Consider the following 143,653-nt stretch of genomic DNA (forward strand, 5'->3'; position numbering starts at 1 on the left):
TCGCTCCCCTGTGCACATTACGGCCGCTAGTCCTGCTGGGAACGATGTATCTAAATGACATGGTTGGATAGTCACCTCATGCTGCCGAAGGGCTTCGCTGGCTACTGTTGTTGTTTGTTGCCACTGGGTTTTTGAGTCATTGTTGAAACTTTTTGTAGTGCTCATGTTTACACTGTTTTGTGTGTGTGTTTGTATTTATGTCACAATGGAAGAATCACAACCAGATTGTCCACTGGCGCTCTGGGGATGTGTGTCCATCCTGGGAACCAGCAGGTCAGTCTCCACAAACAGTTTATTTGGGGCGGCTTGAATTTAAGTGAATGGGGGAGGCTGGTGGTACTCTACATTTGTCTTACTGTCATTAAATCCCAAGAAAATATCAAACAAATAAAACCAGCAGTTAACTGATGTACCCAGAATCTGATTTAGATGCCAGTAGACACGCTGTTGCACCGGCTGTCACAATGAACACGGGCACTGTGGCTTATTTTGAGTCAAACCCACATATACTTGCTGCTGTCTTGCTCTTGTGAAACTTACTGGAGTTCCAAATGTGTATTAATCCACAGCTAAAAATAGTCCTCAACAAATGCCCTTCCAACTCCTATTTGCATTACAGTAAACTACAGCGATCAATTGTTTCAAGAAATTACTTATATTTTGGAAAATTGATGTATACATTAGTAACCCATTTATAAAAAAAAAGATTTGCAGCCTCAGATTGCCATTTAAAGGTCAGTCACAAATAATTAAGAGATGTACTGTGTGTTTTGGTGTTTTTGTGGGATGTAGACAATAAGAAAGCGATAGTAATGCTGGCTTAATCCTATAAGGATACATTAAGTTGAGGTTTTGAGTGAGGTAACATGCTATTCTATGTGCGAATGTGTGTGTGCTCTGGTATTTTCCTTCCCACTGTGGTGCCCCGGTCAGGTGGGAGATTGTGTTTACAAGGCACAGATTTGGCACAAGGGTTTTGTTTATGAACAATGTTGTCTTTGGTTCCCCGCGGCTCCGACCGGAATGTCAAGCTGACCTTGTCAGCTGCTCCTTCGCTCCTCTACGACAGCGTGTTTATACGTGTTCAGTCGCTGTAAATCTACTGTGAAGTGATTTAAAAAAGAATTCAAAGGATACGACGTAAATCCAGCAGCGAATAATCATTTGGAAATTGCAAATGCAGACCGGGTGCATTAGGACCACAGGGAGCACAGCCAACCATTAGTGAGAGTTTGTTGGTCTCACATCATCAATTTAATTAAAAATCCATTAAAGATGGAGGCCTGGGGAAGGTTTTTTCTATTCTTTTCAGTGAAGTCAAGACTTCAAGGCCAACCAAAACACATTTTGAGTTACCATGTTCCAAGAAAGGAAGTGAATGGAATCATTATATCTCCTCTGCCACATCCCAGTAGATGTGACCACATGTCTCCGACTGGAGCCCAGGGGGGTGAGGACAGTGGGTCTGTAATGGGCCGCGCTGTTCTGTTCCTACCTGAAGAGGGTGAAGGCGCCGACGACGGTCACAGAAAGAGAGTTGCAAAGGTGTTTTAATTACACAGGACCCTCCATCAATCATGCCCCGTGTGGCTGACAGTTAAATCCCTCCCAGGACTACAGTGGCTCTCCTCGCCCTTCACAGTTCACAGGCTGAGCACAGCAGCCATGGTCCCAGCACACGCTGCACACGGAGCCCGCTTCAGTCCCCTGAAGCCACCGATAGAGCCACAGGGGCAAGGAAAGCACACAGGAGACAGCAGATTGAGACAAGAGAGGGAGGAGGAGGAGTTTTTCCTTCGTGTGTGTGTGTGTGTGTGTTCATGCATGCATGTGGAAGCTACATGGCCTATAGCTTATGTATTGTAGATTTAGTCTTTAAAGGGAGACTAGCTCAGCTGAGGTTTTAATTTTCTCACTTTGACTAAACTAAGAAAATATTAGCTTGACTTTTTGAGAAATACGCTTGTGTGTTTTCTTTTCCAGATGAGAAGAGAGATACCACTTTCACTTTTGCTCAGACGTGGGACTTGAATCGATTGTCTAACCATCGTTACAGAAGGCAAACAAGCACATTTGCCAAACTTTTGCCAAACAAAAACTCCTCTTTTAATTATCTGAATACCTATCATGGCTTCTTATCTTTCTTTTTGAACATGATTTGTGTATTTTTTTTGTCAGCATGCAGCGGATCAATAGCTGCTCCACAGACGTAGAAAATAGAATCAGCCGACAATTGATATGAATTGATTAAATCAAAGTAGAAAAGCCACTGAAGTTTCATACAGGTGTCTGGATTGGCACTATTCACTGACTGTTGACATAACTGAGCTAATTTAAATGGCATCCCTGATTACACTCAAGGTAGTGCTACTATTTGGTGAAGTGTCTCACCTCCCCTCTTCCAGGCTAATACTGTGAGCTTTGCTGATTACCAATCTGATCCACACTGCAGCAACATTTAATATAATGTGAACATTTCTGTGCTTGATGGAAAATGATAACACAAAAAAATGCAATCAGCCAACACCACTGCGATGATAATAACGCTCACTGAGCAAAATGCAATTTTTCAGCCCGCTGCCTTTGTTTAGGAAGTTTTCAGAGATGATTACTATTTGTGCAATTATTTGAATAATGAAAGATCCATTTCCAAAAGGAAAACATTTCCCACCTTGCCTGTAATTATCGCTCTTTGCATCCGCATGCTCCCCCAGAGACGGAGAGCACGTTTCATCCTAGTTTGTCCACCAGCGTGCTTTTCCTGGCAGCTATGGGACAGAGGTTAACGAGACCTTAATTGGCATTTTCTTCAAAGCTCACAAAACTTTAAACTAGGGGGTGGCAGTAGGAAATGTCACATTACCATGTTGTCCAGCCATTTAGTTTAAAAGCCTCTTCATACACCGGCTGTCATGTTAGGGTGCTGTGCTCTTGTAGACGGGAACAGAGTGTTAATAGCCGCTGCCTCCCTCCAGCGGACAGCGTTCAAGGGGAGAGATTGTGTTGCGGCTTGTGGGTAAATTTCACCTCATGAAATACTCTTGATACAAAGATGAATGTGTAATTGTCTTCCCTAACTCAACCACATTCCTCAGCTAACCTCAGGACAGGAGAAATGATGGTGCGGTCAATAAAAGCTGATACACACTCTTGACATTGTTGTGTATTTTTTAAATGTTATGAAAATACAATATACAGAGCAACAATACAATGCTTTGGACACTGTTCGGTATATACATAACAGGTCTTCTGCCGTGTTAAGGAGGATGAGAATGAACCGGAAAAGTGTGCCTTTTTTCTTTTTTTTTTTTTTCCAATGACATGCAGAAATGTTTCTTGGCTTGCTTTGGCCTTTCCAGCACTCCTCTGTGGAATAAGGATCGGATTGTAGGAAATTAATATCCAAAATGTTACAAAACTTTCAAAACCATTTAATGTGCACACACAGTCAGAACATCTATCTAGTCAGGTTACTGCTTGTTTTAAATCTACACGTCATCTGAACATCACAGGTCATCTCTGCAGATCAGTCCCGGCATCATCACTTGATTCTATCTAAACCCTGTAGTAATAAAATGATGATAAAAAGGTAACCATCTGATTAACACATGGAAAAAAAGAACCACCTGACCTCCTCACTCACTGATTATTTTTCCATTAGCAATTCATCATCGGTCACGTGTGGAATCATGACAATCCTCGTAAATGTAATGACAGTCAACCTTTGGCAGTTTGGGGTGATTCTGAACCTACGAAGGCTCCGGTTTCTGTCCAGACCCACTTTCCTCTGAAAGGCATAAGGGTGAGTTTGTTACAAGTGCACAGAGTACATTATGCCACCTCTTTTAAAGCACTGTCATTTAACCTTTCCATGTAATTGCGCAACTCCTTGGAGTCTCCCAGCTCTACATCCTGACACACCCACTTAATGTCCTGGCTGTGGCCCCCAGTCAGTGTGTTTACAGTGGGGTAGCTATTGTCCGAGGGGATGGTGGTGAATGTGGTGAACTTGACTCGCTTCCTCTTGGTGGTGGGTGAGTCTCCTTTGCTGTCCTTGGCTATGCAACCTACGTCTGCCGCCCGGTGCACTTGACCCTGCACGTTCTTCTTCTGGGCCGAGCCTCCGTTCAGCAAGTGGCTGCCTTCCTCGAGCCCGCTGCTCGAGTCCATCATTGAGGTCTGTTCCTCCTGATGGGGCGACAGGCTGATTTGGCTCTCAATCAGCTCTGCCTCGTTCCCCAGCCACACCCAATCGTGGGCATGGTTCATGTTCTCCTGGCCCTCGATTGAGAGCTCCTTGTGGCGGTACTTCAGCGTGTAGGAGATGCAGTTGATGAGGAAGACCAGGATTGCGAGACAGAAGACCCCCAGCAGGGCGTACATGCCGATCTCCAGGTCTGTGAGCCCACGAGCGGTCTGAATGAGGTCATCGTCCATATTGCGGCCACGGGGCAGGTCCACTTGTGCAGGGAAGTCGGCAAAATCAATCGGCATGTTCTGGCTACCGTCATCTGAAAGCTTATCCCCATTGGGTCTGCGCATTATTGCACTTCTAGTGGTGGTGGCTCTCCTCAACACGCCATCCTCCATGTCAGAGATGGAGCTGCCGTAGTAGTGAGTGTCAAGGCCGGTTCTGTCCTGGGAGGGGGAAAGCCTGCCTCTGTTGTCCATATCATCTCCGTCTGGGCTGTAGTCGCTGCTCCCTCCCCTCGAGCTGTCACTGTGACCAAACTTCACCCTGACGTTACAGTTCCCCGCTGCCAGGACGCTGCGGCGCTTGAACTTCTGGCAGGCCTCGCAAACAGTCATTTCCACCCTGACCAGCAGGCCTTGGCCCTCCGCCTCCGTCACAATGACAGGCCATTTCCAAGAGGGGTTCTGCTGCACTGTCACTACTTCCTCATCAAGGGAGGTGGCTGTCAGGACAAAAAAATCAGGATTGTACAGGTCTAGAGGAGCCACAGAGCCGTCGCTGAACTGTAGCCAGGCGCTGATCAAGGCTTCCTGTGGAAACACACACGCACACACACACCAAAATGCAAAGAAAGAGAGAAAATAGTCAGTGGAAATTACAGTGCAAAAATATCCAGCCTCATTTCATGGAAACAGACTGGAACAGATAAAATAGTTTTTTTGAATGTATTAGCTCTGAAATTGTTATGAAATTGCATGGACTCTCTGCAGGGTAGTTATAGAGCACCAACCAGGTGTTGTTCAGGTTCTCCGTAATATCCCATTGCCCGCTGCTCCCAGCTTTTACTCTCGGAAGTGTAGTGAATTCATACAAATGAGACACACGATTATTTGCATCACTTTGTCGATGCACCACAAAGACTTCCCGTACATATGGAGCTTTCTAATTGTGGAAGGCACTGTAAGCCGAATACATGCTCACTAAGTCGCATGGTTAGTGGCTATTCTCTCTAAGCTAAGGGGGACACAGATTAAAAGATTGGCGGAAAAGATCAAACGGTAACACAGAGGCATCTTAGGCCTTCTCCTACTGCAATTTCACAATTTGCCTTTTAATGTCTCAGAAGGACAAATCCCCAAAGGCGCACAGTGGTCTGTCAATGCTCCCTAATTACTGGCACCAGAGGACTTCCAGTGCAGTGCTCCCCGCTTATCTTCACACTTTGCGTGTGGAGATAGGGCTGATAAATGGCCTTCATATCCTTCCTTACTTGGAGGAAGAGGGTGAAGGGGAATGTAAAGGAGCAGTTCAGAGAAAATTGTGAGAGGGCTTGATGGGCAGATCAAAGAAGCCACAATGAGAGCAGACTGGGCAAATGAGAAAGGGAAGCAAAATATGATAGAATGGCCAAGTTTGGGCAAAGTCATATTTTGGTACAGAGTCTGTGGCGTTGCGTTTGCATGTTCTGAGATTAAGCTCCCGTTTCTATTAGCTGCCCAAGGAAACGCATTCTGTCACACTCTGGCTTTCAAGTCTCTGAGTTAAGAGGGTTAGGGATGGTGTGGAACAAACAAACAGACACGTGTACTTGAGCACATGCACACTCACGGCTTTCTTTGATTGTAAAATTGCTCATTCAAGGACCCTGATAGTGTGAAATGGAATCTGGAAGTCAGTCTTTTGTTTTGGAAAGCACAGCAATCACAGCTGCAGAATGCACATTTTTGGCTTCAGTAGATATAGAAAATTCAGTCTTTCAAAAAAATGGCAATCAAGCCATTGTAGAATAATTTAATATGACAGGAGATAATAATTACTGTTGTAAAACAAATTAACATAATTGCCTCTGTCTTTATTGGACCTGACTAAACAGTGTTTGCAAATAATTACTGCTCTTTGTTTTTAATCTTTTAGATAATAATCACCATCGTTTTTGTATAGGAGGCTTTGTATCCAACCATGGTGAGTAAGAGACATGAGTTTCTTATACTGCTACTATACTACAACTAGTGATCACCTTCATTATAAATTATCCTGCTTTTTCTCAATTAAGGAATTCATCTTTTTGGTCTGCAATATGTCCCTCAGCACAAATAATGTGAAGGTCATTATCAGATTGCATGTTTTCTCTCTTGGACCGACATCCCAAAACCTCAAGACACTCAGCAAACGATCAGATGGAAAGCATCCTGACCTGTTTGGGGCTCTGCAGAACCTCCTGTGTTGTCGTGGTAGCCAGGATGGCTCTGTTGCTTCCTGGACTAAGCTGGAGGGTCATAGAGAGGCCCGTCACCAGCTGGACCCCCAACTCTGTGATGGTCACTTTGTCATCCACCACTGTGACAGTCTTCTCTGCCAGGATTGAGTCTGACAAAGGAGACAGCACCTAAGGGGTGCAAAGACAGTGAAGGGAAACAAAATTAGAAAAGATTACAAGTTGAAACTGCGACATCAAGGGAATCTTAAAAGGAAGAACACGAAGAATTAGATTTTCCTCCACAATATTCCTCCCAAACATGTGATCGTCAACAACAATACCCCGTGACATTCTGGTATGACCAATTACGGCTGTGCTACTCTACACAAATGACTCAAGCCATTGTATAGTCTGTTCATGAAAGCTTTTTCATTTCCTGCTCTAAACACTCGGGGTTGAGGAGGTCTTTCCCAGGAGAAATCAGCAGTGACAGCAAGCGCAGCTGAACAGAGCAAATGGGCATCACCTATAGAAATTTCATCAACAGAAAATCCAAGCAGAAATAAGTCACCGATGGTCACACTGGCTTGATTGACAGGTGTATCCTGCCAAGGTGACGAGTGGAATGTGAAAGCATCACATCAACGAGCGCTTACTGGTGAAGATGTTAGCAGCATGAAAACAGTGGATTACAAGGAGTTATAATAGGTGATTTAAGAAAATGTTCATCCAACATAAAAGCCCCTGCAAAAATATGCAAAATGATACACAGAACCTGCTTTTTATTTCATCTCTTTACTCAGGCTATGTAGATCAAACAACAGCTCAACTTGGCTGCCATCCAACCTCCATATCTCCTGTAGGTAAGAATTCATTCCTTTTGATTAATACTGGCAATGCAGAGGAAAGGAACACTTTAACCCCAAAACAGAAGCAGGTCTAACTTTATTTATGATGAATGCCATGCATAATATGTGTGGCTTCCTCGGCATGCATATCTTAATAAACGGCTCCTCGGGGATCTGCCTGCTTGGCGCAGGTAGTCGCAGCTGTCAAACATTGTCACGTTTCTGTGCTTGTTTTGCAAGAGCGCGGATGTTCTGCGAAGGTGAAGACGCGTCTGAGCACAGACAGGCAGGCAGACAGACAGACAGGTGAGACCTCGACGCCAGGAGGCAGATCCCACTAACACAGATGTCGTTAGGGGGGCTGATATTCATCCTGTTAGCCTGAAGAGCCCGATAGACCAAAGGGCTGAGGAGGAGGGCACACTCACCGACACAGTGCATGCTGGGACACACCAGCAAGCACCTGTCTGCACCACACAGAAGGAGCTACTAGTAAAACTGTATGCAGCTGCATCTGTTACTGTCCCTGGAAGATGTTCTATAATATATTAATCTAACATGTGTTTGTATTGACCGAATAATGTACCATAGTGATCATCATAATCATTAGCTTTAGTTTTAATTTCTTCTGTATATTCTTTAATTACTAAAACAGACCTTTGCCAAGACGATAGGAAGCTTCCAATGCCTGCTGCGTTGCATTTTACATCGTGTGTCATCAGATTTGGTGAGAAAAACTGTACAATAACATCACAAGATCAGCTGGCAGAACGACTGACTGCACGTTCACTGTTATCAAGAGCTGTTTCTGGATCCTCCTCTTGCTGTCTACAAAGCACTGATTGGAGATGTAAGTGAAAATAGGCACTACAAAATGTAGAAAGAAAAAAAAAGGAGTCCCTCATTGCACAGGTAAAATGTGTGTATGAAAAACTAGGAAAAGTAGGCAGGTGTTGGATGAAACTGTGATAGATGTTTGCAAAGTACAGATTAGGTAATAATTTCAGTTTGTCATTGTTTTCCATGTTTATTTCATGTTGCCCCAGCAGTCTTCATTTTAACAATGTTGTCAGTGAATTCAGTGAATATGATTTTATCACTAATAGGTATAATGGCCAAAATGTAACAAAAATAGATTTTAGCTGTGATACGCTGGCATTACCCTAAATGCAATGCTCCTTTAAAGCTAAAGCGTGGCCCACCTGGATAGTGGTCATGCCCATGTCGAGTCCCACCAGTATCCTCCTGTCCAGGAGCTGTGCAATCTGGGGGTCCTCCACCTTCAGGAAGTCCCACACCACCTCTGTTATGTCCACCTGCCAATCAGTGCCCAGCATGAAGCTGGTCTGGCCTCGAGGATCAGCTGACTCGGCCACGAAATGGGTCAAGACTCTGACCATGGCGTGCTGGTACTGGAGAGTGCAGCTTCGTCCTCGTCGGTCTTCGTCGTCCTCGTCCTCGCTGTCTCGCGTGGACCTGGCAATTTGAGAAAAACAAACAAAAAAGAATTAAATCTAAACTTTTCTTCAGCGGTGTGTTTTACTTTGATGAAAACATCACCGGCCGTTCACGAAGCCGCATTACATTAAATAACAGAAGTACTTGGTGGTAATTACAGGCCAACACAGGCAGAAACATAATTGTGGCATGCGTGCATTCTGTTTTTGCTAAACATACACTTAACAGATGAGAGGAGAGGACACCGGCACTGCACTCTGCATTGACGTGTGGTTTGCGGTGTTGTCAGCAGTGTTTTAATTAAACTGGGCTCTGTCAAATGTACACGCACACAGAAGTGTAACTCATTACCCGACAAAGCTCAAGTAATGATGCAGTGTTGTTGATTGGACCACTAAGAGAAGATCAATCCAGAGCGTGACTATCATTTTTCCCTCTCAGTGTCTCTCCTTAACCATTTTGGAGCACCCAGTCAGGATTGTGAATGTGCATACACCTCCTTACTGCTTTGCTTTAATAGTCTCCCTGATTGCTCCATTGCCAGCAAATCTAATTTTATTACTTTAGGCAACAAATCAGCCAACAGAGACTCAGAAAACTGCTTTAAGTATGACAAACTAGGTTTAAATGGTTACAACACAGCTGCAGTATCATTAGATTTTGCCTGTAACTGTTTTTTGTTTAATTTTGCTTCAACAAACAACTTTATAAAAACAACAGATAAAGCACCCTGAGATGTTGAGAAAGCAATGTTTGAACGGTTGATCTGGGAGAATAAATGCTGTTGCAGCTCTTCAGTCTTACACTGGGGCATAGTTGGGACACTTGCAAACAGAAAAGTGCTTTGTCAACAAAACTACTAATCATATATTGTACTGTAGACTTACACCCGCCTTTCTCTCTAATCATCGCCACGTCCTCCTCCGTCTCTCTTCCCCTATCACGCGCATACACACAAGCAAAGGTCACGATCCTGATAAAGGGAGGGGAGGAAAATTAATCTCTTAAACTTTTTTTCTTGTGATTATCCGCTCCGCTTGTTTCTTTCTGTCTGAATCCCCTGAGAAATCTGACTGCATGCGAAGCCGTGGGAATAAAGACGTTAGCTGCACGCTCCAGAGAAAAACCCAGAGCACAGTGAGATTTGGAGTTAAGGGCTTAAAACCTGTGCTGACAGGGCCGATTTCACATGCAACTGAGTAACCGCCACTCACAGGAGAAATGAGTCTACTGTGGATATTGTTGGATCACTGAAAGAAAACCTATGGAGAGCAACAAGTGATCCGGCCGAGTGGCAACATCCCCACATCAAACCATAAATATGTGACATGTGACGTCACCTTATTTGAACAGAGAACTGACAGCTATGTGAATACAGACACAGGATACAGGAACAGGGAATTTAAGGATATCAGCCTAGTGTGATGTCTGCTGATCAGTTTGTAGATCTGCTGTTTGCTGACCTTTGCATAGCGCTGCTCACACGTCCCACTTTCATTTTTAACACTAGTTTAGAAACACTTGTAAAGCTAGTTATTAAAATAGCAGATCAGGCTTGCCCACACAGGCGCCACATGACACATTTAATGCATATTCATGAATGCTAACTCCTCCACTTACAACTTATAATTTTTATGTCATCTTCCGCACAGAAGAGGAACACTGAGCCAAATTTGCAGGCAACGATGGTGTACGTCTCCCTCTGGCCAATAATATTTTAGCTTTATTAAATGCATGGAGAGCTGTCCTCGGGTTACCTTGGCCCACAATGGCTAACTAAAGGCCAACATTTAAATTCACATATAAAAAGAAGAACTACCAGCCGCATAAAATGTAGCATTTGCTCAGATACATAGTTTTTTTTTTTCCAACAGAGTAATAAAGGTTTATGATTCACGAATTTCTGATCAAACATTCCCTTTTCTTTTAAATTTCTGCTCTCCCTTCATAAACTCCTGCTCTGTATTGTCCCTCCACTCCCTCCACTCATTTCCATATTAAATGCAGAGGACTGAAATCATCTGCCGATGACTTCCTTCACAATCTTCCAATGAAATTTGGAAGCAGTAATTGAAAGTTTCTCTCCGCTGACTGCTTTGGTTAAATCCTTTTGAATGATATTGTGAGTGTTGTGAGCATAAACAGAATTTGTTATTTGACATTCACAGACAATGAATTAACAAATGGCACTAGTGCTGCAGGAGCATGTGCTGACATGTTGACTGAATAGGTGTTTAAACAGTATACTTATAAAGACGTTCAAACGCGCAGGTATTAGTCAGGTGTAATGGATTCAGGAGATAGTGAAGTCCAACCGCTTTAGCTCCGGTACATATCGGACATGCCGGTGCTCATGCAGCCGTCGCAAAATCTAATCTAAGGTTAATCTCATAAACAAATCACACTCAGTGCCGTGAACAACCTGCTTCACAAAGCAATTCCTCTTTCCGCTTCATTCACTTTCAAGCCCAGTTTTGACTTCAGAGGAGATGCTGCATATTAATGTGTGTGTCATGCTTATTTTTGTTGTGCCCCGTGGATCGTGTGCTGTATTTGTTTTGGCATTTTGCTGCATTTCATTTTCTGCTACACTAACATGACGAAGGTCATTTGTACTGAAATAGGCAGCGCTGCTTCTATATATACAGGAGCAGCTCTGTCTGACAATTGTTTTTTATTGTTTGAATCTTGCAGGCAATTGAAGTGCAGCTGTTTGTTTTATAGCAGAAAGAGAACACTCAGTACGCACGGTTTAAGACAACAGTATAAAAACAACATTAAATATTGAATAGTAAAAGGTAACTGCACGTGATTTCTTTTGAAACACTTTAAAACAAGGGGAAAAACAGGAGTCTTAATACACATGTCTTGAAAGACGTGTTATAGGAGTGGTGCATGCCTGAATGCTACGCCTACACTTAGTTTGCTGTCTGCGAAGGCTTATCTTGTCCCTGTTTTGACAGGGCTTAGGGAGGGAAGAGGTGAGCCATACAGGCAGTGTCAGTCAAAAACTGTGTGCAGAGTGCTTTTGCAACTATCCCACTTACAAGCCTGATGTCTCTTCATTTCTCATTTTTGTCTCTCCCACTCGGTGTGGCCATGCCTCGCCAGCCTGGCTGACAGAGGAAGGTCCTGCCATTCGCTCCTCGTGGGCTTATGGACAGTGGACCAATGCCCATTCTCACCAACGGGCATAATGCTACTTTGCAAGGTCATGCCTGTTATCCCCTGATAAACAAAGACGAGCGTAAGACAGGGAGAAACAAAGCTCTATGCAGTCCATCAGCAGTGGTGCTGGCGTCAACAGTGACAACACAACTCGGCTGTCCCCGCTGATAAAGGCATAGCAGCACACAGCTGGGGATGCAACATCCCCGACAAACCATGGCATTAGTGGAATGCTGTACCTCTGTCACTCAAAATAAGAGGGGGGCTGAGATAATTAGAGTAGCCACACTGGTGCGTGGGATGACTCAGGGTCCAACCTCAACGCTTTTCCACAAGTAATTACTGCAGGTAGGATCATAGCTGCCCCATCAATTTCAACAGTTGCAGAGTAGCACTACATAGTGGCACTGGCAGAGGTGTTGGTAGTGATGAGACCCCAGGGGAGAGGTCTGACCTCCAGGCAGCTCTAATAATGTTGGGTCCCACTGACGACTAGGAAGCGTAATGGCAGGCCACCGTACGCCAGTCGTAATGACAAGCTGTACTGCACAGGTCAGCCATTTTGTTATCAGGCAAGAACTGTCAGTAGGACTGAAGTCAGGAAGAGACAGGTGGAGTGCTGTTCAGTCACACATCTCATCATTATCTTATCTAAGGCTGCCATGACTGAAATCGAATGCATCCTCTGGAATAAAGGTTATTCATTACCCTCTCAAACCAAGCAAGAAATGCTGCAAAAGTCCACAAAGGACTCTGACCATGGGGATTAATGCAATGCCAACAGGAGAATCTATGCTGAGCACACCAGTGTTGACAAAGAAAAAGACAAAAAAACAACCTTGGGTCAACTTACCTCAAAAGTGACCGTGATATTGGTTTGGATAAGTGAGAAAATGAGCCCTTTATTTATTGCAAATAAATGCTGGAAAGCATCTAATCTCCCCCTGACGAATCCAGAGAAAATGACGAACGAGCTAAAGATACATTGAGTCCGCTGTGGTGTAAACGAAAAAAACATTAAAAACTTCTGTTAAACCAGAGAGCAGGAGACACACACAAATGCCCTGTGACTGACAGCTGCATGCAGCACTGTACCTCTGACCGCTGGCAATGATGGGTACCCTCCACCCTTTGATCTGACTGAGCTCCGTGTCTGACACCTCAATCTGGAGCGGGAGTCGAGGGATCCACACGTTGAGCTCCAGCTGAGCGCTCAGGTATCCGTAGGTGAAGTTCACCATCATCTTCACCTTGCCCCTCATCTCCTTGCCATTCACGAAAACGTAGTCGCACCTGTCTGACACCTGCGTGGGAGGAGAGGGAAGGATTAAGAGAGATGGCATTCAATTTGAGCCCTTCTGACGGTTGCACTCGATGACTACACAGTGAATTACACAGTGCAATACACTGTACAGTAAGCCAGGCCCTCCAAGTTGATTATAAGGCCTTACAACCCTGAGTCCTCCACTGATACAGTATTCCTGCAACTCCTCTGAACAAGATGAAAGGTCTTCTATTTGCTCCACGCTCAGGAAAAGAGGGAGGAGGGCAGCAAGGACATCTTTGAACCTGGGGGAAAACAGGTCGTGGTCTGCTCTTCCATTATAGTTCTGCCTACAGCTAAAAGAAGAGCCAACAGATGGAAACTCGTACGAGGAGAGCAGTAGTCTCTTGATAAAATGACCAAATCAAAGCCATCTGTTTCATAAATTGATTTATAAATGTAATGAGCAGGCCAATTTTGTGCGATGGAAAGACACAACTCTTTGTTGCTTTGCCTCAGTCTCTTTGAAGCTCCCCTGACTCTGCGCCTGTCTATACTCGTACCAGCGTTTGATCAATCTCCAGAATCCTTTGTCTGTCTGTGTCTCTTAAAAGCCTTGATGATATGGCCGTGCAGGCGTCACAAACACACACACACACCGTATGCAAATACACAAAGAGCCCAAGAGGATCTCAAGAGGGATATCTAGGACATGCACACACACATGCACACATAGAGGTAATTACTCAGTATGTCTTAAACAGAGATCTGGTATTTTTTCCTGTCCGTTCTATTGATCCCATCATATAGCAGACTACCATGGCTGGAACCAGATGGAATTAGATGGTCTGGGGAAATATCTTTTTTTTTTTTTATCCTACTTCTAAGTTATTTTTCCACAGCGAGATAAAACCACAAACAGCCATTCATCATGGAGCAGCAGCAGGATATCCTCTGTGACCAGGAAGAAAACTGTGTGTGTGACTCTACAGCTTTGTGGGAGCTCCCTCTGCTTCACATCACCTCTAGAGTGAAGCCAGCGGTAGACTCTGTGTGGAAACTAAATTAGGCTGGTTTGTGTAAATAAAAGCAGATATTTGGAGATTTGCCGCATTGATTTTTACACTCTGTACTGCGGACTGCACTTGAAACGGTGGCATTCCTAGAGCACCGGTGTGCGATTGGACACAAGTATGATTACCAAAGCAGACCTAAATTCATCTATTTCCTTTTAATTTATTTTCCTCATGTGTGCACACTGGCACGGACACCACACAAAAATAACAAGAAACCCTTGTGAGAAAGCTGAAAAGTCTGTAGCAAGGTATCCTTCAAGGCTACAGCAAAGCATCAGAGAACTGATTGTTGTCCTGCATTCTCAAGTGGGATGGATCAATGGGTCTTTGCTCTGTGTTATTAGAGCCACTAACAAGTACAAAGCATGCATCATAGTACCTGCTCATGCACTCACGCCGCACGACCTGACGGAGTTACTTAATGAGGCTTTTGAACATTTCTACAAGGGCAATGCTGCTCTCCTGGCTACAGTCAGTCATGGAGCAGATTGGGCTCAGTCAGGGCTCCCAGTGTGAGTGTGTTTGAACTGATAAAGATGTCAGAGGAGTCCCTGCTCCTTATCAGCCCTCATTGTTCGGCTCTTTCTCTCTCTCTCACCGCACTCAGTCTGCTGATGCTGAAGTGCCTTTGACAGTCTCTCCGTCTCTGACTTTTCTCATTGGTTGGGGCTCCGCAGCCCCGTTGGTTGCAGGCTAGATGACACCTGACTGGACTTAATGTCAGGCTCATTGACCATATGGAACAGTGATATGAATGGTCAATAAAATGGATTTTGCTGACGAATATGTTTATCCTGTCATTATCATTTTCTTGCCACATTAACACAAAGCTTTGTGACGCCAGTTCTCCCTCGTTTGTTGTAGTGTGTGTACATTAATTCAGATTTATTAACACACAGCTCCCATGTCCCCGTGTCTCCCAGTCCCATGACAGACAAATTAACTGCCTGCTGGCATTTGTTTGATCTATTCCCAAACAATCTAAGCAGAAACAATTATGAAAAACACGACGACTGACATCCAGCCATCCCGACACATTACACAGACAAACATACACCTTCCCGCTGTGCTGTTTTATTGGCAGACGTTGCTCCAAATCAATATTCTAACATGCAAAGACACTCTCAATTAATCAGCAGTCCCTTTAACCCCTCAATCACCCTCCCTGCAGGATGTGTGTTGTGGCAGACTGAAGGTGGGACTGTCTCTGTGAATTACACACTCTCCGTCATTCTGATTCACAAAGTATCATAAACGTCCAGGAGGATCCACTGCCACATTAATCAGACACATTAGGCAGCTAACGGGAGAATACTTACAGAGGACATTAAGGCTGTCTCTGGATCTAGCCCAGGAAATTAACAACTCACCAGACAGATACAATCCACGGCAGATATGAGCGATGGGAGTAGGGAGCAAGAAGGTGGGGTGAGCCTGTCTCTGGCGTGTACACAGAGTTGGCTTGACAGAAGCAATTAAGCCGCTCAGACTCCTCTGCATAAGCTACACCCGTCATTTCGGTGCAAGGGAAAGGTCTGTAAATATTCTAATAGCCCTGGTCCGTGGAAGCAGTGGTTGTAAGAGCCCACTCATAGCATGACCTTGAGCAAGTACAGTTCATGGCTCACATGGAGACAGACGATTTGTTCTAGAAAGTCAACTCATTAAAACATAACCGTGGAACATCTCTGTGCTGTTGATTTTGCTGTTTCAAAACCGAAACGTTGAGTAAACATTTTCACACTCAAAACTCATATTTAACTCACCTAATTTTCAACCTGCATTGCCCTCCAATAGCCTCATCGATTTGGCTCTGATTAAGGTCTTTTTCTACTGTTAAAGGCTGAAAATCAATCAGTGCTCTTCCCTTTTTTCAAGCTGAGATAAACCCGACTGAGCTGCATACTGCTGGAAGATTCGTGGATACCCCTTTTTCATGCAGAAATATGCAGTTGTTCAGCTGCTATGATGTGCTGTTCAGCTAATTAGCTAGTTGCTAACTTGGTCTGCTTGCTGGCTGGTGCTGGGCAGGTGGTGGACTGTGGGTTTTAGCTTTTTGGCTGATAACGAGCTGCCTGCTGCAACCGAAAACAATGCTAATGAAATTGGTGTGATCGAATCAAAACAGTAAAGTTGTGGGCTGCAAAACCAAAACGAGGACTGAGAGATGATTAAATACCCTGTAATGCTGAGTGGAACTGCTGAACCGTGTGATCATTAAATAACACGGAGGTCATGTTTTCTGTGAGCGGAAAAACTACTGGCCAGATTTTCATGAAGCTTAGAGGGGTGTAGCATGGGCCAAGGAAGAACCCATTAAATTCTGAAGCAGATCCAGATCTGCCTTATGAACAAGCAATAGCACTTGTTATACTGCACACTGGTGTCAGTGGCATAGTGGAAAACATTTTCTTGAGATATTTCTCGGCCTGTGCAATACGACCAAAGCCTCATGTACAGGTAACGATACATACTGTAGCATGATACAGCACATTTTCTGTAAATTCAGTGAATATAAGTTGACCACATGAAGGCCTATTTCTTACATTTTGAATTATGCTCAAATAGAAATAGAAAGGTAGAAAGATAGGTACAAATAAAAGGTACTTAGTAATATTTGATTATTTTTCTTCTTTTATTTAGAACCTTTATGCACATTGTCACTTGAGCATGTCACAAAATATGAATTATTAAATAATGTTTGAGTCTGTTTGCTGTCTGCAGCATAATCTGCAAAGAAAAAGTCTGATACAGAATATCAGACTTTGTATACCCAGACAGAGCGACATGTGCATGCAAAATAACGAAGCCGATACATGTCAGGCAATATTTGTAAAAGCAACTCTCCAAAGTGGTTTAAAGAAAAAGCATGTGACCTGGGGTATTTCTTTCAAATTCATTGTAATTCAAAGGCCACGAGTGAATAGAAGCATAATTTAATGCGCACGTTGATTAATTATTCAGGGTTAATGTCACTCTGTGTTTACTTATCGTGAATCCCCCAGGTCCAAATTAGATAAATTAGTCATGTTTACATACATGATTGCAGGCGACGATTAGAACAGAGCTTCCCTGAGTGATCAGCAGTGAGCATGCAGGAGGGCGAATGCTCTGACCTACTATAGAGATCTCAGCTGCAGAGCTGTGGCTTTTTTTTTTTTTTTAAACATCTCTGAAAGCGATTTAATGTCCCTCTGGGTCTCACTTAACCATCCCTAACTCAAGCATAACACATGATACACTGGATCAATGGCGCAAAATATGCCCCTTCTGCAGTTTTGGGTTATGTTTCATTATCAGCCTTTAGTGTCATTACTTGAGTTTGATTTGCTGCACTCGACTGTCCTTTCTGATCTTGAGAGTTTCAAACAGGAAACACAGCTGGAAGATGCCCTTGGCACAGCAGGGTGCTGTTTCTAAATACTGAGCAGCATCTCAGCCCCTTAGAATTGGAAACAGACGATGCACTTGTTTTTGCTCTGGTTTTTTAGTGAGTCTCTCTATAGATTATTAAGGAGTCATTGGGATTCTGCTGGAGAACGGCATTTTGAAGAGCAAAGCCACTGATACCAGGGCTTAACTTTGTAATACTGTAAGGGACTTTTTATTCTGTTGTGCCCCAGGTTTGGAAGGGGATCTAAAAATAAAGGAACCTGACAGCAGCTTCTGCATATCAAACACACACTTTCATGTTGTTGGTTGGTATTTGTTTATCCTTTCTGGAGGATTTATATAGATGTGCTAAACATAGAAAATCTTCTCATCTATCCTTCACATAAGCTTTAATGTAGTGTCTATAAAGCTTCACAACACCTGCATAGTGTCAGAACGAACATAAATGTACATGAATATATTTATTCCTTTAAACATTTACAGAAACACTTGACTTGTGCCTATGTGTGTATGACATTGTACGTTGTTGGCCATTATTTGAACAATACTTTCATACAATATTTTCATCTATCTTTACTCAGCTTTGTTGTTGTTTTCGGAAATATGTGTCAAACATAGGGCAGCGCCCTTGTATGTCTTCACATACGCAGACAGTAAAGCTGATTTTGATTCATATTTGTTGCAATTTAATTTGAAGTTAAGTATTGCTAACTGAGTTGCTCTAATAACCAGAAAGAACTTGCAAATTGTCAGCAGTCTATTACAGTAAATGGACTGCACAGATAATTTAAATAATTATTTTATTTGCATTTTAATTAAATACATATGAATAAATTCAATATAAAGGCCTGAAAAGTGCATGTAATTGATTTATCTTGAATTACTATGCACAATACCGGTTCTTCTACAAGGTGTCCTTTCTCATAACTGCATTGAGATCCTTTTAAAAAAATCCTTTAAGTTACTAAACAATTAAGGGCAATGATGTTACACTGTTCTCTCTGCTTATATAGAAATATAATTAACTTATGCAAGTCGTGTAAGAGAGCAGTTATATGTTGTTTTTTTTTCTTTATAAGAGATGAGATACACACCAGGTTTCCATCCAAATGTAAAACAAAGCGCAAAGAGTTTCCGAGTCTTCAAAAGTGAATGCAAATCATCATGTTTCCTTCCACTACAGTTCTGCAAATATTAAGTTGGGCGATTAACAGTTAGTGGTGCCAGTTTACCAGTCATGTGCCAATAAAGGATAGCAAAAGAGGAGAACACAACAATACAATCTAATTAGAGGAATGCCAGTCAAACCTCAAACAACGTAGAAAAGACGATGAAGAGGAAATGGGAGGATGCAGTCTCATCGCTCCTCACAGATCTTTGGTCTGCTGCTATTTTTCGTCTCTTCATTGCGGTTGGCTGGCCACAAAAGTTACGGATAGAATATAGATTTGATCTATTATTTATTGACAGGAGACAAATAAAACTCTGAAAGAATGATATTTCATGTGGGATGATAATTAATGCTCTACTAAATGAGCATTTCTTTCTCTGAATCGTTTGCTTCTCTGCTCAGACGCATCATCTGTAATGTAACATGGAGCCACTGAGTGTTTCTGTTGCCAGGGTTGATCCAGCTTTTAATCACATAGTCCTGGATCCACAGCAGTTTGAAGGCTCTCTTTGCAGCCTCTGTGGTGGCTGCCATTACCCTCCTCCTGTGTACCTTATGCATGTGTAATTGCCTTGTAAGAATACTGCCAGGAGACGTCCCAAATATCGTGAACGTCTTTCATACCTTCAGTCATATGTTTGGTCTCTTTTCTCATTGGCTTCCTCGATGTTAAAACTTCACAGTTCCAGCAAACCTCATGTCCTAAAGCATTCCTCTCCACAGAGAGGTGGGGTGGGCTGAAGAGGACATCTTACATTCAGGGTCATAAATATATGATAATTGTTAGTAATGGATTCCATTGATGAGGGGCTTCTCTGACTGGAATGCAAAGTGCAGTAAACAACAAGATAACAAGCAGCACCAGAAAAAATATGGTAATACAAAATGAAAAGAGAACAATACAATAAAAAGCACCAGGAAAATGAAATGAAAATAAAACCATGCCCTATAAAGTGAAGATTCAGGCTCACCATATTTTCCTGAAGAAAAGCATTGCCACAGAACCAACACAGTAAAATGCAGATACAGTGCTCTGAATTTGAATGATCTTCATGGGTGGAAAGGTATGTTTTTATGACAGAACAGATACAGACCAGGTTTCTATCAAAGCGTAACGCAAATTTCAACAGCATTTTTAGAGTCTGCTTTAGAAATGTTCCCGTTTTGTGCCATTAAACCTTTTAAGAAGTAAAAGACACAATGACGTGATGAAAGAGCTCCAGTCAGCGGTGGTGAAAAAAATGATGATGAAAAATGCTTTTGTCAATAAATCAACTTTTCCACCTCAGTCAAGTTTAAAAACCACTTTGATATTTCAAGTTTTCTTTATTCTTTTCACTGTCACCACTCAGGTCTTTTAAGGAGCAAGCTGAAAATGCGCATTAAAGCAGCTGTATGGAACCACACTCACAGAGGCCCGTTGCTCTTTCGACAGATCGTCTTACTGACCTTCACCACGTCTTCGTCTGTAGAGCGACACTTGACTGCTTCGGAGACATCAGTAACGGATGCGTCGATTCCAATGGTCACCACCTTTACTGGGACAGCCACCGTTTTCCCGGTCAGCACGGCCGTGTTCAAAATCTCAGAGTCCTGCAGACAGGAAGAGAGAGAGAGAGAGACATAAGCAAAGCCACAGTGGAAGGCCTGGCAGGTCTCTAATCTGGCCAGTAACAGACAATCAGTAATTACTAGCTCAGAAAGAATAGAAAAAGCGACAGTAACAAGTAGTATTGAAAATGACCTAAAGAGGCTTTGCACAATCACAGCTCAATTAGCGATTATTGGGGAAACGCTGTGAAACAGAGCCACTGCTCAGTGGACGGCTAATGACTGATGGCAGCCGGTGAGCAGGACAGTGTTACAGCAGCTAAGAGTGCATGTCTTTGTCATTTAAATTCGATTGTGCCGCGTCCACTGTACAGCTACAATCTAGTTTAAGTTCCCTTGGCGCGCTTGATCTGCTGGAAAAAAAATGTCTTCAGTTTTTAAAAGTGCAACAAGCAGCATTTTGTGTCCATTGATTTTTGAATAGCTACCGTTGGGTTTGTGAGCTGAGTTGCTAATTACGAAATGACCCATAAGTATTCGGGGGCTGTTTTAATTATTGTGAATGGGATTATTTGGATGAAAACATTCCCCACACTGCCATGTTCTTCAGCCAGCTAATTGATGAAAGTAATTTAGCATAATATTGTTGTTGGCTTGTCGTCAAAATCACAGATCACTACATAAAATGTAGATTTTACTTGATCATTGACAGGAGACAAATAAAAGAATGATATTTCATGTGGGATGATAATTCATGCTCTGTTAAATGAACATTTTTATCGGAATCATTCGCTTTTCTGCTCAGACACATCATCTGTAATGTAACATGGAGTCACTGAGTGCCAGGGTTGATCCAGCTTTTAATCATATGGTCCTGGATCCACAGCAGCTTGAAACTCCGAACTCTGTGGCGGCCGTCATTACCCTCCGCTAGTGTATCCTGTGCATGTGTAATTGCATAGTAAGAATACTGCCAGAAGACCCCTCCTCTCCACAGAGAGGTCGGGTGGGCTGAAGAGGGCATCTTACATTCAGGGTCATAAATATATGATAATTGTTAGTAATGGATTTCATTGATGAGGGGCTTCTCTGACTGGGATGCGAAGTGCAATAAATAACAAGATAACAAGCAGTACCAGAAAAAATATGGTAATACAAAATGCAAAAAGCTAAGAGCAGGAGTTTAAAAAAAAGGACCTTGTGCCTTGTCTTGTCTCTCACTTCCTGTTTTATTTTGAAAACTAAAACTCTCCTCTCGTTTCAGGCTCATTGACTTCCTGCCCTTGTGTGTTTCCCGCCTTTGTGATTGTCTGCCCCACCCTGATTGTTTGCACCTGTTCCCCGTTACCTCTTGTATTAATAGTCTGCGTCTCCCCTTGTCCCGTGTCAGAGCCATTGTATCAAGCCATTGTATCAAGCCACGCTAAGTGTATTATAAGTATCTTGTCTTTGTTTGTAGATAAGAGTTGTATCACCTGTCAAAGAGTGTCTTGGGTTGTGCGTTTGGGTCCCTCCTGTCCCTGAGCCCCAGTGCTTAATAAGCATGGCCACAGAACCTACTAAATAACCAAAAAATGCAGATACTGTGCTCTGCATTTGGATAATCTTCATGCAAGGAGAAAATGCATAGCCCACCAACACACTGTGGTCTTTCAGCTCCATAAAATACCCCTATTTTAATCATTTACATATCATGGTTCAAAGGGGTTAACTCTTGGCATCTCTGGTTTCAATATACAGTGGGTACGGAAAGTATTCAGACCCATTCACTTTTTCCACATTTGGTTATGTTACAGCCTTATTCCAAAATTGATGAGGAAAAAAAAGAATTTAATCAATCTACACACAATACCCCATAATGACAAAGTGAAAAAAGTTTTTTAGAAATTTTTGCAAATGTATTATAAATAAAAAACTGAAATATCACATGTACATAAGTATTCACACCCTTTGCTATGACACTCAAAACTGAGCTCAGGTGCATCCTGTTTCCACTGATCGTCCTTGAGATGTTTCTACAACTTGACTGGAGTCCACCTGTGGTACATTCAATTGATTGGACTTGATTTGGAAAGGCACACACCTGTTTTATATAAGGTCCCACAGCTGACAGTGCACGTCAGAGCAGAAACCAAGCCATGAAGTCAAAGGAACTGTCTGTAGACCTCCGAGACAGGATTGTATCGAAGTATTCACACCCTTTATTCAGTACTTTGTTGAGGCACCTTTGGCAGCGATTACAGCCTCAAGTCTTCTTGGGTATGATGCTACAAGCTTGGCACACCTGCATTTGGGGTGTTTTTCCCCATTCTTCTCTGCAGATCCTCTCAAGCTCTGTCAGGTTAGATGTCTGAATACTTTCCGTACCCACTGTATATTTAAATCAGTGATATAGTAAGTCTACAAATGTATCAATTTACAATTTAATAAATGAATATATGCTTTACATTGGGGCTTTGACCACACTGAATCATACGAATTCCACTAGAGTCAAAATCTGACACTGTGGTTAAAGTGCTACAGTAGTATTTAACCACTACCTCATTTAGTTCTGTGGAATAATGAACTAAATTACAAAAATGACGCTTCAGGTACTGCATAATTTTTTGATTGCAGATAAAAACTAGGGAAATATCCCCCCAACGCATTAAGTTTTACCTTTAGCTAGGGCTAGCCACGGCCATCTCACTACCTCGCTTGCACTTGTCTGCACAATTACTGCATTTTGACTCCAGAATAACACAGAATAGCCAATATATTGTATATTATTGAAGGTGAGACTTAACCTGGCACGACAGGTTTTTAAATGAATACGTTTTGGGGCCAATCAGTTTTAACTAGGCTCTATGTAAAAAGCAAGAATGCTGCTATTTTCCCCTAGACTGTATTAGAAGTACTCTTAGTGAGTGACCTCAATGGTCTAGACAGCCCTGGCTCTTTAAGTTCAATAGCACAGCTTCATCACTCTGAACATAAATCTTAACCTTTCATTACACACACACACTCACACACACCACTATTGTCACAGAAGATAATTGGGGCCAATTAGGATAAGTTTGAGATAACTTTTGCTCTCTAAAGTCACCCGTGCACATTGGATTGTCTCTTCCACTTATTCAGCCCAAAGAAATTGCGCTTCAATTACATAGATTGCTATGGAACCTTTGGCAGCACATTAAACAGCTGCCAATGAGGTCAAAGTGTACTTCTCAATACTTGTACCATACGGCAAACATAGCCCTCTTGCTAGTGGGGAACCAAAATGACTTTAGCTAATTGTATGGAATGACAAACATCTCTCATTCAAGAGGCTGTATTCATTCTGCTATTGGGACGGTCTTACACAAAAGATGAGCATTTATTTCCACAAATTCAATGAGCGGGAACCCCAAGACACCCTTTTTTACACTGTATTGAAGCTTTGCCAACACCGAAGACATTTCCGTGCTATTCTATTGAGGCTGCTACTATTATTTTTCCTTTAACAGAGACACTCCAGAGTGACGCCTGTTGAATAAAACGTCACATTCATTTAAAGTAATATTGCTAAACCTGACAAGTGCAGACAGAACCAATCTACAGTGCCTGACTTCCTGTCATCACATTCATGTGCATCCCGCTGTCACCAGGGAAGTACACAAGGTTTGTACACTGCCCTGCTCCCCTGGTTTCTGAAGACTTCCCCCTGTGTTTGAGAGCTTGTGAATCAGAGGCATTCAGAAAAGAGAAAATGAGGATTAAGTTTGGCTGAAAGGAGCCTGGTCGTTTGTAAGCATCAATTACTGAGACCATACAGCTGTGGAGTGAAATGATTATTAGTTGAGCCGAGAGATACCAATGAATCACAAAAAAAAAACACTTAATCTTCAAATAGCTTTTCATTACAATTTTATAGACTGTGACAGTGTTATATAGTAATATAGCCCCCCCTCTGCCCCCTTTCCCGTGCCGCCGACTTTGATTCAATTCCCCCTAAAATCGAGGGTTGCTGTAAATTAATTCTGTGTCTGCTGGGATTCCTCCGTTTCCAGAGGGTCATCTATAATACATGATGGGGTAAATGGCTGGGACCTGGTGAAAGTGGAGGCTAATGTTAGATTACAGCAGCTGGAGATGACCCAGCAGGTTGGGAGCAGCAGAGAGCCGGGCCCGGCAGTAATAAGCCACAGCAGCAACCAACACAGATGCATCAGTGGTCCACACACTCAGACACACAGACAGTGCAATTAAAGAAGGAATAGAGACCAGTGGTGTATATCAGCAGCGTTACTCAGTCATCTTACAGTAGTCTGAAAGAAGATGAAATGAGATTTGGGCCTGTGAGACTGGAAAAATTACAGTCACAGATTGATGAGTTTCTGACTTTAGACGCTGGATATCCTACAAGGCGACTTTGACTAGAATGTATTTAAACCTTTGTTCTGTACCTGCTTTGTTTTTACGGTCCTTCAATCTAGAATTTCAAGTAAAACCATAATGATAATAAAACAGTAGACTGGTTTGAGTTTTCTCTGATCTCTATCTAATTTTGTATCAAACAGTAATGCAACAGATTTCCTGACAAATCGAACAGAATTACACTTCATGTAAATTGCATTACAGCCCGAGCTTGTTAATGATGTCCTCATTTTCTACTGTCTACTGTTTAAAGATTACTGTGGCGCTGATCTATTAATGGATAATTCATGGCAAACTGTAACATTGTCAGAAAATAATGTACCATGCAGAGTGCATTATTTTATTAAGTGCAATGGTCTGAAACAATTCAGGACCACTTATGCGGCACCATGGCCAGTGACTACAAGTGTGCAGTGAAGTGTATTGGTAATTCATATTTTTGGCCAATATGCTCAATAAAAAGAACAGCAGAGTCTTTTCCAGGGCCAAAAAATGCCTTGAAACTAGATTTTAAGACATGATTTTGCAGTCCTTTATCGGTCTCCTCTACATGACGGATCCTCAAGATTATGTAATAATACAGATATCACATTGAGGCTGCTGTCATTCTAGTTTAGATTGTGCTTTTTTAGTGATGTACACAGTATTATCACATTCATTTACGATTGATTAAACCATACATGCACCCCTTTGTGAATCTAAAGGGCCCCTGAGGGTTTTGGCCCAGGGGAGGTTGCCCTTTAAGGTGCTAATCCAGCCAAGTAGAAGCAGAAGAGGTGTCAGCCTACTAACACTGCTCACTGATAAGCATTGGTTTTGAACGGTGATGAGGTTGCATCATAACAGCTGTGCACATATCTGAATATAAAGCACACACAAAACTGTGTAATCTCTGTGCCTACTACATGTTTAACCCCCCCCTTGTCCTCCTTTTAGCCCCTCCCTCGTCCCTGAATGTATCAGAAAAAAAAGACAAAAGATAATAGTAATAATATTTGTATAGCACCTAATATAGAAATGCTTAAACAAAGAACATGAGACAATAATGCGATTGCACAAAGGCAGGTATTAATATTTCTAAAGGTGTTTGTAAGCGTGCAGCAAGCTTTATAGTGCATTTGATTCTCAACTGTTGACGCTGGTGTTTGTGCTTTACTTAAAAGCCAATCTGCCCCCTCAAGTCTCACAGACAGGAGTCTTTTTGTTCAATAATCTGTGGCAGAACTGCCTGCCTGCTTTATCAAGGATCTCTCTGTTAGCATTCCGCACGCTGCTGTGGCTGGTAATGTGCTCTGGGCCGTAATTTCTGCCTGTGTCTCGGTTGGATCTGAAAATAAGTGAGATTTATGGTGTCAGCCTGAGTGACACGGGCAGCATGAGAAGTAGCAAAGCTGCCCGTCCTGGTGTTGCGATTAGCCATTGCTTCTACCCTGCACTAACACATCCACATTCTGACCCTAGCATCCTGGCTACTGCAACAAACGAACAGGTCAAGCACGGTGTCGAGTTGGGGACTTTCGGACCTGCATTATTCATGGTGCAGCAGAGGGAAGGCAAGGTTGTAAACATAGTGTAAATGCTTAGTGTGTACTAGTCGTGTCAGTCCCTCATTGTTGTGGCTGTCCTTAAGCCAACAAGCTGTCCAGCTTAACCCAAAGTCAGGATAGTACAATATCCTATACTGTCAGCTAAAACACCTAATGTGGCACTTTAACGACTATGATTGATGCCTTGTCATTGGACAAGAGCTGCTTCATGATCATTCTTGTAATTTCAAGAGCAAAAGCATTAAAGAGGATCACGAAGTACGCCGATAATCAACGAACCTATGGTAAATTAAATATTCATAATTCTGATCAACATTCTCATCCCTTGCCGATAAAGTAAGCATATGTCTAAAGAAACTGAAATGGGAGTGGAAGGATAGTGAATTATGCTGTAGACATTAAACGCCACTCAGGCAGTGTCCTGAGGCTATTAAGCAGACTAAAAGAGACAAGTCCTTTCATTAGCTCCTCTCTCCACATTGTGCAATGCTCAATGTGGCACTTCCTCCCTTCTATTCCAGTGGGCGTTTAATTGGCTAGAAGGGAGATACATGGAAGAGAGTGGGAATAAAGGCCTTGGTAGCACCATGCAGAGCAATACATCACTGCATGACAGCGCATTGAAGTGGTGGGATGGTTGTGAAGCCAACACTGCCTTTTAATGAGGGTCTCTCTCCTGCTCCCTTCTCTCCTCTTCCCACTCTTGTTGCTCCAAGAATGAGCCAGTTCCTCTCCCTTTCTTCCCAGCTGAGTGGATGAAGGTGGCTGCAGTACGTGGCACACAAAGACCCAGTTGAGTAGCCGTGCCCTGTCTGAGGTACATGCCGGTCAGAGATCTGACCTGCTCATTACTGCTGGCTGTGGCTGGTAGGGAGAAGGCTAAATAGATGGCTGCTTTGGCAATGGACCTGCTCCAGAAAGTGTCATTTTAAAAGGGAAGGTAATGGGAGATCATGGTGAAGATCAAATGGACAGGATTGGTGCCTCGGAATCAGCAGGCCTGTCGAGGACTGCTATAGTAGGTACCTCGTTCGACAATTAAGAGACATCATAGAAAGGGCACTGAGTGGAAGAGTGGAAGACAACCACACAAAGGTGGAGATATGTGAATGAGCTGAATTGTTGGGCTGTTTGCTGTTATTGATGGTGTAGATAATGGCCCGTGGCACATTTTTGAGTGTGTCCTCTAAAATTCACTATAATTATTCATGAGGATTATCGTGTAGCATATATAGTTTTTGCAGTTGTATGCACTCCTAGTGAAACGTGTAGTAAAACATTTCCTTCCTTTGATTAGGTGCAAACTTGCTCTACCTTCAACAGTTTCATAGTAACAAGGTGTAGGGCAGGTTTTACTTTTACCAAAGTTTTATATTGTGTTTTTTAAATCCATACACAAACCACACTGTAAAAATGACAACTTGTAGTGTTACAAAGGTACAAAGGTCCAGAGTCCAGAATCCTCATCGCTGTTTGTACAACTGTTTGTTTTACTACCGTAAGTTTCCCTGACTGATATAAAAGAATACAGCATTTTACAAATGAATGTCTGACCTGAATTTGACTTTTGATGCCTGTGTGACTGTGAAAGCAGCATGCTAAGAAAGAGAACATCAAAAGACAGTTGGCACTGATCCTTCCGAACACTCTCCACAGTACCTGAAGGATAAAAGTGCTGCAAAAACTTGAACTCCTGAGATTAGTGTGCTCAGTGGTGGAATGATTTATGATGTATTGTTGCCCTCACAAACTTCAAAAGAAGGGCAACCGATGACGCATCACTCTCTCTCCTTCATCAGAGCTGCTTGGTCAGTTATACAAGAGGATTCACACGACAGTTCATGGACAGTATTGATGTTTTAGTCACATTGAATTGCTCTCAACTGTAAATTATTAATGAGTGCATATGATTTGCGGCTAAACTTTGACTGTGGGGAACTACCACAGTGACAAGCTGCTGACAGGACAAATCCTCCCACAAATATTAATTACATTATCAACTATCCCTTATTCCAGCCTGCATGGGTTGTCGACAGCAGAGTCTATACTAGTGTCTATTTTAAATCTTATCAAGCATTGACATTTTATTTTTCAAAAGAGACACACAGAATGCAAACAAAGGCAATTTCTACGTGACAGGAAACTGTGCAAGTTAGTGAGCTGCAGTTACAGTGCTTTGTGCTGAATCCATTCATCTTCAGGGCATCTCTTATAAACAGGCCTGTCCTTAATATGAGTACACTAATGGAGAGCCCAGATTGTGTGTACTTTCAGAACAAAGTTAGGAATTATCAAGGGCTGGTACGAGAACGACGGAGCCACCCTCTGGAGCTCAGTGGCCATGAATTGCACCTCACACTGTGAAAAGGAGCTGGTGAATAAAACATGGCTGGATGTGGAAGTACAATATTTTAGGTTTATAGGACGAATCCCCAGCAATTCTCATGAATATGATACCTGTAATACATCTAGATCGGATGTCCCTGGTGAATTTCAACAACTGTCAGACGCAGCTCCGGAGGAACCAAGGTCAGGCACCAGGGACACCAGCTCACTGCTCACCTGAGAGATGAGTGAGAGAGCTGCAGGGGCTCGGGGGAGGGAGCGGGCGGCCACTTTGACTGATGTTAGCTTGGGTACAGTGATGTCTCACTGGTGCCCGTGCAGTTTGCCCATTGAGCCGGGGCCCGTGGGCCAGAAAGCTAGGAAACAACCCTCCCTGCTCCGGTCTGCTCAGTTCCAGCCTGATATCTATCACGCAGCCGATCAATAAAGAGTTCTTCACCAACAGCCATCCATGCCTGTGGGAGATGACCTCCTGATCTCTGTCTGATTTCTTCACCCGGCTCTGATCGAGATCCATACTGCAAGCTTAGCTTGGCTTAGCTTGGCTTAGCTGCCCTCTGGACACAGACCTCTCTCAACAGGCACAAAGGTCAGCTCCACTGTAGAGTCCATTACCACTAGAAAAAATACACACATTCGTCTCAAACCTCAGTGGACCAGAGTTAAAGTAAAAAATGAATAGAAGTGGGCCAGAATGTGAAGAGGGATGTTAACAATTATGGGGAGATGTGAGATATGGACATGCGCAGACCCTCTGTGATTGATCTGTTGGTCTGGACCCTGTCCTGCTCTTCATCCCTGCTTTTTTTTTTTTTGGTCTGTTTTCACCATAACTGACAGAGATACAAGAACAGAGAGGGCTACAGTAACAGGAATGAAGTTTCACAGCATTCAATTAGGAAAACCACAAAATAAGTGGTTCCAAAGGGTACAGGTTTTAACCACATTCTGTGGTGAGAGTAAAATAAACCTTTACACAAATGCAGTGTTCTGTGCATGAACCACACAATGCATTGCGGATCATCTTCTGAGAATTGCCAAGGCACACTTAACAAGCAATCTGACCTCACTGCTGGAGGAAGCATTCTGGGAAGGTTGGCTTTCTTAATAGTGACTAATAATTTAGTTTTGCAGCAGTAAAATGTATTCGTCTAATCGCATACTGCAAAGGCTGTACCAAAACCTCATCCAACTCACTGTTAGCCTTTCAATCACGAAAGCGTTTCAGAGCATATAGTCTTCCTGACATTGGAGGAATTTGCCAATAAGCCTCAGTGTATCTGCTCTTTTTTGAAAATAACTCCCATTGTGCAGCAGTGCCATGAAAAGGTACAAGAGTTCACCCACTCCCTGCCTCATTTGTTACTGTACATGCTGTCGCTGCAGTCACAGTGAAAGTGAGTGTCAGTCCTTTATATCCCATGATGACAACGGAGTTAAAGAGCATGAAAAATGTTAATCTGTACAGTATCAAGGACTCTGATCATGTTCTGATTCAGGTCACCATCATAATTAGAATTACATGTAGTACGCCACATGTGCATACTCAGGCAGCCTCAATTAGTGTTACCACTTCATCATCAGCCTCTACGCTGTACTACTGTAGATGCTAATGGATTGCTCACTCGGGGTGCATTTATCAGCCCCCTATTGTACACTGCACGAGTCGTGCTATGTTTTATCCTGTTCCACTAAAACAGCAGGGACATGCAACAGACTCTCAGCACTAGTGGAACAGACTGGCAGACATCATTAGATGACTGAAATCAGCCACTTTTCAGACACGTTGTGCAGTACATCCTCTTTTGATAAACAGCTTGTATGATATTACTTGTGCCTGTGCGGCATTTCTGCAGGATTAGCTGGCGCACAAGTGCTTATATCTGTATGTCTAAATATATGCTTGATAAATGGTTCTCCAGATTTCACTTGCTTGGCAGAGAAGATGTGCGTTGCAACAGAGGGAATGGAATTGAAAGGAGTAAAATGAAACATTTATTGGAGGATGTTGATAAATGACTTTATCATGTGAGAGCAGAAGTGGCCAGAGAAGGCCAGGGTGATGATGTATTGTTTAACGATACATTGGAGAGGTACGTGAATACAAACGGCTGCTTTCATTTTTCCTCATCTCTATGCCGGCGAATGCTCGTGTGAGTGAGCACAGTTTGGTGTCTCGGCTGGAACAGGAAGACTGATGAGTCCAGATATGATGTATGCCCTGTCCTCCTGCTCCCTCTCCATCACCAGGCATCCACAGCATGGGTAATGATGATGAGGGCAGCCCGGACAGGAGCATATTACTTCACGATAGTAAAAGATAATGGACCAGCCTCCTACTGTGCAGGGGAATCTGCTCAGGCATCCAATTACTGGCTTTAAGATCCATCTCAAGATGACCCAAAAAAACACAAAGCTCTTTCACACTTTAAGTGAAATGGAGAATGCCAACACAAGGAGGCGGGGGGTGACGAGGAAGGCAATTAATCTACATTGTTAATATATTAATGTATGTTTGTCAAAAGCAAGCAGAAAATTATAGGGTGAGAAAATAGGAGGAGAAAAAAAAGATCTAAAAAAGCAGGTGAAAAGAAGACAAGCCAGGACAGGCGAGCAGTATTACAGTCGACACGAAGAGTTCTGAGGCATTTCCTTCGCTCTAAACTGACTAAAACTTTTGAGTACTCTTTTCATTTTCTGCTTTTGAAATAATTGCTGCATTTGCAGAACTCCTGCTTCACGGTTTGAAATTGGTGACAAAGTGGTGAGCTGTGCTCTGAGGCCCCCCCAATGCAGGTGGGTCTGTGACAACACACAGGAGGAGCCCTCTTCAAAGGGAGCGGAAAAAAAGAGAGCTCATCTTTCAAAACGATGTCGCTGCTTTCCCAGAGGTGTCACCCATGGCAGAGCCCATCACTTGGCAGGGAAAATGTAATAAAAAGACCTTTTTATAATAATCAATTCCAGCAAGGGCACAGTAATTTTGAACACGCCATAAATGGCTACGGAACGGGTCTGAGAAGCCATCGGAGTAATAGGCCATAAATGTGATCAAATCCAAAATAAGCTTCCCATTACTAATAGTCATTAGCTTTATTACATTACAACCTTTAGAGACATGGTCAGTTATGGATCCTCATTCAGTTTATGAGATTATTTCTGGTCAAAACACAATTACAGCAGCTTTTCCATTATGACAAAATACAGTCGAGCTTATTAGGCTAATTAGTGCTAATTACAGACGAAAGGACCTTCTAGAGCAAAACCACAGAGTTGTTGTGTCAACAGATGTCTTCAGCATGCTCTGTAAGGTCTCCCCTCTCAACTTGATTAAAAAAGATTGGCGAATTTCCCGGCAACCCCCAAAACCATCTCTGAAAACACCCCTTTTTCCCTCTACGTCTATTTCTCTGCCTCTCCTCTGTTCTTCTTTTCTTTTTACTTTCATCTGTTACCTTACTTTATTGTCCACGTCACTGGTCATATCAACGACAACGACGAAAAATGCAATAATCACAAGAACAACACAGAATAGTCTGAATAGCTACAGTACTGTAGTTAACTCCAAAGGCAGCTAAACAATCATATCTTTTTCTTTTCACGCTCCATTGAGGAATATTTTTTTGATACTAACACTGATGTAATATTGTTAATACTGTTGATCTCACTACGCACCAACACTTCATCTCATCTTTTTTCTAAGGAGTTAGGGGAGGTAACAAGATGCGAAAACACAAATCTCAGTAAAAACTTGTGTTCGACCCGTGGTGAGATAGAGGACTCTGAGGGGATGCCAATAGTGCTCTGTTTTCTGCTGGGTGAGTAAGTTACGTTTAAAGCTTGCCAAAAGCCAGAAAACAAGACACTACAGATCAAGTGCTGAAAACTGCCGAAGCACACTTTTACACATTTCCACAGAATTTAAACAAACAGCCCTGATGGCAGGTTTTACAACTGGTTTAAGTTCTTAGGCTACAAGGTTGCCTCGTAAGTTAAAAACATCACAACACTTGTATCCAAGGCCAACATACCGCATAAAGATTCCTTCTGTAAGGCTCCCAACACTCAACCTCAGAGTGGTGAAAAATGCATTATGGTCTTTTCTACCGGCTTTACATCTGGAGTAAACTAAAAGCTTGTAGCCGACAGTCTGTAGCTGACATATCTAAAAACATGATGCTGGCTCTGTGCTGTTGTGCGCAGACATCTTTGAGTTATTAGGTCTGACCGCTTCCCTGTGTTGTTCCCTCATGATATTCCCATATTGCAAGATTTGAGTGCCTACTTTAAGTAACTCACCAATGTTTCATGAACACTTGGACACTTGGATAAAGTTGCAGCCCTTCCCGGGTCTCCCAGTCACGACGTCCTACCATCAAAGAAGCCCATCAGTACTAGGCATGTGAATATATTACACTCTGTCCACCCACGTTTCATATATCATACCGTATGTATTCTCCGCCACATCTCCCTCTTCACAACTCTATTACAGTGACTTCAGTTCTGAGTGCAAAAACCTGTTTTCTATTGGAATCACTGACTTTGTTTTCCCTTAGGTGGAGGCAGTGCGGCGATGTGTCCGTCTGTGTGTGTGTAAGGGGGGTTGACGACACTGCTCTTACATTATCCTGCTTCCTCTCTTCTACCAGCGAAGAGTGTAGCAGGGGGAAGGGAGAGGAACTTATCAGTGGGCCTTTCATGCCACAGTGATCCGAAGTAATCTAATTCAGCCTTCCTCTTTCTCGCTTGTATGCCTCTCTCATATTGGTGCATGCGGATTGCAAAAGCCTTATGTGCTTGTGTGTGTGTGTGTGTGTGTGTGTGTGTGTGTTTGTATGCGTGCATAAAAGTGAGGAGAGAGGGGAGAGAAAGGGGGACAGAGGGAGATAGACAGAGTTAATGAGTTCTGAATGTGTCTGCATGTATAAGTATTTGTGTTGTGTTAAGTACCACAGGATGGCTGGAGATACTGTGCACCTTGGGAAGTTGTCTGAGCGTGAGAAGCACTTGGGAGAAAATTAAGTACACAACTGAAGAGAGTGTGCTTGCCTCATGGTGAAGCAAAATGAAACAGAAATAAAATTGTGCCAGTTAACCTCTTCCAAATAAAAGTCAGATGATGAAAGTGTTCCAAATGTTAGTATCAAAGGTATTTGCTGATCAGTGAACCTGATAGTTTTCAACACAGTTTCCACACACTCTCTGACATGATAGCAGCTACTGACAGGCCCTCTGAACAGAATAGCAAATCTAGGAAAGGAGATGACAGAGCCTTTCTGTACAGAGTACACACACACACACACACACACACACACACACACACACACACGCACACACACACGCATACACACAGTATGCCGTCTGTTTTAGTACACATGAAACTCTCCTGAGAGGCTCCTGCCTGAATTATCCTGTCCTTAATTGATTTAGCCAAGTTTAGCAAATAACTGTAATATCAGGTTAATTGAGATGGATTTTTGCCACTTTGAAAAAAGTTAGACGATTCATAGTCCGCCTCAGAATCCCTTCTTCTGTATGAAATATGCAAAATATTCAGAGTGAGGAAGTCGACAGTTTTAAAGGTGCCTGATGAGTGTGTGCTTTGAAGAGGTGTGAGCTCACTCACAGAACTGATTTTACAAAAGCAACAGAGTAAGCAGCAGGTATTTCCTCTTATATGCTCTTACAGCAACAGCTACACCAAATCATTCCAATGATGAGTTGAAATGAAGTTTTTTGTAAAGCAGGTGATAACAAATTTAGTTCTCGTCGATTGTGAGATAATCATGCAGATCGTGTTTTGCCATTTTTGTCAGGGGATGTACATATTTTTGTCAGGAGATGTAATATAGAGCACGCTGTACATTCCTCGAACAATACGGGGAAGCTATACATCAGCGGCATGATGTGAGAGAAAGAACTTGAACAATATTGCAGCATTAAACACATGGCTTCAATTATCCTGAGGATGGATCAGTGGGTGAGGATGCGCTGCGTTCCTCTGAATCCAGGAACAGCCACCCACGTGTGTCTATCATCTACACAGCTACGGGCAATACTTAGAGAATAACATTGACACAACAGTCAGGTATGTATCACGCATATCAGAGGCACCGAAATAGAAATGAATGCAATTGTTGTTTTAGTAATCAGCGCTGATATGACAGCAAGTCTTTCTCTTTAGTCAACACAATTGATTTTGCATATTTTTTTTTACCTGAGTGTTCTTGATCTAAATCAGAGGCAGTGCTCTCTGGGTCGCAGAACAAAGCTGTAGAGATGTGTGAAAGTCTCTCTGTGTGAAGTTCTATGTGGGAGCTTTGGTTAATCTACACAACACAGTACCTGTGCCTCGCTGGGGGAGACAGACGGCTCCAGGCTTACCCTCAGGCCAGAGCCAAGCTCTAGACCCCATCTGTGCTCAAGTAAACGTACATAAGTAATATCAGCAAACTGATCATTTACGTATCACAATATAAAGAATGGCCCCTTTCAGAGTGCTACTGTGTATATATACTATATGACTGGATCATCATTAATGATGCATTAGCGTGTGTGCAGCATACTGATGTTGTAGCTGTCAAGGTAGAACAAATTTGATTAATCTATATATTGCTGAGTTAGTATAGGACCTATTTATGATTTGTTATATTATATCCCCTGAAGGAAATAGCAAACAATTGACAAGGATGAATTTGCTCAACAAAAAATCCATTTAACATAAAATCTTCATTTGAATGATTTGATTTAGCTGAGGTGTAAAATTGTATCAGATGAAATATTTCTCCTGTTGTTTATTTGTTGTTTATTGTGGCTCAGTATATTAATACAAATGCACTAATAGAACTATTTCAGTGTCAGGGAACTTGGCAACATTTACTCCACAAGTTGTAAAAGCAAATATCCTGCTTGCTGTTGAAATATTTAGTAAAATATCTTTTTTTTGGTACTAAATGCTTCTCTTTTAAAGCGCCATCAGTCATGGTTGAAGTGCAGTCATTCTCAGCCATTTCCAATGCAAACTATTTCATTCATGTGCTTAAAAGAAGATGCAAATGTTGATTCAGAGATTCAAAGTGTAAAATTAAGACAATAATTTACATTAAGAATGATGAGTGTGCGGCTCTTTATTTGGGTGTAGCGCTGAGCTGGAAGTGGCATCACTCACCATGGCCAGGGGCACGATGCCCGCCAGGTCCTCCTGCGCCAGTCGGATCTCCGTCTCGGCCTCTTGTGTGGCGGCATGACTGGCCGGGTACTCCACCTGCCAGGCCATCCAGCGGCTTCCCAGCGGCTCTGGAAAGCTTTCCATTTTCAGATCCACCTGGAGCACCCTCTGAACTCCCATCTCAGACCTGCCAGAGCACAGAAAAAACAAAGAGAGTGAATGGTTAAGCAGATGGCTGGGTGAGGGTTTGAAAAAGAAAAGATGTGTGTTCATGAGCTCATTCAACCTACTGTCTGCTCTAATGACGACAAGTGGCAAAGGCTGATGAATGTGTCTGTGAGTGAAATCTGTGACATTTTACCAACTGAAATTCTCCAAAATGTCAAGTCCCCTTGTGTTTGACTCTCTGGTCAACCCTCTGCTTCTTGGAATAATTTCGCCCTATTTTTTTTTATGCCTCTCACACTTCTGCACAGGTGATGTGCACTGTAAATAGAACCTGTAATCTCACGTAGTTCAAAGTATTGCTCCACCAGGCATCCCCCCTGCTGAGGAGTTGATGGTCGGGTTTGTCACCGGTGCCCTTGTTTGCTGTAGCAGAGTGTAAATATAAGGCATGCTCTGGCACGATCTACGGCAGGCCTGAATTACGCCAGACAAATGGCGAGCGTTGATAATAAAATTTCCCATGGCGCCATATGTCTCTGGTGCTCAGAGTTTAAATATAGCCTGGAGGTAGGAAAGGTCAGCTTTACACGGGAGTCGGAGGAGATGGGAAATGGCATGAGATCTGTTAGCCATGTCTTGCGTGTCAAATGGCGGGACTCAGGGCCAATAAATTTCATGCACGGTCTCTGTGGCACACCGGCACAAAACAGCATCTTGTAATTCGAGCATGGTGAGGTGGAGAGAGACAGAGAAGAGGAGAGATGACTAAATCCACGTGGTATTTTGCTTAGGGAGGGTGCATGTAGCATGTAGAAAATACTGTGAAGCATGAGGCAGAAATACTTTTACAGCCAAATGCAACATCAGGCAAACAAAAACATCAATATGAGAGGTAATACATGCTGTATGTGGGACATCTTGGAAAGACAACAAAGAAAATGTATAATATCCTAAATTATGAATAGGAGACTAAAAACAGTAAAACGATAAATAATAGAAAATGTTTTATCCACGGCTCTCAGATTCACATAAGTTTGGCACTATTTCCGCATCATTCTCGTATTATTCAGTTTCATTCTGAGGGAATGAAAAATTTGTCGCGCAGCAGAGCACAACAACCCAATTTTCACATCCAACAGAGGTGCACATCAATAATTAAGACGACCACCAAGTAACTTGTGTCACATTTCATAACAGTGTTCCAATCAGAGTGCAGAGCCACTGAAGGCGTGGTACGACATCATGGACTAACATGACCGTCCCACAATGCCTGCAGAGCGCTACAGCAATGAACCAGGTCTATTAGCAAAAGAAAAGTTAAAAGATGATGTGCTGAACGTCCAGAAATAAACCTGCAAGCGCTTCAGGTTCAGACAGGACCTGTGTCAGACAGCAGCCCAAATGGCCTACTTTTCTACGGCACAGGCACACTTCAGCTGCAGAAAGGTTGCTCTGGTAAACATCACATACTTTAGGTAGGCAACGAGACAGACAGGCAAAAGAATTAAGGTGACAGCACAGCAGAAAGATATGAGTCTACTGTACACACACAACCAAGTACAGGAAGTGAACTCCCACCTTCACAAAGTTAAAGAGCCTCCAGAAAAGACAGGGAAGTTGACTGTTATTAGCTTTTTTCCCCCTCAGAGATGTCAATTATTTCCCTACTTGCACGATCCAGTTGGCAGAGTTTAATAGCAGCTGGAAATGCTATGAATTTTACGAGGTTTTTATATTCCTTCCTACAATAAAAAAGCCAGCTAAATATTGAGGTTATAATAATGTACGGTGTAAGGTAAAAATAGAACTTATTTTAACATGCAGATATGCCGCTAATTTTGCATTTCTGTGACATCCAACTTCAAAAGATGACCTGGAAAGACGACAGCGATGCAACAATAACGAGGATGAGTGAAGGGAAAAGAGGGGAAGAAACGGGAGCACAGGAGCATTGGGATCAAGGACAAAAGCGAAGAGACGCAACCTACTGTTTCACTTGGGCCATTTTGTTTTTTCTTCTTTTCAATTGGTGGCATTCTAGCAGGGAAATGAATGGAAGCCATGGCAGAGTATGGAGAATGCATGCAGGTGTGTGTGTGATTTAAGTAGAAAATCGTGAAAGTACTCCATGGACATAGCTGTAAATACGTAATACCTTATAAATGTTCACGGTGAAAATGCTTTATTTATAGCATTTTTTTATGAAGACTCTTAAAAACCAAAGCTGCTGCTGGTTGTATATCTAGGTAGCCAGTAAGCTGTAAAGCAGATGGCAAAAAGAGAGAACAATAAACAGACATTTTGGGCTCTTTAGCTCACATTGAAAGCCTGGCAGCAGACTGAGTTTGATTGTCCGCTCTACTTGACCCCTATTGACACACGTCATAAAATGAAACCTGACAGAAACATCGGTGTCAGGGTGAATGTGACTCAGATGTTGAGTCAGAGGCATCAACCACATCCACCAGCATGCCATCCTGAGCCCACCTCCCCCCTCTCCAAGTCTGCTAATCACATGGCTCGCTGGGGGAAACTGTTCATTTCTCTGTCACTTCCAACATGGGGTCTAATTCAATTAGCGACAAAGGGCCTGTGGATGTGTGCCACACAGCTGGCCTCAGCCTGATAATTATCTGTAAACTAGCTGTGGTTTGACTAAATCTGAGGCAAGACAGACGACCGGAGGGCAGCCAAAGGCGATGGAGAGGGGCTCAGTAGATAACAGTCCCTAAAGTTGGAAGCAGCTGGCCCTCTGGCTTTGGAGGGCGCACTCGAGAGGAAATCAGACTTGACAAGGTGCTGCCCAAGACGGCTGACAACTGACTCACTGAGAATCGCAGGGCGATGGCTGAGAGGATGCTGTTTAGGCACATTCAGGATGGCCATTAATCAAGATGACACCAACAGATCTGTAGGTTGTGCAGTGACACACAATGAAGCATAAGTGAATAGCTTAGCACAGTAATGCATGTGTTTAAGATGCTTTTTATACATCAGAATGACAACGTAAAGCCACTGGTTGACATCAGTAAGAGCTTGAGTTTTTTTTAGACTTCTCCAAGATGTTACCATGAACCCTGTTTGCTTCCAATCACAATGTTTTGTGATTGGTTTCTGGCAACATTTATGGATAAACGATGACTCTGATGACCTTGCGTGTTTCTTGGCTGAGCTCAAATTGATCATGAGAGAGCGGCCTTGTCCCTTGTCCCGAGAAGTGCAGGACACAACTTAGGCTTTGTTTTTCCTGACTGTTCCCACCATATGGTCAGCTTTTTTTCACAAAGCTCTTGGCCGAGGGCATGAGAAGAGAAGAAATGATGGCACGCGATGCTGTGTCCCTAAAGACCCCGCGTCACATCTAGCACCACACAACGCAATGACTTGTCTAAATGGACAGCGACCTCTGAATGGGACCAGCCGTCCACCTACAGTGAACCCAGTGTCCAAAACATCTCTTACGGGTGCATGTTTGTCCTTCGAGCCGAACTTATCTCGCAATTATCAAATTGAATGACTCACAAAAAAATATCTAAATAAGGGACACTGTAGCACGGAAAATAGCCTGGCCTGTTTCAGTATCCCACAAACTAGAAATAGCCTTACTGTTGGATTTGTGTAGCCCAGCAAGTACCCACACCCCCATGCAAGCATAGAAATGGCTTTTTTCACACTTCCTGCAACGTTTCCCAAAGACTTGTCTCCCCTCTGTATTGGTCATGTCAATAAAGATCTTGTCTACAGGCCGTGGTATAAAAAGCCAAAAGGCAGATTGTATGTCTTTGACATGTGAGCAAATGTTGTTACATGCCTGTATGTGATAGGGAATAAACACCTTCATGTATATGTGAGGTATCTGTTATTATATGTGCAGCCTTTCCTGCAGTGTTCATTTTGGAGAGCTTGTTTTTGCTCTTTACACTCAAGTTGCCGTATCATGCTGTAATGTGAAATGACAAAAAGCTTTCAACCAGGCCTTTGTATACCATTTCAGCTATGTAACGGCTGATGCCAAAGCTCCTCAGCTTCAACATCATCTTTCAGTTATTAGGGTGCTCTTCCTCATCAGACCTCAGCTTCGTTGTAGTCAGGACCACATTCAGCACTGTCCTCTACCTCGGACACTGCCTCCTCTATTTCACATTCGCCCTCCTCATTATAATCAAATATGATCAAGAGCTTGTTGGGTGGTGAATCTTTTGCTCATGCTGACAACTGCAGATGCTGCCTCAGAATGACATTTCTGTGACCGCTCCTTCACAGACAAAATGTTCCTCGTCTTCAAGAAAGAAGTGGTTCCCGTAATAATACAGTATGAAGGTATTCAAAGTGACAGGTCAAAGTGTGTGTGTGTCTGTGTGTCTGTGCGTTTGTGTGTGTGTGAAAGAGAGTGGGAGGACGTGGGTGTGATCACATTTGCTGCGTGTCTCTCTACAGCTGCATTCAATTCAAGATGATTTCTTGGCATGACACATTATTTACAATATTGCTGCAAAATACAAATACGGGATACAATTATTTTGTTGTAATTATTGTTATCCATGATGGTTTGGTAACATTTCCTGTGTTTATCTCCTCATAATTACATAACGGATCAGATTTGATCCCTAAAAGCACCGGTGTCACTTTCTTCATGGGCATTTAAAAAGAGAAAATTATCAAAATATGTTGTATTGTAATATGTATTGTATTTAGTAGGCCACTGTTGGAGATGTAATGAGGATGTTTTGATCAGAAAAATATGAAAATATGTTTTACACAATTGACTAACACAATACAAGAGTGAAACAGCCATCTAATAATAATAATAATAATAATAATGCATTTTATTTATAATGCACTTTATATCTGACAGTACAGATCTCAAAGTGCTACAACGTTAAAAACAGATAAAACAACATAAAAGCAGGTAAAACGACATAGTGGAGCGGCAGATTGGAAGGCCTGGATAAAGGCTAAATGACGTGTAAACAGGTAGCTTTCAGGTTTACACAAATAATTTACCTGGGCATCATATTCTCAGCATCTTCCACAGGTCCTTTCAAAATGTGTTATCAGCAAATCCAAACTTCTGTTGTTCAACTTGTGCCTTCACTAATTACACAGTCTAAAAAGCCCTTTGCTTATCTTGATGGAGCATGTGAGAGAGCTATTGGATTTGGGCTGCAGGAAGGTTAAAGGACGATAGATTTAAATGTCAAAATGAATAAAAAGACACAAGACAAAGTTACTGAAGGAATTTCTTTTGTAGCTGATTTCTCTGGAGAAAGAGCTATAATTGAAAGAGCTCCTATTGTCACATTATCAAACTCACTGTGTCATTGTTTCACTCCTTGTTTAATCTCCCCCTGATGTGATAGGAGCTGTGTATCCATAGTCTCACCCAGTGGGGGTTAGAGAATAAGAGAGAGATAGGCAGAGAGCCTTTGTGGGATAAGGGTCCGATCTCTTCATTCTTCAACTTGTAGATCAAGCATTCCTAGACCTCTTTAATGTGTTTGTATTACTGCAACATCATAGCAGCTGAGTGATGTGACCCCACGTCACAGCAAAACATTTAAAGCCAAGGCCAGACTTTGTTTTCTGACTATGTTATAGATATGAAATACAGAGCAAGATGTGGAGCACATACCATGAAGGGCCATAACAAACCTCAGCAGGGCAGCACATAACTCTGCTGATTCACTGAGAGATGTTGAATGGAAACAGAATGGCAGATGAAGATGCATAATGCAAGCTGGTGGAACCAGAAGAGATGCGGTCCACGGCAGTGTGAGGCAGCTGTGTGTGTGTGTGTGTGTGTGTGTGTGAAGGGGGTCTCATGCAAACTCTAAACTACTTGTAGAGGGAAAAAAATAATCAAATTTATGGCTTCAGTGGTGCTCGAAAACAGCACCCTGAAACTCTGCTGTTCTCATGCTCCGTCACCTAGAACAGCAATAAACCAGTCAGCACAATGAAGCCAGGACACACACACATGCACACACAAATAGGTTTGCATATGTGTATGAGCATACACAGCATATACTGTACACTGGACCATCCATGCATGAGTGTGTGCCTGCACACTCACTCTCACAAACACTGCAGACCTAATCACTCAGGCAAGATGTGGTTTTTGGAATCTAATGGAAACATCAATATGCAACAAACTGTCTTGACTATAAAACATATTGGCCGGTACATGTGTTTACATCCTTCTACTGCATGCAAAAGGTACATGATGTCAAATGCACAATGCAGCGTATCAGTTTGGTAAATCAAACATTTATATGCAAATGTGTCAACAAGCTATGAAAAATCACAAGTACATCGTTACCTTTTGCTGCAAAACAGTAGCAGTTCTTAAAACTTAAGAATTTGGACAGTAATCATTGACTGTACACTCCATCTTAGGTTGTTAGGTTGTTTATATTTTCCAAAATGTAACTGACCTCAATGGTAGCTACTGACCAGACTGTAACTAAGCCAGCAGAGTGAAACAGAGTGATGCTTTGTCTACTGAATACATCACAATAACTATAGAATGAAGGTGAATGGGAAGGTTGATGACTTCAACATCAACATTCAGAAGCTGAGCAGCATTTTTTTTCCCAGAGAACGTTCCCTGCACCTTCCATTTATGTTAAATTGGCCCAGAGACACACAAAGCCTATATTTTCTGGCATGTTTTCTGGCATGTCTGCTTTCCATGAAAAATCAAACACAAATTTAACTCTGAAACGTACAACAATACTGGATTGCTGCAAAGTTAGCGCCAAAATTACCTTCTCAAAAACGGTATACCTTGTTGCCAGGTAATGACTTTTAAGAAACTCAAAAGACTACTGCACTAACTTAACCAGCTAGCATCTGTTAGACAACCCACAGAGTAAGCTTTACTCAACAAAGTGTGACAGAGCAAGAGACAAAAACACGCACCTGATGGCTTTTAGGGTCGTCCTGTAACTTTAACAGTGACTTCAAGCTCAAATATATTCCAGTCAGTGTCAGTAGAGCAGTTCAATTTTAATTTTGTTAATCTTGTGTAATTTATTTCAAGGATTTTATTTGAAGACGTTTGCAGACATCGGAGGCTTCATTTGAATACCTCCAATTAAAGCTTCAAATGTTTTTTAAAAAAAAAAGACTTTCAGTACAGCCCTTACAATAATAGCATGTGAAAAGGAAGAGTTAATGTTAATAAGACTATTATTCAAAAGATTTTGACAGAACAGTCAAGGTCATCAGAATGACTGGCTGTTTTAAGTCCATCTGAAATGTGCTGTGGGTGAATCTTAGTTCTCAGCCTGAGGGAAGGCCATTAGAAGTGAATTCTCCAGGGCCAATTCCAACAAGCCTCCACCTCAGAGGTCACAGCCTCTTTTTGGGCCTGATTTCTGAGAGAGGACTCCAATGATCACAGCAAGAAGCCAGACCTGAAACCCTGAGACACATTTTCGTGGTCCTCTGATTAGCTGCTCTGCAATCAAAGCAAATCACTCAGAGCCTGAATATACTAGAGTCATGGATGCATTTAAAGGGCAAAATGTTGATGCAGACAACACTGAAAACTATTCAGCATAGATTTGAAAAGCAACACTGCACTAACACTGCATATGGACTGTTAGTATTATTATTATTATCGTTTTTATTATTACTATTATTATTATTAATCGGACAATTACCCAAGAGTAGAGGTAAAGAGCTGCACAGAAGAAATGCTAAACTTCAGTACAAAGCCAGGCATGGCAAGTCCATTAGTATCTTTATATTCCAAATAACTTTTACTAGTACGTTTCTGTAGAAGTGTACAAAGCTAGATGACGGAATGGGAAGGGGAAAAGCCAAAGGGCGGGAAGTGGGGGTTGCATAGTTGGGAGGGAGCAAGGAAAAGAAACCTCAGGCGTCCATACCCAGCGGACCTTTTCAATTCAGCCTTGTCCAGAACAGAGAGAGAGAGATAGTGACAGGAAGAGTAAAAGGTGTAAACTCCCCCTGAAACACTGTCAGATAAAGGGAAGACGGGAATGAGAATAATAGTGATAAATGTCAGCAAGGTGTAGCTGCCTCCGTGGCTTTGGAGGTTCGTGGTTATGCAGAGATATCTCGTATGTAGTGGCCACAAGAGAGTTAGTGCCAGATAGAAGGGAGAGAAATCGTGAAAGAATACAGACAATTTGAGATAATCCAAGAGTGGGAGAGACTGGAGTCATGTGATGATTTAGAAACATGGGCAATTCTGACAGACGGTGAAAAGATAACATTTCTTTCAGTGCATTTATGTGAGCCATGGTAGCAGATGAAAATTACAAGTTTATTGAGCTCTGTTGGTGCACAAACTGACTGAAAGAATCCTGTTCACAGCAATAGACGGCTTTTAACTGGTTTAAAGTTTGCTGTAGTTAAAAACACGTCAATATAAAATTTCATTCTAGGTTAGACACAAAGCAAGAAAGAAAAAAAAACAGACCAAAGTCGAAGCACTTTTTTCCCCTTTCACCAGAAAGCAACGACACATTCCTGCAGCCTCTGAGTGCTCTTCCCAACCTCTCAAGGATGTGAGCTATAAGGATCCGTCTGTACAAAGTGCTTGGTGACGGGCGCCCGCTGCCACCAGCACCCAACATTAAGATGTCAGTATGACATTCAAAATGACGCCAATTTTACATTTGATTAAACTTTAATAGCGAGCTACCTCTGTATGTATGGGCTTGTGTTGGCCATATTGGGCATATATAAATGCCAGTGTTTGTGTGAACGTGGCTCCATGTGTATGTGCAGGATTCCTGTATATCAAACATGTCACAATGTTTCCTCCATGAAGGCGAGAGTGAAAGACTGTTAATACAATCAAGCGAGGCAGAGAATCCCTCATGTTGCTATAATATCCTCCAAGATACTAAACCAATACCTTTGATTTATGGTGTGTCGACTGACATTCATTTACACACCTCTAAACTGGCAGAACAAAAACACAGGAAATACTAAACTGGGCTGCTAAAAGAAGCTCTCTGTTTTACAGGTTGTGTTGGGGATGAAAAAACATGGATTCTGGTAACGGTCTTTTAGAATTATTTATGCTTACTACAGGAAGCATAAATCCTTTAACACGTCTCTGTTTTGGCCCACAATTTTTCTTGACTACATTCCACACTGCTAGAAAATAATCTCCCGAGTTTGTCCAGTACACTGTGCATTGCAGCCACTGATGTGAAACAGCAATACAGAACAGAAGAAAGCGTTGTTGTGAGGTAAAGCAGAGCACTTATCTTTAAGTACTTTGCCATACATGCTTCAAAATCTTATCCTGGAAGTTAAACTCACCATTATATCCAACTACTGAAACATATCCCTACAAATGAAAGCGTTAAAAGAAAGCACCACCACTTTAGCATTGCACTCTTATAACATTGTGAGACTCGTGTAGAACCGTTTAAAAATAACCGTATCATAATTGATGCAGCAGAACCAGAGACATCACCTTTTTTATTCCTCACGTCATTCTCTTTTGTCAAAACCTGGCACCTACGTTACTAGCGACAGCTCTGAGATTTGGGTGTGTTCTTCTGGTAGTGCGTAATGTAGCGTCAAACTCCACAACCCTAGATTTTGTTTTTCATTTTCAAACTTGTGGTCTTCAGTCGAAGCTGACTCGAGTGATGTCACTTGAGGCAATTTATCAGATTTTTCCCCCTAGAGCCACAAAAAGGCTTCATTTGACTTTTTTATACATATGCAGAAGTCCGGCAAAGAGACTTTGATGTGTAAAATCAATGGAGTTTGCCTTTTTCTGAATCACTGTTTTGATGGTGGAAAATAACAGTGGTACATAGTACATTTACCAAAGTGCAGTTTTCAAGTATTGGAGTTTTATTTCCAATTTCTGCCTCATGTCTGTCCGTCCTGGGAGAGCGGCTCCTACTCTGTTGCTCTTCCTGAGGTTTCTTCCACTTTCTCCCTAGTAAAAAGGTTTATTTGGGGGGAGTTTTTCCTTATCCAAAACCACAGATTGTAAAGCCCCCTAAGGCAAACTGTGATCTGTGATTTTGGGCTATATAAGAAGAAAGTGACATGACTTGACTTTTTGTACTGGCACGCAACTGCATACTTAATTACTACTGACTTAATAGATTAAAACATATGATCGAGTAAAGTGCCCAACAATAGACGAAGTTGTTACATTTAGCTCCTTTGACCAACTACAACAGTGAAATAATATAATCGTATAAGTGCTATAATTATATATGAATCAATTATAATAATCCAGTCATGATATAATGATATAACACGTCATGTTTAGCACCCTTTGAGAATATTTTGCTGATAATACTTACAAACCAAGTGAACACAGTAAAATCCATTGTGTCCACTGAGGGTTTGGGGTCGTTTATTGTCTCCTACTTTCACAATTTTGTAAGTAAGACATAAATGCTTAAAAAAGGTGTTCTATGCAGCAACCCTGACAAGTCTAGCTTTCAGGAAGCTGACCATCAGCCCCAATGTTCTCATTCAGTTCCCCCATGTCTCTGCACTCATTACCTGCCAAAGACCAAATTCCTAAGAAAAGAAAGAAAAGTGAAAATAAAGCTGTAGGACACAGTGAGACACTGGCACTATACTTTCAAAAAAGGTGTTTTACATCTTACTGCTTTGTTCTTCCCAATAGGCAAGCAAGACATTCTGAAAATGTAATTTCCATTTATCTTACTCCCCAGGAGCTTATAAAAAAGATCAGCCTGTTACATTTCAAATAACCTACAGTGCCTGAATTAAAACCCACTTTTAATAAGCATCCGATTCCCTTTAATTTAATCATTTATTCTTTACCCTTTCTAACGCTCGCACAGAAAAAAGGGCTGAGTACTATTAATTATACGATTATAATGAACCATGGGCGGAAACCGAGGGCTTCTGGCTTCTGTGCATCAAACCCAATAAGGGGATCAAATTTCCGATTAGCTTAACAGTGTTCTGCAGCATTCATCAGCTAAAATATTCAACTCCCACACACACTAACTCGCTGCTCTCTCCTGCTCCTCTACTGGTCTAAGTCATGTAAACTGTCAAACACATGATTAAATGCGGAAAAAGGGGAATTGGACACAGAAGAGTTTTTGCCACCATGTCGTCCGATCAGTTGCTGTCACTTCAATAAAAAATGTTTATTTGACAGGTTGGTCAGCCTCTGTAAAGAGACACACATTCTTTATCAGTGCAATAATACTCTGAGAATGTATGACTCTATATCTCCAGACAGTCAAGCTGGTTTAAAGTCAATTTGTCTGGGAGGGATAAAGAGGGGAAGGGCATTGGATGTAAAAGGTAAAGGAGTGTCAGGAGGAAAATATTCCATTATTACATTTGTTTCTTAAACTTGGTCCAGATTGCCTTGAGGGAGAATAGGGCACACAGTCTGTTAGCCCGAGCTCAAACTGTGGCATATCAATTCCCAGACAACAAAATCTCATCTTGGAGTTAATGAAATGCACCATGCCAACAATTGTCTAATCAAAACTAAATGCTTTTCTGCAGTGCAACATCATTAGAGTCCATCAGCTGAAGTAGGCTCCATGGTGTAATGGATCCCTAATGATGGTAGTTATCATCACCACTGACCTCAGACCTTTGTGCATAAGACATCATTTCCCAGTCAGCTGCACTCTATATCTGTCTCATTCACAGTAAAGCTTTTTAAATAGCAAATTGCAATATAATAAATTGCTACTTGTCCCGACAGTTACACTCAATTTTCCCCACATCAGAGCACTCATCTCAAGGCTGGATAACAGACATTAAGCACTGGGAACGGCCACTAAAGCTGCTGATAACTCATCCACACACACACTAGGGGGCAGCAGACACTGAGCCCTGGGGTGCTGATGCAAATGTTTGTGCAGATAAACTGCCTCCCCGTCTACACGCTCCCCCTGGTTTATCTGCGGGTGACATCATGTGACCGTGCGGGCCAGCCCTTCCACCTGCAGGTGCGGTGACACTAGCAGTGCCTGTCCTCATCAGTAAAAGTCATTAAAGACCCGCAAAACCCTCGGTCCTTTCAGCTCTGGCGCCGTTGGCATGGCAACAGAACCTGGACAACACACAAGAGTCATTGACCAGAGGGGCCCAGACTATCAGATCAATGGTACTCTATTGTAAACTGGGCTTTACTCCCCTCCTGGATGTGCAAGGTTAAGCTCCAACTCTGTGAGACACAAGAAAGGGTGGAAGAGTCAGGGAAAGGATCAGCTCAATATTACAGCATGTGTTCTGCAAACAGGTCAGTGGTGAATAAGGACAGCAGAGCCAAATGCGCCAGTATCTTATGAAAAAGTGGTGCACAGATCGAAATGAGGGAGTTTAACCTCCTGAAAGTACAGCAGGGACCTTTTGAAATGTGGTAAAAATGATGCTACTGTAGGTCACGTGTTAACTACCCCACGTACACTGTCACATACACAACTTACAGTTCTGCTGTTCCACATAAACATACTGCATGTGTAAACAGAGCTGCTTTGTTTGTGATAATTACAGTGTTGGCGAGGCAGCGATAGAGAGGCTGTGTGGGCATGATTGCCTCGTACCTCAGTCTTAATGCAGTGTCCCACGGGTCAGACGGGTGAGGAGCTGTGAGGGAGAGTCCACTCCTGCACAGCTCCCACCTTCCTAGGAGACCCTAAAAGATTCACTTTAACTGGGAAACTCACAATAAATGTGTGTGACACCCACATGCAGGCAAAAATCAGCCTTCCTTTATATCATATATCGCATCTGTGATTAAGACTTCCAAACGTGTTGAGAGTATCCAAATACATTTTCTTTCCAAGAATGTTTAGATTTCACTGCTAATATATCACTGATTATGCAAATGATTGATTCTGCGTTCTGGCTATCAAAGAATAAAAGTCCAACGCATCAGCAGCCCATCAAAAGGCTGCCCAGTATTCACAAATGGTCAATTTGCATCCACTTTGAGTTATGTACTGATGATCTGATAGCTCATCTACTGTAACACAGTAATTAACACAGATTCTTTGATTACTTATTGGATTCATCTTGAATTAAAAATGATAACGTACATTAAACCGAGAGGATGAGTAGCAGCACAGATTGTAGATTGAGAGGTTTAACCTTGCATGCTACAGGTTTTGAGGGCACTTGACTCCTCCCAATCTGCGTCAGAAATCATGTTACAAACAGACATTTTAATGCTTGTCTTATCTGTAAATGCATTTGAAATTCCATTGTACACGAGCGTTAGTGCTGCATGCTGATACAATGACGGTCACAGGCCAATTAGCAGTAAGTTCAGTTAACGTTCTGTATTCATAAATCTCCTGAGCAGCTATCATGGGCTCTAGGAACTGAACCCAAAGACCCTAATGGCCATTTTTAAAATACACGAGTAGCATTTTATAGTCTCAAAGCGCTCTATCAGCACCTCCTCACAGAATACACCCTACTCCCAATCAGAGTGCATTTTGGTATTAAGCAAAATCTAGCCACCTCTTCTGTACCACTTAATGAGCTCAGTGCTAAATTACTACCAGAGCAATTACACACACACACACACACACACACCAGCCCTACTGTATACTCCTGCATCCACTGCAAACACATCAACAGCATAAATCCAGAGAGGCCATTCCATGAATCAAACTGCCTATTTGTTGAAATCTGATCATGTTTATATCAAAAAAAAATCTTAGCAGCGCATATAATATACATATCAGTAGGCTTACGGCAGCAGGATTTCTGATTGATCAGCAGTTCGGGAGTGTGATGTGAATGGTCGTCTTGGCAGAGCAGAAATTATAAAGCATTTTGTAACGGAAAAACTGCCCCCACACACCCAGTGTGCAGAAATGAGACATTGATCCATAATTGGAAGCACTCAGTCATGAAATCTAAAGACTAATTAAAGAAAGAGAGTTTAATGGCAGCCATTTACATATTCAGCTCAGTGATTCAATGCTGCTGGCCGACTTGCAGCCTATGAGAGATGAAGGGTTGATCCAGAGGCTGTGAAGAGCTGAAGTTAGATCACACAATGATAAACTAACGACAAGTGTCTGACTGCATCGGAGTGAGCCACTCACACAATATGACTAAGATGCTATCATGGCTTGACCGTCACTGACGCATACGCAGAGAAAAACATACAGCTCTGCATCAAGGCCGTCCGACGATGGTTAGTCAAGAATATCATCCTGGCAAAAAGTGCAGGGAAGGTGGTGACGTTATCGCTTAACTGTGAAGCTCCTGTGGATGCCTTTTCAGTGCGACTTCCACGAGCCAATGACAGCTTTTGACGCTTCACTATCACCTGGGGTTGAAATTCGATTCACTCCAACACACATGGATCTGCTCGAGTGTGTAAATGTGCATGTCCGCCCATGTATCTGGGCCAAGTGTTTACGTGTGAGGGTTCAAGGTGGAAGAGGTGACATATACGAATTGTGGCATCTCATCTGGAGGCATGAACATGTCCACTGGTCCTGCTGTGATGTGGCGCTCGGGGTCCAGATTCTGATACCTCTGTGGGCCGCTGAGGTGTACACACCGCCTGATTACATGTCAGGGCTGGTATGTCCTGCTAAACAGGGACTAGGCTGCAGGGACCTACAGTGGCATCCTATACTTTTCCCTGCATGTTATCAGTTTCAACCTATTGATAGGTAGCTGGGGATGATAACAGAGGACAGCAAACGATTGCTTGTCAGTGTTTGCATGCACAGGTGCTGTAGTTCAGACAAGAGGATGCGACTCGTACCCTTTCTGTTTGTCTTCTGGTTGATTGAATCTAAAGCAGAGCTGCACGCTTGTGCCCCGCGTGCTGAGTTCTTCAACATCCCATCCCATTTTGTGCATGTGCAACCCCATTCTTGTATTTTACTCTCCAAATACTGATTCTATACCTTTCTCAACAGCCCAGGGCCTGTTTTAATAGGCTCATTTGAATATTTCTGTGGTGTAGGTTAGAGAAATGAGACAGCGTTGGTGCCAGACCAGGCATTTCTTTCAGTAGAATGGGCTTTGGTATGAAAGCCAATCATCTTGAAGGCCAAGCTGAACGGAGGTTAATTGGAGCCAACTATAGGCCAAGGTCTCTTTTGCCTATTCAGTTAAATAAATCTGTTGGGAAGGAGCTTTTGAGAGAAATTTGAATGGCAATTTTAAAGACAAGTGGAGATTGCTCGCACTGCTCAGTTGTTCGTCAGGAAGAGTGCTGAAGGAGGGAAACCTCATTGCAATGCAATCCAAACTGAGTACTTGTTCAATAGACACAATGGAGATGTAATTAGAAGAGAAACAATCAGTATGTTGTGAGAGTGCCTGGAAATTGCATGTTTATATCTCAACGCATTTTACCCCCCTGACTGAGTGGCACCTGCAGCGAGCACAGCGGCAATTTTGATCAAACCGTCTGCTCAGAAAACATAGGGAAATGTGTGTGGAGGGTATGGTTATACATTTATGTATGGGAGGAGAGCATGGGAAACTTACACTATGCTGTGCTTATTCTTGGCTTTTGTTTCCTTCAGAGGCAACCAAAAACACCTGATCTTCCTGTTCACAGGGGGAGGAAATGGCTCTGTCCCAGCCAATTGTGTAGTTAGCAAGACCACTGTTTGCTAAAGAACATATTCACTGACTGGTATTTAAGGGAAGAGGTACAGGGAATAAGTTGTAACAAATTGGAGGGACCAAGGCAGTACTTCACATTGAAAAACAAACAAATATGTGACTATTTTACAGCCCACGTAGCTCGGATGTACACTGTAATCGGGGAGTTTTCTTCCATGTTACATGTTTTTGCGCTGATAGCAGGGTACTGTCAGCAAAAGATAACAGCCATTGCCTCAGATGAAATCACATGCTTTTCAAAGAAAGTTGCTAAAAATAGAGAGGAAATTGATCTATGATTTGTGAATCATGAATGGCTCGCTGTCCTATTCTATTTTGTCAGTGCCAATGAAATTTGTGTTTGAGTATAATGTATGCAGTGGTGATATGTTGGCTGCTTTCTTGCGTATGATAGGATGTGATTTTGTTTTCACAATCTATATTCTTTCTTGTCAGGTTTTTAAGTTTGACCCATTTTATGTCCGTCTGAAAGTTAACACCAAATGCAAAGCAAACCTTGTAGGTATGATTCATGTGCAACAGTACTGGCCTAAAAAAAGCAGCACATTTACTCGTAGCATTTTAAAAAGGCAGTTTTACTGTAAGTAAAAAAAAAAAAAAAAAGCTCTGGTAATGCAACACTCCAAACACTGGTGGCCACCATCTAATCCTCTGGGGGATTAACCTCTAAGAGCAGGATATTCACTCATAAACCTTTATAAATCTGAAACACATGAACTCTCTGGGACACATGCAAACCTCAATCTGTCTCTCTTCGCTACATACTCTATCGACCACAAACAAATTCGGTACAGCGTGGCCGGAATTGAGTGACTATAAGCCAGTGTGTCCAAAGGCTCCCTGTGTCTCTGACAGACTATTTAGGTCACCGTGTGAAACCAATGTGGTGTATGAAGTTTAAACTTTGACAATGGTTACCTCCATGGTTACTTGGTGTAGATGTATACCGCGTAGATCAGATCTTCCCCATTAAGTGTTATTACTGTCTAGATTGAACTGGGAAAAAGTGCAATGAAACACACTAGGACATTATTTCCCCATATTGTTTCCTTGGCAATGGAACAGGGGAGCAGCTTGAACAGTCAGATGTAATCTGGGCTGACTGCTGTAATCAGCTGGCTTTCCTGGGGTGACACAGAATACGCCACATCTCTGCTCCGGTCCTGATAAAAGAGACCAAGCCATATCTATTCTATTAAATACAATTTGAATGTTCTATTCTCATCAGCCTTACAATGCAGCACAGAATAACATCCCCAGCGTTCACTCCATCTTAATGAAAAAAGAGCCTCCGTAAAAAGCTGTCACATGTCCGGGCTGTCACACATGAGCATTGATCTCAAGTCACTGCTATTATTAAGAGATGAACAAGAAAATAGAGCATTGTAGACAGTTGTGTATTGGTAAATACTGCCAATGAGTCTCCAGTGAGAGTGTCTTACGGTAAATGGAGGCCAGTGGGAATAGGGCTGATTCATTATTAAGGATGTTAGCATTAAGACTGTCAAGTTAACATTCCTGTTTGCCCCTAATGTAATTGGGCCATTTCATTTCAGCCTTGATTTATGCAGCATTAAACAGCATTAAAGCCTACGGCGTGTGGCTCGCTCTCAGGGCTGCAGCATCTCTAAAAAAAAAAACTGTATTCATGCAAAAATTAAGAAGGTTTAGCATCTAATTTCAAATCAGGTTTGATTTAGCACTGACCTGTTCATGTACGGTACTGATTGTGAGAAGAATTTAATTCATCTTTCTTTAAAATCACCAAGTCATTTTTACTTTAACTAGACTTTTTCCCATCTCTGGAGCAAAGTGCACAGGCAAAAAGTCTCCGAGACCCTAAGATATCAGAGAAAGAATGATATATCCGTGGCATCCATTTTTTCTGGGGCCTGGAGGACAGAAAGAGCTATTCTGGGTCATTTGTTTCATTGCCGGTTTGCAGTAAATGTCACAAACGATAAATAATTATGTTCTTAAAGGTTCTCTAGACTTTGAAATTGAGATGAATTGCCAGGTCGCTGCCAAATCTCACCCGTTATTACATAGCTGTATGATTTCTTTCCCACTGGGATCCTAACTATCCACATTGATGAGATTTACAAGCCTGCTTTAGAGGAAAACTCATGTATCTTTATGGCGAAATTAATGTACGTTGAATTTAATTATATTAACATGAACTCCATGCAGATTTGATTCAGACAATGTAAAACAAGCCATGATGAGGCTGTTTGAAGTTTTGATAATTAAAAAAGATATTAATATATTATATATATCCTCCCTACTCACCCCCCCTCCCTTTCCCACTTGGACCGGCTCGCTCGTGGAGTGGCTCTAATAATTGGACTGCCTGCTGTCCCTCTGCTGGGTGTGGTGCGGGGGATTAATGAAGTGGTGGCTCAGAAGGGAGATCCATCTGCACCCAGACAGTCTTAATGAACTACCAAGGCCCAGGCATGGCACTTTTACTGGGCCCTCCACTTATGGCTTATGACATGCTGAGGAGGCAGGACTGCTTTTGTTTTGAATGGGCTCGCCTTTAATGGTGACAAAGTGAACTTTTCAATCTACCAAAGTGCACTTCAGCCAATGCCATGTGTACTCTACATAGCAATTTTGTCCCTTTCTATGTGGATTCATTTTGATTTTTTCGATGTACTACAGCACCATCACTGGGGATGTGTCAAAGGAAAGGGTGCCATGTCCCCTTCAAAATATGATGGAAGGTTATAAAATATTTTGCATATATATGGGTTGTAAATGCACAGTTAAGACGCATGGCTGTCACCTTCCATCATGCAGGCTCACACAAAAAATAGGAAGTCAGGAGTACATAAAAGGAGAACCATGCTACACTACACTACATCAATTATTCAGTAAGCATTTACAGGGTGACAAATTACAAACAGCATACAACAAAATACAAATAAATAGAGAAATGGAACTAATTGTTTGCTAAGACCAGCCCCTTAGCTACTGCTGCACGGCACATTTGAAATTTGAAATTATAAAAGTGGAAGATTCACTGGTGGAAATCTGCAGTAGGAATTCTATGAGCAAGCGTTTTGTTCAAAAGCCTTTCTTGCTCAGTCTGATTTGGCAGCAAATGACAGCAGGTTTAAGGTGTGTGTGTGATCCAACATGCAATCCACCTGCAGCAGATCTGGCTTTTCATTAAAACATTATATATCAAAATCCTGGACAGCTATTAAGTTATTATTGCATGTTCAGTAGCTTTCTTTCATTAACTTGAAAAGAGCTGACATCAGCTGCTTGATGGCATTTCCTTCAGGGTCAGTTCGGCTCTGTTCCTCTCAGTCAAAATCCCAACCTGTCTTTACACTGTAGCACCCCTTGATGAAAAACTGTCACCTCAGTATTGCTTTTATTAGGCTGAATGCTGCCAGTCAGGGAAAGTGTGTAGGTTTGCATTAGGAAAACTCAATGTCTTCAGGGCTGAGAAACAGATTCAAACTATGTCATTCCCCTGACAAGAACGTTCTGTTTGATGAACATTTGCAAAAAACATTGTTGATAACTACTGGCAAAACAGATTGCATGCCAATTTAAAGGTTACATGTTAGAGTTGGCAAGTGCAAAATGGCAAATCTATTTTATTTATTTATTTCTTAAATGGGTATTAACAACGAGTCGGGTGTGGTTGGAGCATCAGCTGTAAAAGGGAAGAGAGAAGTGGCTCAGCTGGCCTGGTTGAGCAGCTTCAAGTGACTGAATGAACCTGCACACATAGAACACCTGACCCATCAGTAACACTGTGCTCTCATGCTTAAAGTGTGGCTGGGCACCCATTAGGGGATACACACACACACACACACACACACACACATACACAGGTTTCAATTAGCAGTCCCACAGACATCATTCAATGACACTTAAGTCCAATCCGAGGTCCAGTGGCACTGCCAATGATCCATTTGTTCCACTGCTGACAGTCCGAGCTCCGATTCCAGTTATCAGTGTGTGTTTGTGTGTGTGCGTGTGTGTGTGCGTGTGTGTTTTGTGTGTCAAGATGAAAATCCAACCTCACTGCAATCATGAGAGCAGTTACTGATGACTTATATGTTTGCCGGTATCATTAGCTCTCTTACAGCTGCTCACCCTGAACGTGCTGAGTCGTCGATCCCTTCCATCCATAGACAGTTTGCTTTATGTGCAAGCCATGCAATTACTGTCCCAACTGACTGTCTCATTTTAAAACTATGTATATTTAGGTATATATAGTTTTTAAACATTATGGAAAACTTGAGAATATTGAATGTAAGTCTGATAGCCAGACCATACCTGATCCTACCATGTACACTAATAAACGGTTCTCTGTAATATGTTTTGGAGGAAACAAAATTCAGTTCAGATTATGTTCCCTCTATAGATATATAGATATATCTAAATATCAGACATGTAGCAGTACTGGAAGGTTTTACCTCACCATCATACCCACTAACAATTTAGCTTCAGACAAAGAAAGCTTTTCTATATATCTCAGCATCTCAGACTAATAGAAATGTGCGTCTCCCCTACCCCCAATCCCCCTCACAATCGCTCCGTGGCCAGGTCTCTCATTCATTGTTGTTCATTCTGTTCGCCACAGCTGACTGAGAACTTCTCTTAGCTTTTGTGCTACTGATTCAGCTCACTTGGCTGAGTCTGTCGCCGAGCAGCAGCTCTTACTTGGTTTATCTGTGCTACAGGTTCACTCAATGAACAATTCAGAGATTAGCGTGCACTAACCTGCATGAGCAAGCTTGGATTACAACACACACAAAGAGTGTGACTCCACTGTATCTTTACAAAGGAAATAGTTATTAAATGCTAAAACTGGATATTATGTGACTTGTTTTATAACATGACTGTCATGTTGTGAAGGAGATCAAAAGTAAACACTTCTTGTTCTTATTTTGCTTGTCACACATTTCAAGTTCAAATTCAAATTGGTTTTAAAAAAATGCCACCGTAATGTTCCCCCTTGATTGCGCACAAACAAACAGTTGCAAAAACGTAATAAGTGCCACTCATGGGCACTTGTGTTGAAAATAGTCGAAGAAAACACATGACAGTTGCTCACAATCTGTAATTAATGCTTCACAAAAATGTGTTTTTGTTTCCCTTTGCTCGTCTGTGCTTCCATACAAGCAATATATGTGCTTGGCTGCCTCCCGTCTCTGCCTGAGTATGACTGGACATGCAGGAAAGGTAATGATATAAAAAAAGATTTTAAAAAATCTGTGAAATTAAAGGGGAAAATGACTGGTACAAATGCTGAGTGTGCTGCAGTAGAGCGACAGAGTAAGTAAAACACATGCATACTTTTCAGACATGTCTAGCAACCTTCAGATCTTTAGGACTGGGAGTGAACAGCTTTTAGTGAGGTGATGCTTTAATCTGCTAAATCATAAACCGCATTCAATCCATCTATGTGCACAAGGTTTATTGAAAGTGTACTTTTAGGGTGAGGGTCTCTGGCGATGTCTGAATGCTAGTGCAGAACTCTATATGTGGATCGAGTCTAATAATCAATCTGTTGATACAAAAACAAAATGAAGATGAAAACAGGATCTAGATTTATTTGATCTGCAGCATTCACACACCTCATCAGCCTCCTATCTTCAAGGAAGGAGCAGAAAAGAAGAAAGCAGGCTGAATGACAGCTCAACAGATGAGATAGCTATGTCTAATCCCTTTCTAAAAGAGCTTCATTGAAATGACTGGGAGCGGGGAGGACAAGACGAAAGAAAAACTGGAGCATTGTGTATTGTATAGCCATCACGGGGAGTCTTTGGTCTTCTCTGTGAAGTGACTTTGACAGCTTTGGGGATTAAGGAGCAGTCCATCGTACATGGCCCAAACAGCAGGGATTAGACTAAATATGCTCGCTCTTGTCTCTGGCTCCTTCACTTAGTAAATCAATAAAACATGATTTTACATCAGTAACAGAGCACATGTGTGAGGTCGTGAGACAGAACAGAGAGAAAAACACCTGCATAAAGGGGGAGATCGACTCTGGAAGGAAGGAGGAGCCAGCTGCCAAGTGTTGCTGCTCACTGCTGCAGTTTGCTGAAAGCTCCTTTTTATATTGTTCAAGGTGCTGCAGCTCCACTTACAGCGTGTGCACAGGCACAGTATATTACATCTGTGGGAATGTTGTTGTGAAAGGACAGTAATCAACTTGGACAGATCCAATATATATTCAGGTTAGCAAGCAGTGTTTTGGGATTTTAAAACACATTTTAATCCCTCAAAAATCACCCTTAGATGTGTCATGCTTACTGTATTTCCATTTCCAGAGAAACTACCAGCTTCCACCGGCTGCTAAAGAGAACCAAAAAAACTTTCAGTGTTCAGGCTTCTAGTTATACAAAAAAATGCATACTAAAGCTAATGTTCTGTGCAGCAAGAACAAATCTGATAACAGAAATAATTTTCAGCTTACAGTTGTGGCCGTTGTTTTTCGGGGGGGGCGAGGAAGATATGAACAAAATCATTATAACAGCATATTTTGCATCCCTGTATATTTGCAGGCAGCCCAAACTGTTCTATTTTTAAGACCGAGCTGTCAAAACTTATTAAACGAGTGAATGGAAGGTCTGAAAAGAAGTTTCAGTGCGGAGGCGACTTTGAATTCCAAAGGGCAGCTCATGTTTGAAACTGACTGCTAATACAGTCAAATAAAGTTGTACTGTATGTTCTGTGAGGAGAACATCTTAAACCCACATAAAAAAAAAAGAGAGTAATCATCAGCAAACTTAAAGTAGCTCTGCAGTATCGCACAACAAATCACTGGATGAGACGTCTATTAAAAAAAATCTTTATTAGCTGCAACTGATTTTACAGCCGGGGCCCTTCGAAGGCGGGCGCAGTTATCTTTATTTTATGTGCTGTGGCATTGTAGTTACACTATAATCATCCCTCGTACTGATCCACTAATAGCAGCATGTCGAAACAAATCACTGGACCAACAGATTCAAATTACATATGTTTCATAGGCTGCTCTACACTTAAATAACCCCTGCTCAACTTTGATTATAAAGTTGCAGCTGCGTTGTCAAGTGTCCTGTTTTCTTAAGGGAGAGGTTTAGATCTGCTAAGTGGAACGAAAGCTAAAGAGCAAATAAGTAGAGCTTTCCCCAACACCAATAATCTGCCTCTAATCCATAAAATTACACCTGTCACTAGAAAGTTAGATTTATTAAAACTACTTCCTGATCTGAGAAGGAAAAACCATTAAAACGCACAAAGGCCTTCAATCAGCACTTAATTAACACAGCAACCTTTTTTCCCAGTACTGGCAATCATTTCCCTATCTGCCAGATTAGTTTAAGGACGTGAATACAGATAGGAAATGACCAAAACAACTCTGAGGTTTTGGCAGCGGAGAAAATAAAGTATGCAATAAAAAGAGAGAGGGAGGGAAAGGAGATAGTTTATTAACTTTCCCCTCCCCACAGTGGTCTCAACGGACATGTGACACGGCCTTTATGTCAAGTCAAGTGTATCAATTCAGCAGAGGGAGCATCTCTTAGATGACCACTCTCATTGTACAGTGTGAAAAAGTATTTGCCCCCTTAAAGATTTCTTCTGTTTTTGCTTTTTTGTCACACTTACATGTTTCAGATCATCAAACCAATTATAATATCAGACATAGATGACCTGAGTAAACACAAAAAGCAGTTTTTCAAATGATGATTTCATTTATTAAGGGAAAAAAGTTATCCAAACCAACCTGGCCCTATGTGAAAAAGTAATTGCCCCCTAAACCTAATAACTGATTGTGCCACCCTTGGCGGCAACAACTGCAATCAAGCGTTTGCAGTAACTGGCGATGAGTCTTTCACATCACTGTGGGGGAATTTTGGCCCACTCTTCTTTGCAGAATTGTCTTAATTCAGCCACATTGGAGGGTTTTCGAGCATGAACGGCCTGTTTAAGGTCATGCCACAGCATCTCAATTGGATTTAAGTCCAGACTTGGACTAGGTTACTCCAAAACCTTCACTTTGTTTTTTTTGAGCCCTTCAGAGGTGGACTTGCTGGTGTGCTTCGGATCATTGTCCTGCTGCATAACCCAAGTGCGCTTGTGCTTAAGGTCACGAACTGATGGCCGGACATTCTCCTTCAGGATTTTCTGGTAGAGAGCAGAATTCATGGTTCCATCAATTACGGCAAGTTGTCCAGGTCCTGAAGCAGCAAAGCAGCCCCAGACCTCATCATTTAAAAACTGCTTTTTGTGTTTACTCAGGTCATCTATGTCTGATATTAAAATTGGTTTGATGATCTGAAACATGTAAGTGTGACAATAAAGCAAAAACAGAAGAAATCTGTAAAGGGGGAAATACTTTTTCACAGCACTGTATGTTCTAGTGACTGCATGTCACTTGTAAAAACAATCAGCGGTAGCACTGTCTGAAATGACAAATATAGGTGAAAAAAGGTAAAAAACAAAAGAACCACTTATGCTGTCATCTAAATGTGAAGATAATGGCCTGTAGGAGACTTGATACAATTAAATGCCAGTAAAGAAGAGGTGAACATATGAGTGGTCAATTGAAATATTGTAGATTCACAAATATCTCAATAATTAAGAATTGTATATTAACAGTGGAAAAATTCATTTTAGCATCTTGTAGTTCATTGTTTTGGTTTTTATGGCCGCAGCCGTTTGGATTCACTCTCACCACTCTGATCAAGCTCGTCAGCACCAGCCGGCAGATGTTTTTAACAAAAGAGTTCTGCCAAAACCCACGGCAAGCGTCTTACCCAGCACCACACTGGAGACAGACAAAGATACCAACTAGCTAGTGAGTTCAGATGGCAATTTAGTAGCTATGGAGCTGGGTATTTCCCTAAGGAGTTGGTGGAGACCAAAACAGAGCTAAAAGGAGAGTGAATATTGTACTTAAATCAACCAGGTGGCCAGAAACATGACTCCAAACAATTCCTAATGATGCTCTGAGTCTGCTTGAGGTGTAAATGAGCACCTGGTTGCAAGCATGTTTGCTATATCAACTTTATAAAGTGAAAATATGGTCATAATATTAACAGTTTGTGTTTTTGACTGTAAAAAACAAAATGTGAACACAGTGTGGACATGTAAATCATCTACTGGAGTTACTTGCGGAACTCTTTTACTAAGGGAAGATAACCAACAGCAATTCAAGTACTGACCTTTGCTGATCGTAGCTGGACTCCTTCCTGCGGCAGTGGAGAGTCACCACTCGGTGGCCTTCACTCCTCACATCCTGGCTAACTATCCACTGAGTGGGGTTGCTTGGACGAGCCCCGAGAAATGTCACTCCTTCTTTCAACTTCACTCTGGGGAGAAAGAAAACACAAGCTTATGAATGCATGAGGCTGAAGGATTCTCTCCTCTTACCAAGAAGATCCTCATTCCGCCGAATCATTGGATGTATCTATCTGATCCGTGCACGACAGCTGCATCTAGACAATGATTGAACTTTTGTCTTTCTCTCTAGCAGCACATTATCCAGATGGTTCCCTGCACTGTCTAGCTATCAAAACATGTCCCAGATGTTATTTTTTCACAAGTCGACAACTGGCTGCTTTAAACATGTGTGTTCCACTGGAGACAAATCCCAGCAAACACCTGCTATTTTAATGCATGTCTGATAAGTGTTGGTGTACATCTTTGCTAAAATGTCATAAATTTTGACTGCAAATAAAGTGTATCAAAATTAATTAATCAAAGAATAACTCTCCGTGACACTTTGGGGTGTGCCATCTTTGGTGCTGTTTGCCATAAAATAAGTGGAATGTATAAGTGCCACTCCTCTCCCTCCTTTAGCTCCTTCAGTTATAGATTCACTCTGTCTCACTCTGAAAAGGACATTATAAAAAAAGTTTCTCTGACTGCAGCAAATTACAGTGTCAATGTCCTTGGCTCAGTGGATTACAAAGGAGAAAAATGTCCATAGGAAAAAAAAAAGCTGTAAATGGAAATCTCTCTTAAAGATAACTCATATTGTAAAGTATGTCCACTCTGCAGAGAGTGACCTGCAGGGAGGAGTGTTGACATAAAATAGATTCAGACTAATGCTCCATGACATGGGGCATGTGAGTTTTGTCTGAGGGTGACAGTGAAGCTCCAGGATTGAAAAATTAACTAGTTTATAAATGAAGACCCAATCACTTTCTCTATCCAATCCATACCAGGTTGGCAGATGAGACCAAAGATAGGACTTTGCTTTCATCTTGAATTTCTTGCTGCACTTTAACATGTACTATGCGATTGCCTGTCAATATGCCAATGAATATGCCTGCCCTCTCCAGTCAAGCCTCTTTCTTTGATGTGATGTTTTATCATGTTGTGAAGGGGAGTGTATGCGAATTGAAAATGGGCAATTTACAGACGGAATGCTTCCTCCCCCTATAGGAATGAAGATGAACATTACACCACTATGGGTGTGTGTGTGTGTGTGTTATACTCCATATGTGTATTTGTGTTATCTTATTTTTCTGTTGCAGTCTTCCTGAGATGATTTGATGTCTTTCTGCCAGCTGCTTCCCCGTCTGTTGATCTGCCATCACATGTTTAGTCTTATGCCGAGATCAGACTACAAATATTTTTGCCTTTTGAGATGAAATCTGTGTCAGTCTAGGCAGTCATAGAGTCATGATGCCATAAATCCAAGCTATGATTGGCCAGGGTCTAATGCGGAGTCATGTCTTTCAGCCAAGTCATGACTACGCATTGGACCTGGACCAATTCAAGCTTGCCGTCTTTTACGACTTGCGTGACATGTGGCGAACTGTAAGGTTACTGTTCCACCTGACGACACCAACAAATATTGGGTTTGTGAATGAAAGCGAACCTTGAACAATTCATCATCACTCAGCAGTGAAGGTGGTTCTCTCTTTTTCCTTCACAGTTGGCAAAAAAAGGAGGAATGTGTGGGTGAGCGGCAAACAGCAAACACCCACAGAGAACAAAACGAGAAGGGTAAAACACATCTGACATGCTTATCGTGAGGCATTCCAAATTCTGCCTCTGTGACACACCACTCTGGAAATATGAGCAATTGTCACACTCAATGGTCAATTTCGCCCTGCGTCTGTGATATAACAATTGCATAATGCCTTCTGTGGCTCCGGAGAAGCTTCATCGTGCCATCAAGACAAAAATAACCCCAGTGATGTCATCGGGGTTATGTCAGTTTAAGCTACACATTTTGAAAAGGCAGCCTGCGCCAAAAAGCGAGGCCGTCTGATGAAAAGATACTGTTGGTTGCATTATGGGAAATGAAGGACGCAGTGTTTGTTGCTTTTTTAAAACCTGGTTCTTACACTGTTTGTGTTTAGTTTTTGCTATTATTCACACCATTTCTTAAAGCAATAAAATAAATCAACAAATTTGAATTAATACATTAACAAAATAAAATAAATAACTGTTTTGTATCTTTGTCGTTGCATTATTGTCATTTTGTTATCAAAATAAATATAAGTTACTGATTTTCCCACTGCAACAGGATTAATAGCTCACAAAACAAAGCACCCACCAAATATTATATGTTTGTAACCTCAAAGATCCCCAGTGTTCACTGTCTTGTTGGCTAACAGGCTACATTTATGTTTCCATCCATCCTCCTTGGACTGAAAGCAACAAGAACCTGTTTGCTAAACCTAAACATATTGGAAAAGCTGAATTCACCTCAACTTGTCTACTTGAGACAAGTGGAGAGTGGCTACACCTAAAAGTAAATTACGGCACTTCATCTTAACCCACTGCTAATCCTGACATACACAGGACATGACAAAAGAAAAGCTTACAGCGTCAATCCAGGCCTGTATTTTTTCACTAAATGGAATATCCACTGTTTGAGAAAGAGTGAAAGAAAATGCTGAGGAGGAACTTAGTGGCAGTGAGAATACAACTGTAACACAAAGATCTCATGCGCAATCCTCCTCGGGTCCCAACGGGTGCAGCTAAGTCTTGTATCTGGTATTCTTTACACTTCAGTGATCAGGGTGTCTATCAGTAGTTTCCAGTAAAGCTTCAGAATGTTTTAAACACAGCTGAGTCTCAGAGGGGAACCAGTGATTACTCCACAGACCATATCCGAGCTCACTGAGCAAATGTAGGAGTATGGTTGAATCGTCTTTTATTGACTTAATGGTCAATTTGGCCTCGTAACTAGCCAGCAAAGGAGTTTCCTGCATCTTAAACGGCAGTCATCCAGAACTGGTGACTATTAGATTCATGTTGTAACCACGGCCGGGAAATATATGTCTTCTAAAACTGCAGCTCTTAGAATTACAGCCAACTCATACTTATCAAAGCTAATGTTAGAGTACATTTACTAAACTATATTATACAAAAGCATGATTAAACAAAACTAAAAGTCACACAGCTCTGTGAGGCTGCACTCTGAGCTAAATGCTAATGTGCAAATCCATTCAGTAGATGTGAAGATATTTCACTGGATAAGTGAAAACTTTAACCTGCTGGTTGTGCTAAAGGAAAAGTCAGAGAATCACCAAAGTCTGTGGGATTCAGTCATCCTGGGAACCATGAATGTCTCCACACAGTTTAACGGGCCTCCATCAAATAGTTGTTAAGATATACCTGTCGAGATAAAAGTGGTGGACCAAGCGTCACACCATCCAGTACTGCTACTTAAAGTCTGCACAAAGGGTATGACGTATGCTTCAGGTAGCTGTAGGTTTTATATGATGTGCTTAACCTTGCTCTTTTGTGTATAAATGTAATACAAGTAAACTTTATCGCTCCGCTGTGAGGCATTTCATCAAGGGCAGGCTAGACAACAATTGGTCAGAACTCTCCTCAAAGTTTGATAAGCTGACACTCCCCTCGAAAATGAAGGAGGAGGGTACACTTCAATGCGCATGGGTTCGCCTCACTCTCTGAATAGGTCCCCTGTGAAGCTGCATAGCTACAATCGAGACTGACTGTTCTGAATACCAAGTATTAGACAATTGGAGGGGAACTAAAGATACATGGGCCCACAGAGGGGGAAAAGGGGGTGCATTGTGAAAAGGCAACAGCGGTTAGCTGACAGTTTAAAGCTACTCTACACGCAACTCCTCAAAACTGTCAGCTATCATATGCGAACCTGAGGAGTCTTCGGCACCATAGTGAGCCTACGCCACAGTGAGCTGAACAAAGAGTGGTGAATAGGGGTTGTAGAGAGGGAATCAGAGAGCACAGAGCGGTCCATTCCTGATTCTTAAGCTGTTTTATGTCATCACAACCTTTTCTCGAATAAAAAGTGAAGAAAATCATACTGCACCTTCTGCATACTACATCTATCCTCTTATTCTTTTTCTGTCTGAACTCTGTGTCAGCGCTCTCTCTCTCTCTCTCTCTCTCTCTACAGCCCATCCTCCCTCAAACCTGATTGTGTGCTTGGACTCCTCAGGGTCCCCCTTAATAAATAGTGATGACATAAGTAGGAGAGCTACTTCTCAGCGGGGCAGTGAAAGAAATAAACATTTCCGGGGGAAATCCAATAAGGTCGAGGCTGGACGATAATGGGAGTCCCCAGCCAGTGGTGTGTGCCTCGTGACCCGGGGCTGCACTCTAGTTACCTCTGTGGCCTGCTTCCAACTGGCTCCGCTGGGCTGCTCGTGGCTCACATGCGTCAAAGGATTCGGTGATCTATTCTGACCATCACTGACTCCTGCGAGGACCATATGCATCCTCAATCAGCAGCTCCCGGAGGAAGCGTTTCCAGTTTTATTGTGCAATCCCGCCCACTTGAACAGTGTGCAGGGAATGCAGCAGCTCAGTGGGAAACGGGGGGAAAAGAGTGAGGCTGCAGTGTGAGGGGATGGCAGGGAGACAGCGGGAGGACTGCACTTTGTGATGGTTTGTGGTTGACGGCAAATGGAAACAGTGTAAAGCACTGCACTCATCTACCAGTCTGCTGCTTCATAGACTATAACTGCCGCAAGAGCAGACGCTGGAACGAATACACACACATACGCAGCAACAAACAAAAATATAAATCAGACCAAACGCCTACTCTCCAATTCCAACGTGACATATCAAAACAGGCTTATTTTATTTCTGCAACATACAATACGGCATGGAAACTTTTGCAAAGTCTTAAAAAATTCAAAAAGAGTTTTTAATGCTTTTCACTGATGTGTTTGTATCTATATGTGTCTGAGAGAGTATCTAAGGGGACATGTCTTAATACATTGTGTTATTATTGATGGGTTTAACCCACTAATCCTCCCTCTTAGCTATTAGACAGCACCGAGCAGGAGCGCGTGCCTGATTGCTTATTAATGTATGTGAGTTAGGCTCATTTTCAGCCACGATAGCGGCATGGCTCTAAGGATGGCAACGTCACTCTGTCAGTCCACCGCTTCAGTTGTGTTCGGTTCAATTCAGTTCAGTTCAGTTTAGATCTTTTTTATCCCACAAAAATCCTGTTTGCTGCAAGGCAGCATGAAGACTTTGATCCACACTGAAGGCTTTCAACAACTATTGGAAACATTGCTGTGAAATTTGGTACAGATTTCCATTGTGACAAGAGAACGCTTCTTAACTTTTCACCTGATACCACCAGAAGATTTTACCCTTGTTGTGAAATACCTCATCACCTACCTTTCCTAATGCGTGGTGCTAAACGTCACCAAGAGATTTTAGGATTAAAAAATTCCACGATAGAAGCCTGGTATCTTCAAGATCATATCCTTGGAATTATACAGAAAAATCAAAAGCGAGAAAATCAGCACTGAAATGAGGCAGCTGCTACTGTGATAACTGGGCCATGTGCTTCCAATGGAGGCAGATTGCTTAAAAGGTTGCACAGAGGGAAAAGAAAACCTGGATGGATGAGCTAACCAAGATGAACTTTACTCTTAGAGGCTCAGCATGTTGCCAAGGGTAGGGAACACTGAAGGGAGTGTGCTGTGGCCTGAAGTCTTACAGGGGATGAAAAGGATTACATAGGTAAATCAGTTCATTTCATTTTGTCTAATACTTTAGTTTTTGACTAAATACCTGCAAGGCTACATTCCTATCAGCCTCTAGTATACTTTAGGAATTAACAAATGTTAGCATGCCAACATGCTAAACCAAGACGGTGAACATAGTAAAGATTATATTTGGTGAACATTGTTGCATGTTGACATTAGAATTTAGCACCAAGCGCTGTTGTATTTGGGTGCAGCCTCACAGACAGAGCCACTAGCATGGCTGTTGACAGTGAGTCTTGTTTCTTTTTATGTCCTTTTCAAGAAAACCCAGACAAGAAAGAAAACAAGTGCTGACGTTATATGTGGGGGGAGTTTGGGTAAATAGAAAAACAGTAAGTAAGAAAGAAAAGGAGAAAGTTTGGGTTGGGGAAAAGGCTGAGTGAGTGAGTCAGTGTGCATGCAAGCACAGAGCGTGACGGCGCACTCTGCAGTTACTTGAATCAATGTGCTGTGCTCCTCATCTCCACCATTCAAGTGAGAAGGAAAACAGACGCTTCAATACTATAGGTTACAAGAGACCAAGTGTTATTCAAATGTAATACACACTCATAGACAACACTTTTCAGTCCCTTTAAAACTGGAATATAAGCATGAAACCTTCACTGTCTGCTGGCTGTCAGCATGGTCAGGTAAACATAATATCCTCACTCTATTGGCCCCACGTTAGCCTTTTCTCGCTGTATGAATTATTCATTTGCCTCCTCATTCTACGCAACATAATGCCAACATGAATGATAAGAAAGCATCTAGGATCCCCTGACTGTATCCATGTCAATGTTACAGAGAGCCTTATTTTATCTGTCACTTGGTGGAACTGTACTGTTTTAGGAAGTGCCAGAAATATCTCGGAAATAACAATTCAATAGACAGCTATGTTATCAATATCAATGTGTCAATGGTGGTGCCACTAAGTGCTAGAGACATGCTCTTCCCATAGTTGCAGCCATTTCGCCTACATGCCAGGAGAGATATTTCGTTGGCTTTTCATTTCTGAATCACACAGCAGAGATTACAGAGTTGCCCATTGTTATGCTGACTGGCCATAAACGAGAGGCGGAAAAACATTTTGTATGGAGATCTGTTTGCCAATTACTCTATCTTTAGTGTAGACATAGTGTGAAAGGGGAGCGTCGAAAATCCTATTTGAAGAATTCATATGATTGCTATCATGGCGCGCGGTTTTGTGGCGTTCTCGCAGAATGTGTCCACCTAATTGGATTTTCACGACATTCAAGAGCACAGCGAGAGGGAAATACCATGCGGGAGTAAGAAAAAAAAAAAAAAAGAAAAGCAGCAGAGAGGAACAGAAACAGTCAATAATACTCTGGTGAGAGATATCTAGAATATTTGCACAGTTTTTCTTTTCCTGTTTCGTCAGATAAAAAGGTTTTCAATCAAACCAGCCCACAAATTCCAGAATTGCTCTCTTCATTAATGCAAGATGACTGAATTTGCAGTTAGCTGGTTTGAGGGTTTGCCTGTGAATAGCAGCATCACCTCCTGTTGGAGAATATCAAAGTGTATTTGAGAGGAGGTGATTTAGAGTGAGCAGGTAGTGGAGCCCAACAAAGGCTGCTGGAGAGGTGTGTATTTCCACTCTTTTCTGCATGGGGGCAGGCAGGCAGGCAGGCAGCCGCGGGCTAATCTGCAGATGAACGTGTGTGGAGGTAAACACAACGCCTTTCATTTTGAGCACAACAGCAAGCACTCTCAAAACTCAACGCAGGCACAGGAAAATAAGCCGATACACACATACACTCAAATGCAAATGTACACATGCACATATGTACTCATGCATGTATGGCTTGCACATATATGTACACAAATCCTCAAACAAACACGCATAGGAGCAGGTCTCTGTTAAGCTGTGACGAAGAGATAATGTCACTTTGTTGCCATTGGCAAGACAGATTAACCCGCACACTTGTTTTCCTTTTTCATTTCATTTCCAGTTTTGAGAAAATGGGGGGAATAAATAGTTGCGTGCCCTGAGGAAATTGTTAGTAAATGGGAAACTATATAGAAGGCCCTGGCGCTGATGCTCACACACTGATGTCTCATCTAGGGTTTGACGTGGTGTGTTGGTCAAAGGGTGCATTATGTAAAGGTGAAGATTGTATATCATCAGGTTATATCAGTTGATTTTGAGGAGAAGATATTTCTGGACAAATACCCACAAGCACAGCTGTTATCACAGGAGCCCTTCCTCCATATGTCAGGGCTAAGTGAAAGCTGGCAGTCCTCAAAAGTCTCCTTTTTTTTCCAACTGCACGCTGTCTCTGAACTGCAAAAGCAAACTGGTACACTGCCATGATTATTTAGAGGTATAATTAGTCCGTGTTGATGCAGAGAAAAGGTCTGCTGTTTTGATTTTGTCTGACAGATTATATATCATCTCAAAATGTCAACAAATGTTTATGTTGTACGAATGTTATCAAATGTTTCACACTGTAAATATCTGTGTTATCAGATATTGAAAAGGCTCAATTCACTGACTCCTCTTCATGATCTAAGCAAAAGAGACCATCAGCAAGAAGACTGGTTACACTGGCTGTTTGTATCTTGTGATTTGATCCAAACCCCATGCTTCATTTTCCAATGTGCATTTCTATTTTTCTGTGGTTTCTGAGGCGTTCAAATGCAGTCTTCGTTCTAGGAAACGCCACCGATTTTTTCGAAAATTAACACAAAAAGTTCCATGTAGGCGCTTTCAGCAAATACAGGAACAAAATGAGCAGAAATCTCATTAAACCATTATAGGGGAAAGTGGTATGCCTGAAATTACAGTAGTTGGCATTTTACCTTTTTGGAGCTTGAAAATGCTCCCTGACTGATTCCAGAACAACCACCTGTAGTATACATATGCAATATAAATACAGTGTGTGAACTGTTTGCACTGGCACATTGGTGTGATGACCGCCACCATGGATCACAGCCCTGCCAGGTTGGGGCAGGACGGTGGGCCAGCGGAGGGAACTGGATGTTTCAAAGGTAACACTCAGTATTCAACATCGCCACGGCTTCTTAACCTTCCCCCCCGAGCACACGGTTATTTACACCAGCTTACAGTCTTCTTTCAACCCCTCATCCCACGCCCCGCCCCCATGTCTCCCCACGTTCCTGAGGGTGTACTGGAGTTGGTAAAAGACTAGCTATGTGTGGTGGCAGAGGCAACATGAGGATTTTGCCTGCAAACAGAGAACTAATGCCCTGCACGTGCAGGGAATCTTTGAATACACACCCGCAGCCATCTGCTCATGTATACCTAAACATGAATGGGGAGGCGCACGTTTGCACACATGCTCATGCTTGTGCAGACTCATTCATGGAGTTAAACAAGCATAGCAGAGGCACCCAGGAGGTCACGCAGAGACAAGCGGGTACACTCACGCATATACTCACACACGCACAATGAGGTAATGAACAGCCTGCCGCAGTAAACTGATCTCGGCATGGCTTACTCTAATGCTCACAAAATTGCTTTTAATTGGTGGGAGAGAATAAATCAATACAAACCATGTTTAGAATACTGGCAGAGGGGAAGAAGAGAGGAAAGATGGTAGAAAGTGAACAGAGAGGAACAAAGGCTGGCGTGTGCAGATCATCAGATATAGCTGCTCTGAAGATAAAAAATGTTACAGCACTGTGTTGTTAATGATTTTGCTGTTTCCACGCTCTCTGTAGCCTCACAAACAAGTGAATTGGAACTTTTCATAGAGCTAGTAGGATGTAGATCTGAGCAGACTGCAGCGCCACATCTCCACACAGTGAGTCAGTGAGACTGATAAGTAGAGGAGAATCCTGAGAGAGACAACAGGCCCCCGAGCGCCCCGTGCCTCAGCCCTCCTCGCCCACAGCTGCTTTGATGAAAATTAGCTGTCAGTCTGTGGCACTCATCTGATCGACACAACTTCATCCGCAGCTCACTGACCTTTACACAGAGAGCAGGGGATGGACGGCCGCCCACCTTGCGCAGAGATCAACACACCGAGAGATAAAACAATAACAACCTCAGAGGCTCAATGAGATGACACAGCAAAGAGTTTGACTTCTCACAGAAAGACAAGACTGAAGCCGGGAGGGCTGAGGTGTACAGAAGGATGCAGTTATGTGTATGTGGTCAGTGTGAGTTTAAGAGAGCGTGTTAGTCTGTGTTCCGGTAACAAGAAGCAGTGGTTAAGAACATTAAATGGCTTGAGGGAGATAAAAGCCCAAACCACAGGCAAGAGGCACAGTGCTTTACCAAAGACAAATCAACTTGAACCCAAGAAATAGATTAAAATCTCCTGTATGTCACTGTCTCGTTACCGAATGCTCACAAAATGAAAATTGCACCTTTTCTTTTCAGCTACTCTGAGGGAGTTGACATGCCTTAAAATATTCAATTTGCAGGCTCACCAGGTAAAATCCATTAAAGCCAGCCAGTAATGTCAATCGAATTAGGGCTGCTTCGTATAAAGCATGGATTCCCTGGTCTTTCAGCTGAGTGGCTCTGCTGGCACCTTGTTTGTAACCACAAGGCAAATGGGATTAGAAGGAGACACCGGCCGCTAATGTAACGACACAACTTTTCAAATCATGCAAAACCACAGAGAGCTACTAACAGCTCAGAGAGAAAGCATTGCAGTCTATTATAGACTCAATTCGTAACTGCAAAATTGGCCCCTAAATTGCTGAAACTCAGTCATCCAACTGGCACTTGTTTACGTAATGAATTAGGTGGGTTAAGGACGTTCTCTTCACCTAAAAAATTAACTGTGCAAACACAAGACTGCAGGCGCTGTGTATGATGCTACATGGGTTTAGGTGTGCTAAAAATCCAAGAGGACAACAAGAAAGATAAGCGAGGAATGATAATTGAGTGTGAATGGTAATTTTTGACCTTGTTTAACAAAATAATCTATAGCACTTAATGCTATGTTACCCAGCTGGCCTGCCTGCTTGGCAGGAGGCACACAGTGTGTTTAACAGATGTTTCTGATAAAGACAGCTGCCTGCAGCAGCTGGAAGTTATGCTGTTGACGGCCATGAGACTGAAATCGAAACAATAGCTGTGAGAAGTAAAACTAAAACCAATTAGCTAAAAGACACCGAAGCGCCCTGCAGAGCTGAGATAAAATGCAGTCAGCTAATAATTCTCTGTGGGTTCGCTGGTACGAGTGACCACTTTCACATTAAATGTAGTCATTTGATGTGTCGTTAATGTAAAAATATCAATTAGTGCAGCTTTAATTGACAGTCCATTTACTTGGATTGTTAATTAAATTGGATTGGTTATATTTTAACCTTTGAATCAGTTGCCATGGAGATGGTGCCATTGCCATCATGTGACTGAAGTAACTATGGAAGTGTGGAAAGATCTCGTGAGTGGATCTTGAGTTATGGTCATTTTTTATCAAATGAATGGTGATGAATGACTGATCCCTGCCAGCCAGTAGTGTAATTGTGTTTGTAGACGTGAGAGAGTGTATATGTGTTGTTGCAAAAGAAACTGATTGACGATAAGAGACCTTGAAATTACTAACACCAGGAGCACCAACATCATGTTGCTGCTGTTTTTGGCTCCAGTAAACAGTAAATTAGTTTTTCCCTGAAAATAATGCATTATTAGACCCTGTTTTATCTGATGTTTTAAACACTGTGATTATTCAACAAAATAAAATGTCACAAGTGCCAGCTAATAATAAAAACAGTGGCAACGTGGCTTGATCAATGTTAATGTTTGAAGTGTTTATCCAGACTTATTTATAGAGTATAATCCTGACTCTGCAGATGTGTTTTGCCTACATGGCACCACGAACACTGAGCTCCTCAAATTTGACTTCCAAATGGTATCTTTATTTAACAATTTTGGATGTTTTTCAGCATCTCGGACAACAGGATGACCTTTTCCAACAAGACGGTCGGTGCTGCCTGGAAACCCACAGAATGTCATTTTAATCACAATGCTCCTCATGGGGGGCAATTCTTACCTAATGCCAGAATTACAGAGAGGTGTGCTGACCCCTATTATATGACCTAAAGGTCCTCTACAGAGTTAATTATCACCACAGCTGACGTTGCCCTTGGCCTGTGCACTTCACAATAAATTACTCAGCTGTGATTGACAGGTGACACAGCCTGTGATAGGCCAGGTGTCGCTGTATTGAAGTGGGCAGTGGAAGTTGTGTCCTTGTCCTGTATATGTGGTCAGAGAGCTGAGGACAGCTGATAGACTAACCTGTCTGAGCAGCAGCCCCAAAGCTCTTAAGGCACAAGGCTCTTTCCCATCCCACCAGGGACGAGTGTCCTTCAGGTTCCCCACTCTAACACACACACACACACACACACACACACTGACACCGCACTGCCATACAGAGAGGAGAGCAAAGCTCCACGCTGACTCACTTTTTTTGTTTGCATCTGTGTTTCACCTGCAGATTTTTACATCAAAATCAGTGCTGCATACAAGCATCAAAGCTGGTTATGTTTCAGCTAACTGAAGCATGACAAAAGGCCTACAGGTCTTCAGAAACACAGACACAGGTAATCACTATCTTCTTTAAAAGACGTATCTGCCCTCAAGCACTTAAACTCTTTGTACATATTTTACTACTTCTTACATATTTTGCATAAAAGCGTTGCAGAATCACAGAATGAGGGCTTCTTTCCAGGGCCAGACAGATTTCAACCATGAAAGAGGAAGCGACATACAGACTCAATCAACTTCTTGTACTTATTGTAAAAGCTGGAATAATCAATATGTTTGTATTAACATAGGATCAAAGGACTATGTGCGTGCATAGGCGTTAGTAGTCATGGTGAAGAATCCATAGATCATTTTTACCAGCTCATCCCTGCAGCTCGATGGAATGTTTCAGCTCCCTGCTTTTTGTTTTACGATCTGCAACTTCACTTCCAGTTCACTCTCATCAAGTTTGTTTCCACACACAACGGGCAGCTGCTTCCTGTAACAAAAGCTTAGAAAACCCATTTTGCACCACCTGCTCACTATGCGATTACATACAGTATGTGAGTACTTCCTAACACCTCCCAAAAAAAGCAGCAATTCAGCTTCAAACACAAGGTCAGCTGTTCAGGGCTTATTCAGCACTGTATTTATCTACTTTTGAGTACAACCATCATGGGCTACCATTTCCCCTCTCATGACCAGACATTAAGCTCATTTGTATACAAACTACAATATGCTTCATGAATAATTCAATGCCTTTAGTGATGCAGCAACAAAGACATGATCTATTTGTATGTATGATGTGACAGAGGACAGAGAGAGGTGGAGCTGAACAACAATGGAGGGTAACCTACACCATCCCCATCAACATACACATGCGCAAACACACAAATATAAGAGGACACCCAGCTCCAAAGACACCAAACCTAATGTCATGCGTAGTCTGCGGTGTGTATTAGTTAGTGGGTATCGTGTTCTGTATGGATTAAAGATGCACAGTAACTGATGCTTATGTCACGGCTAGTTATCTCATTGACAGGAGTGTGTTAATAAAGGGGTTGATTTATGGTAATCTGTTACTAATGCCTCAATGTCATTAGGAGCTGAGGAGACAAAAGGGAAAGGAAAGGAAAGGAAAGGAAGTGTCATTATAGCGTAATTACAGTTTCTTTTTTATTCTGTCTTTGTTTTTTCCTTTTATCTACGCACTCTCTCTTAATTGTTAATCCTCACCTCTTTCTCTCTTACATTCAATTATCACTTCCACTTGTTGTTTGTAAGCAACCTTGACCCAATCCATTGCAGATAAACAAGCATTAACACACACACACACACACACACCGTTTCCACTCACTTCTAAGTGCACATTATGCTTCATTTCACCTCAGCTAAGGCTGTTTACTCGGCACACACTGCAAGTTAATGAGACTGTGACAATTAATAGAATTTGTTTACAAAGCGCCGATGTTGTCGCTGCTGAAATGTAAGTCTTTCCAGTGGCAGCAGTGAATAAAGAGCCATTCCTAGAGCTAGAATATGGTTTTTGTTGAAGTGGAATACTTAGCTGCAGTTGAAAGAAAGGCCATAAGTGAGACATTTCTCTTGTGAACTGATGTGATTATATCGGTGCATCTGGAATGAGCAAACATGTCTCTGTGTCTCTGCCGCATGTCTAATAAATACAGCAGATCCACATGACAAATTTTATAGTTGCAAGACAGCGACCTGCCCTTCTTGTGTGATATCTAAAGGTGGCAAGGTGCCCTGCATAATGCACATGTGGCATTACAACACAGTGTGACATGAATACACTATCAACAGCCTGCCGTTTAGAGACTTGCTCCGTTTGAGTTTTATTCTTGGTGTAAAATGGGGCTTGAAATCACCTCCCCACAATGTTTACAAAGGATATCTTCAGCTATCTCTGCTATCTGTCTGCAGCCAGGAAACAGCACAGCTCAAGGTTTTCCCTGAGCTGCCATCAGCTTAAAACGTGTACAACAGACGTGCAAACAGCAAACAATGTCAGGGCCTCAAACATTATAGACCCGAGAGTGAGCTGCTTGTAACCATGCTGGTCTCCATACATCGCCACGTTAGAGGAGTGCTGCAGTTTGTGCAAAAAGATATAGAGGCATTTTACCAAGGCTCAGGAGGATGGATATAGCTGACACTCGCGTCCTCTGCTCAGCAGCAAGGAGATGGGGACGTCACACAGTAAATTGCCGACAGAACAGGAAAGCTGAATCCTGTGAAATTTGCATTTTAACAGCTACAGTACACAAAAGTGTCAAGAGCCACTGCCATACAAGATGATACACTGAAAACCAGGAAGGGGGTGAGGGAGAGAATATGTGAAGGGAGTCTGACTGCGGTGAAAACCGGTGGGCGGCAGAAATCACATGGGAAACATATAACAGAAGTTTTTACTGTTTACTTTGGCAATTTCTTTCAAACAATTCAAGGATTTGTACTAATTTCATGGGTTAAATATCCAAGGCCAAAAACACATGACAGCTTTTAGACTTTAGCTGGGCAAAGTGTCATGTCTCGCCGCATCTGTTAAGTTGTCTGTGTTCACTTGTGCTTAGTCTTGTCTTTCACGTCCTGTTTTATTTTGAAACCCTAAACTCTCCTCTCCTTTCAGGCTGTTTGACTTCCTGCCCTTGTGTGTTTCCCGCCTTGGTGATTGTCTGCCCCGCCCTGATTGTTTCCACCTGTTCCCCATTACCTCATGTATAAATAGTCTGCGTCTCCCTTTGTCTTGTGCCAGATCGTCTTGTCACGTCTCAGTGTTCAGAGAGCCAGTCACCAGGTCAAGTCTTTGTTTTCCATGCTGCTTGTATTATTTGTTTGTTCCAAGTAAAGATTGTTACCTGTTCGAAAACCACTTGTGTCGTGCTTTTGAGTCCATCGGGTTTCTGAGTCTAATCGCAATACAAAGTTTTCCTTGAAAATTTTGCAATTCTGATATTTACTGAAATGTCACTGAAAATACAAAGGGGGAAATGCTGCGCTCTCCAGTTTTAATGAGGATTTTACTCAGCAAGTTTAAATTGTTTAATTTTTAATGATTTAAAATCTTTGCCTATTCATGGTATCAAAGCTGAGACAAATAATAATAATCTGTGGGTCCAATTATTTTCAGCAGGCACTCAGTTTTTGCGTCCTCGCTGCACACTTGAGATACATCACACCACCTGTTGAATGTGAAAAGTGTCCCAATGAAGAGGAAGCTGGATCTGTTCATCCAAAATAAACAGACTTGATTCTAAGGCCAAAAGAAGCTGATGAACAGTAAGCATATATTGTGCTTTCAGGGGATAAAAATACCTACGAGGTGAAGTAGGTAAAGGTCATAAACATCATTATGACATCATTATAACATTGACTACACAGTACCAAAGACGTTAAATTCTGCCACCACTGGCCTACAGATGCCCAAAAATACACACTGAATTACATGTGGGCCAATGTTAGCACATGCACAAATACAATAAGCTGAGGTCAGTTGACACCACCATTAAACACATAATGCATAGATTCAAACTTCAAGGACACAGAACTGTAATCACATTCAACAATTCAGTACAAAGCTGGTATGGCGACGTATTATTACTCTACATTGAAAGATATACTGATTGACACTTCTTTCTGCTTACCTTAAAATGTGTTACGAACAATGTATTGAATGTATGTACAGTGCTTATGAATGCTAAATAGGGGTGACTATTTTTTTGTTTAGCACTGGTATTTATTACAGGTCTTGAAATGCATTATAATATACAGGGGTTATACATTATACATATCACTCTCTGCAGTATGGTTTCAGTTTTTCCTACTGTCACTATGAAAATAACTAGCAACAAAGCCCCTCCTCTTCTCTTGTGGACTTGAAGCAACCGCAAGCCTGTGAATACACATTTATCACGGCAGTGGGGGGAACAATAATTTCTCAGCAGGGATACAGACAAAGAAACAATTGAATCTGTTGCTCCCCAATAAGGGAGGATTTATTCTCAAGCATATTGGTGGTTTGTTTTTGAGAAAGGCACAAACAGTCAAGTCATTAAAATGAAGATATGGTATCAATAATCTTAGCCAAGAAAATTCTACTGTAAAATTTCACATCAGCACATGCCTACTGGGGACCTAATGTGCACTCAGTGCCAAGTAGCCTTCTCTTCAATTCTCAAACCAGAGAATGCTCTAGTTTTCCACCCGTCCAATATTCAGCTCATTTTGTTCTAATCTGCGTTTTTAATCACCTACTTTATTCACACCGATACAGTAAACACTTATCTTCGAGGGATACCTTGTCTAATTCAATTATCATTCAAACTAAAGACCACTGCGCCCAGTTTAGATGCTTTGCAATGGTAAGTTCAAGTTCTTCATTAGTGCACAACAATTACAATGAAGGAGTGAAGCTAAGTATCTTAGACATAAATAAAATTCTGCAGTTGTAAATATAACAGGATACTGTATATGAATTAAAATAGAATATTGGGGTAAGAAAATATATGTGTGTTGTGGTGGCAAGCAGCTTGTGCACATGTAGTAGAGGAGACCTAGTAGAGGAGTGATCCAAAAAAAAATCCATAATCTCTTTTCTTTGCCCCCAAGGTGACATCTGCTTTAAAAGAACTGTAATCTGAGCTGATATAAAAAGGACTTTCAAAAGCCATTTCACTGGCTTTTGTTACATGTGTATATGTGTGTGTGTTTGTGTGTGTGTGTGTGTGTGTGTGTGTACGAACTTCCCCTGGTGTCCTCTGTCCCACCGAGAAAAAGCCGAGCCAATGATTATGTGAAAAGGTTCCTCCAAAGCGTCCACGCGGGAAGAAAAACAGCTGACCCCTCACCCTGCTTTATGAATACCATTATGTCTTTCATACTGACATCCAGACAAAATGCTCTAATTTACTTACGTAAGCTTTAATGTTAATGACATTGGGCACAAAGCCACTCTTTGCTCACTCTGGGACTGCCACTCATTTTCACCTCTTCTGGTGTCATAAAATACAACCACCTCATTAATATTCTAATTAGCTCAGGAGATGTACTTTGACTGCTTTGACTGATGGTCAACTTGGTTCTGTTTGAGCACTTGTATTCTCATTGTGGCTCATCCTGACTCAAACACACATGCTCCTCTCTGCCTCAGTCTGTGGATGAGAATGGCTGCTCAACAACGAAAAAGCTCCCAGTGCCATGCGGTAGCCCCGTCCCTGTAACTGTCCCCCCCCCTCCCACGGGCACGGGACAGCTATCTCCCAGAATCAGCTGGAAATGTGATGGATGACAGGTGGAGGGAGAGAGAACAGGGCTCCTCAGAGCCCGTCAGGCTCGCTCCTACTACTCATTAGTCTTCCATTTAGCCCAGCGCTAGGCCAGCCACCCTGATCACACACACACTTGAATTTTCTGGTCAATGATGAATCCCTAACCTTCCTGCTGCAGGATGGGCCCACAGGCTCCTTTCACAGGAGAGAACGAGGCCACCATGGTTCACCTCCCTCAGTCTTTAGCCACTCAGACCAACCACTTTGCTCCATTTCTGCTTTCCCACTGTCAGATAGTGCTTAATGCTACAGGAGGAGCTGTCATACTCTCAGTGTCTGTCTATGGTAGATATGCGCTGCAGAGGACGGGACCGTTCTCTGCAGGAAAGGCACATACTGTAGAGTGCATTGTAAAAAAATAAAATAAAATAAAATAAATCCGCAGTGAAACAAAACAACGATTTTGAATTGTTAACTTGACAGTGAGAAACTTGGGGTCAGCTGTTTTAGTATGTTGTTTTCTCTTGCTTTGGTGCCGATGGGCTTGACAGAGAGTCCTTGCTGTGCACCAGCACATCTCCTCCCAGATCTGCTGGAACTATAATACTGCAGCCTGCTGGGTAAACCGTAGGTTCATTGATCAGGCCTGGGAGATCAAAGACAGGGTGACAGGCAGAAAAGATCACTGGGGGCCTGCTGAGAATTGATTGGTGGTGCCGATCAGCCTCTTCTGTGGCCCTAACAAGGCGCAGACCTCTGACATCTGCCCTGGAAAAACTCATGTTGAACACAGAACAATTGACATCGAAGGCACCAAATGAACAAGTAAAGGTGGTGACCTTTGGAAATGCCAGACAGTTGGATAACATAACCAGATTTAGAAGAGCATCTGAAATGCCAGAGTTCGGGATCTCAGTGGTCAAATCCCGAGGTGTTGGGGTGAGAGGGAGATAAGATGGAAATACTGAGCAGAATCTACCTCCAATGGACTGAAAAAGGAGATTTTTTTCCGTCAGGGCGCATGTTAGCATTGTCATGATATGAGTCAATCAAGGTGAGATGTAACATTTCCATCAAATCAGTCACTGAAACAAGAAGACTGAGCCCCAAACTGTAAGTGCAAGCCAAATATTACATTATCCCACCGCAACTTACTGGTATAAAATCTAATCTTAAAGTCATTTCACGTTCTAGCTCCATATTCTTTTTACGAGAACAGGGTCTCCTCAGGTTAATAACAGTTTCTTCCAAAGATTATTACAGGAAGAAGAGGATGAAATGTAAATAAGGGAGCTTGCGTTTTGATAATGCAGAGCTCTGCTCCATTTCCATCTAGGAACTGACTGAATGTGGAAATGACTTATCAATATAGTAAACCTGGCAAAAGAGAAACGGATATATTTAATACACACACACACACACACACACACATACACATCCCTTCGACAAGTTTGGCACAAATTCATTGAGAAAATGTGCATTTTCGCTATTTTAAAGTATTCCACTTTGTACTCACTTCCTCACTCAATGCACTTGAGTGCTTTCCCACATGGGCCACAAGGACACAGTATGTTACCATCGGAGATACATGCGCAGCATGATGTCGATCTGTGTGCCCTTTCAGACAAACACTTCTCTACATCAGTGTACTGGAAATCTAACATGTTTGGGTCGTGTTTGAAAGAGGCCATTGTGTGTGTGTGTGTGTGTGTATTTCTTGTGATGCAGTTCCATCTACATTAAGATTTATTAAAATCAACAACATGTCAGCAAAATCTGAATTAAAGCAGCAGAAGGCAGAAATTTGGCATTTGACATAACCTGGAATTAGCCGCAGCTTTTGGCTAATATTAAAGTTAGCAGGACGCTAAACTCTTGGCAGCATAATCGTCTGCTTTCATGTACATCTATGTACACATTATAAGACTTATAATACCTCTCATGATACATCCATGACGCAGCTTTATCGCTCTGCCCTTATCTGACACACTTTGCTGATAATGACTCAGGTTTTATTGGCTGCTGTGGCTCAGAGGTAGAGTGGGTCGTCCCTCAATCGCAAGGTCAGTGGTTCGATCCCCCAGCTATGAGCTTGCATGTCGAAGTGTCCTTGGGCAAGACACTGAACCCCAATGTGCTCCTGAAGCATGGCTTCAGTGTGTGAATGTGTGTGAAGGAATAGTCTCCTCCTGAATGGGTGAACGAGGATGTAATGTAAAAGCGCTTTGAGTAGTTGAAATGACTAGAAAGGTGCTATACAAACACAGACCATTTATCATATATTACATTATTGTAAACCTCTCTTTTAGACTCTCTGTTCGATAGATCCTTTATTTGGTTTGCTTTGCAGTGTAGACTGTGTAGACAATGTTGGAATAGCAACTTTTTCAGCAGGACTCTCCGCCATCGAATCAGTCTTTCACCAGCATCTGCTTTTGTAACAGTCAACAGGAACGCTCTCTCTCTCTCTGAGAGGACCTGTGATTGGCCCGCCACAGGCTGGATTTTCTAAAGCTTGAAAACGGAGCCAAGAGGAGGTGCAGAAATCTAGTTCTCTTAGACCATTCAAATTACAACATGCTGATAAGTTATTATGGACAATTACACCAAAATTGTCTACTTAAGCTTTAAATGAGATCCCAAAATCTAGCTTTAAGGTCCCTGCAGGAGCTGAAACAGGCGGCAGAATTCCATATTCAAAATCTAATAATGTATTTTATGAAAAAAAATGACTGAGGAGATCACAGGATGCTTACTCCCGGGGGATACCTGCGCCTGGGCAAGACTCCCCCCCCAGCTACACATGGTCAGCAATCATGCTGTGCAAATAAACACTTTGTCTTTTTAATCACAGAGGCAGCCTGTGTGACCGCTCCTCTTCCTTGATGTCATTATTTCTCAAGTCACCGCTGTCCTCCTGCAGAGCTGCCACTGTTTTAGGGAGGGAAGAAAAGCTTTGTAGAATTCCTTGATCATCCAAGTGTGGTGGTCCTATCAGTAGCAGCCCTGTCATGCTTTAACAGAGTCAGCATGGAGCTTTCCATAATGGAGGCCTATGTTTGAAAGCCACAAACGCCTTCACGAAAGGTGATTTGATAGAAGTAAACGCCGTAGAACATACAGACAGTGAGACAAGTTAAACATTAACGGAGATACACATTCCAACAGAAAGAAGGGCTTGTGTGTCGAGTAGCATTAATACAACAACGGCAGGTAGGATGGACTGTATTGGAGTGGTGTGTAATGAGCAATAATATATAAATAAATAAATAAACAGCACCTGTGAAAGCTGCACATGAATGAATGAGTCCTAAAGAAAAAAGATGAGAATATTTCAAAGTGTTCTGAAGTCCACTACTTTTTCTCCTACTCACCTGTCATTAGATTAAAAATTAATCCTATTAATCCCAACTGTGTCGCAAAGCACGCCCTCTTTCTCCCAGACAGGTTGAATTCTTTTTTTCTTCACAGTCTCCACAATAATATCACAGTTAACAGCTACATGGAGTTTCAAAGTAAATGGCACCAACCACCCACTCATAGTGTCAGTGTAGCACAGCACATTTAAATTTGTGAATTAAAACTCTTTGTGAATAAATCTGTTTTTCATCTCTCCTAATATTTGTACTTGACCTGATTAATAGCGAAACACCCTCTGGTCAGACTCTCGTCTTAAATTTGCAGTTATTGAAGCACTGGCGCCAGGAGGCAGGCTCCACACATCAAACACAGTACAATACTTTCCCACTAGCCCAGACATCCTCTAGAAGAAGGTTGTAAAGACGACCGTGAATGGCTCTTATTAGCAATTGGTTTCATCTCCAAACACCAAAAACAATCGGGAACCATTTATCAACAAGCAGATCTTAGCAAACAGACACCCCAAGGTCTTCTCATTTCTGCAACTGTCTGTGGCTTCCTTCACGAGGTTAGAGTGCCCCTTTTGGGTAAGTCAACACAATTTAACGGTGATTCAGCAATTTTACATTCGATTCAATTCAATGGATTTATTGTCATGTGCACAGATAAGTTTCACCCCACAATGGAATTCTTGCTTTCGCCTTCAAAACCCCTTGAGGATTAGAAAAAAATATATATATATATAGGAAGGTAAGTAAGTAAACATGTACATATGTACATATTGCAGTCATTGTCTACCACGGTACCCAAATAAACGGCGAGTTTTGGCAGGTCGTAGGGGCGGTCAGAGGATGGGAACACATCCATAGGTGGGAAGGCATTAGCAGCTGATGCCACACATGCGGGTGTCATCATTATTAACTGTGTATATACATAGCCTCAGAAATGTATGCACAATGTCATCCTCCCACACAGAACCTACACAAATTAGTGTAGGCCTACATTGCAATCACACAATCATACCATGGACATCAATCCACATGTGTGCACAGTAGTCTGAAGCTGTGCACTTTTATTATTCTGTTAACATGGAGGAAACAAATGGAATCACAACCCTGCCTTCTCCTAAGACCTCACATGAACTCAGGCATGTCTTCGAAATGATTTTTTCTCTGCGATGCCTTTCTTGTGTTCTGTTCGTATTATGCTTAATGTTGGATTATCTCTGATAATCTGATCTGGTGGGAGGTCAAGGAGCACGTCTCATTTTCATTCTTTGGCTGGCAACACATGATGAGTGGTTGAGTGGTCTGTGCTGGGCCAGTGCCGAGAGTTCAGCTCTGTGTCATCGTATAATTCATACATGCTGTCAGATAAAAGAACGATAAATTTTTATACAGCAGAGCTGGCCGATATTAATCCGAAGAAAAGCTGAGAGGGATGTATTTAAAAATCAAACATTGCGACTCTGGCAACTCAGAGATGCTTTCTTTGTTGCTTCTTTCTCAGCTGTAATCTTGTGCTTTAAGAAAATAAACAGCAAAAATGGGGATGAAGTTCAAATAATGTGATCTTTGTGCATAGTAACGGAAGGTCTTAGAAGTGGGGCACCCACAGTGACGCTGAAATCCACACTTTATAAACTCTACGAAGGCTCTGCACGCAAAACTTATGATGATCTTAAGGTATAAGACACAATGCATTTCTATTACACTACACTGTATTAGGATGAGCGCCACCTCCGATATCTGCAACAGTAAAACACTGCTTCCACTTTAATGAATCAGTATTAATGATTTTATGACATATTAGCAGGGAAACTCACAGGGACTGTTTTTCTGTTTTGCACCCTGAAGTGATTCATATTTTAATACTTTGCTAATTATACATACGTTTACTTAAGGATCATTTCCAATTCAGGACTTTTACTTGTTTATTTCTGGGTGAGATTGTTACTTTTACTTAAGAAAAGATCTAAAAGGCTCCTCCACTGCAGCATTATGCCTACCTTGATAATAAGAGCTCCTTCTACATCTGCGTTTACTGTTGTGGAATCCAGTTTGTTTCTGCCATTTCTGCGTCTTTGTGCCATAAAGTCGGGTTGTATTTAAAGAAGCGCTCTGATTGCTAATGCAGCATCTTCAGACACACTTTTCTTTTTTAACATTTGTTATGACTGATGGTCAATTGCAAAAGGAAAGGACTGCTTTGAGAACAAAGACCCATTTCACCAGTGGCAGGGAAATGATTGGTAGCTATGGAAAAGTAGAAAAAATATCATAAGAATTTGGCATTCATTTTTAATTAAAAGGTTTGAATTGCATCTTCACACAAAGGGCTTCCAGCATCCTAATTAACATATGAATGTGAGTGCAGTGTTTCAGAGACATTGCATGGTGTTGTTCGGCACAGTACATCTATACATGTAGAAACTGATCTTAGTTAATTGCTTCATAATGTCATGGGACTTTAGAATCATGCAATGAAAATGTGCCAGCTACTTCCACTGCACAGCAGCAAGGCAGGACAGGGAAAGAGAGAAATCTGCCTACTGTATGGAGGTGAAATGGCGCTCTGCCTGAAATCATTGATTTGATGCAGGTCTGAGGGGGCGGGGCGGGGCTGCGGGACTGTGATCACAGGGGGCTGTATCTCAGGGCTGTTGCTAGGTACACGTATTATTGTCCTGATCGCTGGATGCAGCCAGCCAGATATACAATAGTTGACACACAAGGTGGGGATGAACCGAGCAAATCCAACATTTGATGTGGTTTCCAACTGGGTTTTGGACAGAGGTCATCAGAATCAGGACAGAGATTATGTGTAAGGTGTCGGATTGGAAAGGCAACCTGTAGGCCGAAGAAATCCGACCCGAGGATCATGAATTGTCAAAGAATTTGTCTCTTTTAAGCTGACTGACCAGCATAGTGCTAAGTATTTGTATTATTCAGGGATTCTCTGTCAAGATGCACCAATTGCTTAAGAAGGGACAACAATACAAACAACTAGAAGTTTTTAACTGAAGTCTTTAACTCTTATCAGATAAAGCGACAGAATGCACGAAAGAACAATGTAAACATGCTGACATTTATCTAAACAGAGGCAAATGCATGAACAACGCTTGAACTAGAGAGACTGAGCTGGAGGCCATCTGCAGCATGTTTACCCAGTGTATGTAAAATAGAGTTCATAAGATGGATAAATAAACAAATGTGCAGCATTTCTCATTTTGATTAGTATACAACAACAGACACTATTTCCAAACAGCTCCTCTTCAACAATTAAATTCAAACTGTAGAATACTAACTGTACCCAGACGTGTTCTAGCTACAGTACATGTTTACCATACAGGCATAAGAGTGGTATCGATCTTCCCATCTGACAAAAAAGCAAATCAGCATATTTCCAAAACTTGGCAAACCATTCCTTTGAGGACAGACTCATGGGGTGTCTTTGGAGATTATGCATCTATGGTATATATTTTTAAAAAAAGCATTCACATTCAAAAATGTGGTCTTATGTCTTCCAAATCTTAATCCACTAAGCAGCTGATAAATTTGATTACACTTGTGTGTGGTGGAAAGATAATCCTCTTATGTCTATTCTTATCTGAATGTCAGAAGAACATGGTAGTGAGAGATCCCTTGAGAACCACCATGTTTCTAACAGCTGACTACTTTTTTATGTACTTCCCAAAACAGCAAGAATGCAAGTAACTGAGATTATTAGCCACTGTCAGCGAACAAGTGGCTACAAGTGTCAGTGAAGATATAATGCAGCGAGTTACAGAGCCAATTTAAGAGCACATTAAAATCCATGAAAATGAATAAGAAAACCACCCCGTTTAGTCCTATTGTGTTCCATCCAAGAAAGGACATTAAATCATATCTCTTCACTACCCGACTGCTAATGAGTGGAGCATCATTCAAGGTCTAATGGACAATACAATCAAACTGAGCCAAAGAGTCGAGGTTTAAGTGTAGTCTGTGTGACATTGTATTTCTAGGGGCATCATGATGGGGTTTTTTTGTACATTCTTTAAAAATGGAGTTACCTCTCTTCTCTATGTGCCAAAGATTGTATTTTATGATGCATATAGCCATGGACGAGGATATCAAATTAAATCAAAACATATGATTTATTGATTTATTTAAGGATTATCATTAATATATGGCCAATCATTTGAAAATCTACATCTAGATCAAGACTTTGGGGTGGACAATTATTATTATAAGCCTGGAAGACTCCATAAAATACTGACCCTAAATTAAACATGAAGCTACAAGCTAACAGGGTCTAGCTTCAAGACTGTAATTAATTACAAGACAAACGCTTTGATCGTGTTTATGCTTAGAAGGAAATAAAAGTGAGTGGGGCAAAAGAAAGTGTAAGTAAAAGACTGGGGATTGAATAAGCTGACCCTTTAATTAGCGCCGGATAACAGATAGAATTATTGTAATTTTATTCGGTTATTCTACAAAGAAATAATTACCACTGCATGTATAATGTAGAGAGCGGGAAACGTATTGTGATCTCTGAAGCTCTATTCTTGTCAGTGTATTCATCAGTGCTGAGAGCTTGGCCTCTATTAGCCTTCCAGCAGGGTAGTCGATTGTGAGGTTCAACGCATTTAATATTCGTCAACATTCAATTAGGATGCTAATCCTAATTGTAACAGTAGGTCAAGGTCGCTCCAAATGTAATCAGTAGATGAAACAGAGAGATAAATTATCTCTAAGTAAATTTTCAAGGATTGGTGCTGACGAAATGCTTGGACAACATTGAGCGAGCTGCTGAAATCCCAGATAGAATTATTCACCTGTTTTACCACAGGAGCGGGCAATGGGACATTTTGAGCATTTTCTTCTTCTTCTTCTTCTTCTTCTTCTGTAACCACAACTACTACAACTATTACCACTGCTATAGGGGTATTTCTGCATGATTGTGGCAGATTTGTCCACAGAGCCAACTACAGTACCAGAGAATCAATGGCAACTCCCACACTCACAAGAGTGTGACCCATTTGAGTATACACACATTCATTGTTGCAGACAGGACAAAGGCACAAGGCAGCGGAGATGGTGCGCAAGTTTCCGAGCACAATGAGAGCTCCACAGTGTTGAATCATGATACAGTATTACCTGCAAATAATGTCCCCTAAAAAGCCTGTATGAATTTACTGTCTTTATATTGCAACTTGTTTCTTCACAATGTAGTTGAACGGGCTTTATTGTGCGCTGAAGTGGTGGGACAAGAGCACATACGCACTGTTAACTGTAATGTGAGAGCTACTGAACAATGTGATATACAACAATACTCGACAAATGCTATATTTACAATATACACTCTGAATGTAGACGTCGAGCCTTGCAAACAAAAGCCATCCTGCTAACAGCATATCTGTGCTGCTGTATATATCATCAGTGAATGCTATTCCTGGATATACAACACTGTATAATCACAAAGAGTGACTAGAAGGAGCCAAGGCAGATGATAGGACCCCCCACGGAGCTGTGTGGGAATGATGGGGGCTAGATGTGGGAGCTATGCGCCACACTGCTCTGCTCTATTACAGCCCTGACGGCTCTCTGTGTTGCCAGCTTTTGGCAGCAGTGTTTGTTAACAGGACCTAAGTCAAACGCTGGCAAGGCCACACACTCTTCCAGCTCATAAAAATGTAACAGATATAGTGGGACAAATTTAAATGGGCAAGCTCAGCATCAGACACTGATGTTTGACACCTTGCAGCACCCATTGTGCTGCCTTAATGAAAACGTGACAAGACTCCTTATGACAATTACAGTGATAAAGATAATAACGAGAAGCAAAATGCATATTTTAATGTCCTTACAACATGAATATGTGTCCCCATTGTGTCTGTGGTGTCCTCAAACTGTGAGAAAAGACCCTACGCTCCCTTTTTTCTCTTGCTCCATATGTGAGTACGTGTGAAAACAGTACTGTTTAGATTTGGCCGTGCCTGTGACATCACACGCAGAGCTCTCCCTCTGCAGGCTGACTGTGGCGCCTACTGAAAACCTGAATCCACCTCACTGTACATCTGTTTTGTTATCTCGCTAACGCTAGCTCTTCAAATAAGATGGCAAAGCAAAGCACACAAATCGTTCTACTGTTGGCTGCGAAAACCAACACAGCGGCCTTTATGTCCTCCCACCGTCTGAGGAAGAGAAGACCAAGCAGATTTCATTTTGCGATGTCCCCATAACTACTGCAAAACTGAAACCTATGTGTATATAAGGCTATTTTACTCCGACCACTTACTTAACGAAGGTTATTAATGGAATAAGCTCAAGGATGGAACGAATCCAGCTGTCCATGACCCAACTTCTGGCAAGGTGGTGTGTGTGTATGTTGTTCTACTCTTTTCTTGGCAGGTTAGTCTGTAGTTAGTTCTGTTTACTGTGTGCAGTTTGCAAAGTATGAGATAAATATGGTGTTTTATGAACAATAAAAAACAAAAGAAATTGAAAATGAGCATAATATGGCTCCTTTAACATTCACATCCAGCGTTGGGGTTACTTTTTTTGAGAGAATGCGTATTATTGCATCCAAGAGGGCAAAAAAAAATGTCTCTGCTGCTGACATTAGCCACTTGAACAGAAAAGCAGACAGTTTGTGTTGGAAATGCACAAGCAGTGTGCTGCAGGTTGCCAAATCACACAGCAACCTCTCATAGACTAAATATAAACAAACCACAAAGATATTATTCATAATGACTGGGAGACATCTGACAAGATTTATTTAATGCATATTTGAAGCCGCTCTCTCTGATACGTTTAGTCTTAATCATCTATATTTGCTCCCCGGAGTGCTTCTTTCTCCCACTTTCAAATGGAGAAGCTGAGAAAATGGCTTATGGCTTCAATGCCTGCCAATAAATGACAAGGCATTTTCTTAGTCTTTCATCACATATTCTCCACTGCAGAAGTGCCCCAGCGGCTGCTGATTCAGTGCATGTTTATAGCCAGCGATGATGGCTTTCAAATGAGATGCACTGTAATGAATCGGATATGTGACCATTGAGCTGATCCCTGTGTTGTGGTCTGATGTGAAGAGGAGGGGTTCCCCACGTGGCTTAAGCCAGATACCGTGTTGTTGTCCATTTCTCAACATAAGCAGTTGGTAATTTATTTCTATGGTTTTATTTTTTCTGGATATTTGTCTCAGGCATTAGTGGTCAGCAGCTGTAAGCTTGTTAGCTCCATCTTTGCTGGAATGGGTTGGATGTTTTCACGTCTATCTTAATAAAACTCATGTCATGTGTGTGAAGTAATGGGCTGTTGTAATCACCCCTGCTCTCCAGTCTGGCTGCCTCGCAATGCTTCATGGAGCAAGCGCACCGTAAAAGATGGAGGAGTCCTTGTTCCGTGCAGAAAAATAATTGCAGAGTTCACCTCAAGCAAATATGAGGCTTCAGGTAGACAAATCAATAAAGGTAACTTCATTCTGACGACTGAGTGGAGGTTTATTGCTGATGCAAGAATGGGGAAACGAACTTACAGTGTATGTGACTAGGATGTAGTCTGGAAACGTATATTCCTCACTAAAAAGAGTGTAACTTTGGAAGATAACCCATTAGATTTGGCTAATTCAGGTTGCTAAAGCCTCATGTTAGTTTTAGCGGAAACTTTTTGCACAAACTGTGGATTTTGTCCCCATTTCTTACAGTTTGGTAATTCTACAAAGGTTTGAGGTATTGTGAATGATTAAAGGAAAGATGATTAAGAAACTTATTCCATTCTGTTCTATTCTGATTCTGATTTTATCTTGTCCCTGTTTGATATTGTGGGCCATGGCTTCTTGCATACATTAGTCACTGTTGTCCATCAGCACACATAATGAAGCGTAATGGTGGATAATTTGTTCACTGATGCACTGTCTTTTAAAGACGAGGCAAATTGATTCCACCACAGTCACTCATTCAGTACTTTCGGTATTCACAGTATGTGAGCATAGCACGGCGCTCAAGCGTGTCAGCATACATGCTCAAACACTCCCGTACACACACGCATACACAATGTGATTGCAAAAGGCTGACAGTTTTATTGAAATCTGTTTGCAAACAAATGTTTGGTAGAATGTTCTTCATGGGAGGCAAACGATTAAACAAACTGCGTGCAGGGGTTGGCAAACACATCAGCTGAAACACACACGCAGTCACGTACGCGTACACACTTGCATCTGCCACACACCCGCATCGCCCACCCAGACGCGCAGCTTCAACATCCTGTTACCGCACACGTGCACACGCAAAACACGGATGAAAGTACAATCACTGCAATAACAGTTATTATCTGTGCGCTGATGACAACGTGGAATTTTGTGTCATTGCGACCAATTCTATTCTGATCTTTCCCGTTTCACTTCCTTTTACGGGCCAGGCAAATGACATGCAAGGGAGCGAGATCAAACAAAGGCCTGCTTAGAGACACACGTCAGACCTGGTAAATGTAAAGTCGCTCTCAAGTCAAAGCACTTTGTATCAATTTAGACAAAATGAATCTAATTTAGTAATTAAAACTGTAGCCCGATGCAATGCTCTTGCAGTAAAGCACTAATTATACTGACTTGATCAATATATTCCATATTTTTAAACCGATACTACGGTGTGTGCATCACTCACCCCTAAACCTTATTCTGCATCACAACAGATAGCAGAACTATAACTGTGATTCAAGTTCAGCATCGTACATTGTGAACATGTCAGTGAGGTGAAATGAAACACGATGACGGTGGCTGTTTACAGTCTAACAGTCTCTTGATGTTACAGACTGACTGACCTTATACATGATACACGATATCTTTTAATCTAAGACGTATTTGTCTAAATGACAGCACACAAAGAGCTGCAATCTGTGCCCACTTCGTTCATTAGGTGGTAGAAAAGAATGTGTATTTATTAGTTTATTCAGAAATTCCATAAGTAGAAGTAGTGGCATAAAAAAGACAATCTTTTTTGATCCAAACAATGTTCTAGGAGTGATATGAGTATTTTTAATGACGCTGCATAAATAGGGCAAAAAAAAGGGGGAGACGTAAAGTTATTCCCAACTCAGTAGTTTTTCTATAGTCCTTAACAGGACATCAGCCTTTCAGCAGCGGTGTGAGTGTTCTCTTCTGTTATTTCATTACAGCAGGAAATGAGCTTTTTGTCTGGTAAATACTCTACATATACAGTAGTGAGAAATACAGAATGCTAGGGAGAATCTGTGCCCTCATGAAATCTTGTGGTGCTTAAATCGACTAATCTACTGATAAAATGATGACTGAGCACGGCCAGGGAGGACAATGCACATGTAATGACCCTCACTATACAGTGACTCTTGCTGCATGGCTCCACTGCGCCAAAACAGAAAATAGAGCAATTTCCTTTTTTGCTCTGGGTTTTTTTTCTTTTTTCTTTGCAGACTGCAGGAGGAAAATATCCTTTAAAATAATTTCCTTCATTGCATTTGATTTGCATATGAACCATCTAATGCTGAGAGATAATAATGAATTATCCATGACATATAACAATCTAAATTGCTCGCACAGTGATACCAGAAAACATATTATGCTAATGACTGCAACTTATACATTACTTGCATATTAAATTTAATGGCCTTAAAGTCCTAAGTGCATTTTCAATGTCTTTCCCTTCATTCTGCAACAGTGCAGAATCTGCTGGTGTGCAGAAATGCCTTCATTCTTTGAGGCATTACAAGGAGTAACTCCTGCTCATGATAAAACAGCTCTACAGGAGACTGTGATGTGATATTGTTTCTCATCCAGCACAACAAAGCAGGGAAATATCAAAGATGGAATACAGCAGAGGAATACGCTGCTATCAAAGAGTTAATCTAGCCTAATCCAGCGCTGTTCACAGACATCTTTGATGATTATTTTTGATGATGTCCTTTGACATTGGCGAGACATTTGGAAATCATCATGTATTATAATTCCCTGTATGTTTAGTAAAAAGTATACCAAAATATCATATATAGCAACAGCAATACTGATCTCGTGTAAAGGAGTCTGCTGTGAGTGTATGGCCGTCACTTTACAGGGTGCACCCCTGTTATGAAATACAATACCATCAGTTTCTTTTGCCAAAGATGTTTTGAAGGAAATCTAATTCCTGCCCCCATTACGATAAGTGGGAAAGTTTTTTTTACAGCGAGTGCAAGCCTTTGACACCGAAAATCGGGGATCACATCCCGAGTCGTGCGTGTGATTAGTTCAGACAACAAAAACACAATGCAGGTCATAAAGCCCACCTCCTCCATGTTAGCGAATGGTAAAGGGGCCAAACTAGAAAATATCTAAGTTCTTATCACACTGGCTTATGTTAAAGTGTTAAAGTCTTTTTTTCTGATCAGTTTGGTTTTAATTTGTTATCTGATGCTGTAAAAAGGGGGTGTGATGTCATGATTGACAGCTAATTATAACCCGCGATTGAGTCAGGTTGTATGGACGGGATCTCGATACTGCGGCTCCAGTTCCGACCACTACAGCGCAGACTCTGGCTCCAGATGACGTCGCCACCACAAGATGGCAGCTCCCAATGTTTTGGGTTCATTTTGGAAAGCAGTGGAAGGAAGCGGAGACATGTTGTCTCTCTTTACACATGTACTACAAGAGGAGATACTGCAGCAAAGCAAATGAAACATTTTACACGTACACTCGTACATATGATCTATTTGCGATTTAGCAGATAAATAAGTTCATTTAAAATGTTTCCTCATTATTTTGATTTTAAAAAAATGGAAACTGGACACACGTTTCTCTCTGGACTTATCTGCTGTATTATATAATTAGAATTTCTAGAAAACATGGTTGGGTAAGATACCTGGATCCTGATGCATCTTGTCTCATCTTAGTGTGGATGCAAATAATCAGATCCAGTCATCCAGCCGTTCCTGATCTTGTAGCCAAGATGTCCTGGTTTGAATTTTTCATTTTTGAATTTTGGTGTCTTACTAATCCAGTTTTCACCTGACTCGAATATTTAAATCACTATCTGAGTTTTTTTTAACCTGAGCACCTGCAAAATTATGAGCACCGAATACATTTGTGAAGACATTAAATTTGGACCACTTCAAATTACGAACAGTGAAGGGACTTGAAACCACTGAAAATGAGCTACATGGTTTTCAAGATAAAATATTTCACTGCATTAATTGAGTGGTAGCTAAATGTCTATATTAAATACTGTGTAATGGTTACATATCACAGTTTAGTTGATTATATTTATTATCATTATAAGTCAATATGATTCCATCACTTAAACATCTCTTTGAAGTAATAATCTAATCACTGATTTATACTTCACCCAATCAGAGGACATTGTCTTTATCAAACAGTATACACATCATCAGTTGTTGCACTCTACAATGAAAACAGGTGTTAGTGACTTTATAGACACAGTATGATGTGTTATATGCAAATAAAGTACCGTAGTATTCTGGGGATGCTCTCTCTACGGGGAGCTGCAGAAAACAAAAACAAAAAAACTCAGGAGGACGCAATTAGACAAATTTAAAATGTATAATTATGTGTTATTTTCAGACAAAAAAAGCTTTTCTTCTGTCTTTTTTCTTCTCTACATAAAGAAATATTAGTCCACATTTTGAATAGAGGCTTACTACAAACTGAACCTAATACAGCTGTAATTTTCACAAACCTGTTCACCGTCGTGGAATGGACTGCCCAAGGACAGGATTTTTCATTTAGCGGGCAATCACAATCCAAGGTAACAGGATAATGCTGTTTTCAGAAATTCAGTACAGTCAAAGTAAAACGAGAGACTGCTCGCATCATCAAGACTCTAATCTTATGAGCACTGGGTGAACACTCTAAATATGTGCACCTTGGCATTAGTGGCATGCAGACGGCGGTGGTTTATCTTTGAAAATATTTCAAAAATTCTTTTTCAATTCACATCTAAATCATGTAATTTCTCCCCAGTGGACAATGGCTTATCAAAGTGAGGGGGCGACAGGAAACAGAAAAATGTAGACTACTATTTTAGGACGGCTCATGATAGTGACTGGGAGTAGCAGCTATTTAATGGCCCACATCAAAATCCCTTCAAATGTGAGCAAAGTAAACTACAGTAAAATACCCACAACTTTTCCATTTCTGAGTGACATAGCCTATTAACACTGGGGAGGTGAAATCAAATCAGAGTACATCAAATTAAAAGTAGCATGTCAAGACAGAAATACCCCAGCATGGCATACCATGCTGGGCATCCACAAAGCAACAAATTGGCCGGATGATTGGCCATTAAAAATATGTGAAATTAGCTTTCATTGCATAACATATATCGCAGCATGAGCCTTTCAGCATAATGGATGACATGAAGGTGAAATCTGAATTACTGAAGGGCTCAGTGGCCATTTTCATTTTCTTTTTAAATTCACCTTTTATCAACCATGTGTAGGTAGAAAGAGAGGATTTTAATGCTGATATGCTGTTTACCCATGCTCACGCTGAATGGGATATAAATGTAAGAAATGGAACATAAAGGAACACGCAGCCTTGGGTTTTTATTATTGAATATGTGGAACCGGGGACCTACGGTAATAAACATTTAAAAGTGAAGTAGCGGAGGGTCTGTTAGACAGTTTTTACAGGATCATGAGCTCTTGCTGCGTTCAGGGCTACACAGCCAACAATGGCTGACACAGAAGTGTGTAGTACACAGATGATAATGATGTTGTGAATATAGAGATCAAAGTCTTCTCGCTCTGGTGATTAAGCGTCCTAACAAATGCATGTATGAGGACAGCCTTATCACCTTGGACCACACAGAGGCCTTTCCATATCTGTCGCTCCCAGATGGCCAAACCTGCGCCTGCCATGCACTGCGCTGCCAAATAAAAACACCACAGGCATTGCCTCTGTGGCCAGCCTGGCCTGTTCATTTGACTGATGAAAGGAATCTTTCAGGGAAAGAAAAAGTTTTCAAATGCCTTATCACTTCAGGGCAACTATTGGGTAATTAAATGAAGCACATACATATGTCTGGAGAATTTGTTTGGCTTCTTAAAACTTACTGTTTACCTTCGCTCCAATTTAAAGCCTAAAGGAAACTCTGTGCAACTATTTTTGTTAGCTGGGTAAATGATTGTCATTAGCAAACAACTGGAAAAAGAAAATAAGAGTGAAACACCTACATTAAGCATTAATTTATTGCATTTTAAAACTGCCTCTGTGTTTTTACCCTGCCCAAGCAGCCCTATTCAGCATACAGCTCTCTTTATTTTACACAGGTTGACAAATTGGCTTGACCCCTCGCCACAGCATCTCCCAAGGTTTATAAATGTTCTAAACCGAAGTGATTAAGATCGGCTTCAGTCATTACACTAATGGACACGCATTTTAATTAATGACATCCTCATTTGCATTGCATGTTAATTATCTAAATCACTTTGTCTCATCCGTTCACTGTAATTAGTACCTATCAACAGCTTCACTGAATCAAGCTATTCTAAGAGATAACTCTGCTCTTCCTCTGTTTCACTGCTTGGCACTTGACTGAAGTTATGATGCTTAAGGTGGCAACGTAAAAACTTCACTCAAAGCGCATAAAGTAGTGAACCCATGAACTGAATATACTGTGATGCGTAGTACAAGTCCAGCATTCTGGTCTCATGGCATGATAACCGTCATTTCACAGGCAGATTTCAGATGTTACAACTAATGGCGACTTCAAATGGGTTTGTGTTGAGCACATTCACCATAAAAGTCCATACGAACGTCACCCTCTTGTTGTGACATGGTGCTGATGTTTTTTTTTGATGTTTTGTCAGTTATTCTACAGTATGTCTGAGAAAAATGCTGGTATTCTCAATTGCCTGGCATTGACATTACCCTACCAGCTTTTTAGCTAGACGGCACCGTTGGTGGCTTCTAGATGCCGACAGTGAGTAGTAGCCTATAACTTTTTAGCTATAAGTAATCACTGCAAACTGCAAAAGCTGCATATCACTATAACTATAACCACGGAGTTAGTCCTATCTTTCATCATAGAGATGTATCTGTCAAAGTACTATATATAATGCATGGTGTAAATTTAGTCCAAATGTTTTGGAAAGAAGGGACAAATGCCGAGAACACTGAGGAGTTATTTGGCATCCATGTTGCCTGTCAGCGTTATTCTCACAATGTAATCACCTGAATGTCGAGCATAGCATGTGCACAACTTCCCAACCGCAAACTCACAAGTTCCATTTGAAGGCAGTAACAGTAACAAATGTTAAAGGGGCATTACACGCTTTATTTTATCGCCAAGAAGTGAGAAGATTGGTACCACTCTCTTGAGTGTATGGTAAATATGTAGCTACAGCCAGCAGCTGGTTAGCTTAGCTAAGCACAAAGACTACAACATCTCAAAAAGCTAACTAATTAACACATGAAAATTAGTTTCTATTTCTTGGCCGGGAAAAGTAACTCTATGGAGTCTCAGCTGGTTGCCTAGCAACTGATCCTGACCAAGAAATAGTTGCACACATAAAAAATACTTAACTGCCCATTCATGTTATTTATGAACGGCATTCACAATAAAGATCCAAAGACGGGTTGTTGTCCTTTGTGAGTGTGTATGTGAAGACTTGTCGTCATTTGTTACATGAAATCCAGGATGAAGGTCACTTGACTTAAAAACAGCCATTGAATTATTTGACCATAAGTGTCAACAGAGTGTAGGAGCTGATTTGTGTTACCCTGACTCACCGTTTATTCTCCCACACACCTGTCTGGGTACAGGTGATGATAAAGATGGCTTTTCTGATATGATCTCCCTCTGATCACTCATTTGGAATTCCAATACAGTCGACCGCACAATCAAGTTGTCGTCATCAGCTCGTGCTTCCGTTAATGCTGTCAGACGACCTCTCAATCAATAAGGATTTGATCAACTGTCTCGGTGCAGCAGCACAACAATTACTGTTTACCTTAGCTAACAGGTGGCTTTTATGGGCTGCGACAAAATGAATAGCTCATACGTACTCAGTTGTTTGACATTTTATTTTGTCAAATAGGAATAATTGTTTATTTGTAAATGAATTTTTTATTTTGAATTGCGTGTTTGCTTTCAATGAAACAAGATATGAGTGATCATGGAGAGCAGGAGGAGACAGAACAACAGGGGTTTAACTTGCTGAGACGAAGCACAGTAACCAGTCAATGAGTTTTAGTGTTTGCTAACAGGAAGAGGAGAAAGAAGAAGAGATTTTGCCATGTTTGAGTGTGGACATATATTTTTAAAAACCTTAGTGTGGATTCTGGTTAAATCTTAGAGGAGGAATAGAATGGCTAAGTCTGTGGCAGAGTCTTCACAGAGGAACAAAAGAAATGCATTCTTACCTGAGAGTGAACATCTCCACGGGGGAGTAGGCTGACACAGTGATAAAAGCAGAGACGGTTTCCCTTTGTCTCATGGGTATGGCTGGCACCATGACCATAAAGTTATTATCCAGCCTGTGTTCAGCGAGTGGCGGCGGAGCAGGGTTCTGGTAGAGCCTCACACCACCGATCCTCCTCAGCGGCGTGGAGGTATAGGAACCAAACAGCCCCTCCTGGCTTGAGCGGATGAAGTTGTCCTTCCTGGCCTCCTCTGAGTGGCACTCCCCTGCTTCTGTGGACTGCAGCATGTAGTACAGCTCCACCGGCGTGCCCTCGGACACTTCTGAGTTCCTCTGGCGTCCTGGAACTACGCTGGGTGGGCTGAACCAGCTGGCCAAGGGCTCCAGCTCAGCCAAACACAGCCCCAGCTCCCCCTTCAGCTGACAAGTGCCGCGCACCTCCTGGGTCTCATGGAACGCAAACATGTGCACGCATGGCAGCTTGTCAATGGCACTGTAGTCGTCCCAGTCCCTGCCCGCGACATAAAACAGCACCTGCACTCTGGGCTTGGCCAAGTGAATCCTGGTATTCATGATAAAGGTCTGCACCTTCCAGTTGAAGGTAAAGAGGGAAGAGGCGGGAAATGTCCCCGGGCTCTGTAGGAGCTCTAAAGGGACAGGCTGCTCCAAGGAGAGAGGCCCATAGCTAGCGTTCACTGAGGGCAAACTTCTAGCCTGGTAGATGAAGAAGGGCTCAGTCCGTGACATCAGGCTGGAGTTCCTCATGAAGTCCTGGTTCGCCTCCTTCAGGTAGAACGCCAAGTCAGCATTGAGAACCTGGTAGTTGACAGGCAGGTATGTGGGAATGGAGGAATATCTCTGCAATCCCTCCAAGACTCGACAGTTGGCTACTAAAAGACAGAAGAGAAGAGCTGAGTCAGCACAGGGTGGCTTTGTGTCGCATACTCTGCCAAATATAGACAGTCTTTAAAATAAAATAGAAGATGGTGAGTGACAGCCATTTGAAGCAGTAAAAACTAGTGTAGTTACACATTTTCTCTTTCTGTTCACCGCTGGTGGGCTAACCTGTCAGCACATTGATGTTCTCATGCCATTTGCAATGTCTGACTCACCCAGAGCGTGACGTGTTGTTGGCAGTAGGCATTAGGTTGTGAGAACGGTGAAGGAGAGTGTAATTGTGTTTCAGAAGTATCAAACAAGACAAAGAGAAGACCAGAATGATCTGTGTGGCTGTTTTTCACTGTGAGACAAATAAGCAATTAATCAGTTGATAAAAAATCTAATCAACAATGTTTTTTATACTTAATTAATCAGCCTATGTGGGAAGCTCTAATTTTAGGCTATCTTGATTGGCTCGTAGCTGCTAAATAGCTTCTCACAGTCTGGACCAACACTGCTGGGAAGATTACAAGAAGACGATGCAGCAACGTTGCACAAACAGTTATTAAGGAATATGCATCATGTGAGCAAAACAAACCGCAAATGTCTTAAAAATAGATTCTGATACGAGGCTCTATAAGACTCGGCAACACAATTGTGTAATAATGCAGAACCTGCCATTGCTGCTTCTAATAACAGTCTCATTGTGCAGGACTACATTCTAACTTTAACAGTTCTTTAGAAATAAAACATTGCTATATTTTATAAAAATGAGATATGGAAACAAGGGTTGTTTATGCAATTTTGTTTTGGTACCTAGAGTCAGGCATCGTATTGGCTGTACTGCCAAAACATTTGAAACAATGCCCAGCACTAGTCTCCAACACCGCCTAATGTATTTCTCACCTCTGTCACCAACTTGTGATTTAATCAGCATTACATGCTCTGTAAAGGTTCCAACACGAGGAGGAGGCGTTATCAATCATGTTTAGTTGTACAGACATGTGGCATGGCTGCTTATCGAATCAACCAAAGACATCAGAGTACAGTCTCCGTTGTTATCACCTATGGCCCCGCTGGTTGAGGAACAGCGCAGCCCACATACGAAAAAGGTTTTAATTACAATAAGAGTGGGGTTTGACCTTCTCAAGAGCAATCTGCTGTGTGATTACAGCATGCTCCCATTTCATGCTGGCTGCCAGAGGATTTCTTTCTCTGATCAACCCTGTAAGTCAACGCCGCAACAGTTTATAAATCAGACAAGGATTCATGGTGCCCTTCTTGACCTCAGTGCTGCTGTCCCACTGAGGGACCCACGGGTGCAGGAGGGCTACTATGGCAACTAGTATTAACATTTAAGTGAACCACACTCTTATCTGTAATTACATTTTAAATATCCATTATTGCATTTCTCCTTGACAAAATTATATTCTCACTGGTCAGAATAGTAATTAAAGATATTCACAATAACACTCTCACTAGTAGACATTGTATTTCAAGATATCTACAACTTGTATTGTGCTGGTCAAAACTAAATTTAAGGTATCTTTGGATCCTTACAAGTGTAAGTGGCTGTTTGAACATTTAATTGCTAGGCTGGATATATACTGTAGTGATCTGTAATTCAATTCTTCCTAGCCAAGAAGAATATCGTTCATCAATGTCATTCTTCCCAGGAGTAATGCCGCCACCTTTGCCACTCATATGAATATGAGTGTTTCAATTTCAGACATCTACAACATTATTTTTGAAATCCAAAATAAAGCAAAAACTCATAACTCATAACTGAAGTGAGCCATTTTAGCATTTACCATTATTTTTTGGGATATATGATATTTGTAGATATATGAAATATATCCACATCCATAATGACATTTTACTGGTCACAATTACTTTTGGATATTCAAAATTACATTATGCTTATCTGGAATCTTAAAAATTATGCCTAATAACAACTGGATTGCAGATATCTGAAATGTTTTTCCTTGCAAGGACTCTATTGCAGATTTACAGAATAATGTGTAATAATAATCTGAAAGTGAAAGCCCAACACACATGAATAACAAAAGTGAAAAAGAATGCCATTGTCAGTATCTGAAGTGTTCTTTTTGACTAGAGAGATTTGAATTATGGATATTTCCAACATATACCCATAATATCTAGCTATTAAATGTTAAAACGGGTCGCCATGGGCTACGACCAACAGTCCAGATGTAGCACCAGTCTTATTTAAAGCAGTTAGCTGCTTCTGAGTAAAAACTCGACTCCAGGCCATGTCTGTACGTCAGGGAGCACAGACTTCTAAACAGCAGAGCGCCACAGAGCAATTTGTATTTTTTTCTGAACAAGCAGGAGCTTTGTGTTGTTTATTGGCAAGAGGCATTGTTGTATAGGCCTATGTGGCGTTATGCTGCTGACAAATGAAAAGCTTGATAGACCAGCAAGAGACAACAGTCAGGAAGAAAGGCTTGCTCTTGTCCCTGGGTGGTAATGTTACTCTCTCTCATGTCTTTGCCCTCATGTCTCAAGTAAAACGAAGCAAAGTGCTCTCTCCACAGCACTGTGCAGCTATTCTGCACTGAAATGTGATTTATTGTCTTCACAACTGACATGAAGGATAAAAATTTGCTCCCACTTGTGCTTCTACGCACAAGCTGGGAAATATAACATTACTCACTTCTCATTAATAAATCATAACAAATACACCTTAAGTGACTGTATTTCATCTGGATCCACCATTGTTATATTTAACAGACCGGCAGATTGTACACTGCACAGCAACAAGAGGCTATTTTTTAAGTTTAGTTTGGATGTTAAGGCTATTTTGCTAATACTTGAGTCTTTACAATTACAAGAGCAACAAAAAAGCAAGCAGAGGACCTTCTACAGGGTTTTTTGTCGAACTACCATGTGTACCTAAAGAATAAAAGGACTAATTGAATTCCATTCAAAGCAAAGCAATGAGGTGCACTTGTGTACAAACAAATTCTTAAAGCTCAGTCATCACTTAATAAGAATGAGTAGCTATTCTTGTGGAAAGGAGGAAATGGAACAGAAAATGGAAAATCCAATACAAATGATAGGATCTTGGTAGGTCTAATTAGTAGAACATATAGTATGTATGGGCAGTCAGAATCAATGATAAACTAGAATTACCACCTCGCGGTTGATTGCCTCTGCCAACCAATCAAGCTGCAGTTTACATCCATATCTGTCCGGACTCATATAACATATATGTAGTGAAGACTTTGAAAGCATTGTTCCTCGAGGACGTCGGTTGCTTTGCAAAATGTGAAGCCTGTTGTGGCAATTTTTTGATGTGTGATATTGAGACATATAGAATATAATATAACTCTAATATAATAATAATAATATAAGTAAAACTGATTTGACACAAAATTGTATCCATGATAGACAATGCCTCAAAAAATGGATGTCGCTGCAAAGAAGCTAGAAATTCTAAAATGTGGATGCTCCACGTCTTTAGTCCAACAGCACAGAAGAAATCTGGTCACAATCTCCCATCTGTTCCTGAGTTGTGTTGTTGAATAGCGACCAGAAATGATGTCAGAAGCATTGACCTTTGACTTTTATGGATTAAAGATGTCATAACTTCATCACTCTATCCCATTAGACATTTCTTGTCATAATTTGATGGATCCTTGAAGTTATGTCGCTTTGACCACCAAAATCAAATCAGTTCATTCCTGAGTACAAATGGACTTTTGTGCCAAATTTGCTGAAATTCGTTTCAAGGAGTTCCTGAGATACTGTGTTCATGAGAATGAGACGGACGGATGGGCAGACGGCCAAACTGGGCCATGGGCGTCACCGACACAGAGGCATAAGACAGTTTAAAATTATGTTTATGTGGCTCGGATGTGACTTACACCATTTTAAATGTCTTTAATCTATGCTTTGTTTTTAATCCACACAGTCAAATCAGGGAGAACTAATTGTGACTAGATGCAGGCAGTGTTTTCGGTGTATTTCAACAGTTGCGAGCCAGTTCACCTTGTATCAGCATAAGCATGCAAACCTCGTTTAGGACTTGTGCCTGAAAACTGACACGGAATTTATAAACTCTAAAACAATCTTATCTCAAGCCAAATAAAGCCTGGAAATCTCCAAACCCAGATCCAGCATAATCAGAATGAGCAAGCCTGTGTTATGGATTGGAATTAATAAATCATACCAAGCTATTTCAAGATGAATCACCCCCTCTTTTGTTCTAGGGAGGAGAAATTGGAAAACACAGTACAAACCTACTTTTCAAACTCCAGTAGTTCTTTGTTTTTTCAGAGCAGCAGGGGTGTAGCTCAGATATCTGGATGCCCTGAGAGAGGATTGCTCTAGGCAGTCTTGTTTAATTAAATCATTCTTTTGGAATCTGTGTGGCCCCTCTCCAGCTGTGGCCCCTACAACTGACATAGCTTTTGTCCCACTAGCAATTTTATTGCTTTGCAACAGAATCCGGACATGATGCAACTTGATATCTTGAGACACTGTCTTAACTTTTCAGGTAGGCCCAGTGGCCCACGCTACCAAGTGTCCCATATTACGACCTTCTTCGAAGCTGGTTATAGTGTCCCTTAGGCCAGTTTTCCCTTCACACTGAATTCAATTATTATGGACTTTATATATTAGCTGTATTGGCACTATAACAGCATGCAGCAGAATTTAAGTTTTTTTGAAAATGGGCTCAAGGCAAATATACTCCTTGCCAGAGATAGATGAGAAGATTGATACCACTATCATGCCAGTACAGAAAATATATGACGATGCAGCCAGCACCATTAGTTTTGCTGTAAAGTAATTGCATTATCGGTGAGTAGTATCAGTGATTGATTAGCCTACATGTTAAAAGTAGCTATAGCCCAACACTGGTAATTATCTTTGTTAGCACTAGTTTTAATCAGCTACCACTATATCAGACCTATAAACATCTCTGAAGTCAAGCTGTCACTTCCAAATAATGAACCATGTGTATGAGCCATGTGAGACAATAGATATGTTGTAGCACTAACTATAGCTGTAGTAGTGGTTGCATTAATGACTGTTTGAAAGATACCAAATTTGCTGATCATATTTCGTCAATAAAGAGGAGGGCAGAAGAGGATACACATAACTTTCTGCTGGCAGAGAAATGCAAAAACAAAGGAAAAATAATGATAATTCAACTGAGAAAAATGTCTGTTTCAGCATACACTTTATGATCCACATCATGTATAATTAAGTGTCCCTATTGTGTGGCATTAAACTGTAAAAGGATAGTCAGCATTATGCTGAGCCAGATAAATTCAAATGTTTGAATCTCTTTCTTCATTTCGCGTTTTTAATAAAAAGGGATTTTTTTCCCGTCTCTACATGGAAACTCTGTTGAGGCTGTGTTTTCCTCATGGAACAGCAGTCAGGGCCTCTCGCTGATGAGACCTCAGTGATTGCAGCATCCAACAAACGCAGAGGATTGTTGCTTCCATAAATGTTATTGGTGAATGTGCATTTCGAAAGCACCGCATGCCTGCACATACTGTGCACAGTAATTACTATCATTTTTAGCCAAGCTGGAAGCAAAACTATGGAAGGCAATGTTGTTGCTGCATCTATCACTCTGGCCCAGACTGAAATATCTCAACTATTAGACGGATTGTCATGACATTCAGTACAAACATTCATGATCTCCAGAGGATGAATCCTAATGGCCTTGGTCATCCCTTGACTTTTCCTCTAGCGCCACCAGCAGCTCAAAGTTTTCACTGATGCATTGAATACACTCATGCAAAGTTTGTAAGCAAATGTTAACACGCTAAACTAATGGATGGTGAACATGGTAAATATATCAGCTAAATATCAGCACGTGAGCGTTGTCATTGCGTGCATGATAATATGCAGCAGTTAGCATTCAGCTCAAGGCGACACTACACCTTACACAGCCTCAGAGAGAGGCTAGCATGGCTGCAGACTCTATCTTGTTCAGATACAGAGGTCACCTGCTATTTGCAAATGTAGGATAGCTACAATCGCTTACAACAGGATGTATTTAGATGATAAAATCACCCTGTGACGCATCAAGCACAGACTTAAGTTCTGGCCACAGCTCAGAGGAAGACTATCTTCAAGTCTCATAAAAGAAATGGACTTGCAAACGCCGTCAGCACTGGACTACGTTCTAATCCAGTTTCAAGCACACAGCATGTAATAGCCTCACGGTGGTTTCAGTCCCAATTAGTGGTTGTCACTTAAAAATATCTGATGCCACTCTTGCACATAAAGTCAATTTAAGCTCTGTAGTTTCTGAGGTTTGCAGTGAGAGGTTTTTCTGTCACACACGGCTGTGTAGAGGTGTGCAGGGGAGAGAGGCAGGTCCCAGGTGAGTGCTAACTAGCCAAGCAGCACCCCTGCTGTACCCAGCCTCATACAGGCTCACTCATCCCACCACTGAGGCTCCACGCTAGGATATGTAGAGCTGGAATAGGACTGGCAGAGCGAAGAGCAGCCTTCACACTCACAGAAGCTGAGTAAATGAACAGGCACAATAGAGGACACCAGGGACGGGGAGGCCATGTTCCTGCTGCCCACTCCTGGCTGTAATAATATGGGTGGACACATAAGTGAATGGCTGCATGGGCCGACGGCTGGCTGCTCTAGCCTGTCTTTCTGCTTCATCACACATGTCGAGACAGACAAGAAAATAAGGAACAAGGACAGAAAGCTCAATAGGAGGTAGCATAAGTAGATGGTGAGAAATAATGGGCGAAAGACGGATGTTAGTGTGATACCTGTACTCCCTTCGGAGATGCAGTTTGAAATAATCTCTTACACAGGGATGACACACAAAGCGGTTTCCGACATTAGTAGTCTAAAAATGTCTTTCTAAGAACAGAAAACACCAAATCATAGTGCAAAGCTGACAGAGAAACACCCTCTGTCAAGGTTTACAATTACACTCCCTTTGACCCTCATCCCAACCCTGAATCATTGTGAGCTTTGCCATGAATGCCAAACAGAACCGTCCTAAACATGAGGGATGAGAGAAAGCTCTCTAGTCCCATTGAATTACCCACATCATATTTCTCACCATGTTCAATTAATAAGGGCTATTGAATTTGTGACCATGCGTCAAGAATAATAATTACAATATTTCCTTCAAGGATCATTTGTGGATGATTTATGTTTTTGAGTCACCAAGAAATTCAAGAAAGAGGGACTTGGAAAAGAATCAATACATGACACAGTATGGTATTACTTCATGCCAGCCTCCATAGAAAAGGAATCATTCAGGCAGATAGAGGTCTGTGGTCCCGCCTAGCTGATAAGTAAGAGTCATGGTGGAGGGAGGTAGGGCCAAAATGCAAAGCTTGGAAATATTCAAAGCGAGCGTGCTACACAGGTGACTCTATTTTATCTTTGAGATGAGCTGACTTCAATGAACAATAATTGTTCTTGATTCAGGGTCAGTTTGAATTAGTGTGTGTGTGCGTGTGTGTGCGTGTGTGTCCGTGTGTCCGTGTGTGTGTGTGTGAGAGACCTGCTGGGGATGTTTGTTGCCTCGCCTCTAATGGATGGCCACATTTAAGACGCTAAGAGCTAATAAAGAGTAATGGGCCTGTGGCTTCACTGGGGAGAAGGAAGAGCTATTTTGAGTTCATGAGAGAAAGCATCATCTCGGGGATTAAAGAGTATCGACCGATGAAGAGTAAACACTGCAATGCCGTGCCACTGGGCTATTTGGTAAAGCTGTGGATGGAAAAGACGAACTCAAACAGGCACCGCTGTTATTGGCTGGGAGGGTCAGTGGGGATGTCATTAAGGGATGCTGAGAGGGGCCTCCAGGTGCTACGAGGAGGCCTGATATGCCTGGAACCGTGTTATCACAGCAGGAGACTGCAGACTGAGAGGCAAGAACCCTGGGCACCCTGGACATCCTGCGAGCAGAGAACAGCATCTCCTTTGTGCCATCCAGTGCACATGGCTGGAGGGGAAAGGGGCTGAGAGCTTTTGGCTTGGGTTGGGAGGATGAGACAAGCACATATCTGTGTGCCAATCAGTATTCCCGTGGCCCCTCCGGACTTCTCTAAAACATAAACTGGGCTCCTTAATGAATCTCTTCCCCTCACACTGGCCTTTATTGCGAAACGATATCGTAAATCAAGCTAAATACAGAGGCATTCGTGGGGCAGAGTCAGTCAGTCTCTTTGTGAGTGCAGAGGGACATTTAATGGTGAGTGAGCTCTGTTAGGACAGAGGAACAAGTGGACACAAATCCAGCCTGGACTTATTGGCCACCTACTGATGAGAGCTCAGTTAGGCTACAAATTCTACTATTACACAGCAAACCGGATTTTAGGGGAGGGTTACATGACTTTAGATATTAATCAGTGCATCACTGAAGAAGAAAAATTCAGATCAATTACTATAACTTATCTTGTGTTCTCCATCATACTCTTTAAAAGTCCACTAAATCAAGGAAGCAAAGACAGTCTAATTCAGAGGATATTCTATACAAATAAAGCAGATTGATTATGGATGATGATGCCTGTCTGTGACTTTTACAGCTCTGATGAGTGCGAGGCAGCTGCTGATCATGAAAGTAAGTGTGAATAAAACCGTAACAAGTTTTTCTGCCCCTAGGGTCAAGACACGTCAATAAAAACAGTTATCCCTTTAATGATACAACTTCAGAGTTCAGCTATGGTCAACTGAAAAACTCTCACAATAAACGGTTGTTACCTAGAATTTGTTATTTGAATTTGTTAAAGCCAAAATCGTGAGGCTTTACACGGTTTGCAGAGGAGCCCGGGGATAACAGCCTTAAAATCCGTAAAAGTTAATTAAATCAGTTTATATAGTCAGTATAGAGGGAAGATTTTCCCCCAAATCCCTTTATTTATAGCAAGGTGTGAACAACAGAGCTACTAAATGAAGGAGTTCTTTAGCACAGTGTCTGTGCATGCCTAAGTACCTCCTTATCCAACCCTGCTCCCTCCCCAAATCTACTGGTAAACCTCTCCCCAAGGTCACCCACATATAGGATGGTAAATTCTGTGCTCTTGAGCTCTCCTGACAACACTGATTCCCTATAAAAGCAGCAATACTGCAAGTTTTGGCTACGTGGAGTTTATGAATCTAGTGTGGTCTTTTTCCGAGCTCTCTCTTCTGTGTTCCACTGCACCAAATCTTAGGTTCATTGCTAATTAATACGCGATAGCAATGCTGATAATTGACCTGGATTTGCTCCTCAAAATTGGAGGCTGTAAGAATGTATTCATCAGCAATAGAAAGATGTGAATGGACAGAAAAGGGTGGAGATTCACTCCACCTATGAATGAAATTCTGTTCAATTGCACAAAGACAGCAGCTGCCACTAAAGAGAATGGTGGAAAATCAGTGAAACTATAGAGTTCCTGGTAAAAATCAGTTTGTCTCAGCTATCAGTCAAGCAGACACACAGACAATGTGTTATAGCAGCTGAGGCCGAACTGTCATGCTAAGGGAGAGACAGCTGTTGGGTGTTTGTGGCTAATAAACAAGGACGGCAAAAACATTTGAGGATTTAAACACATACGAATACCGACAGGCAATAATTGCTTGGGTCTACATCAAACGATGGATTGCTTTCAACCATCTTTCGGTATTCTTGGTACATTCAAGCACTTGTGTAAAGTTCCATCATCTGATAATTGACAGCGACAAAGCAAAGCACAGCAGAAATGGAGAAGCTGCTTATAACTGGTAAAAACTGTATTGCTCACCGCGTGGTGTGGAATTAGGATACAGATACTGAGAACACGACGTCTTGTGTGCTTTTATAAAATCAATCTTATAAATAGAAACAGTGGCTGAACTTGGATGTCATTAAAATGTGAGATAAGCAGATTCACAAATCATAAAGACGGCTGTCCAGCGACAAACGTCCCTCACTGCAGTAACGCCCCATCAGTGGGTCCACCTGATCGACGTTGGAATATCTCATTAACTGTTGGACTGCTATGAAAACTTTCATGTTTCCCAAATGACATTTGCTTTGAGCCTTCAAAACTTCAAACAACTGTCAAAGCATAGAGGACGCCTTGTAGCAGATATCGCTTGTGTCTCGCTCAACACACCTTCAAATAAGGTAATATTCCAAAGTCTAGACAAATGGCATTCTCTTTCCTTAAAGCTGGTGTCGGTCTCTAACTTCATGTCAAGTAATGTTTTAAAAAACCAGTGTGTCTTTTAGAAAACTGATGATAAAACTATTTACAACTGTCTTAGTTGCATGCTGCTATGCGCTTAGACTGCCGGGGGACTTCCCATGATGCACTGAGCTCCTTTATCTTTCTTCTCCCTCTCCCTCTCCATCTGTATGCTCCATGTCCCTTTAATGTATGTTACTAACTTGGTATCTTCCCTGGAGCTTTTTGAGCTTTCTCATCTCTCAGGTTCCTGTGGATCACGGTAGCGCTACACCTGGCTGCAGTTCTCTGGCTTCCATGGATCGTGGATATCCCGCCGCTGTGGGCCTGCGTGACTCTCACCGCAACTGTTGTTATTAGTCATTATCCATAATTAATAATTAATATCATTCATATATTCATTATTGCCATATTATTCATCATAATCAATAACATGACGATTCATTATTCCACATGCACCAACACAGGAAGCCACCCACCGCTGAGGTTCTGTCTGAGGTTTCTTCCTGTTAAAGGGCAGTTTTTCCCTGTCTTTGTTCCCTATGGCTTGCTAATGTGGGGATTCATGAATCCTTAATTTTTTAATTCTCAAATCGATGTGTCTCTCTTGATTAAAGAGTGTGCTCTAGACCTTGAGATAATGTTTGTTATTAATTGGCGCTATATGAATAAAGATTGATTGATTCATTCATTGATTCATTCATTGTTCTTCCAAGGACTACAACAGACTACAGCGACCAACAGTTTACCTACTGTACCGCAGTATAGAGACATAGTAATGCTGATATATTCTTTTAAACAACACACTAGTGAATGATATCTTTATCCTCATTATTTATGACTGTAGTGACTACAGTAATAGCAACAGCTGATGTTGCACTCTGCACAGACGTCACCTGACACTCTGCTTGTCTCAGACATTAATGCATATTCTGCACTAAACTGTACCAAGGGACAAAAGAAAAAAATCACATAGACAGAAAAAGCTGAAAAAACACTTAAATCTTAAAGCCTTAAATCTAAGGACTTTGAACTACACACTTACACATCTTTCTCTTAGTTACAAGATGGGTTCAGGGTATATCTTTCTAATAATGTAAAGTCAGTGTAATCACAAGTAATATATATTTTAAATTCTTTAATCCTTAGGAATATACAAATATAATTTCCTCTTTCCCTTTATAGAAGTGTCCATTCACCCGACACTGCCTCGTTCCCCTCTGAGAAGAGCTTTTATTGTGGCTCCAGATGGACTGGTTTTAAATCTGCAGTTTAACCTAAAACCTGTCAGAGTGGGAACTAACTCCATGAACAAGTAGATCTATTTTGGGCCAGGGGAAAAAAGCTATTAAAGCAGGGAAAGAGGAATGTTTCTATTTCAGACTAGCTCTGAAGGAAAAGCAAAGTGCTTTCACACCACTGACAAAATCTTTTAGTTTTAAAGAAATATTTCCAACAAGCAATGTGGCGCGGCACATTTTGTTTTCAAAGCCCCTCTGTCCAGCTGCCAAGCAGAACTTTATTTCAGTGATTGACAGGAACTCACTCTACACTCCAGCAAACTGTAGTCTGTAGGTATCCTAGAAGACTAAACGGTTCCTCCTGAGCCCGCTTTTCACAGACGTGGGCTTTCTAATGTGGAAGAAAAATAGGTGAGGAAACAGAAGCTAATTAGAATTTTAGTTCTACAAACATTTCTTGGACACAAAGCTGCTCTGCAGGCAGGAAAAAAAATCTCACTGTTTTGAGTTAATCCTCAACAGGCCAAGCCAAAGCACCACGGTTCTTCCTAGCTAACTATTGTTAGACTGAACCCCCATGAAAAGCAGAGAAGGGAGGGGGCAGCCAGTGTTATGAAGCCTTACGCTCGTGCTGTCACAAAGGAAACTCTTGGCATATTAAATTACCCCTGTTTGCCATTATGCCTAGCTTACCTGTGAAGTTCATCCTAGTCGTAGAATATATACCTTACACGTATTCATGCACACATAACTGCTAGTTAATCCTATTTTGAAAGCTTTTCTGTATTAACCCTCTCTCATCACAGATTTTTTTTGCCCAGCAAAAGGACTTTCACCAGCTCTGTTTACAATGTCTGGCTGGAAAAAAAAATAGGCAATAAAAAAGAAACAGCTCAATGCTATTGTTCCTACTAAAATCTATTCCTTGTAACATAAAAAAAACACATAAAACAACAAACTCATAGCCACTGTGGTCAATAATGCTATAACATGAGCCAGCTTGCACAGTCTGCAGAAGATATGCTAGCAAATTAGCTCACTAGTGGTAATGCTACCCCTGTCAGTCACATAAAGCTGGGTGGAAGCAGTATTACTACTGTTAATAATGATCCCTGGTCTTCTGGGATGTCTCTGCACATTTTCCACAAGTTCTGGCATTACTCTGTACAACAGTAAATACTCAGGTGGGAGAGTGTGTTATCACCTATTCTTTATCAACTTTATGCTGCTGCAGTGGAGCTGCTCAGGTTGTACTGCTTCCAAGTGTAAAATATCACTAACTGTATAACTGTGACACAGCTGCTTCCCTTCATAAATTAGATGATGTACTGCTATAAAAGCATCATCCTCTTAACAGGCTTGTCAAAAATCTGTATGCCTGCTGCACACAGTGACAGTGATATCTTATTAAAAGTATCACAGAAAAAGATCCAAAAGATCAAACATCACAAGCTCGCCCTCCAAGACAATTCCTTATCACACGTAATAGCCTTTTGCTTCTGTTAGCAATACTGTTATTTGGTTTCCATTCTCCAGAGCAAAGAATTCCGTGTTTCATTTCAGTGCATTTACATGGGCTTATTCATAAACACACCGAGCATGAAATCACATGGACTGACAGGTGACTCGCTCATTGGTGACTTTTCATCCTTTGTCAGCAGCGCTACACACTGTAGAGCCCGTGAGAGTAAAATAAAACAAACCTCATTCAGGTGACTGACAGCAAGTCGTTCACTACACTTTACTCTGCTAGAGGGATAGATTTTATTTTCTCTGGTGGTCTGAACCACGGTGAGCTAATGAGGAAATAGTTGTATATAGTTGGAGCTGTAGTCAAGCGTACATCTGGACATCATGCATCAGGGAAACTTGTCTAGATTAGCTTTCAAAGAACCATCATTTAATTCTGTCATTAGTCCGTGCTGCTCGAATCACACCACAGTTTGACTTTAGGTGGATCAAACCCTACCTTTGTTGGTGGTTTCAGTCCACGGGGTTCAAATGTGCAGCATTCAGAGCAGATTAAATAAACCTGATTAAATAGTGAACAGCCCCACGGCACATTAGGGTAGTCCTGTTTTTATTCCTAGGGTTCCTGCTAGGGCTGTTGTCAACCAAGGAAAATCTGTGTTGACTGAAATTCTACCAACTCTTCAACTGACTGATTACTCCATCGCTCTTCTTCTGCTCCGTGTTCTTTTTCTTGGAACAATAATTTCATGGCTAGCTCGATCATTCACTGGAGAAGGATAATATTAATCTTGTTGTCCAGCCAATGAGAATTTGGAATAACAGCATATCAACCAACCAACCAACCAGAGGACGTTACTACACATTTTTCTTTCCAGAAGTCCATACTTTTACTTAGACCTCAAGCTCGATTTTTCATAGGATATTTGACATCTAAGCATGAGTAGCTGGATGTTTCTCATGTAAATAAATGATCTTAAAATCTATTTAACTGTCATCATGTATGGTACATTCAGACAATGTATGCTTTTATGTTGCCGAAGATTGTAGCTACCAATCCATGTTGGAGATGGTGAAGAACAATTTTATTATTATTATTATGTTATTGATTTTAAGTCTGCATCTAGCTCTCTTATGTTTCCTTAATTCCGCCATCTTGGGTCACCTGTGGCACATTTCTTCTTCTATTACTCATTTTAAGGAGAAGCTGCCTCGTTCAAGACAGTTACTCCCCCTAGCGGTGAGACTAAGAAGTACAACACAGTCCAGCGCTAATTCCATGTGTGGGCCGTGTTCCAATACATTTTTACAATTTCCAATGAAAATTGGACCGGGGGGGGGGGTCTGAATTTTGTATTTTAGGAGACAGAAAAAAGTCTGGAAACATTCATATTTCTTTCCATTTTGGTCCGTTTTTGCATACTTATACTGACCTTGTAATTGCAAAAATCTAATTCCATATTCTGCCATACGTTTTCATTCTGGGTGAGAAGCTCATGTTCAGTAATTTGAGTCAGCGTTGATAAGAGGAGACATGCAGGGAACTCTCCAACCAGAGTGTGTAAAAACATGGCTGCACAGGTTTAGTCATACCATTACCATTAATATGATTAAACCCTACTTCAACACTGGTAGCCTCTGTATCGCCGCGGCCCAGTTGTTACAGCATAGCTCTATTTCTTACAGCATGAAGAGATACTGTATACCAAAAATAAATCACAAGTTCACTACCCCAGTTCCCTCTGAGAAATTGTGTGCGACTCCAGATCCCTTATCAAATAATTGATAGAATTCTTCTATATCCTTCACTTTCAGGTTTCATGTACTTTGTATGCTTTTGCGAGGGAGGATCTGTACTTCTTCTTTTTTTTCTTTTTTGTTTCCCAGTGTTTGTCTCAGAGATGAGCTCATGTTTACTGTGCCATATCTCTGGAGCAGAGAGTGATTCTTCACTTCTCATCTATCTTCATTCTCAGAGATCAACCCACCTCTCTCAGCTGGCCATCTCACAATGTGTTTCCAGGCGTATTTCTCATTCGGACAAAAGTTTCCTCCTCAACATGCAGGCCAGGTCCTGAATATTTCTTTGAATCAACCACTCCATTCCAAGGTAGCCTGACATATTTTTTTATCCTTATCATGCTGTGCTGTTTCTCACTGCATTTCCTTGTCCTTCAGCATTGTTGAAGCGGTCATGCCTACTTCATGAATGCAGGGTAGCACTGTTTGTGTGATAAAATTCTCAGAGAAAGCAATATACGCTTGTGTCATTCCAGACAGGCTATAAAAAGCAACACAACCCAACAACAAAACGCCAAATATGGACTCATTTTGGGAATTATCAAATGACAAAAAGCTTGCGGTTTCTTCACTCTTCCTGGCTAAATTAGTCAACATGTACATGGCATGTGCAATTAAGGATGGAGGACAGATTACATCACTCTGAATTTCAGCAGTTGCAGTTTCCATAGTCCCAGAACATCTAATTATAGGCCTCCATACAACGACCTTAAAGGGTCTCTGAGAATGCTAAAAAAAAAAAAAAACAGCATAAAAACAAGACAGCAAGTAATCAAAAACAGCCCAGCAGGGCAAAGAACCACTTGCCAAGTGCTTGTTTGCACTTATCTCAGGCTTATACAAGGGACTAGTTCGCAACTCCTCTGAGCAAATCATATCAAGGTTCATCCTATCATACTTCAGTATATCACTCTGCCAAATCGATTTCAGAGCCAAAAAAGATTCAAATTGAATGTTAATATTGTTTTCAGCACGTGGTATGGGATACAAACTGCCATATTACTTCAATGCTGCAAAATGCCTGTATCATTATTCAAATCCATTCTGCTCTTTACTGTCTACGCTACGTTGCAGTGGAAAAAGTGCTGCTGGGGTTTTAATGGGGGCAAAGACAACCACCATCATTAGCCTCCCTCCTCTGCCTGCCAATAAAGTTCAGAGTCAGTCCTACCCATCACCTTCAACACAGTCAGTGATCTGCCTCCAGCCTACATTTCTGAACTTTTAACCCATTACATGCCAGCACGCACCCTTGGGTATGTCAGTAAGTAAACTAAGTTATTACTGTTTTATTGCTCCATTCTCTGAGTTGTCTTTGAGTATTTTCTTATTTTTCTCTATTTTCTCTCTTATATTTATCTTTTTATGGCATTTTGCCAAACTAGCAGCTCTTTGAGGCTGTATTTTGACACAGCGGTGCTTTGAGCTGATTTCTATTTATTACCATGCTCACAATGACAATGCCAACATGCTGATGTTAACAGGTAAAATGTTTACCATGTTAGTGTGGCGTATTGGCATGTTAACATTCACTAACACCACAGAGTGAATGTGATTAGCTCGCAGGTACTTGGTCATAAACCAAATTTTGACCTGATGGTGGCACTGAATGGAAACCTTTCTTGAGGCGGAGTAGTTCACGAGTTACCAAATTTAATGGCAAACCATTCAATAGTTGTTGAGGCATTTCACACAGAGAGATCTTTAATTCATTAGCACTTATCCTCTGTACGACTCCATGAATGTCTGAATATGTGAAACGTTTGACGTGCTGTTGGTGCTAAATTAGAACTCAGTCGTTAGGATTCAACCTCTGAGAATCCACATGAATTTGAACATGAATTTCTGTACAAAATGTGATGAGATATTTCAGTCCAAAATGGTGGACCAACAGGGAAACTGAGCAACATTAAATATGAAGCCATGCCACTAGCAAGGCTAATAAAAAATATTACGCTGTGACTAATCTAAATTCTGAGCAGGTGGGAAAGACAGCATTCGGTTTTGCATTAACAATCTCATACAATTTTATTCCCAATCTGAATTAAATTGTACTATTTTTTAGGCTAACCCCTCATTATCACAGGGGTCATTCTGTCTCAGCTTGGTGTGGCTCCTTCCAATTTGTGTGAAATTGAGGGCCTCTGGGTTAAGAGGAGAATCTGCAGGAGCAGATAGTGGTTCAGAACGAGCTGTGGCAGGATGTGTTAACTGCCAGCGCTGCCCCTCCTGGCCTGGACGACACCACTGAGCACCACAGGGCCAATGACTCACTATTGCCACACTGTCTATGTTGTGACTGGACAAATCTAATCCTCCCTCGTCATCAGCTCACGGTCCCCTTGCACGAGAGAAACAAAACAGCATGAACGCTCCAGGCTGCCAAAAACTGAGGACCAGAGGCTGCTGGAAAGGCAAGGGCAAGATGACAGCAGCATGAAAACATGTCATTGCTAAACATGTAGTTGTGGATCAGGATAAATCAATATCAGGACAATACTTTTTAGATCCAGAAAGTCGGTGTGCATGAAGAGGACTTTTGTGCTCTTTGTCTATGAATACAGCCACGCTGACTCAGTGAGTTCACTCGAGGGAGTCCATTAAGTTAGAGCCACTCCTGCCAGACTAACTTGTACAGTGATTGTACTCTGAGGTGGCCATTACTTTCACACTGATTAGGAACTGGTGATTGTGTCAAGACTGATTGGGGACGCACACATACACTGGCATTCCAATTACACCAAGCACTATCCAGCCAATGGCCAGAGTGTGCTTCAGGTCATTTACATTTAACTGAGTTGTAGTGAATGAACAAATGATTACTCCGTAGAGACATTTCTGTTGAGTATTGGCTTTAAAATCAAAAGCAGCGCAGAGACATCACATACCGTAATCAGTACAGCACACTGTGGCACTTTGAATTCTGTTGGTCTAATTTGAATGCATTCTTTATATTTATGTCTATATGTAACAAGTTCCAATTTATTTTCCAACTGAGAGAGACACAGAAATGCTGATGGATGCAGAATATGTATAATGAAACACAGCACATAGGCACGGTTATTAAAGCTGCACTAATCAATATTTTCATATTAACAGTGGATAGTGACTATGTACAATGTGAGAAAAGGGATAAACACAAGTGACTTTGCACCTTCCTTCAGCTCATCGGGCATCTTTTACCTTACCTTTTTGGTTTTACAGCGCACAAGTTCACTTATTTAGCAGCTAATGAGCAAGATATTTCCCCCAGGTTTTTGTGGAAACCAAAAGCAGAGCTACATGGACAGTGAATGTTGAACCTGCACGTGCTGGTGGCCTGAAACACAACTTCTAATGAACACTGACTGATGCGATGCGATGAAGTTTGCCATATTAACTTTATGGGGTGATAATATGTCATTGTTGTGTTTACAGTTTCCTACACTGCCTCCAAGTGCCCCCAATCAATTAATGCAGATTTAAAGAATTGTGGCATATTATGACATTCAGGAAGGCATTTTACAGCATTTTACAGCATTTTAGAGCTGAAAAATAAACATTTTAGTGCTCTTTAGCAGACAAACTACATAATTGAGGCATTTTAATAAATCTACAATATGCCAATACAAGCCAGCATGTCGGCCTTGACAATTTATCAGTCAGGTTCTAATGAGGATCACTGCATTGTAGCAGTCCATGTGAACCATCTGATAGAAGTTTTCAAAAAATACAGTATGTAACAAAGACTATTTGTGATGTTTATGGATGAAATTTTAATTTTTAACATTTTCAGTTTAGCTCTAAGTAAATACACTGTGTTAAAGCCTGAATACACAGTTTGCAAAGGTTAATTGTGGTTTAAGTTTCACTGTGATATGTTTGGAAGAGTTTGATCGGAAAAGTTGAGAAGATATAAACTTTATTTATCAAGAATAAATCACACTGTCACAATCATTTCATGAGAAGAGGTAAAAAACATTTTATTCCAACTTTATGGGCAGCAGTGTAGATAAATTAATTTAGCTCGAGAGAACATATTTTACTTTATTCAACTGAATAAGACATCTGCAGTAGTTGTTCGTTTAAATGGCAGCTGTTACTGTACCACAATTTTATTACTAATATTTATTTATTAATAAGCATATGTGTCCTAGTGGTACATTGTTCCATTACAGCAATAGTGGTGACTGCTAATAAATAGCCACAACTGTCAGCTGTCAAGATGAGCATATGTATTTGTCTAACAAGAATAACAAAGTCATCATTCTGAAAAGAAACAAATCTCTGTCAGAGTGAGCTTCAAATTTTTTTTATCTGATTTAAAGCCCAGAGCTGCTCCACTGACAATAACTATGTTAATTTCGTAGAGTGATTTCTTTTTGTTACCAAAAGAGTTTCATATTGGGCTAATGCTCTTTGTTTCAAATTATAAAATGTGCTGCGTCAGAGGCACCTCTCCGTCTACCATAATTCATCCTTCATGCAGCTGTGCATTGGTTTGCTGTCACAGATGAGAGGGCACAGCAAACTCCTCGGTCTTGTTACAGCCCCGGTGGACAATAGTGATTATTCACCAACAGGATGGACTGCTCAAGGGATAAAACCAATATATTTTAAAATTAAAATTCAACAGCAGTTTTAAGGCTGCTGTTCAGCATTCTACTGCATGAGCACCCCACTGTGAATCACAAAGAGTCGCACGACTCCCATTTTAACATAATCTTGACAATCAATCAGCCACACCACAAAGAAGTCAATGGGCCTTGACAATATGTACCTGTCAGATCATTGGCTCTAATGCATTAAGCTCTGATGCCTCTGATAGACAGCGACAGCTCCGCACACAACCAGGCGCTCCACTCCCTCTCCCAGATGTAGCGACAGCCTTTTGTCCAGCCACCTGTCTGTGATCTCTTCAATCCAAAATGAATAACCAATCGGAGTTAAGGATTCATCTCGTCTGACAGAAAGAGAGCAATAACTGGCTGAAAAAATTTAAAATATACCTGGAATACACACTAATGAATACTATTTAGAGACTGTGTGAATTCACTATTCTTGGTTAAAGTTGAGCACAAATACTGATGTTATTTTCTCCTGTAGACCCAAAGTTACAAAGAAATGAAGTTCTTGGGTGCGTTCGTACTGTTTAAGCCTTAATGCAGGATGTATTACATAAATATCTAATGTTGTGGAATGCTGTCCTAGCAGTTTTTGTCTCCAGAGAAAGCTCCCAGGCTAATGACATTTTATTAATGTATTGAAGTAATAAAAACATAATCCACTTCTCAGTCTGGTGGGTTTTTTTGTTGTTGTTGTTTTTTGAATATCCCATGATTCAATAGCTTTCACATTACAGTAAACAATCCCCCTCCTGTTCCTTGCAAAATAAAAAATGTTCAGCTGTTAGAAAAGCAGAAAAGAAAGGTTACAATAAAGAAATAAGTTACGATCTAAAGACAGTGATGCATAGGGTTTTTCAGGGGATGTTATCTGCAGGAAATAAAGCATCCTATCTTAACACTGTCAAGACATCTGAGCAGTGTGTATGGGAGAACTTAATAAAGAGTGAGTTGGCTGAAATTGTTCTATAAAGTCTGCGTATGATGCCGTTGCATTTCGATTAAAGACCACTGAGCAAACTCAGTAAGCAGAAGAAATCACGACGGCACCTGTTTAAGAGCTGGAACCGTTCCTGATGTACTGCGTCCCAGTGGCTTTACTCTTTTCTGGTTAAGTGTCACTTCTCGTGATACAGGAATATTACAACATTTGGTATGCAAACATGCACTTGATCGTGCACGACGGTGACCACAGGAGGTGGACACTTCAGGAGGTAGTCAAGCCAAACTGAGGACCGCTGCTCAGGCTTACTGACTTTCAGAAAGCTGTCGACTATTAGGGGAACAGAATTCACATTTTCATCAGTACTCAAAGTAAAAGAAGAGTCTTTTCATTCTGCTGGAAATATTTCCAAGGAAGCTTTAATGTGATCAGTTTAGTGGCTTCCTATTTTAGCTTTGTACAGGCGTTCATTGTGCCCTGAAGATGAATCCTAATGATGTGTCTCCCCTGAGTGAAATGTCTCAACAACTGTTGGATGGATTGCCGTGTAATGTGGTTCAGACTTTCATGGTCCCCAGTGGATTAATACTGTTTTGGGGACTTTGGTGATCCCCCGACTTTTCTTCGAAGGTTAACATTGTTGCTTTGAGTGAAATGTCTCAACAGCTATTGGATGGATTGGTGTCCAATGACCTTTTAACTAGTGCCATCATTAGGTTAAAATTTTAATGTGCCCAATATTTTGTTTTATGGCCAAACGCCTGCAAAACTAATGACTTCCCATCAGCCACATATGTACTTTCATTTAGCTCAAAGCACTGCTGGGCCTGAGGACAGTGTGACAGAACTCTTAGCACAGCTGTAGTCCGTTAGTTTTGTTTTAACTTTACTCTACCACACAAAACATACCAAATTTGGAATTCTGAATTTTCTATTTTCTAATTCTATTCTAAATGCAGCCTGAGATGTGATTAACTGTGAACCAGTGTCTTGACGTTAAAGTATGGGTTTGTAACAGCGTGCAGCCTGACGCGAGCTGCTGGTCTCTGGTGTTTTCCCTCTGTTGCAGCACATCCAGTCGACGCAGCGCGACAAGAGCACACAGTCTGGCTGCAAACTCCCCGATAGGTTTATGAGGAGGAAGACCTCTGTTCAGACACAACCATCCACTGATAAGAGAGCACATAAACACGTTCAGCATCAGCATGTTTGTCAATTATTACTTCCTCAGGGCACACACACACACACACACACACACACACACACACACACACACACACGTTCACAACCCCTCCCTTTAAAGCTTTCACATAGATTTCTTCCGTTCACATTCCCTAATCATGAAATTTGATTAAATTGAACGTGAGATCATGGCACTTATAAAGAGCTAATTAACACAGGGCCAGATGTGACATTACACTGATGATATATGAATTTATGGGGGCAAAAACCCTTTTTTCACGTGACGACTGGAGAGCTGCAATGTATGCCTCCCACACACACTTTAAGTATAATGATCATGAAAGCACAATACAAGGGATATCCAGCGTCTCAGTGTGTTTCATGAAATGATCATTAAACAAACGTTGCACGGTTTAACACCCAAAACCTGTGGCTTAAAACATTTGTGACATTTAATAATTACACAGCAGAGAAATTCAAACCGGGCTTACGCCATGCTGCCACTGTGATTCTCTTTTCCGTTCTCCTTCCATGAAGAGAAACTACGGAAAACACCTAAGCCACGCCAAATTGGATTTGAGAGAAGGGAAAAATCTGCCTCTTTTTATCAGCGTCCTCTGTCACAAATCTCAGAAGCGCACCACAGTGTGCTCAAAGCGCAGCTGTAAGGTAACCTTGATAAAAATACCACCAAGCCAGGGATTTCTTCACTCCTTTTCATGTTCTCTGATCCATAAATAAACGCTGTAGCCAAGCTAACACCAACAAACAGGCAAAATGACATTACAGGGCTTTATCCAGTGCAAGCTCACTTAATACAGAGAGTCGTTTCCATCCTAACGACCACCACATGCTCCTGATACAAGAGCAACTGATGAGCTGTCAGAGGTTTGAAACAGCATCTGGGATTAGGAGTTCCAAATGAGATTTTTCTGGACTTGAATTTGGAAACTTCCAGAGCAATAAAACACTATGACAAGGAGTGAAGTTGAGAGGAAAATATCAACTAGCATGTTGATGAAATCAGGCCTCTTGGATAGCTGGTGACTGTATTTCATTTTTGCTGATTTGACATTGCGCAGCCAGCATTATGTGCTCCCTCAGCTGGAAGGTGACATGTTTCTGCACGGATGAGACTTTAAATTTAACTCACAGTAAATCTCGTACAGATAACCATACACAACTGTCTTTTAGACCATTGATTTGAGCCATATTTTCCTTTTCCAGCAAGTTCTGACACCTTTTTCTGTGCATGCACTATGTCACCCCTCTCTCTCATTTCTTGGTCTTTGCTTGCTCAAGGACATGAGTCGCAAGGCTTAAAGGACTGCCACGGGCAAAGGAAGAGGGGCTGGATGTGTGCCACAGCACTGGGGACCGCAGGACCACAGCAGTGGATCTTTCTGAAGATAATTACAGATAAAAACTCTCCACAGAATCTCTGCAGGGTTGATAAAATGATGGTGCTCCAAAAAAAAAAAAAAAAAACCCCAAAATCCTACAGGACAAGCCGAATCCCTTGACGGGGATCTAGAGGCAAGAGGACAGACACATAGCGGAGACAGGAGACAGCATGAGCGGTGTGCTTAGCACTTAAAGATGTAGACTGAAGGCTATCCTTGCTTGATCCCCTTTTGGATCTTGTTAAGCTCAAGGATAAGACGAAGGGAGGGCAGATTGGATATTCCTCTTAGGAATCCCAGCGAGGTGTCTCACTGGAACACACCTTGCGGCTTCAATTAATGGGACAGGACAGACATTTTTACAATATGAAAAAATAAGGCCAGTTCTCTGAAAACAGGAAAAGACCTTTAATCATATCTTATACCACAAGAGCATGTTATTTAGGACATTTTTCGGGCAACGTTTTAGCTCTAGCAGCTCACTGCCCTTACAATATTTCTGCTTTTCCAAACGAAGGGCAGAGTCACAGTCACACCAAAATACCAGAAGACTCCCCCCCCCCCTTGTTATGGCTTCATTATGCTGTGCGGGCATTTTTCGAGCATTGGATTTGATCCTCTCATTTCCTGGAGTGTGTTATCAATTTTCATCACTATTCACAGTGAGACGCTGTGTCCTGCAGCTTTATGACACACATTGCTCAATTAGTATCACACTGTGTATGGTAACTGAGAGGGCCTTGACATATGGCAAACATCATTACCATACACTTCAAGCCGGTGAGTCAGCACTCATAATAGAGTCTCTGTCAAATAAGAGTCATCCCCTGAGCTCAATGAAAGGAGCATCATCATCAAGGTGTGCGTGCACCACAGACGCATGAGATGCAGTTTGCGAGTGTTAAGCGTTGACTTTCCGGAAATGCACAACCTTTGGTGTCCTTTTATTTGATTAGAACTGATGCATGATTGGCTGTATTCATGAATACAACCAGCTGATGATTAACTCTATAAGAAACGTGATTTTAATTCACTGTTTGATGCAAAGCTGAGCACATCTTTTTTTTGTGAAAAAGTTCCAGCTGTTTGACAAGAAAGAACACAGCTAAAGCCGGGTATTATGCAGAGGAAATAATCACAACCGCCGACAGGATACGTTTTCCTAAAGGCATTTTAGGTTAAACCCTTTGCCCACAAGACAGATTTCAAGGGATTCATTACCCAGACCACTAGCTGCCCTCAGATCTGTACATTCTGGCTGAAGGGCCACCAGAGTAAATGCTGCTCTCCTCCTTGTGGCACTAAATGACTGATGCAACAGCCTTGTGCATAGAAAATGAAATTTACAAGAGTGTTTTAGGAAGAACTCAGACAGAGAGAAAGCCCTGTAAGGAAAAAAAAAAAATAAAAGTAGATATTTGTTTACAACACACGGTGACTGTCACATTGCAATTTAAACTTTGGAGATCTCTCACCACTGCAGGTCTCTATAACTTTCCGCCATAAAATAATTATGGGCTTGGAGATGAATTTTGATATTATAACCCTACAAGCCAAGAGGTAATAAACAGCCAGTGCTGTCATATTGAAATATTCATGACATTAGTGTTATTTAAGGCCAGGGTTGCTCTGAGTGTGTTTGTACATGTGAAAGCCACTGTCAAGTGGAAGGAGGGGGGGGGGGGTCTACATGGTACATAATGTATGAGTGAACTGATGGGACTCTAACTGTTGTCCTAGAGTGTAACTCCATTGCCACTGTATGGCACATATATTCAGGTATGAATTGGATCAGACTGACTGATAGGATGCTGCTGCCCTGCGCCCCCCTGTTCCTCAGGTAGGATTTGTCTCACATCCTCCTGTCTGTTGGCCACAGTTCAGTTTCTATTCGACTTCTTCATGTGTGCAAAGAAAAGCCACGGACCACAGGACTCATAGCTATATAGGCTGAAATTGTGCTTACCTCCAAAAAGTAACACCACCGACTGAAGCGCAAGGATATGCAACATGTTTCTTTGAGCCGTTAGGAAAGCAAGAATCCCCCCAAAACTGTATGGAAACCTAAAAGGCTTAATTCAGAGAAAAAAATCCTACTTGCAGCATCGGTAGTAAAAAATGGAAAAGCATCTTTTTCTGGTAAAAGAAAAAAAATGCCTCATCCACTCATTTGCAAACGCAAAAGAAATCCTTGTGGGAGAAAAACAGTGTTGAAAGGCGTTTCACTAGTGTCCCATCTACTTGTTTTTATCCAGATGATTCAAAAAAAAAATGAAGAGAAGGAACTTTGCTATGCATCACTCTTTGAAGCATTTCTTTCGGACGGGAACCCGCTCAGACGCCTGGTGAAATGCGTAAACCCAGGGCGACCCGTCTGCTGACAAGCATCTTCACTGCGATTCTCTCTTTCGGCTCCAAAATAAATTTCTCCCCAAACAGCCAGATTGAAAACTGTTCTCAATCCCTTGTCCCTTGTCGGTCAGTTTGTCTGCTCCGTGTCCTCCGCATCACCAGCCTCCTGAAGTTGCAGTGGGCAGAGTCCGACACTTGGGGACGAATGGAAGCAGTTCCAGTCCGGCATCCCGGATCGTGAATACACAAAAGTCAAGAAGTTCACATATATGCAGTATATGTCAGCATGTATCCTCAACCTCAGCGTTTGGTGAAGTCCTGAGCGCAACTCCAGCAGCCGCGGCAGAGCGCGCACGGCTCTGCTTCTGGAGCCAAAATGTTCGGCTGCCACTTCTGATCACACTTCGGCACCAAGTGGTTCAAAATATTCTGCCAAAGTCCGATTTCAAGCCTTCATCTTTCGGTGTTCACGTAGACGGGCTGTGGGCTACAGTTTCAGTGGAGCTTACGCGTTGTCAGCCGTCCAATGCGCGTCGAGAGAAAGCAGAGGAGAGGAAAGGAAAGCCTACAGCGGTGACACTAACTGCCACTGGCACACATCTGAAGGCGTGTGGCGCCCCGGCAGCGCATCATTCTGCTCAGGTAGTGAGGAGAATGTGCTTAGACGTTTATATCAAACACTTCGGAGCAAGTGAATTCATATTCAGCCCAAAGGCGACTCCTACTAAGTACCGTTCATCTTCAAATAGGAGGATAAAAGGTTTGAGTTTTTACCAAACTCATATCTTTGCCTCCCCCACTAAATACCTTCCAGTCTCCCACTGACACCGGTGTCCTCTTTGGACAAAGAGAATGACTTTTAAAGTTGTTATCGGACGTGTCCAATTGATTGCATGATTGCGCCACTTGGCAGGCACCAGTGACCCCGTGTGGCGTGGGAGCAGAACTGAGCAGAGAGGGTGCAGGACAGCACTCAATAGACATTCAGCACTGTGGACACCATAAAGATAATAGTAGAAACAGGTTACTAATGTAAAGAAAGGATGGAAGATCTTCATTCATTTTATTGTCCATGCTTGTTCCCTGTCAGAGCCATGAGGGACACATGCTCCATCCCAGCATGAATATGAGTATTAAGATATTCTAATCTATTCTAGCAGACTACCTGAAGATTGCAGGCTCCTGTTCATAAGGTAACGCTGTTCAACAAGCATGCATTATGGGTAAATCTGCCGTCAGAAAACCGTAACTCTGTGGCGAACGTGATCTCTGCTGCACCTTCACACACGACTTTAAACAGTGACTGTTCACGTTTGCAGGTTCTCAGTTTGAAAACCATCTGCTGGGACACCAAAACATTAATTGTCGCTGCTGATGAATTCATCAAAACGGAACCGGTTTCAGCTCAGAAAATGAAATGAAATATGGTTTATTAGTGTAAATGATTAAACCTTGAGCCATGCAGCAGATTTTATTTTTCCTGCACAGGCCAGATGGTGTAGTGAAGAAGATAAATAAAGATTCATGAACACTAAACACAGAAATATCAGATGAGTCACCCACCACTCTAATCACTCTTTGAGTGTTTGTTCCGTTGCTGTGCTTGCCTGCCGCGCTGTGATCAGTGTAAGGTCAGGACCTAACATTCCTTTGGTTTGTGTTTTTGATTGTGACAGAGATTGTCATGCTGCTTCGAGATGAATGTAATTAACGCATGGTGTGATTTCTCAAAAGGAAGGCGGTGTTTATCAATCAAAAGTGAATCACACAGCAAGGCGACAAGACTAATCTAACCATTTGAATTGTTTGTGCAAAATAATACTTTATGTGGAGGCATAAATGCACCGTCCAATCTGATATATTTTAGTTGGATGCATATGGATTTTTTTTTTTTTTTGCAGCTTCCCGGCCCTACATAAAACTCATTCCACTGCTGTCACTCAGTTTATCACATTTGTGCCACAACCGATAAAACTGTCAAGCTAAACTAGAGTACATCAGCAAAGCAAGTTGTGTCCTAAAAGTGGTATCACTGCGTATACTTTGACTCTGTTTAGGGTGTGTGCAGCAGTTATGTCCAAAAAGACCTGGCATGCATAGCAAGGAAATCACCCAGGACTTACATTTCTATATGGAGTGTATGGATACTGCTACAGTTGTGAAGATGTTTGCAAAGGTGGTGAGAGTGTGTTTGAAATGTCTTTGTCCACTAAATCATGGTTACAGCTGACTTCAAATCAGAGCAACAGCCCCTCGAAATGTCTGTGCTCGTTGCTGACTTTCTCCTCATGGTCCCAAGCTTTTGCTTCCTCTTAAATGTGTGCAATTTGATCGAGGAAACAAATTCACTCTTGCACAGCTGCAAAAAGCATTAGAGGGGGGTTGATGTAGAGCAGTCCCTTCCCTAGCCGTAATGGTGGGCTGGAACATCACTCACACAAAGCCTGGTAGCCGTCCAAAAGTAGCCAATCTAGAGCCCGACTCTTGGACAAATCCCTTGAAGCCCACGCTGCACTGAGGCGCATTCAACTGCTGGAAATCAGAGAGAGCGCCAGCAGAGCCCGAGTGGCTTAGGTTACATAGTCTGTAGCTGCAAGTCGTTAACAAAAAATAAAAAGTAGCTGAACTCCTCTCAGTTCGGCACATGGTAAGTCCATTTCCCAGGTTAAATTACACAGACATAGGCTGCTGTCGAACCTCTCACACCATCCATCTCCCTCCCAAACATGATAAGACACGTTAAATTTGGAAGTGTGGGAGCTTTAAAAACAGGCAGAGCAATTGTTGGCAAGAGATATCCAGGAGGCGAAAAGTAGGAGAGATTGTGTCTTGACGGACCTGACGTTTCGATGTGCGGGCCTCTCCGAGGACAGGGTCTTGAGACTTTGATGTCTGGAGAAAGGTCTCAAGTCTTTGATGTCTTGAAAAAGATCTGGGAGCTTTCATATACCCTGAAAATACACAGAAGACTGAAATGTCAGACACATGAGGATACAACAAACTGCATTTCCACATTCAGACACGTATGTGTTACTTTGCAATGTTATGCTGTTAAGTTTCCTGCAAGGGTACACGTTTTCTGTCAAGAGCACTAAAAACAATAGCTGATATACAGTAATATCTCTCTCTCTATATATATATATCTATACACTACTCACTAAAAGTCAGGGATATTCGGCTTTCAGGTGAAATTTCAGGATGAACCTAAAATGCATTCTAACCTTTCCAGGTGAACTTAATGTGACCTTCTCTAAACCTTTGAATGCACATGTCCAACTGTTCAGTGTCTCAGTACTTTCTGCACCAGTTGCTGTTCTCTAACAAGAAGCTTAACAGCAACATTCACAACAGGTTTGATCCATGAATCCACCAATACATTTCCTGCTTCAGTTAGAATTGGTATTTAAACAGTCCTCCTCATCCTGCTGTTCACATTCTGACATCATGAGACCAAGACGACACCTAACAGTTGATCAGCAGCACCTCAACACTGGAGGCTTCAAACAGGAAGTCCTCAGACGGAGGTGTTCACTGAGCTTAGAGGGTCACAGAGTGTCATCAGGAGGTTGGAACAGTGATACAGAGACTGGAAGAGTCACAGAAAGGAGAGGAGTGGACGTCCTTTGGCCACGTCCCAATTTATTGAGACACTGAACATGTTTTGTTGTGGTATACCTACCACTGTTGTTAGATTTTCTTCAAATAAATTGTTTAAAATGAATAAAATTACCAGTGCATGCTTCTACTTAAATGTCCTACTTTCATGATATAATATCAGTGTAGCATTCACTTTTTACATTTTCCATAAATTTCACCTGAAAGTCGAATATCCCTAACTTTTTGTGAGTAGTGTATATATAGGTATATATATATATTTAAGAGAGGGTAGAGTAGAATTAAGTAAGTAGAAACACACTAGAAGTTTGCCATTGTCACCCAATGACCTTCAGTGGGCCCCTGGGGTATATACTATCCTATCCTCTATATTATACATAATGAATCGTCCCTTGTGTCTTCTTGGTGGCATCCTTCATCCATGACCTTAACCAGCCTCAGTAGCTTGTCCTCCAGTCACTTGGTAGACAGGAAGCCCAAATTCATCACCACCTTTCATTCTTCTCCCCCGGCCTATCTGATCTATGATAGCATTAATAATAACCGCTGCAGAATGCCCTGTCGCCCTCTGTGCCCTGCCCACTCCAGGCCTGCGCAGATTACCACCAGCCATTCACAGCCCATTAAAACTGTATTTACTTATCGGCCTCTCTGGGGCCGTCACTCTGTTTTCAAGACTGATGCCCACAGGGAAGACAAAGAGTGACCTTCCCATAGCCTACAGTTCTATAAGTCACTAGTCCCAAAGGATTTGTCGTTTATTTTGCTGTTTAAACTCTACCGAAAGCAATCAGTCACTCACCATAACAGGACATAAACACTTTAATAACTCTGTAAATAGAATGCGACAAAAATTGTGTTTCTTTAAAGTGGCTGTAATTAAATCTTTTTATGTTAGAAGAATAGGTGGACATTTGGGGAAATTCAGGTATTCTCATTCTGATGAATAGTTAGATTAAAAGCTTGGTACGACTCCCATTAAATATGAAGCTACAAACAGCAGCAATTAGCTTAGCTTAGCACAAAGACTGGAAACAGGGGGGAACGGCTAGCCCGGCTTTGTCCACAGGCCACAAAATCTGCCTCCCGGTAACTCTTAAAGTTCACTAATCAACATGTAAAATGTTTGCGCTGTGCAAAGACAGCAGTGTAAAATTCTGTGATGTACCACACTAACTCTTTGCTGGGAGAAGTAACCTCTTGCAGTCTTGCTGCCCACAATGTCACACTGGAACATATGCCTACTTTTAGTGATGAATCCACTGACAGTTACAGAGCGTTTTAGCAACTGAGATCATTGATTTGGTTTTCCGAACTGCTACCTAACTTTTCTGGTTCTCATAGTGTTGAGCAACAAACATACTTCCAAATAAATGGCAGTGGCCCTCGAATGGCCAAAAATGCATACTGTAGGTTTAACCATTGCTGTGTTGACTGAACAGGTCCCACCACCTCCGCAGTTTATGCAGATGTTTCTTTACATGTCACTGTGCTGAATTACTAAACCACAATAGACCAGTAGCTACGTGCTACCAAGAGCCAATTGTGCAGTCTAATAATAGAACACACTATTTGCACTTCAATGCATGACTCTGTTTTCTTCAAAGTACATTAGCCAGAGAAAAATGTTGCCTGTGGTAAGGGTTGGTGGTTGGTGTGTGCCATTATATTTGACTGACAGCTGAGCAATCACGATAGCATAAATGGGACAAGGTGAACTCTCCTCATTCTTCCTTATACAGACAGTTATTTCTTATCAGCTAGAATGTGTCATGGTCTACTTAGGGTGTGCTTAACTTCCTCTGACCTTTAAAAGGGCTGATTATTTCCATCCACAATCTTCACTCGGCAATACGCTGCCAGCACAAAAGGATATTAGGCCCAGACCTGCTGGTCTGATAATTCCAGCTCTCCGTATAAAACTGCAGGAAACCAAACCACAATGTCCTGCCGCTCTATTATCATCTCACTACCTCCACCTTCACCTTCACCATTGGTATAGCACCACCTTTCACCTCAGAGTGTGCAGCTTTTTCAGCAGCTGAATAGTTCTGTGTCTACTCTGTTTAATTGCATCTTGAAAGTACTTTGTATCCAGGGTAATTAACTTCTCCTTTATGCATCATCCTCTCAAACAAAGTGCACGGCGTTGCATCGCCCAGACTGCTTTGTAGCTGTGTAAATCTCCTCGGTGTTAGGAGACTCCCATGCCTCCAGCTCCCCCGACGGCACTATTTGATAAAACTGGGGGGAATCCAAAGGCAATCAACAGGTCTAAATGTTTAATAGATTCTTATTTTACATGTGATGATCTCGTAATCAGGGGTTCGAGGGGGTCACATTTATCACCAAGAGAACAAATGAAAGTCTTATTGTGTCCTGCTTCCTTTCACCTCAGGAGGAAATGTGAACCAGATAAATGATGGCCTTGTTTCAAGAGGGGCTCAGTCTATTGCCAACGATTTGTGGCCAACAAAGTAATTTCGATACCATTCTTTGTATTGATAGATGGGGCCTAAATTTAATATAGAGCCAATTTACTCGTGAGGGGTATAGGAATGGGACTGCAGTTTTCTTCCCTCTTTTTTATCCCCCTCTTTGCTTCCATCGTTCCAATCCAGCTCAAAATTAGACAGAAGGAAAAGGACGAGCAGCACAAAGGGCGGTATTCTTGACAAAGCTTTGCTCTTAACTACCGCCATTACTCTTTGATACCTATAATTGAGTTGTTTCATCACATAGCGCATTGAGAGGGGTTCAGTTACTGTGAAACAGAGTGAAATGTTTGGGACTTTTTGAGTTCACTATTCACTGTTGGTGAGGTTAAGACAAAAGCCCCCAAAAACAGTACACCAGCTCAGGAGTTCAGTTTATATTAACTGGTGCATTCAGGGGAGAATATAAATAACAGCGACTTAGAGGACTTCAAACTTTACATTTTGATGACCACGGGCACTTGAAATGCAATACTTTGTGAATGACATTGACACTCGCTGTGCCGTAGTGATGTTTCTAAACTGCCTCAAGGATCTGCATTAATGCTAAACCTCAGGACTGAGAAGGGGGGGGGGGGCTTTTCTTCATGTCCAATTGCTGGATCTGTGTCTTTCCACCCAGTCTTACAGTCGTTTGACAAGAAAAAGCATGCTCTTGTGACCACAGGATGGCAAAGGTATAAATTAGATTCAGAATGTGAAAAAGAGATGCTTCACCGGGGGAACCCCCGACAGGTGTGTGCACAAAGACTTTGAAACTAATCACTGGCATATTTGTAAAAGGAGCGATAAAGTAGATTATTCATGAGCACATGGCTTGAAAATCGACAGTAAATTGAGTGTGGTTGGAAAATAGCAAAAGAGACTTCAACCACATTACGGGGGATCTGAGCGAGCTGCCATCCGTTCAGAGAACAATGCTTTATTGATCGGGTGACTTGGATGTGAAAATAATAAATGTCTTGAAAGTGACAGAAGTAGAATGAATCCAACCTTGATTAAACTGCTGCATTCTGCTTTCCACCTCAGAGAAGGAGCTCTCAGTATGTCAAAGCATTTCTCCCCATATCTCTATTTACATGATGGGTTATGTTTGCTTTCATGCATGTGCAAAAAAAGTGCACTCATGCATGTGCTCATGATAACACATGTGCACCATTGACTCCAAGCTCAGAGGCCTGGTGTGTTGTGGGCCTGTGCTGCACTGCTGCCACCTAAAGACAGTTTGAATCAACTGTTATTTGGTCAGCAATCATAATGCATACTGTACTTTACCCACACACACACACACACACACACACAAGTGCAGTTAAAGCATTTTCTTATCTTATTGATTTAGAATGTGTCGAACATCATTTTAACCATTTTACACAACTAAATCTCTGTTTCGCTTTCCTTATTAGTGCAATGTAACGACAGTATGAGCTTCATCTACAGTGGGATCATTGTGGTCACCAACAACCGAAACTGCATACTCTTTACTTTTCTTTTTACTGAACAATGTAGAAGTTGGTTTAAAAAAAAATGTTCACTTGGTTGAGCAGCCTTTATCTTTTCCCCCATTATCCAAGCATCCCACAATCCTCTTCCATACAATGCGCTATTCAAACAAAAAGTATTTCTTGTGCTTGTGGTCTCTCACTCTTCAGACAGACGTGTCAGTTAAACTAATGCGTCTTCCTCCGCAAGACATTTGCATTACTTCCTAAAACATGATGCAGTGTGTCAGCAACAACATATGCTGTGTTAAAACGCACTGTCATTAGCATATGCTGTGTTCAAAATTAGACACACAGATGTGTTAAAAGTGACATCTTCTGTAAGAGAGCACTCCTCGACGGTTCTCAAAGCGAGCCATCTGTCACCAAACCCAGACACGCCAGGGGTTTCCTCGCTAAACAGGACAAAGGCGACCGTTGACAAACCAGATGCTGTCAGCATAATGGAGTAGTTGTCAGAAAGAAAAGGAAAAAAAGACATCTGAAAGCTGCCGTCTTCGACTGATGTGCCATATGGATGAAATCTAGTTCTTAGAACTGTTTGTATTGGTGGTAAAAATATTTTGTTGGTCACATTTTTCAGTTTCAACTAAAATGCAAAATGGTAATCAAAGACTTGGACGTAACGGACGTAATGATCTGTGATGTTTGGCATCTATAGCCATTTAACACATTATGATGTATAGAGAAATTGATTGATTGGCTACTAACAGGGGCCATTCACTTTGTATCTACAATTTGCACACTTCACCTCACACACTGTGACACTTTTCACAAATTTGTACTTTTCAATCTGTACTTTTTGTTTTAAAAAGGGACAGACTATTTAATTTAATTGTATTTTATTGTGTCTAAGTTTCTGTTCAATTTTGTATTTCAATATTTTGTATTGTTGTGACTTGACCTCTGTACCGCACTCTTCTTATTCTTATTCTTATTCAATACCTGTGCAGAGGAGAGTATTTTTAAAAACCTTTGTAATAATCCAAGCTCATCACAACACTTTTAATGGTGTGGCATGTCCAATATTTTGTAGTATCTGTCGGATCCTGTTGAATCTGTGTGTGTCATATTGATCTAAGCCTCACAGGTGAGCACCACACCTTACCTCAGCAAACATTCACAATACTCTGACTTATAAATATAAATTACAATGTCACTGTAGCAATATTTTCACTGGATATGGGCACAAAGAGAACATTAAAAGACAGCTTGGTGTGCTCAAAGGTCAATAAAGGTCGACAAAAGAAAGAAACACATCAACAGCTGTATTTAGCTGACGGACGGAGCGTAAAGCGGAACCTTTGTCACCCTTCTGCTTTGAAGGGGAATGAAAACACCGTCGGACTGATGTGGGCGTGGAGGGAGCTTCCTGTTTAGAAGGCAAACGAGTGGCGTGAGTTTCTATTAACATGTCTAGTTTGTGTCCTTCAGCTGAAAAAGCTGGCAGCGACCGTGTGGCTTAAAACGAGGCCGCTAGCTAACAACATAACGGCTTTCTTCGAGCACAGCTGAAGTTTTGGTGAGTCAGCTAGCCAAATGAGAAGCAAGTCAAAGTTCGTCCTGTGAGAAGAAATTGTCGGTGTGTTTATTCATTTACATGTTTAAATATTCTGCGAAGCCTCTCCGGCAGTAACTCAGCGTGAACCGTCGCCCATTTTGTGGCTCTGAACTCCGGAGATAACTGAGAACAAGTCGCCCCTGATAGGACTCCAGTGTCCCCCCACACACCCACACACCCTCCGTCCATCTTCCCCAGGAGCTGCCGGGGTCAGTCATGCCTTTCCTCCACGGCTTCCGTAGGATCATCTACGAGTATCAGCCGCTGGTGGATGCTGTCATGTGTGCTGTTGGGCTGGAGGAAGGAGGAGGCGACCAGGATGGCAGGTGATGATGCTGCAGCCATTGTTAAGTTGTCTGCAGATAAACATGTTTTACCACTTGAGTCACATGCAAAAGTGTTATAAATCAACTTTTCCCAATGTGTGATTCACAAATGGAAAATGCAGCTCAGTTTTAATGATCACTTGTCTGACTGGTGGCATCACTGCTGTCATTCTACATAGAATCGTTCAACAGTTTGTGTGAGATAATGCCACTGTGTCCTCTCTCATGTCCAGAAGCCCCGAGGACGAGCCCAGGCTTCACAGCTCTCTAGTGGAGCTCCTGGAGCGGGAGTCCCAGGCAGACGTGTTTGTGGAAGGCATCAGCTACGCCCTGTTTAAGGTGGCCGAGCGGGGACTGGTGTACGCCTCCGAAATCCTTCTGCGCTATGGAGCTGATCTAAACTTTGAAGGTGAGGCACAAACTCAAACCCACAAACTCTTAATGAAGCTACAAAGCACCTGAAATAAGGCTAGGCAGCCAGAGAAACCAGTCTACAAATATTGGTTGCTCTGGTTGTTTCACCCAGTCCCAGATTTCCCACAATCCCTCTCGCATAGCGCAGCGTTTCTGTTGCTCTGAGTCTAAACAAGGGCTTGTTTGGAAATTCAGTTTATGCCTATTTGAGCAATGAACGTCAATCTTAAACCGATCTTGCAAAAATCACTTCAGAGCCAGAATCGGCTTACAAAGAGTCTGACTTTGGTTTTTCCTCTGCTCTCGTGTACTTGCACATTAACAGACAAAAAGGGAGACAAGAACAACAAAGCTGAAAAAAGTAAACACATATTTAACTTGAGCAAAGGTCTATTTAAGATGTATGTACAATGTAAATATATAAATATATGTACTGTAGGTATAGATGTAAAAAAAACTATGACGAGGAGCGTGAAGAAGACACTTAGATCATGTTTGTCTCAGTAAATTATTTAGTTGTTTCATTTTGTCACAATTCATTAATATCTAAGACTTGTTTCTGTATCAATTCCACTAGTAGACCGTGATTTAACAGGCTGGATCAAACTTTGGAGATTTGAAGAAATTGAAGTAATAAGCCATGTAGATGACGAGTAACTAACCCTCAGATGTAAATGTGTGGTTGGTGGTCTCTGCTACGTGCACAACAGTTTGTCATATGAATTCACAAAGCACATTTAATGACAAGCTGTACTTCCAAATATGAGTGGACCTGCCATTTTCACTTTTCACACAAGGAGCTGCGTACGCAAATTGAGCAAAGTGTCCACATACACTCGAGAGGATGTGTCTCCCTTCAGCAAATTGCAGTGGAAAGTGCAGCGTGTCTTGCTGCTGCTGCTGCTGCTGTGTTGAAACCTGCCAGAGCTCATCCAGACTCTGCTGTGGTGACCTCTGGTGGTAGCAGAACTGACTTTCCCCAGGGACATAATTAGGGGATCCTGGCAGAGGCTGCTTCATCCATCTTTTACATTTCTGGAATGCCTCTTTCCAGAAAGTTAACGCTGACAAATGCTCTCACACAGCACGCAAAAATGTTCAAGTCTCTCTAAGTATTTGCCATCCTTTGCCTCCATGCTGAAGAATCTGCGAGCTCCCACCAGACAGACATCCACTCTTTATAAGCGTCAGCGTATGGGTTTTTGACACTTAAACATGTGTACACTGATCATAATGTCTACAAAAACAGAAATAGTCAGTGATCTGGTAAAGGTTTACAACCAGCATTATGGAGTAGGGTGTGTAGCTTTGTCCACATCTAAAGAAGAAAATGCAGCTGTCCTCATCTTCCTCTAACTGATTTATATCTCATTCCTGTGATAAATACTCAGTTTGTTGTATTTGTCTCTACTCTCCAGACCCAGTGTCTTACTACAACCCTCTACATATAGCAGTTTTGAGGAACAGGCCAAACATGGTGAGGCTGCTGGTCGGGCACGGAGCAGACATTGAAAAGAGGGACAGGGTGAGGCAGCTTTCTGATTTCTATTTCTGTCCTTCCCATGGTGTCTCCTCGGTTTTCTCAGGATTTTAAGCCATTAATATACCTGCTGCTTTGTAGATTCATGAGAGCAGTCCTTTGGATCTGGCCAGTGAGGAGTCGGAGAGGCTCCCCTGCCTGCTCACCCTGCTGGACTTGGGGGCCGATGTGAACGCAAGGGATAAACATGGTAAATTGGCATTGCCCCGCTCAATTCCAAAATACTCTTTCACTCATTAATTTGTTCTGAAAACTGCTTTGGTGTCATCTCTAAAGGGAAAACACCTTTGCTCCACGCCTTGGCAAGCAGCGATGGCCTCACTGTGCACAACACGGAGAACATCCAGCTTCTACTTCAGAGAGGTACTGACTGTGAAACGCCCTTCATCTCAACTTTGCCGCCTTGGCCGCTTTTGGTCATTCAAACACCTTCTCAAACAGGATCAAGGTTAAAGCACTGCATTCACAGACCTGCGTTAGTATGCATTACCTGCCCACCTGTATGCACTCTGAGATCAAAGCAAACTGCCCGTGGTTAGGCTAAAATATGCACACACAGGTAGAACCAATCCAGTGATTCAGGCAGGAAGCGACTGACCGGCAAGATTTTTAACAGGCAGGTTGAGGACTCAAAGTACATCTTTCATGTCATCACAGTATAATAGAGTCATCAATTTCCCCAGTGTACATGTAGTCTCCTGTACGGTGCGTCTACAGGGCACCTTCATGACGACTTTGCTCCATGGTCTTGTAATTTATAGGTATTCACAGTCGGTGTACCTTGGCCCAAAAAAAGCCCCGCAGAAACCTGAATTCTTCACACACAGGAAAATTACATGCTGTCACAGGCATTTTTGAGTCCTGACAATCAGGCCCCAGATCTGTTATTGATTAGTTTATTTATTCATTTATTTCTTTATTTATCATCTGTGTCAATTTTCTTATCAGTATCAAGTCACTTCGTTCAACCAAAGTTGGAGGAAAGGTGGGGAGACAGAGTTCCAGTCTCTCGGCTGTGATCCATCCAGATCATAACCACCTTCTGTACATTAAAAGGCCCAACAGCAAAGCAGCTTCTCACGACACATCTTTGTGTCAATAATACCAGAAAACCAAGTATTTAATGAAAGTAGCCTGTGTGCCCTCGTCTGTTAGAGAGGGAAATAAACTTTTTAGAAGGTCAGTAGTAAGTATGGAACCATCTGAGAGGAGTGACACAGGATAGCATACTAGCTTCCTGTCTGCTGATGGGTGACAGTGTGTGATAATGGAAAACGTATTGTCAGTATGTAGATTTGGGAAGTACATAGTGTCTTGTTCGTAAATGATGGGAAAAAAAGATGTGTAGAAATCAAACTCCACAGATTCCACACATGGAGATCTGCATACTTGTCATGCAATGAGCAGATATACCTGTGAAAAGACTTCTCCCACTCAAGGGAGTAAAAGTCAGGATATCTCATTCTCATTTTTTCCTTTTTTCCTGTCTTGCGAGTACCCCGACTTTATGGAAGTACGATACAAAATTGCAGTAGTGTTGCTTCAATGTAAGAAAGGCTCTGTAATTTTGTTAGTTTCACAAATTGTCAGTAATTGATTATATTTTATCTTTTGACAGATTTGCTCATTATTTCAGTTACGTTATCTAAAGCACATGTGCTCTAGATTTGGTCATGAATGTGGCTCTGAGTGACACTTTCTTCACTATAGGTGCTGACGTTACTGCTGCTACAGTAGACGGGGAGACTGTCGAGTCCTCCTTGGTGTTTCTCGTTAAGGAGGCTCTCGAGGCCAGCGCGGAGGACGCGGCCGAGATAGGCAACTTCTGCTTGAAAACCACACAGCTACTGCTGGCTCACAGTGTGGACCCCAGCTGCTGCTTGAACGAGGACGGCGAGCCCTCCCTGACACAGACCAGCCTGGAGCACTTTGACCTCCTCTTCCCTCTGGCTGTGCTTTTAATCCAGAGCGGAGCCTCCCTGGTTTGCTCCTACCACGGCGACTCCTGTTGGTCGGGTTACAGCCTCCTTTTCCAGCGGCTCCAAACAGCCCTGCAGCAGTGCTCTGATCAAAGTCACGCCGCCGAGCTCCTGGAGCAAGCTGAAGTGCTGCTCGACTTAGCGAAGGTGGACGTTCCCGCGCTGCAGCTGCCGTCCAGGCTGGAGCTCCCCGTGCCCGGCCGGGACCCTCACCCCTACGCTCAGGCTCTGGTAGACCTGCACAAGCGCGTGGTAGAGCACGGAGCAAGCCCTCCTGCTCTGCGATGCCTTTGCAGGGCATTCATCAGGAGCCACCTGCAGCCTTGGCCCCTGGAAGACAGGATCAAAGCCTTGCCATTACCAGACAGACTGAAAGACTTTCTTCTCCCGGAGAACACATATACCCCGAAGCCTGGCTGGGACTGCTTCAAGCCCCAACATAGCCAGCGCTGACCATATAAGCCACTGGCTGGTTTTTGTTCTACCTAAAAATGTTAATCGTAAGACTGAACAGGCCTGTAATAATTTGTGTAAAATGTCTGAACAGTCGTGTCAAATTAACCTTAACATAGCAAACCATCGAGGCCTTTGTTGAATTCCTGTTGTGCATTGTCTGTGCCAAACGTTACAGGCAAATGTGTGTACGTTCACTTTAGCCTAAAAGGTTGTCTCTGCACAAACTAGCCTTTGAGTTGTGACTTCATTTTCACTGTCAGGATCAAACTGCCGTACAGCGGAGTGAGCAATATACAGTGGGGCATAAAAGTATTTAGTCAGGTTCTCCCACTTAAAAAGATGAGAGAGGCCTGCAATTTTCATCATAGGTACACTTCAACTATGAGAGACAGAATGGGGGGAAAGAATCCAGGAAATCACATTGTAGGATTTTTAAAGAATTTATTTGCAAATTATGGTGGAAAATAAGTATTTGGTCAATAACAAAAGTTCATCTCAATACTTTGTTATATACCCTTTGTTGGCAATGACAGAGGTCAAACGTTTTCTGTAAGTCTTCACAAGGTTTTCACACACTGTTGCTGGTATTTTGGCCCATTCCTCCATGCAGATCTCCTCTAGAGCAGTGATGTTTTGGGGCTGTCGCTGGGCAACACGGACTTTCAACTCCCTCCAAAGATTTTCTATGGGGTTGAGATCTGGAGACTGGCTAGGCCACTCCAGGACCTTGAAATGCTTCTTACGAAGCCACTCCTTCGTTGCCCGGGCGGTGTGTTTGGGATCATTGTCATGCTGAAAGACCCAGTCACGTTTCATCTTCAATGCCCTTGCTGATAGAAGGAGGTTTTCACTCAAAATCTCACGATACATGGCCCCATTCATTCTTTCCTTTACACGGATCAGTCGTCCTGGTCCCTTTGCAGAAAAACAGCCCCAAAGCATGATGTTTCCACCCCCATGATTCACAGTAGGTATGGTGTTCTTTGGATGCAACTCAGCATTCTTTCTCCTCCAAACACGACAAGTTGAGTTTTTACCAAAAAGTTCTATTTTGGTTTCATCTGACCATATGACATTCTCCCAATCCTCTTCTGGATCATCCAAATGCTCTCTAGCAAACTTCAGACGGGCCTGGACATGTACTGGCTTAAGCAGGGGGACACGTCTGGCACTGCAGGATTTGAGTCCCTGGCGGCGTAGTGTGTTACTGATGGTAGCCTTTGTTACTTTGGTCCCAGCTCTCTGCAGGTCATTCACTAGGTCCCCCCGTGGGTTCTGCGATCATTTTGACCCCACGGGGTGAGATCTTGCGTGGAGCCCCAGATGGAGGGAGATTATCAGTGGTCTTGTATGTCTTCCATTTTCTAATAATTGCTCCCACAGTTGATTTCTTCACACCAAGCTGCTTACCTATTGCAGATTCAGTCTTCCCAGCCTGGTGCAGGTCTACAATTTTGTTTCTGGTGTCCTTTGACAGCTCTTTGGTCTTGGCCATAGTGGAGTTTGGAGTGTGACTGTTTGAGGTTGTGGACAGGTGTCTTTTGTACTGATAACCAGTTCAAACAGGTACCATTATTACAGGTAACAAGTGGAGGACAGAGGAGCCTCTTAAAGAAGAAGTTACAGGTCTGTGAGAGCCAGAAATCTTGCTTGCTTGTAGGTGACCAAATACTTATTTTACCCAGGAATTTACCAATTAATTCATTAAAAATCCTACAATGTGATTTTCTGGATTCTTTCCCCCCATTCTGTCTCTCATAGTTGAAGTGTACCTATGATGAAAATTACAGGCCTCTCTCATCCTTTTAAGTGGGAGAACTTGCACAATTGGTGGCTGACTAAATACTTTTTTGCCCCACTGTAACTGTGGAAAGGAAGCCGCAGTACAGAATACATGCCACCAGATGGCAGTGTTGAACTTGCATATCAAAATCAGCTCAGATGTTGGGGTCAAAGATTTAGATATTCACAGTGCAGCCTATTACAGTTGTTCCACCACAGTAAGCTCCATCTATATTTTATCTCCTCAACATGATGGTGGTTAATCACGGAATGTGTCTATCTCGTCCCTTAACATGAAGGTGGACCGGTTATGTGTGTCACCATCAGTGTCCTGATAGCCTGTCATATCCTGTAACAGCAGCTTGGCTTTATTTGGTGTTTGTCAACACATTACTGCTTGTGAGCGACCAGGCAGTGGCAGTGCAGCGCTCAGTGGGACTCTTAAACTCACTGACTGTTATAGTGGAATAATAGGTCCTATATATTTACCTCGTGGTTGTGTTCCAACATGAAACATCAGTTGAGTGGATGCAAAAAAACAATAAAATAAAATAAGATAAAGTAAAGAAGCAGGAATAACATGCTAAAACGTGGCAGGAGGAGTGTGCCTGTAGATGTTTTGACATGGTTTTACTGTGACATAATTTAGCTGCAGTGGCTGCTGGCGTGGAAAGTTTTACCAAGCATTCTTAATGCTTATGTTTAAATTCAGATGAGTTTAGGGCCCCTTTCCTCTGTTTTTCTGCTCCATCACGTGCACAGAACCCATTCCGCACATCCCATCTCTGGTGATAAACAAACAGTGGCTAAAAGAAACGTACTGTGATGGTACGGGAACGCCATAGGGTACATATGTGTTGGCGTCCATGTGTGTGTGACGAGAAAACTAAATAGGACATTGTGTTACACAACTAACCCCTTCCTGACATTGCTGAAGCTGGAGTGGCTCCAAGGCTTGCAAGCGCTCCAGCTCCTCTTGGTTATCTAGGTCACAGCCTCTGAGGAGAAGAGCCTCAGCAGCAGCAGCAGCAGCAGCAGCAGCAGCCCTGCATGACACACGCTTCACTCTCCTGTCTGTCTGAATCTCTTGACAAAACCTCAACACTGGCCCTGGTCGAATGAGGGAGCGAGGGAGGGGGTTGCAGGAGGCAGAATAGAGAGGAGGGGGTGGGGGTGGGAGAGATAAAAAAAAAAGTTAGAGAGACGGCATAGGTGGAACGGTTGTGGGAGCACTCGTGGAGGACACATGGAAATGGAAATGGCAACGTTGGATTACATTTATACAATACACTAGCTGTAGGAGCATAATCCACCCGACCAACAATCACAGCACTGGAAAAAAAACACACAGCCTTCCTCCATGGAGTCCAATGCCCGCTCATGGAAGGCGATAGAATAGAGATAGTGGGGGGAGGGCTAAGCCAGTACTCTCCATCCAGCCTTTATTGGAAAACAGTGCGAGTGAAGCTCGGTACTGAAATTAGTTATTGATCTATTCTCTCCCTGAAGCCCATGGGTCTTTCCCACCACACCTGCTCATTCTCTCGCTGCCTTTCCCTTCACAGCTCACCCCATTGTATCTTTCAACCGTTGCTTGGAGCTTCTGTGTGTTTTCGCTTGGTTTTTTTTTACTTATTTTATTTCCTCTCGTATGGAGAACCTGTTCCAGGAATAAAATCTCAGTGATGGTGTGATATTACTAGAAAGTGTGATATGTAAATTCTAAAATCTCAATGATTTTAGGAGGGCAGCAAACACTTGAACAGGCTTTACAGTCATGCACACAGTGATTCCAAAATGGACCTTCAGCATTTTGAGACGAAAACCTTGTGCAACATGCTTGCTAGTTGCCCTCCTTCTTTCCTTCACTTATCTGTGATTTCTTTATATAATCTCACGGTAAACGGCCATGTAGTTGTTTTTTTTTCATTTTCTGTTCTTCGTAATCCTAACATGTTCCTGCAGAGCACTGAAAACGAAGGAAAATAAAATGTACTACAAGGGCGTTTAATATGACATAGCTGAGTAGATGCTTTGAAGGATAAACCCACAAAAACATTGATTTAATTCCACCGAATCAAACTGGAACTGAGTTTACTGATGTGAATTCATGAAAGTAAGTGCAAGGCTCCGGAGCAGGATGAAAATGAAGCACTGCAATGTAGAAATGTTCTCTGCCTGTCAGCTGTGAGGATGAAGAGTGTGCTCCACTTCATTTTTATACATGTGGACAATAAAAGCTTCAATTTGAAATTTGCTGGAATTATTTCAAAATTTGTTGCTTGTTTTTTTTGAAAATGTTGGTGTTTTTTTGTTGTTGTTGTCGTTGGTTGAGTTCCAAGTCTGGCCCTAAACCTTTTCATTTACCACCACGTCACCAACTGAAAGAGGCTGTGGTCTATTCCCGGCCTTTTCTTCTTCTATAGAGCGCAGCCCGTGCAGAATGTGCATCTCCTTGTCTTTCACTAGACATTGTCTAGACACGGGATAATTGCAGACATCACTGAACACTCAGCTGCCGCCTGAAACCTCATGGGAGTTGAGATGGACTTTGGAGGGAAATGTCCAGCAGTCAGCGAGGGGTCCACTCTCACACCCCCCTCCAGACTGCGTGTTTATGTCTCATGCGCTTGCCTTTGCATCTGCGGTGATGTGCGCGTTTGCTGGTGTGAAGGCAAGCGTGGATTCGAATGTGTGTGGGAGAGAGCAGAGGAGGGAGCGAAAGAGAGCGCAGACATTGAAACACACTGTGTTCATAACCGCAGATGTGGTGACTTCATCAGAAAAAAATGTACCCCGTCCTACTGCTCTGCTAGTGTTGATGGCGCTCTCCAAAATTAATGGCCGCTAATACTGAGATGAATAAAAGCAAAAGCTCACTGGACATCAACATGTGCTGGCTTCCATACGACATACTTGATCTGCTATAACACAGTTTTTGTTTGGCTTTCAATGTGGAGCCTAAAATGGATGTGTGTGTGTGTGTGTGTGTGTGTGTGTGTGTGTTGTGGGGGGTGTTGGCTGGTCTCTGAGAGATGGTCGCAGGTCGCTGGGTTCACCCAGGACACAGGACTAATCTCAGTGGGGGTGGACTGGATGCAGGATAACTGAATCCTGTTGGGGCAGGCCACCTTCTCAGTCTGCCCCAGGTGTCGGTTCCTGCTTTAGACTGACACATGCTGACTGCTGAGCTCTCCAGCCTAATGCTTAATGCTGTAAGACTCTGCTGAGGGGCTTCATATGTGTTTGTGTTTGCCAGATATCCTTTGAGTTAAAGATTTAGATCTCTATTATATAGAGAGAGTATCTTTTGCGCAATTACCCGACTTTTACCTTACTTTTATACTATTTAATACATGTTTTAGAGGTTATTTTGCTGAGATACTATTCCAGAATGTGTTTCATTACATGCCGGCAGATTTTGTTAAGTTTGAGTGTCGCTGCTTTTTAAATCTCCGAGAAGTAAAGAAACCATACTGCTACATACTAGTATGAACACAAATCTGCTCTTGTTCTTTGAGGAGGGAGGGAGGGAGGGAGGGAGGGAGGAGGATGAGGGAGGGGGGGTGGGGGGGTTAAAAAGAGAGAGTACACCAAAAAGTTACAGTTCCATACTCCAAACTCATATTTTAGAAGCACACACATCCACCACCCTCTACGTTTCTACAACTGACGCCATTTCACAGAAATTCCAGACAACTGGCGCCTGAGCTCTGCCTCCAAGAAGGACATGATGAATAGGACACACCCTTGGTATGCTAGTGAATGGTAGAATATATGGCACACTGCAGTGTTACAGCCCAGATTCATTACAGCCTCTCGTCCTAGCTCTTTAGAGTGTCGTTCTCTCTGCTTTTCTCCCCCTGCGTTTCATGCTGCTCGCCTATTTTTAAAAGCTTGAATTTGAGTGAAATGCACTGAGGCACCAGTAAGGCGAGCTACAGCTCTTTCCAGCACTGGTTCCTGATCCACCTCTTTGTTGTGGTCTATGCATGCCTGCTCTAGTCACATGACTGCGTTTCTATGGCAACTCGGGTTTGAGTAATCATTTGCGTTACGACCTTTATTCCCTTGAGGAAAGGGGAGGGGGAGGTTAGACTGAGCCTGTAGAAAGAGGGAGCAAGAGGAAAGAGAAAAGACAGGCAGAAGGGGAGCGGCAGAGAGGCACAGGGAAAGGAAATAGGCAAAAACAACGGCTGTGGAGGGGAATTTTCGCCCTTTCTTGCCTTCGTACTTTGTATTTTATCTTTTTCTCTTCGCACAGAATACCAACCTCTACATCTACGTGTGCACTAGCTGGAAAAACGAGACAAAAGCCCGCCACTAAACACTGGGTTGTTTGCTTCAGTTTCACCATAATGTCTTTTGTGCTGTGACTCATTCAGTGACTAGGACAGGGAGTGAGTTTGGTTGGAGAGGCAGCAGGCATGTATGTTTCATAAGGGCCTACACACACACACACACACACACACACACACACACACACACACCTCCCCTTCTTCTTCTCGGAGGAAAAGCAGTACTGTGCCACATGTGCAAGTCTCAGCAGAAACAGATTCTGTATGTTCCTGTTTCTTGCTCTCCCGGCTGCGTTGTCATGGTTACCGAGCTAGTCCACCAAGGCACGCAGCTCCTCTCTCTCTCTCTCTCTCTCGCTCTCTCTCTCTCTCTCCTTCCCTCTCCCTCCCTCCCTCT

At 42.0% G+C, this 143,653-nt stretch overlaps 2 protein-coding genes across 3 annotated transcripts; one reads left to right on the forward strand and one right to left on the reverse strand.

Moving 5' to 3' along the window:
* Nucleotides 1-3,299: 3,299 nt before the first annotated feature.
* Nucleotides 3,300-110,243, reverse strand: LOC139204299 (transmembrane protein 132C). Its single transcript, XM_070834297.1, has 9 exons — nt 110,231-110,243; nt 97,241-98,129; nt 60,974-61,120; nt 36,000-36,186; nt 20,439-20,582; nt 13,181-13,389; nt 8,662-8,935; nt 6,609-6,800; nt 3,300-5,004 (listed from the first exon to the last, which is right to left on the reverse strand). The coding sequence occupies exons 1-9, from the start codon at nt 110,241-110,243 to the stop codon at nt 3,832-3,834; spliced, it is 3,228 nt and encodes a 1,075-aa protein (XP_070690398.1). The 3' UTR covers nt 3,300-3,831.
* A 22,056-nt stretch (nt 110,244-132,299) lies between these two features.
* asb6 (ankyrin repeat and SOCS box containing 6) lies at nt 132,300-137,449 on the forward strand. Of its 2 annotated transcripts, XM_070834074.1 has the most exons (7): nt 132,300-132,422; nt 132,704-132,787; nt 133,021-133,196; nt 134,620-134,726; nt 134,823-134,931; nt 135,018-135,104; nt 136,452-137,449. In XM_070834074.1, the coding sequence occupies exons 2-7, from the start codon at nt 132,741-132,743 to the stop codon at nt 137,171-137,173; spliced, it is 1,248 nt and encodes a 415-aa protein (XP_070690175.1). In that variant the 5' UTR covers nt 132,300-132,422; nt 132,704-132,740; the 3' UTR covers nt 137,174-137,449. The 2 variants fall into 2 exon arrangements, with proteins under 2 accessions (XP_070690175.1, XP_070690174.1); XM_070834073.1 differs by having other exon boundaries at nt 132,300-132,787.
* The last annotated feature ends 6,204 nt before the right edge of the window (nt 137,450-143,653 follow it).

The sequence above is a fragment of the Pempheris klunzingeri genome, chromosome 7 (assembly GCF_042242105.1).
Source record: "Pempheris klunzingeri isolate RE-2024b chromosome 7, fPemKlu1.hap1, whole genome shotgun sequence".
Taxonomy (NCBI): domain Eukaryota; kingdom Metazoa; phylum Chordata; class Actinopteri; order Acropomatiformes; family Pempheridae; genus Pempheris; species Pempheris klunzingeri.

Coding starts and splice junctions, on each gene's coding strand:
- LOC139204299 (XM_070834297.1), bottom strand. Junction 36,187..60,973: donor TCCAGCTACGATCAGCAAAG/GTCAGTACTTGA, acceptor GTGCTCTGGCAG/GTCTGAGATGGGAGTTCAGA. Junction 20,583..35,999: donor GCATCGTGCCCCTGGCCATG/GTGAGTGATGCC, acceptor TCCTGTCTGCAG/GACTCTGAGATTTTGAACAC.
- asb6 (XM_070834073.1), top strand. CDS start 132,678: ATGCCTTTCCTCCACGGCTTCCGTAGGATCATCTACGAGTATCAGCCG. Junction 132,788..133,020: donor GGAGGCGACCAGGATGGCAG/GTGATGATGCTG, acceptor TCTCATGTCCAG/AAGCCCCGAGGACGAGCCCA. Junction 134,727..134,822: donor ACATTGAAAAGAGGGACAGG/GTGAGGCAGCTT, acceptor GCTGCTTTGTAG/ATTCATGAGAGCAGTCCTTT.